The sequence below is a fragment of the Ruditapes philippinarum genome, unplaced genomic scaffold (assembly GCF_026571515.1).
Source record: "Ruditapes philippinarum isolate M1 unplaced genomic scaffold, ASM2657151v2 ctg8904_1_1_1_1, whole genome shotgun sequence".
In the NCBI taxonomy this organism is placed as follows: domain Eukaryota; kingdom Metazoa; phylum Mollusca; class Bivalvia; order Venerida; family Veneridae; genus Ruditapes; species Ruditapes philippinarum.
The window spans coordinates 1-108,746 of NW_026856436.1; the positions used below are offsets into that span (position 1 = coordinate 1).

Here is a 108,746-nt window from a genome sequence, read left to right on the forward strand (position 1 = left end):
AAAGAAATTTCCATTGGCTAACAAAAACTCTTTAATTAAAGGTGAATTTATTTCTGATAGATCACAGTGTTTTTTTTCTTTATATAACTACTACTTGAAAAAGGTACTGTTCCCAATGGTAAAAAGACATGAAAATTCCCAAATTCTAATGAGAAAATTCTCAAAATGACTGTTCAGGCCATGATATTTCTCTAAAATCATTATATTTATATTAATTACCACTCAATAGTTCTACCTGGACACTGGAAGATGTTAACTGTCTTTATACATTATGATTAATTTTATTTGTAGCTGAAAAGATGCTTAATAAAATTTGAGTCAAAATAACGCATTTTTTCCTAATCAGTCTGGTACCGGCACCAATAACCAAAGTAGAGAGAAAAAACCTGCTGGATCTATTCGATATCTTGTCATCATGATAATATAAATGGCCGAACATCATCGGTAATATTATTTTTTTAAATATGTATGTTCATTCTGTGTGAAAATGTAACAAGACCTGCAAATTACGAATGTAGGACAAAACCCCACCAGTTAAAACCCCACCACTCAAAATTTTATAGAGTGGACAAAACCCCACCACTACATTTCATAGAGTGGACAAAACCCCACCACTAAATTTTACAGAGTGGACAAAACCCCACCACTTCAGTTTTATAGAGTGGACAAAACTTTCTTGTAAACATGTTAAAAAACAAACAATTGTGCATCAGCAGAAACTCAAAATAATGTGTGAACAACTCATCAATAAGGAGTTACAGTTTGTAACACCTTTTTTTGCAATCAAAACATCAATAAATAATCTGTTTTGTTCTTCAGGGATTAGGATTAAGTTTTTTTGTGTACAGTTTGTAACACCTTTTTTTGCATATTGCACATGCAAGATGTACAAGCCTTGTTAATAAAATTGTTCATTCTTATATTACACAAATGTTATATTGAAATTAAAAAATAAAATGTGAAAAAATGTGTATATTATATATATTATAATTCATCAAATCTTGCCCAATAAGTGGTGGGGTTTTGTCCACTCTGCGAAATTTAGTGGTGGGGTTTTGTCCACTCTATAAAATTTAGTGGTGGGGTTTTGTCCACTCTATAAAATTTTGAGTGGTGGGGTTTTAACTGGTGGGGTTTTGTCCGTCTTCCGCAAATTACTGACTTCATCATTGCATTTATCTATTATTGAAAAACTACTGTACGGCTAGCCACAACAGTGTGTATAGGCTAGATATATGTGACTCACATACAGCTAGAACTTCAGGCACCCAGTACGGGCACATATGGTAACCCACTTGCTAAATACATAGAACATTTTATTTCACAAATAAACGGTTACCAAAAGAAACATTTCATCTTTTTATTTCTTTATTTTGATAACCTAAAGGACGTTTAAAAGGATTATTCTAAAGAAGGACGAATCGTCTCTAATCTGAAGTGAACCATCAATATAGTGGGGCGAAACGTTCTTGGGCGAATCATCAGTGGGGCAAATCATTATCAATTCAGCATGTGTCAGGTTTTCAATAAACACATCGGTAATACGGGACATTATCAATTTGCATATGTAAAATATTCAATTAAAATTTTCCGCTAAGCACAGTGTAAGAAATTCGGATTTGAATCCACTAGGCCGGTCGGACTACCAGATTGGAATATACACTAGTCAAAAAGACATTTCACTAGCACGATTCATTTGTTCAAAACAGTTGTTTATAGTGCCTCTGAAAATACAGTAGTCTGTTCGGGCTTGTTACTGTGAAAAGTTGGTAGCCCGAGGAGAAATTAAGTAGTCAGGGGCTATCGGTATATTGCTAATTTCGAACACGGTAAGCATTGCAAGTTGTAGCTTATCCGCAATTTTCAGTGATAGTCATAAGTGATTCTCGCGAAAACCAGTGACATTCCAAATAAACACTCGTAAGCGTTTAGCGGTTATGTTTTTCTCTAAGAACAACACACAAACCTACATTTTACATTTTTCTGTACACAAATATTTTCTTTACAAGTACTTACCAGCAAGAAACTGGCGATCATTCTCCGGTTTGTGAAATGAGCGTCTCCTTTGCGTCTTTCAATTTGCCGATTTAACTCCCTTGTTTTACTCACATTTATCGTGTGTATAAATTACTTCGAACGAAATCATTATTGCTGTAATTATTGGCGTTGATTACCTCAATGCTATATCTAATACTAGTAAAAAAACGCAAGTTTTCAATCGAATCGACGATTTACCGTCCGCCATTTTTAAGATGATTTACTGCCAAGTTAAGAAATTTCTTAACTTTAAGATAGGGTAGTAGCTGACTTATATTTAAGACAAAAATTGTCCATCTTAAAGACAAAACTTAAAGATAAAAAACAGTTGTGAATACCACTTAAGTAAATTGCGGATTTTTATCTTAAATCTAAGATAATTTCTCAAAATATAAGAAAAATCTTATATTTAAGTCAAAAAATTAACTTAAGATCAGTTGTGAATACGGCCCCTGAAGTATAATATCAATTTAGAAAGATTCATACAATTACGTTTCTTTGTAGAGCTAAATTACAAGAATATTTAATAGAATCTAACTTAAAGTTAAAAAAAAGATTTTATCATTAGTGGGTGGGGTAATGTTTTATACCAATCTGAATTATAATGTATAGATTATGCAGCGTTGCAACTATTTTGTTTAACTGTTTTAGCTTAAATAAAGCATGTTTGTGTATTAATGTGTTACTTTGTTCAGGACCATATGCGTAAAGTAACTGGGATTTTTAATTTCACAGATTTTTCCAATTGATTTCAATACATGACATTTTTAGCATTTTATACTTCGACTTTTTTTTGAGGACTTTTTTTCTGTAGCAACACATATATAGTAGATAACAATCTTTTCTGAAGGAATTTGTTTGAGATTGGGTCTTGTTTTTGGCTAAAATGCCTAGCCTAATACAATTTTGAAATGCTCATTGAAGTGTACTGAGTATAATGGGTAAGTAAGAACAAAGTAAAAGTTCCAAACCATGCGATAAGCAACTGTAATTGTACAGCGCGCAGTAATATAATTATTGTCTTGTTTAGCACGCGATATTTAGCGCTATATTGTGACGTCACGTAAACAACTCTTTAAACGTCTGTACAGCGTTAATGACTGAATTAAAGACATTGGTGTTCGGATTTATTTTCTTAAACCATTTTCTATCATTCTAGATAGTTTTCAATACAAATTCAACAAAAAGTTTTTTGTATTTATCAGATTTTTCAAACAAAATGGCGAAAGAAGTCCCTAGCTTAAAATAAATATGAGTTTTGACTCCGCCCACTTTCATATTTATATTTCATATTTATTTTTAAAAAATATGAAATATATTTGACTGATATAGCACCATATTTCATGGGTAAAATTAAATAAAGAAGAATATTCGACCGATGCGGTGGAGAGTACATATTTAATAGATGCTCGTTCATTGGTAACTTTTTTCTGGGGGTTCATATTGCGTCAACAGGGAACGTATTTTATTTTTGCCTATGATACAAAAGAGTTTCATATTGCGACAACAGGGAACGTGTTTTTATTTTTGCCTATGATACAAAAGAGCTTAGCCACAATGATATTGTTATAAACCGTGCGCATCATGTGTATTTGTAAAGATTTGATATATATATCTTACATTCTAACACTCCACGTGTTTTGTCACTATAGACAAAGAAGGAAAAAAACCGGTGTTAAACTGCCAAATAAACACTGGTTAGGGACTACTTGTATATGCGGCTGTTTTGTTTTCTCCCTCGATTATATAGTTTATAAGGCCTTTTAAAGCAACAATAAAAAACATTTTTATTTATATTTTCAGTTCTTATAATGTTTTCTTTTCATACAATACCGAAATAATATCTCACATACACTAACGCCACATATTTGATTCATATCAGTTACAAAACGGCGCCAATCCGTAAGCAGCGTAATGACGTCATCCTAAGTAAACAATTCATTCATTAACAAGCTGACGTTATTTCATGCATACAATAATGATTAAAGGGGGACTGATGTAAACACAATACGACGTAAGTTTTTATTGTTGAAAACTTGATAAAATAACGTTTTTTCTTATTATTTCTTTTGTTTTATAATTTCTATATCTTCGCAACAGTAGGGTGCGAAAATCGAACAGCGTAAATAGTGTTCAGTCAATTTTTTTATGTATTCAAAATTCTCTAAATGGATAATAATCAGAAAGAAGACATTTAAACTAACAATAAACTTTTTATTTGACAAAAATCAATGCATAGTTTTGATTTTAGGACATTTTGAAATCCGGTAACTAGGCTGATTCTAGAGAAGTAATTGTCATTGCATTGTTAATATATATATGGCACCGTTTTCAAAGAAAAATACCCCTTTTTACTTCAATCAAGGTATTTAGCAGTAAAATAAGTGATTTGAGGGCTATATAAGTAAACATTTTCTGAAAGGTTTTCAAATGACCAATCTTTTTACGCATAAATTAATCTGAAAAAAAAAACAAACAAAACAAGATGGCCGCCAAGATGGCCGCCTTTATCAGATTTTACAGCATATACAGGCTTATTTATGTAGAATATACTGGAAACAATTATGGAAAACTTGAATAAAAACAATCCAGAGCGTATGGTTATATAGTTCTTATTAAAATAATTGACCGCCGCCACGAGAAAAGGGCACTCGGGCATTTTTTTATCGATTTTTAGTTTTATAGCTAAAATTTTAGGACATGCATTATTTTACACGTTGCACTTTATTTAACATCGATATTGCAAATAGTTTTTGAGATATATAGGTTTAAAAAGAGGACATTAATGCAGCGTCAACGACAGATTTACGTAACGTCATAATAATTTTGACGACGTCAAATGTAGTTTAGCATATAACAAATGAATTCAAGTGTTTCCAAAGTTTTAATTTTGCACTAACTACAATAATATTAAGAGGATATTTTTTTTCGTTTGCGTGAAAAATGGAATATATTTTCACGAAACATGATAAAATGCCACATATTTTCACGAGCCGGTACGGCAAAAACTAATTTATATCACTGTTTTCAAGGTATTCTTGAACAATACATGTAGAACAATTACATTTTATCATTATAAAACTTTGACCTGCTGTCATAACCTACAAAACTTAATAGCAAAACATTAATTATAAAAAAATGGAAACAGTTGAACTTGAAAACATTAACAAAATTCATCACTCAGTCTTTACGCATGCAGCGTGAATCACTCTTCAGTGTATGGCGGGCACGTGGCATCTTGGTATGCAGGACGCACATATTTTCTAACGTTACGGTATAAGTATTCGCGACGTGTACGACTTAATCCTGCGGGCTGTATGACCTCGGGAAATGTTGTTGTTGGAACGTCAGTATTACGTCTTATCAGCGGAACCCGAACTTCCTCGCTATCTGATCTTTCCTTAACAAACACAGCCAACTTGTCTGCAGCAGAAAATCTGAAGCAGTGATATTTCTGTATGCCTTTCACTTGTAGGAAAAATCGGGTCAAATACGACTTCCAGTCATACCGGTGTTAAAATAATGTTATTTTATTAAAATGCAGTAAATACTGTATATAACGTATATTCTTTTTGGAAAATATACCATCTTTGTGAAAAAATAGTTTAGGCATTGCGTTTTTTTTTTCTTCAGAGATTATCATAAAATCAATAACTTTTTTATTTGTTTCTACTATGTACATGTATGTGTATTGCTAGTGATCGGCGTGACTCCGAGTATCATAATTATACATGATTCTTATAATGTTTAAGCCTACATTATATTATTTACTAGTTATCAAAAATAAGTATTAAAACTTTGTTGAAAATTAATTACCATTTCCATGTCTGATCACCGTTTTCATTTCGATATAAAACAGGGAAATTGTTCCTTGCCGATTTATCCACAATGTCTGCAAATTGACTCAGACTCTCACAATCAGACCTCTTGAATAGCTTTTTTATTCGCCCGAAGCCACCATCAACAAGACACCTTAGATAAACAATTAAAAAAAAAAGAATTAAAGAATGACAGTACAAACGAATTAGTTATCACATAAACATAAAAAACAACCTTAAGTAGTAAAATCCACTTAGCCATAAACTTTTTGAGTAGGCTGTTACTTAATTATGTGTTCATTTATATCTGAATAAAATATGAGGATTTTATTTAATTTTGTGACCAAACATAAGGATTTTTATTACTTTAGTAACATAACCAACGCTTAAGAATATGCAGTCACAACCCAAACGCAACGATGCTATGTATAAATATATCAACCTACTTACTTTGTATGCCCGGGAATAGCCATATTCAATTGCATGTGTTCATGTTACCCTCTGTTTACTCTCCAACAAAGATACGCCAGTGTGTATCGATTCTTATTTTGACCTGATAACAAGAAAAAGTAACGCTAATAACTTTATATTACTTGTTTTAGTATTATTAATCAATGAATATGCTGAATATTTTTATACATAAGTTAATGCAAAAACAAGATTTACCTCCGCAATTATCTGCATGTTGATTAAGTCCTTTCTCGCCAAATCCGTAATTCTGTAAACAATGATGGAGCATGCTTAATACTGAATTCGGTCCATGTGTCCCAGTTCCATCTAAACCTGTAAGGTGACACTAATTTATATGAAATACTGTTTTATGTCCATTAATAAAAACGGAAATAATATAGCGTAGTGTAAAACTCATTAATGCAATGAACTAATATTTCGGGAGGACGACAATATGCCTGTACGTGTATGAAATAATAATTACCTACATTCAATCACACATCCTATTCTGTCATGGTATAATGGTTAATTGATAAATATAAACATACCTATAGACTGATCTTCATCTATTTAAGTAGTTGAACTTCTCACTTGAAGAGTCAATGCGGACACCGAACATATTTATTTTTTCTGCCTGTCACAAAGTACATGGGTCCCATCTGTCGGCTGTGATGAGGGATTGTCACACTCTGACTGTAGTCAAAAGTGATATGGACCTAATAAATTGACCAAAATATTTATCAATAAAATTCTAACTTTTTAAAGCATTTTATATTATACATGTATGTTGACTATTTTAATGATGACTTTATTTACTAATATTCTGATTAATATAAATTACATTTACATGTAAACCTTAATCATCTGATTTTTTTTCCAAAATGAATCACATATACATTTGACAAAATTGCCTTAAGTTTGTAAATTGTTAATTTAAAAACCATGCAGTTTTGTTCGTTAAAACCATTTTTGGAATTATCAAATATATAGACAGGAGCCTTCAGACTATTGCACTCTCAATATGTTATTTGCACTGATAATTGTAATATTGCACGTTTATAACGTCATTTTTGTCACCGGATAATCGTGACGTTAATATTATCTGTATACTCTGCTGCAATCGATTTATAAATTTATTTCATATTACCTCTAACAAAGAAAGTTTGCATTATTATAAATTCGTAATAAATATTCTGGCTGAATGTAAACGGTAATTTGCAATTGCCTTACGGCTCGGGTTATATATACAACGGTCATATAACCTGTAAAAAGATCTTTATAGCTTATACCATAACTGTCATAGGCATACCTTACTGAACTCTTGGGAAAATGGTGCGACGGGTATTGTCGGTCGGGCATAACCTACCATCTCTTCTCTCGCCTGAATAACCGCTGTCATGTACGCCTGACGTTCTGTTTGAGCATCCTAAAACAGTATAGTAAAACATAAATTGTGGTTACACTAAATACGATTTATTCAATCCAAAGCACAACTATATAAATATACAGTGTAATGTACGGTAATTTTACCGTTTCATTGAAAAACAAAATAAATGTACATGTATATAAAATATTTATGATTGTAATTGTAATGTCTACGGTAATATTTAAAGGGAAAAATTAAAAGCTACTTTGAAAATTACAAGATAACAATTAGCAATATAAAATACCTGCACATGATCTCTAAGACAATTTGCTGCATCAAGTTTTGCTTGCTCCGTCACAGCATTTATAACATTATGTCGCAACTGCTCACACTTATGGCACACGTCATCTTTTGGTGACATTATCTTAATGTGTGGAATGCAATTTTTCCATACATTTTTAAATGATGACACTCCAAGCTTCCGTACATCTGTCTCCTCACATGCCTGACAATATTGACTGTGTAGAGAAACTTTTGTTAGGTTCGACGGGAGAAGAATAGAGGCTTCCCCGTCACGGCCCCTGGGTGCTGCTGAGGTAAGCCATTGATATCTGCATACCATACAATCCAGTCTACACAAAACCGTATCTCATTGTAACCGAGGGCATGCTGTGGTTTTCTTCCAGTGTTACCGTGGGTACGTGGTATTGCGCCATTGGTTGTAAAGTGATCAAAGAAGGTTTCGGAGAGCTTTTGATCCGATATCATTGACATACATGAATGCCTTCTTACAGATAGGTTTACCATGAAAAGTGTATCAGGTTTACCATGAAAAGTGTATCTAAATCGAGTCCGTTTCCGGCGTTTCCCTTTAAGAGTTTCGTCAGTAGCAATTTGATGTACACTCCCAGTAATGAACAACTCTGCATCATTTCTGTCAATCTCTCTCATAGAGAGTATATGACTGTCAACACTAGCTTTGTCAAACTTGAGAAGGCAATCAACTTTACACGAACAAATATTACTGGCTCTGTTACATGATGCGTCATCAGTGTCTCTGTCTGTGTCTGATTCCCTAGTATTTACAGTTTCATAATTTCTTACCACTTCTTCAATCCTTGCATTCACTACCTGTTCTGTGTCAGACTGTTCTTCGTCACTGTCACTGATTTCAAACTCCTGGCTCAGATCATCAAGAAAATCAACCTATGTGGATGTAGGACTCTGCTCGGCAGGTACTCCAAATGATTCAAACAATCCGTTTAATTCCTAAAATAATAGAAAAAGATATGTTCACTATGATACTGAAAGAAGATTAAATGTAAAAAAAAAGAAAAAAAAAAGGACAGAGAGAGGTTTCGAACCTCGATCGTCGCACACGCGAAGCAACCGCTGTATCCACTGAGCTACTGACCCATGTCAAATTTGCGGATCAATATTTATTATATAAAAATAATAATTGCTAAAAATAGCAAACAGGGGAGAGAATCTCGTCGCTTAGCATTTATGTAAACACTGCTTTCAAAAGAAAAAAAATCGGTTACAGCGATAATAAAATTCAATTTAAATAAACAAATATGAAATAAAGAAAATAGAAAATGCAAGTGTGATATCATTTAAAAATCATTAAACTGATAGTATTGCTGTGAATAATTCGTAGACCGGGATTTAAAGCTGCAAACATAGCGAACAGCAGACGTTTTTAAAAAGCTAATATTGTAACAGTAGCCTAAAACAAAGACTAGACATCAGAGATTTAAAAATAAATATAACATAATGTTTGTTTTTTACCTCGAATTCGTCCATTTCCTCAAAAATTTCATATACAGCCAATACTTTATTAATCTCGCGCACCGAAACAAGTATGGAGACGAAACAATCGCTGTCATTAGCCGCTCTCCTTTTCCCGAAGTTTTTGACGTTACGTCATATATGCCCGAGTGCCCTTTTCTCGTGGCGGCGGTCAATTACAAAATGGCTTCCAAGATGGCCGCCAAATTCAGCATTTGCTATGAAAAGGTTCATTTTCATTAAGTTATAAAGAACAATCATGGAAAAGTTTTTAACACAAACAGAATTAAACAACTCACAGCCTTGCCTTTTTGAAAAAAATCATAATCATAATGAAATTTACAGCAGAATAATAAGAAATGGCCGCCAAGATGGCCGACAAAGTACAAAGTCAGTATCTTAAATCATGACTTTTTCATGATTTTTTCATGATTTTTCAAGCTTTAAACAAAGTTTGATCTGCTTCTATAAACAATAAGTTTAATCTCACATGTGTATTGCATAGTGTGTTTGCTATTTGCTTTCAATTTCAGATGAGTTATAACTGTTATTTTAGTATATTATGTTCTCACAAGATCATTAAATCACCGTTTTTCAGGTCGAATAATAGTGGGAAGAACAATGTTTCTTCAGGTTCATCATCATATCTAATTATATATTCTGTTTTTAATGTATTTTCTGTGACCTTTTATATTCCAATCACATCTCCCAAGAACCACATTACATTTCCATTTTCTAAGCACTTGTGAGAGACGTTTTTTCCAACAAGATCTTCTGGTTTTTGAAGGTAATAAGGAAGTTTAATTTTTTGTTGATCAACTTTCCTTTTGTCTCTTGCTTTCAGCATTGTTTTTACCAGTTCAGATTTTTTTCATTAACCTTTTGCCTTTTGTATACTAATCCTTCTTGTTTATTTTCGTCATATTCCAAAGCTTCATTTAGGTCAAGAATTTTCCCTAGATTACCAGCGAGCTCGTCATTTGTATATTTTCTCTTATTAGCAGATTCCTGGAAAAGTTCTTTGTCACCTTTTGATTTTAAAACACTTTTGTGAAATTTTATTTGAGTTAAAAAGGCATTCCTTATTTGTTTGTTGTCCATTGATGCCATTTTCTCATGTACTTCTTTTTTCGTCCAGCGTCTACCATATTGGGCAATGCCTCTACTGAGATTTTGTTTGTGCTGTCCTTTATTTCTTTATCAGCTACCTTTCTTGCTTCAATTCTAACTTTTGTTTGAGTTCCCCTCTAAGCTGTATTTCTTTATTCAAAAGAAACTTTTATTTTTGATGCCATTTTTCTGGCACTGTCTAAAATATCTTGTCTTTCACTGTCTGGGAGTGTTGCCAACCACTGAAACGGCTTATTTTTAGAGCACATAACAAATGCTTCAAGGGAAAGACTAGATGATGCTGGCTTTATTCTTAACAGATTATCAAGAGTAGCCATACCCCTTTCAGACAGTGTGTTTGTTTTTGGAACATTGGCTGCCCTTAGATGGGTTCCAATATTTACCCTCTGGTAGTTGGGATGCAGCCTGCCTTTCAAGCAATATAAGCAGCTGTGAAGACAAGAGTTCAAGAGCCATAATTGTAAGAGCATCTAGATGAGGGTCATCTGTTGCTTGAAATAGGGACTGGTAAATATCATCTTTTTCAATATACTTAACATCAAAGATGCAGTCCTCTGCTAATGGTATCTTCCCATCCTGTGACCACTGGTTAAGGCTTATCTGCATTTGATGTAAGGAAGTATTCAAATCTAGTATGCAGCCATCTTTTTCAAGAATACGCTAGAATGGACCAGTACAAAGCTTATCAAAAATGCCCATAGCTCGACAGCCACTTAGGTACACCATTTCATTAATGTCAAAGGCAATGCACTTCGAAAGTCCATTTTTTCAGGCCAACATTCAAGGAACTCCTTAATTTCATTACGGTGATGATATACCGCTGCCCCGTCATGAAAAGCAATATTTATACGGTGCCCATGGAAAGTTACTATTCTGTTTTTATCCCTTTTCCAGCCAAATAAGTCTCAAAGTATGAGTTGACACCAGCCTTGTCTGACCCACGTTTTGTAAAGGCTTTTGCTGCTGTTCTAAGGAGGCGAAAAGATCCACTTTCAGCACCATATGCATGTGGGTTTTTTCATTCTTTTTTCAAAAATAACTAATGCTTTATCCGACTCTATACCGAAATTACCCATAAATGTAGCCTACAAGAAAACTGTCCCATTTAATTCATTTTTCTTTATCACTCATATTGTGATACTCTTTTACAATTGCTGGCAATAAAGTTTTTCTAATCTTTTCTACTCCATCATTGAATACACCATTGGTAGCACATTGGTCACTCATAAAGTTTTTTATTGAACATACCAGTTTAGCTTTGTTTTCATCAAAGTCCCCACCCAGACATTCTGAAAGATCATTTATCATTTCTTCAAAGGCATTAATGTATGTTTTCCCATCCCCACCTGCTGTTTGCCTTAATCATATAGTAAGTGATTTACCTGATTTCAATGTTACTTGTGCACCTTCATAGTGGGAATGAAACTTTGTTGTAGCATCTTGATGAAGTACATTGCCTTGACCAGATGTCATGTCCAGGTTGGTTACTATTTCTGTTCCCACATGCTTAGATGCAACAACTTTCGCTTCTGCCATCATGCAGCTTAGAAGTGATTTGGATGGAAGACGCTCTGGAATTTTTCCAGTGAAAGATTTCAGAACACTTCTAATTCATCTGGCAGTTTGTCCATGCTGACATTGTATTCTGTAATCAGTGACATACAACATTCCCTTACTTCATTTGTGTAAGTGCCGATATAAAATGTATCAATTTGCTCCGATTCCAGTTGATCCATTACATGTCTTAATTGATTAATTTCTTTTTCTTTGGCTGAGAGGTTTTGTTTTATTTCATGTGTAATATGTTCATGTTACTCTTGATGAATTTTATCTTTTTCCTTCAATTCTTTAACCTGTATTTTAAATTTTGAAATTTGTTTCTGAAATCTTAACTTATCCTTTTGGTTGTCACCGTTTTTGCTCTCAGAAATTTCTAATTTATCTTTTAAAATTTCATTTTCCTTTTCAGCACTTTTGACTTGATCTTTCAGGACAGCAATACTTTCATCTTTCCTTTTCAACCTTTTGTTAATATTTCTGGTGTTAAATTTACTAAGCTTTTATTTCTGGGCTTCTTGTAATTTCATTGATAACTCATTTACTTCCTTAGATTTCTTTTCATAATTTTCTTAACTCTTTTTTATTTCTAAACATAAATTTGCCTCTTTTTTTCCTTCTAACAAATTTGAATATTCAAAACTCGCTATCTTTAAAACAATGATAGCTTCATTCAATTTGCTCGCCATTCTGGCAACATCTTTCTCCAAAGCATTGTTCTCATTAACTACGTCTTCAATATTTCTCTTCAAGGATCTGTTTTCTAAAATTACAAATTTGGTCTGATCACTTAATTTTCTGGCAGCTATGTTTATTTCTGGATCTACTATTTTTGATAATTCATTTTTTGGCGGCTTAAATGCACTTGTCAAAAATGGTTCAATATCTTTACTCTTATTCTTTCGCATTTGCTTTACTTTCTTCAAGTTGAACCCTATTGTTCTTCTAAGACTTTTCAAAATTACAGTCTTTATAACCTAATTTATCAGCTAGATATTTGGTACATTCACTGTCACTTCCTAACTCATTTCTCTTTTTTATTAAATCTTGAACAGTTATTATGTCATCTGGAGGTGAAAGCACTTTCGTCATCATTTCGTTATCGACTGGTACAATTGTCACGTTATCGCTTGCTCCTTTCAACATATCTAAGGGATCGTTAGCCGATGAATAGGAACATGAAGGGACTGCCTCCATGTTGACACCTGCAAAATACCCAGAACATTTACAAATACTGTTGAACATTTCACATTTTACAAATGAAAAGGATTACAGCAATTTATAGATGGAAATACTGTATGTGTAGAAATATTCGCGGGCTTCAAATTTTCGCGATCTTCGCGGTGACAGTCGATCCGCGAATTCATGTTTAGCGCGAATATTTCTACAGCAATCATTTCTTAATAGACATATTTTCGCGCATTTATAGAACAATGTAATATCAGTGTGTTCACGGCTGCCATAAGTCTGGTATCCGTGGCGCTCTATAGAGTGATTTTACTGTTGTATAAACTGTACATGTAACATTCAGCTCTGTATATACATCAGTTTGCAAGTGTATTATTGTTTGACTGATATGATTATAGGATTCTTGTATAAGTATATACATGTTTGAACTATACCATTGAATCACGCTATTTATTTCATAGTCTGAGTCATAAACGTCTTGACATCTGATCAGATTATATTTTGTTTTTCTAAACAACACAAACATAAACGATTTTAACTGATGAAAACATGGAAAACAAAACACAATTACTCAGTCAACGTTTTAACAAAATCGGTGAAAATATTATGGTCTCATTCAGTGCTGTTTTAAACTGTGAAAAATCACGCACGTTAACGGACATTCTTTTGTTTGCAATAATCTGTCCGCTAGACAAATTGAATTGAATGTCTTTGTTCTGTACAATAGCGTATTGTTTGACACCAGGTGTTAAAAATAACTGTAAAGTCCCACAACGATTACAGTAAAAGGTAAAATGAAAGAAGGCTGCTTGCGAAAACCATTGCCTAATTGTGTAAGAGTAATTTTTCTTATTTTTTTTTAACCTGATGTGTGTACGCGAATTTATGATTTTCGGCAGTCACCTCCGCGAATTCTAAATAGCGCGAATATTTGTATATACCCCCAAAATAGACCTTTCCGCGAAAATTTGCTTCCGCGAATTTAAATACACATACAGTATATAGTGTGCATCTTGTTAAATGAGTAATATAGTATGCAAACAACCACAATGCAGTATGTTATGATTATCTGTAAATATTGAATCACCATCAAGTTTAAGACTATAAAATGACAGTTTTGATATTAGGAAACCGAAAATATATCTTTACTTTTTATGTTATTTATAAATATATGTATATTGATATAACTTGCTGGTGATTTTTTGCTGAACACTGAAACAGCTTGAGGTTTACAAAGTTACATTTGGCCGAGGCGATACTAGAGTGCAGAGACTCAGATACCAGATAAAAACCTGGTGGTCTTCTAGCGCAATGTGCATGCATACATTGCTTTACGCAGTCGGCTCAAAAGTTTATCATCAAGCTGCTTAAATGTCAACTATTTGTTTTTTTCATGTGTAAAAGGTTATGTGGTGTAGTGCACAAAATTTACTACAAATCTAATATAAATTCATATTCTTCAAAATTATTTCATTAATACTTTTGAATTTTAATATAAATAAATATTAACTTAAGCAGTATTTTTTATTGACAGTTAAAATTATTAATACTTCTGAAAGTCATCGGTGTCATTAAGAATTTTTTTATGTAGCAAACACTCGTAATTTCTAGGTCCGTCAAATCATCTTGGATGCAAATAAAGGATTGATTTAGTAAATTGCAATGATTACCATGATTGAAAGACATTTGATGAATTTTCAGCCATAACCTAAGCATTAAATAGAAACACACATAAAATTCACAGTGCTCCATGAAAAATGCCGCAGAACAAGCCTGAGCACAACTAATTACCTTTTATGGTAAAACAAACACATTATACTTGTTAACTTAAGTGTATAATAAAGTAATAAAACAATGATACATACCGCTGCATTACATTTCCTTCCGACATCTTGAGAAAAATGAACGAACAATTTCGATAACAAGAAAGAAACGCACGAAATGAAAACGAAACTAAAGTAACAGCACTGGTGCACGCATTATTTTGAGATGTATGGGGCATAGCATTAAGGAGTCAGATTGGAAGACCTGACACAATTCATACAGGGAAAGGGGGTATGGGGTGGGGTAGAAGATGCAAAAAAAGTGATATTTGAATACCAAGTGTGCTGTACTTTTTCATGCATGTCAATAAATAACATAAGAAATACATAATAATAAGCATATTGACAGAGATTAGACACCCTTTTCTTTGTTTGCTCTAAAAGTTTAAAAAAATATAACCAGGAGGATTTATTATATTAATATTATTAATATTATTATTATATATAGACAGTAATATAACAATTCAAAACAATTGTAATACCTTCGGTCATGCAAGTTTAAATGCATTATCGTTTATTGTCCGTTTCAAGTACATGTCCGAATACATGCAAGTTGCTATTTTACAAAAGTCACATTTTCACACTCGTATAAATTTTTGCGGTACATCTTGCAAGGAGAACATTTAACAATCAATATAATTTTAACGACTCTTATATTTCTTTCAATTTTTCAGACTAGTATTATGAAAATACCACAGAGTAAATTTTCTATAACGAAATTCGGATCAACTTCCGGTGCCATTTTTTTTCATGGGTGAATTTCTGGATAGGGGTCGTCTGATAATAAAGCTTGGGCGGAATTACATTGAACATAACATAAAAGACCAATGGTGCTGTTTAATTGTTAAAATATTCACCTTTGAAATAATGTTCCTCCACACATAAGTTTTCCGTTTATAAATTCACATTTTTTGTTATGATTTGCTGTAACGCAGCATCCGCTGAACCGATCTACCTCGGATAAAAACTACGTCATAGCATTTTTTATTACGAAGAATTTGATTGGTCAATGAACGACGTAATACGTCAGGGGGTTTCCTGCGGAATTCAATTTAACCGCGCATGGTATCCCAAAATATTACTAAAGATAGCGCGCCACGTCACAGCGCTATGTAAACGTTATCAATTTCTCTCGGGTTAAAACGCGTGACTGAACACCCGCCGTTATACGAAAATCGGCACCCGAAGTTATTTCCGCTTTAAAAAATAACATTATCGATCTTCCTTATTTTATCGTGTTAGAATCGAAATAACATCGGCCTCTGAGGTGTATATCGGTTATTTAACATTGATTTTGTCGTTTAGATGCGAAAAAATTAACCACTCAGGCCTTCGTGGTTAATTCCTACGCATCAAAACTCCTAACCGGAATTAAATAGCCGATATACATCTCTCAGGCCGATGTTTTTTTCTAAAATCTTACATTTGGTTAAAAAAACCCATAAAACATGTATAAGAAATAAGAAAACAACAGTCTTTAAGTTTCCAGGTCTAACTCAGACTGTGCAGTACAATGTCACTTAGGGTTCAGTACTGAATTATTATTGAACACGTTTTATAAAATATTACTACTTTATTTAACCAATAACTTAAATGAATTAAGTAATAGAAAATATATAGAGGATATTTGTTTAGTTCAGTGTAAGATCGGGTTATATTTCACCGAGTGAGCACCAAAAGGTATATTTCACGAGTGGCGCAACCACGAGTGAAATATGAACTTTTGGTGTTCACAAGGTGAAATATATTTCGATCTTACACTAAACTAAACAAATTTTCTTTTTATTATATGCAAAGAAACGTTTTAAAAAGACATTAAACCTAATACTGAATGAAAAGCGCGCCAAATAATAATACAACGTGACGCCATTTAAGACGTCACGTCATTAAGTTGGTACCCAGTTCTGTGCACGCTGGTATTTCACTGAAACAACGTAAGGGGCTTAAATTCAAAACAGTGAAAATATCAAAGTGGTAATTTCACTGTTTTAAACAGTGAAATTACCAGTTTTTATATCACTGATATATTTCTATAAACCACTGAATAGCATGTAATAAATGTTTATCACATTTCCAAAATAAGTAGAGTTTACAGTCAAAACTAAAACGAAATAACTGAAATATTTTGAATTAGAGGAAACCATTCACCGATCTCGTTTTTAAGTTTATCACATGAAAAGTAAATAAGATCCATTTTTATCCCTCGCCGAAAGGCGGCGGGGGATATAGAAATTGTCTCCGTCCGTCCGTCCTTCCGTCCGACATTTTTGTCCGGAGCTTATCTCAAAAAGTATTTGAGGTATCAACTTGAAACTTCATAGGTGGATAGATCATATTGAGGAGGAGTGCAGTGCACAATAATGATAAATCTACCATGCATAATTTTTCAGTTATTGCCCTTTGTTATTTTTTTAAACTGAATTTTTGTCCAGAGCATAACTCAAAAAGCTTATGAGAAATCAACATGAAACTTCATAGGTGAATAAATCTCACTCAGGAGGTGTGCAGTGCATAAGAATAATAACTCTACCCTTCATAATTTTTTAGTTATTGCCCTTTGTTATTTTTCATACTTAATTTGTCACCTGTGTGGAGCATAACTCAAGAGTCTTTGAGATGTCAACATGACACTTCATAGGTGGATAGATCTTATTGAGGAGAAATGCTATGCTCAAGAACGATAACCCATTATAATTTTTGAGTTATTGCCCTTTGTTATTTTTCATACTTTTTGTCCGGAGCTTATCTCAAAAAGTGTTTGAGGTATCAGCTTGAAACTTCATAGGTGGATAGATCTCATTGAGGAGGATTGTGGCACACAAGAATGATAACTCTACCCTGCATAATTTTTCAGTTATTGCCCTTAGTTATTTTTCATGCTTAATTTTTGTCCAGAGCATTACTAAAAAGCCTTTGAGATATCAACATGAAACTTCATATGTGGATAGGTCTCATTGAGGAGGAGTGCAGCACACAAGAATGATAAGTCTTCCTTGCATAATTTTTCAGGTATTGCCCTTTGTTATTGTTCATGCTTAATTTTTGTCCAGAGCATAACTATAAAAGCCTTTGAGATATCAACTTGAAACTTCATAGGTGGATAGATCTCATTAAGGAGGAGTGCAGCACACAAGAATGATAACTTACCCTGCATTATATTTCAGTTATTGCCCTTTGTTATTTTCAGCCATCAGTATATACATAGGTTTCAAATCTGTAATCACTTCAGCCATCAGTTTTCATTACCATAATACCTCTTAAAATTGAATTATTCTGCTCTACTACCAAATAAGTAAAAAAATGAAATTTATGAGCAGAAAATGAGATCGGTGATCGGTTTTTTGGCTTGAAATGTTTATCATATTCTAACATCATGACATAATATTAAATACTAAAGGAAAGCGTTTGTAAGAAAATGGTTGTTCTAAATTGAAAAATGCGTGATGTCAAGTTAAACCCTCACACTAGACATTAATGCTATCGGGACCAACTGCCGTCTGCGTTGTAATCATTTTTTTTGTCTACTATTTTATAAAAACCTAAAAAAGGCAAAAGTGGCGTCCCCACGTCAAACTGTACATAAGTGTTAGCAAAAATGGCAATGAATTGCACCGTGTGCGTGTAATAAGCTGGAAAAGTACATATGTGGGCTCCAGTCTCATTAGGTGTTTCCGGTAAAACATTAAAACATAAAGTAATTCAGTCATAAATTTACCGACAGCAGCAAACGGCTATATTTTATCCACCGCTTCTGTGACGAAATCTCCATAAACCAACTGCTTGCCAGTGTGATAAATAAATATTAATATTTATCAATCCTTAATCAGTCCCGTAACTACTGTCGAACATCGTTTATAATGTCCGCAGTCAATCGCCTGCCACTTTTCAACGTCTCTCGGCGATTGACGTCACCAACGTCCTTGAAAATTTCTTCTTTCTGCCTCTCCCTTATTTTTCTGTTGCTACCTTAACCTTTTCCCTTTTTCCATTATCCCTTTCTATATAATTTTGTTTTAGACAGTTTCTCGACTTACTATTGACACAATTTCTTATTGATCGAATTTCGTGACGTTCTGACGGCATAATTTTAACGCATTTTTATGCCCCCACAATGTGGGAGCATATAGCGTTGCACTTGTCCGTCCGTCCGTCAGTCCGTCCGTCCGTCCGTACGTCCCGAAATCTTGTGAACGCAACTCCTCTTAAACCGGATGGCAGATTTTGCCTAAACTTACAGGGATGAACAACCTTAATGTGTAGATGGTAGTAAAGGAAGGAATTTTTGCTGCGACCAAATTTAACAGAATTATGGCCCTTGTTGATTTTTTCACTAGATACTATGTAGAAATTTTGTGAACGCAACTCCTCTAAAACCGGATGGCAAATTTTGCTTAAACTTACAGGGATGAATAACCTTAATGTGCAGATGGTAGTAAAGGAAGGAATTTTTGCTGCCACCAAATTTTACAGAATTATGGCCCTTTGTTGATTTTTTCACTATATACTATGTAAAAATTTTGTGAACGCAACTCCTCTTAAACTGGATGGCAGATTTTGCTTAAACTTACAGGGATGAACAACCTTAAGGTGTAGATGGAAGTAAAGGAAGGAATTTTTGCTGCGACCAAATTTTACAGAATTATGGCCCTTTGTTGATTTTTTCACTATAAACTATGTAGAAATTTTGTGAATGCAACTCCTCTTAAACCGGATGGCAGATTTTGCTTAAACTTCCAGGGATGAACAAGCTTAATGTGTAGATGGCAGTAAAGGAAGGAATTTTTGCTGCAACCAAATTTAACAGAATTATGGCCCTTTGTTGATTTTTTCATTATATACTATGTAGAAATTTTGTGAACGCAACTCCTCTTAAACCGGATGGCAGGTTTTGCTTAAACTTCCAGGGATGAACAACCTTAATGTGTAGATGGTAGTAATTGCTGCGACCAAATTTAACAGAATTATGGCTTTTTGTTAATTTTTAGTTTTCAACTTGTGGCACATGTTGTCCAAAAAATATTTGACCTAGAGTCATAAGATTGACAGAACAGTGGCGTGTGGGGGCATCCGTGTCCTATGGACACATTTCTAGTTTTTACATGTGACATATGAATTGTGATTGCAGAGATAATTGTGGTTTAAACGAAGCAATTTTTCTGACAACGTCAAATGTTGCACATGACGTTTCGGCGTATTTTGAAATCTTATTGTGTCATATTGTAAAATATACGCTTCATAAAGCGCCTATTTACAGCGCAAATTTATGTACTGCGCAGGGTGTGCGTTGCCATGTTTTTTTATTCGCTGTAACGTACAAGCTAGTTGCGTTATCAAATTAGATATGGCATAGTTTTCCGATTAATTGTTATATAAGTTTGAATTGACAGTCCCAGTCCGGTTTATTTTTGATCATCCTTCGTATGTCCTGAAGACTTTAAAATCTTTTTCCATTATTAGACATACATATATATTTATAAGGAGGATTAAGCATATGCACTATTTACAAGTCACATTCACAGGGACAGTGATCATTTCCGCTACACTATAGTCTATCAGGATGATAACGCTTTATCAGAAATTCGTGCTTACTTTATAGGCGGGGCTTAATATGCTGTTTTATCAAATTTCGAAGCGTCAGATGAAAAAAAAAATGTTAAGATAAAGTTTAACATCTTAAAAAATAAAGATCACGATATTGCCAAAAAGGCGTGGAATGATCTAAGGAAGTGCTACTGATGTATATCCAACCGTTTTTATGTTTGTACTTTTCTTAGTTTTGTTTAGGCTGCTACTAAAGGCTAACAGGCTGTTAGGCTGCCGGGCTGCTAACTTCTCAAATTTCGAAGCGTCAGAATGAAAAAAAAAAAGTTTAATATTTTAAAAATTAAAGATCCCGATATTGAAGTAAGACGTGGAATGGTCTAAGTATATTCCGACGTTTTTTATGTTCGTACTATCCTTAGTTTTCTTTAGGCTGGGATGTTTGGCTGCTAACTTCACCACAAATTTTGAAGCGTCAGAATAAAAAAAAGATGTTAAGATAAAGTTCAACATCTTAAAAAATAAAGATCACGATATTGAAAAAAAGGCGTGGAATGATCTATTTCCGACCATTTTCATGTTTGTACTATTCTTAGTTATCTTAAGGCTGCTAGGCTGTCAGGCTGTTAGGCTGCCAACCACAGGCTGTTAGGCTGCCAGACTGTTAGGTTACCAACTTCAGGCTGCTAGACTGCCTAGCTGCTAGGCTGCAAACTTCACGAACATAGTTTGCTATTCATTGTTCGGGACATTTTCTTTTTGATAATCAAACACCCTAATACCAATCGGAATAATCGGCTATTATGACCGTCGAAAAGGCCCGAGAAGTTGCTGTCGCCCTTTCACAAAATCTGATTGGAGAGGTCATCAGACCTCTCCACAGTGTTCAGACTGATTGCTGGCGGCATCCATTTTTGCGTATCTGATTGTAGTAAATGAATCTCATTTAAAGCGTAAAGGCATTAGGATCAGTCTACAAAAAATGTTTTGCGCACGCTCCGTTTCAGAATACGACTTAACTTAAACGAAAAATCAACATCGAAGTGAACAAATCGGTACATAGAACAATCAGAAAATATCATAATATTATACGTTACTTAGCCCACGTGAATGTTTCATACCGTTTTAATATTTTAAACTGTATAAGTCGATTACCGTATTGTTTTCTGAATAGTTCTTAACTATTTCACGTTCTGATAAATAGTAACAGTGAACAATATATATAGCTACAGTATCACCATGCACTATTATAAAAATTATGACCGAGTGAACCGTGTGCCGAAATTTTGCTGCTCCTTAAACTTTTGAAAGATTTCGAGTCATTTCGGCCCCAAGACGTATCGGCCTCAAATTACCCAAGACGTTTCGGCCCCGGACGTTTCGGCCTTTTACCAAATCGGCCCAATATTTAGTTAAGAATAAGTTTTACCTTTACGTGTTTTATGCCAGAATTTTAATAGCATTTCAAAAAATGAATGAAATAAGGGAATGAGAGAATTAATTGAATTATTAAATTTATGATTTTGTAATTGAATGAGGCTTTTAAAATAGTAGTGATCAAAACAAATAGAACAGAACATAAACTTTATTAAACAAAACATAGTACACAAACACTGAAAAAGATTTTCACCTGCTTATTATCAACAAGCTTTTTTTTTAACTTGAACATTTAAAAAGCAAGACAAAGAACAATACATAAAACAAACATTTATTATCAACAACTATTAAATTAATAGTAAATGACGAGTTTCAGCAATACAAAACAGCACATAACAGTTAAAAATGATACTTGTACTTTCATGAAATAAAACAAACAATACATTGTAAACAGGCATTTTTTTTTAACAAATAACACTTTTTTACAATAAAAGTGACAGATTTACAATCAGAACGATATGATAATAATCTAAAATATTATCAAGAAATTATAACAAATCATAAGTTTAAAAACATTTGAAGTTTTCTTTGATATTACTAACCGCTAATTAGCAATAATTAAATAATTAATTTGTTACACATTTAAAAAAAACATACCTAAATATAAAATAAATATTGTTTGTGTGCCATCAATCAATCAATATACTACATTTTTCTAAAGTCTTTAAGTTTAAAAATTCCTTTTTAAATGTAATTAAAAAAGGGCCGAAAGGTCTCGCGGAAAAGGGCCGAAACGCCTAGGGGCTGATTTTTCATAGGGGCCGATTTGGTTTGGGAAAGAAACGTCCTGTTTGCTTTTGAAATGGTATGACTAAATAACGCAACGGAGATGTTTTGGCACAAATGGCACACATTTTACTCAAGTTTGATTTTCATCAAATATTGTGGTTGGAGGCATGCAGCTATATATACTGTTTATATACATTTTCTATGTAAATCCTGGACTTAAAATTATTTGATTAAAAAACTTTATGCCCGTTTTTGAAAATGTAGTAGAAATGTTTCCACATACTTACCGAAACACCGAAAATTTGCTTATTGAATTTTACAAAAAACTTTTGATTTTGAAACTACTTTTAACATATATATTAATATATAATTTATTTTAAATTTAGTAATTGAAAGAGCATCAAAACATGAGACTATCTGATTTGTATGAAGGGCGTAGCCCCCAAGTATTAATCAGATTGCCGAGCGTTTTGATGTTCTTTCTCTTTTGTATCATAGTCAAACATAAAACACGTTCCCTTTTGTCACAATATGAAACCCCGGAAAAAATGGAACCAATAAACGAGCATCTGAATATGATATTTTTGTCGCTTTCCCTTTCTCTGCCGTCACAATAAGTAAACCCTAGCAAAAATTAGCCGATCAATGGGCTTGCTCTGGAGTGCGGGTGCGCCAAGAAAAAAAGTCCATTTCTCCGGCATATAATCTTTCAAAATATTTTAAGAAATGAAGTGAAAAACAATCTTTCATTATGATACTATATAAATTCTATTTTGTTAAATAATTGTAATTTATAAAAAATATCCACAAATATTTTCGAACCACAGCAGCACATCTCGCATGCTTCATTTTAAAGAAGCAAACTTGTTTCATTCCAGAAGGGTCCTCGCTTCGGCGCGGACGCCAATAATGGCTACCACTGTTGGCAAGGGAGGTAAATATTGTAAAAACGGAAACTATCTGTACTGTAGGTATATATTTTTAAAAGCTGTATCATCCATTTCAGACCATGGCATATTATATAGATGTTGAGCATGGTGCCGCTTTTGAAGTTTCTTTGGCATCAGAGGGATCTGAAGATTTTGATATTGTGAGTATTGCTAAAAACAACAACAAGATCATACGACAAAATCAGTGACACAGTCACACATAAATAGATTAACCTTTTTTATGCTTTTCAGTGAATAACTGATTTATCTGTGAAAATTGTATAGAGGATATTTGGTAAGTTTAATGTAAGATTGTAATATATTTCACCGAGTGAGTACTAAAAGGTATATTTCACGAGTGGCGCAGCTAACGAAACTAAACTAAACAAATAATCTTTTTATTATATGCAAAGAAACGTTTAAAAAGACAGTTTAACCTTATACTTAAAATGACAAGTGCGCCAAATAATAATACAACGTGACGTCATTTACGACGTCACATCATTAAGTTGGTTTCCAGTACTGTGAACGCTCGTATTTTAATGAAACAATGTAACGGGCTCAAATATTCAAAACAGTGAAATTATCAAGTTGATAATTTCACTGTTTAAAACAGTAAAATTATCAGTTTTGTTTCACTGATATATTTCTATAAACCACCGAAAAGCATGTAATAAATTTGATAATTTCACAATCAGTGAAAAATATCAAAATATAATTTCGACGAGACTACTTTTTAATGTTTCCCCATGTGGTACCTCATTTATATTTTTGCTGACAATTCTGACATTGTCGGGGCTGTTTAGAGAAAAGCAAAGCTGAAATTGATAAATAACTTAAAACTTCAAAATTAATAAAAAGAAGAAAACTTACTTCAATTCTTTCAAATTACTAATCACCAAATAGCGCCTCAAAATATTTTGTTTCATTTTTACAGTCTGAAAATTACATAGAGGTATATTTGTTTGTTTTGCATGTAAGATTGAAATATAATTTCACTTAGTGAACACCAGATGCAATATTTTCACGAGTGGCGTAGCCACGAGTAAAAATATAATAGCTGGTGTTCACGAATGAAATATATTTCCATCTTATATGTAAAACAAATAAATTTTCTTTTTATTTTATGCTTTTTAAGTGATTTTAATTATTTTTTTACTGATTTTGCCGCGTAACGTCGCGCATTCTCCTTTGTGACGTCATTATATCATGACGTCACATCATAAGTTTTGAAATATAGTTCTGTTAAATTTCTCTAATTTTGTTAAATTTTTAACATGATGTATGATGACATTGACTTTCTTTTCCTAAATAAGCAAATTTACATATGACGGCATTTATTTCTGCCTGTTATTACATTTGGTTATGATTTTCTTTTCATCCGCATTCAGATAAAGTCCGGCTACAGTGAAAATTATATTTTATGAATTTCGCTAGTGGTTTATCAGAATATAATCATCTGATATATTGTAATAAAACACTGGAAAGCATGAAATAAAATTCCTTTCACATGCAACACTGCTCTTGGTGACATTTGGACATATTTCAGTATCCTACCAGCAATAACTGCCTAGTGCAATATGAAAACTTGAAAATCAATGACAGCCATCAGTCCGAAGAACAAGTAAACAGCCCAGTGTCCGTTATGCAGCTTTTCAACAATTCCATGTTTCCCAATTTCCTAGCCGCTTTTTGAATGTTTACACAACTGTCAACACTTATTTATTTTCTGTAACTTTCCTCAAATAAGTTTTCTTTCTTAAAAAAGGATGTATGACTAACATATGCAAATGATATCCTTTATTTCTTGTTTGCCAATCTTTAACTGTAATATATCAGATGATTATATAGAGGATATTTGTTTGTTTGTGTGAGTGGGCTTTAAAAGCAGTATTCTCACGAGTGGCGTAGCCACGAGTGAGAATACTGTTTTTAAAGCCCACTCGATGAAATAAAATTACATCTTACACAACAAACAAACAAATTTTCTTTTTATTTTGTGCTTAAAAACAAGTTAAAACGAAATTTCCTCAATATTTACGTTAATATTAAAATCTGTTTTCCCCATTGAGAGCCACAAAAAGTCGAATTTCTCATTAAATACAAGAAGTCATGGGCTGAAAAAAAAGTTCCACAATCAACGTTAAATGGTGGTGATAGACTATTAGTATTCATTTTATTAAAAGAATATGCCTGACCGCTTGTTTAAATAATAAAAACAAACAATTCTAGTAGAAGAAAAAGTCCAACCATCCATCCATATTTCTGTTACTGACTGCGAATTCATATTAGACCTGGCTTTGTTAAATGTAAGCGGCCGCCATTTTTAAAGTTGTGTATTTCACTGGAGGACAATAATTGTGTTTGATTCAGAGGGATATCATTTGGATTTCTTAGTCATACACCTTTTTAAAAGAAAGAAAACTTATTTGAGGATTGTAAAGGACAATAAATAAGTGTTGGCAGATGTGTAAACATTCAAAAAGTGGATAGGAAATTGGAAAACTTGGAAGCCTTACGAACGCTTGGTTGTTTACATATTCTTCGACTGAAAGCTGCCATTGCTTTTAAAGTTTTCATAAAGCATACGGCAGTTATTGCTCGTAGAATACTTAAATATTCCCAAATGTCACCAAAAGCAGTTTTGCATGTGGAAGGAATGTATTTTTCAGACTGTAAAAATGAAACAAAAAATTAAAGAGACGATATTTGGTGATTAGTAATTTGAATGAATAGAAGCAACTTACTGTAAGTTTTCTTCTTTTTATTACTTTTGACATTTAAGTTATTTATCAATTTCAGCTTTGCTTTTCTTTAAACAGCCTGACATTGTCAGAATAGTCAGCAAAAATAAAATTGAGGTACCACATGGGGAAAAATCTTAAAAAAGTAGTTTCGTCATTGATGAGTGTGAAATTATATTTTGATAACAGTAATCCACTGAAAATCATAAAATAAATTCTGATAAACCACCAGTGAAATTTATAAAATATAATTTTCACTGTAGCTGGACTATATCTGATGCGGATGAAAAGACTATCATTACTAAATGGAATAACAGGCAAAAATAAATGTCGTCATACGTTAATTTTGCTTCTTAAGGGAAAGCATACATCATGTTAAAATGTAACAAAATTAGAGAAAGTTTAACGAAACTATTATATTTCAATTATTTCATTATCATACATAAAAATTTATATACCGGAATACGGTATTTTGTGTGGTGCTCTAATCCTTTTTTATATGCGGGCATAATATGTTATACCCACTGGCGTCCGTCCGTCTGTCTGTCAAAATACCCAACAAGAATACAAATGTTAGAACGTCTGTCCGTCCGTCTGTCCGTCCGCCCGTTAGCAACTTAAGTTCCATTTGGTCCACAATATTCAAACTTCATAGGATGATTGTCCATATTTGGTAGAAAACCCCTATTGATTTTGAGGTCAAAGGTCAAGGTCACTATCACCTTAAAACTGAAAACAATTTCCGGAGCATAACTTAAGTTCTGTTTGGCCCAAAGTGTTCAAACTTCATAGAATGATTGTCCATATTGGGTAGAAGACCCCTATTGATATTGGGATCACAAGGTCAAGGTCATTATTACTTTAAAACTGAAAACAGTTTCTGGAGCATAACTTAAGTTCCATGTGGCCCACAATATTCAAACTTCATAGGATGATTGTTCATATTGGGTAGAAGACCCCTATTGATTTTAGGGTCACAAGGTCAAAGGTCAAGGTCACTATTACCTTAAAACTGAAAACAGTTTCTGGAACATAACTTAAGTTCAATTGGCCCACAGTGTTCAAATTTCATAGGATGAATGTCCATATTAGGTTGAAGACCCCTTTTAATTTTTGGGTCACAATGTCAAGGGTCAAGGTCACTATTACTTTAAAACTAAAAACTGTTTCCAGAGCATAACTTAAGGTATTAGCATCCTAATGCATTACCTCCGCTTTGAAGAGTATTCAAATAGGCTAGAACTACTGTTAACTACATTGAAAATGAAGGCCATGGGTTCAATCCCCAGAAGGGTCAACTTTTTTTTTCCTTTCTTTTTTTCTTTAAACATTATTTATGTAAAGAAAAAAGTGTTTAATTTTGATTTTTTAATTTATATAGGTATTTATTGGCTAAATTATGGTAAATCTAGAAATAAATATGGTACCTGATACCTGTGTAATATAATCAAAACTAGACGGTAAAAGTATTTCATATTTTACAAGATTAACCAATATACTTTTTTAAAAAAATTAGGGAAACTTTGAAAACAGGCACTAATTTGGGTAAATTTTAAGAATTTTGTGAATTAGGCTCCCTAAGAAGAAAAATGGTCAGACATGTGGTAAAAATGGGTGGGGTAGGGTAACATCTTTATACAGATTTCATAAATTTTAAGTAGAAACCATAATTTTGCTTATGTGGATTGTTAGCTGAATGGTACTTTTTGTTTCTTACCAAAAATTCATGGGAAAACATTTTTCATTAGAATGTTATTGCAGATTATTTAAAGGTTCCTGATTTCTAAAAAAGGGCCCTCATAACATCCTAGCTTGAGTTCAGAAAAGTGGCCATAACTTGATTTCCGTACGGTAAACTTTGTTTAAATTTTGCATACAGGTGTACTTTAAGGTATACATCTGACCTATGATGTCAATTTTTTAGTTCCTGATAGTGCCCATTAGGGTCCTAATACCTTAAGGTCTACTTGGCCCACAATATTCAAACTTCATGGGATGATTGTCCATATTAAGAAGAAGACCCCTATTGATTTTTGGGTCACAAGGTCAAAGGTCAAGGTCATTATTACTTTAAAACTGAAAGCAGTTTCCGGAGCATAATTTAAGTTCCATATGGCCCACAATATTGAAACTTCATAGGATGATTGTCCATATTGGGTGGAAGACCCCTATTGATTTTGGGGTCAAACGATAAAAGGTCAACGTCACTATTACCTTAAAACTGAAAACAGTTTCTGGAGCATAACTTAAGGTATATTTGGCCCACAATATTCAAACTTCATAGGATGCGTGTCCATATTGGGTAGAAGACCCCTATTGATTTTTTGGTCACAAGATCAAAGGTCAAGGTAGGTCACTATTACTTTAAAACTAAAAACAGTTTCCAGAACACAACTTAATTTCTATTTTCCTTAGGGTTCAAACTTCATGGGATGATTGTCCATATTTTGTGATGACCCCTATTGATTTTAGGGTCACAAGGTCAAAGTTCAAGGTCGCTATTACCTCAAAACTGAAAACAGTTTCCAGAGTATAACTTAAGATCCATTTGGCCCACAAAATTTAAACGTTATTGGCGGATTGCTATTAGAAGGAGGTAATACTTTATTTAATTTATGTAATGTCTTACAAATGCTTCATTTTTACTAAAAAAGCACTTTCGGGAATATAATGCTCCGCCTAGCGGTGCTCTTGTTTGTCTCACTCAATATTTAAAATCACTTTAAAAACATGAAATAAAAAGAAAATTTATTTGTTTTACGTATAAGATTGAAATATATTTTATCGTGAACACCAGCTATTATATTTTCACTCATGGCTACGCCACTCGTGAAAATATTGTATCTGGTGTTCACTCACTGAAATATATTTCAATCTTACATGCAAAGCAAAAAGTATCCTCTATGTGAATGTAACACAATTATTCTCCTCCAGTGAAATACACAACTTTTAAAAATGTCGGCCGCTTATATAAAACAAAGTCTGGTCTTATATAAATTCGCCGTAAGTACATTTTTTGTAACGGAACTTAGGTCGGAAGATGTGACTTATTCTTCAGCTAGAATTGTTTGCTTTCACTAATAAAACAAGCGATCATTTATATTTTTTTAATAAATACATGATCATGGTCATTTAACGTTGATTGTCGAACTTATTCTTCAGCTCATGACTTCTTGTACTTTATAAGAAATTCGATGCTACCAGTGGGGAACACAGATTTTAATATTTAAGTTAATATTTAGGAAATTTCATTTAAAGTTGTTTTTAAGCATAACTTAAAAGAAAATTTGTTAGTTTATGTGTAAGATTAAAAAGTATTTCATCGAATGAGCTTTAAATGCAATATTCTCACAAGTGGCACAGCAAATATCCTCTATTTCTTTGACTTCAGAACTAGCAAATGTTGTTTAATGCCACAAATTGAGAAATATGTAGTCATGTCAGATTGTGTGTACATTCAGGCAGCGTTTGTGATTGTAACTCTTCCATATTGGTCTTTTCCCTCATGTTTAATATTGGGTGAATTGTCTGTATCAGTGCTAGCATTGTATTTGAAGAGACCGCACTTTGGGAACAAACGCAGTTTGGGGTCTGAACCCATTGTGCGTGACGTATTTTGGGGTCCAACCCCAATGTACGTTACGCACATTGGCCCCAAAGAAATTTACATATGTATTTTTGACATCAGACAAACGACCGCACTTTGGTGTCATACAAATTAAAACAATAAGAACGAATTTTAGTGACATTTAAGAAATAATATATCTCAAACAGTGATTTTAATAATCAATAAAATCACTGCTTAGAGTTCGGATGCGAGGAATTATATCACGAGGGCGTAGCCCGATCTATATAATGATGCGCATCCGAACGACAAACAGTGTTGTTTTTTTTTCGAGTGATAAAATCACTGATTTTGATATGTTATTTCGATTCTAATACGACATCAACAAAATAAATGTTGCCATTTTTGATATCAAGCTAAATTGCGCCTGATTTGTTTTTGTAATTATTTTCAGCGCGTCACATTTTTAATAATTACGTCACATGTTTAATGCTAACGTCACATATCTTAATATAGAACGTGTGATTTTATTGCATAATAACACATACTTTAGGTTCTTCTTTATTCAATAGTGAAAAATACGGGTCGTGTTAGAATTAATTTAAAATAATAAGAGGGTATGTTTTCGTTTGAGTAAAACATGGAATATATTTTCACGAAACATGATACAATGCGACATATTTTCACGAGCCGGGACGACGAGTGAAAATATGTGGCATTTTTTAAGAGATTAATACACGGCAGAGTGGGGCCGGAATGTGATAATCGGCATGAATTTGTCGTATTATTTCTTTAAATTTCAATAGTAAAAAACTGTGTTTAAGTTCTCATAATAAAATCAAGCGATTCGTGCTTAAAACCTACTTTCACTTTTACAGTTAAATGTTTGGTGACGTAAAATATCACGTCATTGTTTCAGTTTGTGCTCGTGCACATGTTCAGCGGCATGATAACGAGTTCTCGGCCCCGGGCCGCCAACTCATAATAGGTCACGTGACACTCATAATTAGTTAAAATCATATGTGATTTTGTTACCATATATAGTAACAAGTGTATTAAATCATGTTTAAGACGTTTTCCGGAGTTTTCATACCTTCCAGATTTTTTTTCAGCCTTTTTGATTGGAAATTGACCACCCGAAAAAATTGATATTACCGAGCCAGACGGGTAATACACACACTTAATTTCCTCGTTAGGTACCACTTGTTCTAAACAACATGCCCCTGTGGCGATGTGCGTACGGTTTGATTTTACGCGATGTTAATTCCGATTTACAAGCACTTTTTAACTTTTAAATGATATTAAATATTTACCAAAATAGAGTAATCATACATATTCTCATCAGTATTGAAAACAAATATGACCTTGTGAAAGCTTGATAGTGCGTTCAACGGACTACTCATTTTCTCATGTTTACATTCGTTAGGTTCGAAAGAAAATACGTCATGTATTTAGTGACGTCATGAAGTGGTGAAGGGGTACCCTAAAGGGAATCTTATTTCGACGTGTCATTTCAAGTAGCAATGATTTATTTTAAAATTGTTTTAACTCGGCAGGGGAAGGGTAATAAAATTATTATTTAGGTTTTGCAGTGATATATGTGGATATATTACCTGCCAAGATAAAATATCACTCTCGCCTGACTGCGCGGGTGATATATAATCTTGACAGGTAAAATATAGAGGATATTTGATTAGTTCAGTGTAAGATCGGAATATATTTCACCGAGTGAGCACCAAAAGGTATATTTCACGAGTGGCGCAGTGTTCACAAGGTGAAATATATTTCAATCTTACACTAAACTAAACACATTTTCTTTTTAATACATGCAAAAAAACGTTTTAAAAAAACATTTAACCTAATACTGAATGAAAAGCGCGCGTCATTTACGACGTCACGTCATTAAGTTGGTAGCCAGTACTGTGCACACTGAAACAACGTAAGGGGCTTAAATTTAAAACAGTAAAATAACCAGTTTTATATCACTGATATATTTCTATAAACCACCGAAAAGCATGTAATAAATCCACACATATCACTCCAAAACCAAAATAACATATAATAGGTAAAATTTAAACTGTGCAATAGAATTTTCATTAAACTTGGCATGTTATTAGAATAAGATAACAGAATCAATTATAGGGAAAAAATATGGGGTCACCGTTCTCATTTTTGAGTTATCTGCCCTTGAATTGGACTTTTCCGTTAAATTCAAGGGCAGATAATTTAGAATGAAGCGAAACAATACTCTTTTTTTCTTCCTATTTTCATGAAGCTTACCTTCGTTTTATTCAATATGCAAAATTTCAAGAACAAATTAAGAGTGGATAGTGTTTTTTTCCTTCTTCCCTTATCCTGTGCATTTTTTCTTAAAAATTGGCCTTTTTATGAATTTAAAGTACCTTTATTTTCATTGAAATAAAATAACAGAAACGTTAAAATGAATTGCATATAATTATGTTTTGTATTCAACAATAAAAAGAAAAAAAAACATTATCTAGAAGAAAAAACAAGAATTTATTTAGTTATTTGCCCTTTAATCATCAAGTTATTTGCCCTTTAAATTACCTCAGATAAGTAGAAAATTCTGACTCAGGGGCAGATAACTCAAAAACGAGAACGGTGACCCCAATTTGTTTTCGCTTAAAATGTTTCTGTTATCATATTCTAACATCATGCCAAGTTTAAAGAAATTCTATAGAAAAGTTTTAATTTTGCCTATATGAAAACTTCAGAAAACGTCCTTAAGTGAAAATATATACCATATTTTACGATAAAACGAAAAAATAACCTTTTATTTAATTTGTTATTAAAGAAAAAAATGTGACGAATCCCCTTGCTTGCTACGCAACTGCAATTGTAAAGCACGCTGTAATATAGTGCTTTGACTGTTTTTGCACGCACTGTTTGGCGCTACAATGTGACGTCACGGAAACAACTTTTTAAACGTCTGTACAGCAGTAATGACTCAATAAAAGATATTGATGTTCGGATTTATTTTCTTAGTTAGACCATTTCCTATCATTCTAGACAGTTTTCAAAACATAATTCAACAAAAGTTGTTATTTATTTATCATTTTTTCAAACAAAAAAGGCGAAAGAAGTCACTTGAAATTAATATATGAGTTTTGACTCCGCCCATATTGATATTTATGTTTCATATTTGTTTTTAGCAAACATGTAATATATATGACTGCTATAGCACGATATTTCATGGGTAAAATTAAATATTTTATAAATTTATTCAGTTGGGTAACACTAGCAGACGATTGATTATTTTAATTTGTTATATCTAATGGTTTCAATTTATTACAGTTATTTTTTATATTCCATAATTTGTCTCATAAGATATTGGTCGTAAAATAATAAGATATATTGATATGTGTGATGTGTATTGTGTGTAATAATACTTTAGATAACATATCAACGTATCCATGAACTAGCGTTATGTGTCGATAATTGTAGAGATTACATGTCACACATATTTCCATCTAATTAAAATCAAGTTTCTTATACGATAAGATCTGTTTAGGACCCATTAAGAAATCTGGATTTACACTATTTCTAGTTAAATTAAACGGAGGCAACCTTTCTGAATTGATTAATTATAGTTTTTTACAATATTGAAAGGAATTCAGGCTGTGTCAATCTGCCAATACTGTAAAAAGGAGACATTGAATATTGCTTCCAAGATGGATGCCATATTATAAAAAAAATCACCATGCTTAACAAGATTATAAGCGTATCATTATTTAAATGAAATTCACGTCCAATTATGGCAGGAATTATTTTCAATCACGTATATTTTGTAATTCTCGGAAAAAGACATTTCGTCTCATTCCAAAATGACAGCTGTTTTGGTGGTACATCAAACAGATACGTTTTTTTCAAAACCTGAAGTTTTACCTAAGTTTATTTTGATTCACAGTATATAAATAACATATGGGTTTGTGGGTATCAGTCAAAATATCATCCCGAGGAAAATACTGTTACCCGAGGCGTAGCTGTATTTTTACTGTTACTCACAAACCCATGTGTTATTTATTTTATTACCCCGAACAAAATACTGTGATGATCTGATATTGTCAACTTAATCTAACTGTAACAAAAATAAACCAAGAGTAACAATTACTAAACTGTCATTACCTTTTACATTTTAAGTGTACTTTAGGTTCTCTTGAGAATTTTTCTTTTCTTTTATATTTAGAAAACAAAACACCATTTACACGTTTATGATCTGTGAAATCTGATCCTTCTGTTTCCAGAATATTCAAAGCATGGTTTTTGACAAAATAACGATGTTATCCTATGTCTGTCGACCATATCTGTAACGTTTCACTGATTAAAATTGTTAAATAATCCTTTGTTGCATGCTTAAATCGTCTACATGCTCCAGTTTGACACATAATTATTTACATTGCAATTACTTCCGTTGAAAACTACTGTTACCTATGTAGCAGTACAAATTCTTAGTCACGTGGTACATTTGCATTAACAGTAAAAATAACCCCCAGAGGCCTATGGGAAATTACATTACGAAAAAAATGAGGGCTAATAATATAAACTGTCCCGTGCTTTTAATTTACGTTTACATTTTTTACATAAAACATTAGTCCTTTCAAATTTATTTTCAGTCTAAGGACAGCGTCCAAAATGGCCACAAATTAAAAATAAGTCGTTGCAGAAGTATAAAAGTATATTTAAGAAAAGTTAAAATTTACTTATAGTAGTGGTTATTTTCATAAAATAACATTACAGGTCTGACAAACGTAAAAATCATGAAGATTTACGGGATGAAAACCAAAATTTACTCTATGGCATTAACAGATATGAAAAAAGCTTGGTGTAACCGTCACGTAATTTTATTCATTTTATGATATTAAATTCTATTTCTAACTTACTTGTTACAAGTCATTCAGAAATTAAAATGTTACTTGTTACAAGTCATTCAGAAATTAAAATGCACTGAGATGAAATTATAATACCCCCGCACAACGAAGTTGTAAGGGGGGTATACTGGAATCAGCTTGTCCGTCTGGACGTCCGGCCGTCTCCTCGCCTCCTCGTCGCCAGTTTTTCCTTGTCCGCCCAATAACTTAAGATTCCTTTGACCCACAGTCTGTATATTTAGCATGGAGGTTAGTCATGATGAGTAGATTACCCTTATTGATTTTGAGGTCACTGGGTCAAACAAAGGTCAAGGTCAAAGGGGCCTTGACTTCAAAAAGCTTGTCCATCAAATCACTTAAGATTCCTTTGACCCACAGTCTCCATGTTTGGCATAGAGGTTAATCATGATGAAAAGATGACCCCTATTGATTTTGAGGTCACTGGGTCAAAGGTCACAGGGGTCTTGACTTCAAAAACCTTGTCCGCCCAATAACTTAAGATTCCTTTGACCCACAGTCTGTATATTTGGCACGGAGGTTTGGCATGATGAATAGATGACCCCCTATTGATTTTGAGGTCACTTGGTCAAAGGTCAAGGTCACAGGGGCCTTGACTTCAAAAAGCTTTTCCGCCCAATAACAGAAGATTCCTTTGAACAACAGTCTTCAAATTTGCCATTGAGGTTAGTCATAATTGATTAGATGACCCCTATTGATGTTGAGGTATCTGGGTCGAAGGCAAGGTCAGGGGCCTGGATTGAAAAAATCTTGTCCACCCAATAACTTAAGATTCCTTTGAACCACAGTCTTCATGTTTGACATGAAGGTTAGTCATGATGAAAAGATGACCCCTATTGATTTTGAGGGCACCGGGTCAAAGGTCAAGGTCACAGGGGTCTTGACTTCAAAAAGCTTGTCTGCCTAATAACATAAGATTGCTTTGACCCACAGTCTTCATATTTGGCATGGAGGTAAGCCATGATTAATAGGTTACCCCTTTTGATTTTGAGGTCACTAGGTATAAAGGTAAAGATCACAGGGGCATTGACTAAAAAAAAACTTGTCGCCCAATAACTTAAAATTTCATTGACCAGAAGTCTTTATATTTGGCATAGAGGTTAGTCATGATTAGTAGGTGACCCCTATTGATTTTGAGGTCACCAGGTCAAAGGTCAAGGTCACAGGGTTTTTGACTTCAAAAAGTTTGTCTGCCCAATCATTTAAGAAACTTTTAATGAACAGTCTTCATATTTGGCATGGAGGTTGATCATGACCATATGGTGACCCCCATTGATTTTGAAGTCACTGGATCAAAAGTCACAGGGCCCTTTACTTAAAAAGCCTGTCCGCTCAATTGCTTTATAATTCTTCGGTCAACAGTGTTGAAGACATGTTTGGTATTTAGGTTGTTTATGACTAGTAGATGACCCCTTTTGAATTTAAACTGGCTGTGTTATAGGTCAAGGTCACAGGGATTTGACAATAATAAGCTTGTCTGCTCAAATGCTTAAGAATGCCTGTCCGCAGTGTATTGATTTTCACCTTTGAAGCATGTATTCTACATAACTGGCTTAGTAACCTCAAATTTGATAGGGAGTTTATTCTTGAGCTTTAAATGGCCGCTGTTATTTCTGTCAAAGTGGTATGAGAAGGTATTCACGCCATGACAGTGGCAGTTCTAGTTTGCATTTTATTACACCCACAAACGTGTATTAAATATTAGGTTCAATATGACAGTAAATTGCCGAAAAAAACATGATATCTTTTTCTAATTTGTAGAAATACATTTGCAATTTAAGTAATATAGTAGTTTGTTATAAAATTATAGTTGCAACTTTTAGATATTTCAAGTGGTAAAATAAATAATACACTTAAAACACTTACCAATTAAGCATCATACACATTTTTATATGCCCGAAAGAATTTCAGGTATATTATGTTATACCCCTGACGTCCTTCCGTCCGTCTGTATGTCTGTTCGGGCGAACAACCAATGGTCTATGAGCTTCATTCCGTCCATTATTTTAGTTAAAAAAAGAAGGAAATCCTGTAAACCGACTGGTTAATGTGATAATTTTACTGGTTTATGGGGGAAAATGCCACATAAAGATCCAAGAAAAGCACATAAACCCCAAATGTTGACACATCCGTCGGTCCGCCTGTTGGCAATTTGGTTTCCGGAGCATAACTTAAGTTCCATTCGGCTCACAATATCCAAACTTCATAGGATGATTGTCCATATTGGGTAGAAGATCTCTATTTTGGGGTCAAAAGATCAAATGTAAAGGTCACGTTTACCTTAAAACTAATAACAGTTTCCAGAGCATAACTTAAGTTCAATTTGGCCAACAATATTCAAACTTCTAAGGATGATTGTTCATATTGGGTAGAAGCCCCTATTGATGTTTTGGTCAACAGGTCAAAGGTCAAGGTTACTATTACCTTTAAACTGAAAACGGTTTTTGCTTAAAAACTTAAATATTAATCAACCTACAGCTGTAAAATACAGCTTTTATAGGATGAACAGCCATGTCCAATACATGACCCCTATTGATTTTAAGTTTATAAGATCAAAGGTCAGGGTCGCAATGACCTTAACACTGAAATTTGTGTTTTCCGAAGCCTAACACAGCTTCCATTTGGCTTACAGTGGATGATTGCCTGTATTGAATAAAAGATCCATATTTATATTAGGGTCACAAGGTCAATGTCAAATGACCTTAATATTGTTAAAAGTCTTAGAACTGTCAAACTTCATAGGATGATCACATATATATAAGAACATTAATTATATGCCCTTAACATTTTCTTATATTATGTTATATCCAAGGCTTCATTCTGTCCATCCGTCGTAATAAAATTGTTTAATTACCATGTCTTACAAATGCTTCATTTTTTTTTCTAAAAAAGTCACTTTCGGGCATATGATGCTCCGCCTAGCCGTGCTCTTGTTATTACTGTTACATCAGCATTTAATGAAATGACACTCACAAATATTGATGTATATATTAGTACCGACCGTCATCTCGAACTCCGCCTCAAGTATTTCAATGTCGCAGATCGAAAATAAGTCAGTACTCAGTATTTAAGCAGAACTCCGTTGACACCCTCAAAACTCTGAAACCCAAAGTACGTTTGAGCCCCAAAGTGCGCTGTGTAGTTTACCGCACTTTGGGGTCGGATCCCATAGTGCGTTTGACCCCAAAGTTCGGTGTTACAGACCATAAAGGAGTACATATGGTGTTTTCATTAATATTTTGGATTTAACTGCTTGCTTTGTTGGCTTTTCAGCGTTATTAAAATTAGATTGAGTCTTCCCACGAACATATACACGTTGAACACTTCAAACTGTTACGTTACTGTGTTTTTTGTATTTTTTTTTTCTTTAAGATATTTTCTTTACAGGTTACGGAATTTTCATAATGATTAATTTGTTTAATTGTGGCAAACAAAAGTCGTCCACAACAAACCACCACAGTCCTATTCAATATTATACAAATTTCATTTATATATTGATTTGTCAGTTTTAAAAACAAAGTCTTAGCATCATTCAAACTTTTAAAAGCAAAAATAACAAAAAAAAATGTTTTTGCTACGAAGACGATACAAGCTTTATTATTTATTATAAGAAGGTGACCATTGCTGGTTATTTTACCTTATACATATCTATTCCTTTCATTTTATAACAAGAGATGTACAATGTAAATTAATAGAAAAAAATATAAAAATATATTTTTGAAAGAAAAAGGTTGGGATCATAAATTCATATAACATTAGCAATTCGGTTCGTCCCTGAAACAATCAAGAAAACATTATACTATAGATTACATAGAAATTTTATTGAATAATCCCACAAAAATTTTGCAATTGCATTTGATTTTGAAGCGCAAAAATCAAAAGCATTGAACAAATTTCAACAAAAACGTTCCGTATGCTCAATGTAACTATGAACTTCTAAAAATATTAATGAATTGCCTTCTTCGGAATAAGCAACATTACCAAAAAGGAGAGTACCCGTATTAAGAGGATGAAAAGTGCAAGAAGCATTAAATGTTGTATTCGTTGTGTTTAGTTGTTATGATATATTCAAAATATCTGTTATATAATAGCGATTGGTGTTTTTCTAGTACGGAACGTTCGTATCCAAACAACATGAATATTTGGTACAACCACCGAGGGATAACCGAAGTACTTACACAGTATCGCTGATGGAAGAAAAGCTGACAAAATCGTTTGATTATATTAAATTGTCAGACACAGGTAAGGTTTTAGTTGTATAACTCAGTCTTTAGTGGATTTATTCACATGCAAATAAATGACTCGGATAAAGTTCCAATATTGATCAAGTTTTATTTTTTATTCAACGGTTGCTGTGTTAATATGCTTTTACTTATCTGGCATTTTTACGATTGTAAATTTAGGCGTAGCTCGTTTGCTGTGTCCCATCATTTAATATTTCTTTACCTTCAATGCAATTAACTTTTTTTCTGATTAAAGACTTAAAACAAGATATGAATTAACGGACACAGGTTTTTCAAGTGATAAAATTTTATGCTGTTAAACTAAATACATATGCTGATTCCCTTTGTCTTCTAAAATAAAATCGTTATCAATATTTTATTTCAATAGTGATGAAGATCTTCTTTGAATCCCAATTTTGACCTGATATTGCTATTCTGTAAATACGCAAATGTAATGATATATAGTTATATAATGGTATATGGTCACATAATAGTATATTTATGGTTATAACTTGTTTACGGATAGTGATCCTGTTCAGACACCTTATAATTTAATCAATCCATTTTGTTCAGACGCTAAAATAACTGAAGGAAAGATGCAGAATCGCTCAGAGCAGACAATAAATACCAGAGAAAAGCGACAGACGACCGACTACGAGATCGAAATTTTCTTCGTGATTGACTTTGCACTTTACAAATGGTAATTTTATTTATTTATTTTTATACGCCCGCATACGCGTGAAAAACGGATCGTATTATAGTCCCCCCCGGAGGGCGGCTGGGGGACATCCGATTTTTGTTCGGAGCATATCTCCTTCACCCATAAGGAAATCAAAATGAAACTTCATTACAAATGTTCACCACTATAAAAAGCCGTGTCTCGTGCATGAACTAGATCTCTAGGTCAATGTCACACTTAGAGGTCGTAGAAAAACGCTTGTCCGGAGCAAAACTTCTACATGCATAGAGGGATTTCAATATAACTTGGCACAAATATTCACTATTGTTAGACGGAGTGTCGCCTTGCAAATTTTGGTTCCTGCGGCCAAGGTCAAGGTCACACACAGGCGTCAAAACTATGAAAAAATATGAAAAAGTGTAATGGGACCATTTAGTCATTATTTATTGCGGGATTGAAACACAAATGGTCATTTTTATGACAACTGATGCAAAACATGTAATTTAGGTTAGTATTTGAAAGGCCAAGGTCACTTAAGATGATTGTCAATGTCACTAAAGATAATAAAATATAGAGATTATGTCCAGAGCATATCTTCTACACATACCGCGGGATTCTAATGAAACTTCATACAAATGTTAACTACTATAAGTACCGTGTCTCGTGCATAAGACAAATGTCTAGGTCAAAAATCAAGGACAAACTTAGAGGTAATTGAAAATCGCTTTTTTTAGAGCAAAACTTCTACGTGCATAAAGGGATTTCAATATTACTTTTCACAAATGTTCACTATTGCAAGTCGGAGTGTCGCATGCAAAATTTAGGTTCCTGTGGCCAAGGTCAATGTCACATATCGGGGTCAAATTTCAGATAAAATATGAAAATGTGTATTTGGACCATTTAGTCATCATTTTTAATGAGGGATTTGAAATGCAAATGGTCATTGTCATGACTGCTGGTGTGAAACATGGAATTTAGGTTAATATATGCAAGGTCAAGGTCACTAAAGATGATTGTCAAAGTCACTAAAGATGATAAAATAATTATAGAGATTTTGTTCAGAGCATATCTCCTACACGTACGGAGGGATTCTAATGAAACTTCCTACAAATGTCCACATCTATATGAAGCCGTGTCGTGTGTATAAACCAGGCCCGGCTTTCACTAACTTTCTCAAAGTCAAAATCTCAGCTGAAATCTGAGATTTTTCTCAACTCAGAAATTGAGATTTGTCTCATGTTGGCTTGAACTAAAAAATATTGAGAACAATCTAAACTATATGTCTGAGATTTTTCTCAGATATTTTGAGACCAAGCCACGGCTTTCACTAACGTTCTCAAAGTCAAAATCTCAGCTGAAATCTGAGATTTTTCTCAACTCAGAAATTGAGATTTTTCTCAGTTTGGCAATCACTAAAAAATATTAAGAAAAATCTCAACTGAAGATTTGAGATTTTTCTCAGATATATTGAGACAAGGTTTGGCTGTCTCAGATTATGTCTCAGTGAAGCTAAATTATTATTATCATGGGTATTTTTACTTTCTGCATGGTTATTTTTATAAATAAACATAATTTGACCTTTTTAGGCAAATAAAGTTCCTATTAATTTCATATATTAAGTAATGTATTGACTGATTATTGTGGGTGACGTCATGCGCTCTCATTAATGACGTCATGAAATTATGACGTCTCACTAAACATACTAAATATAATTTATTGAATTTTGTTTCGTTTTCATTTAAAATACTGTTTGCAAAAATTATGAAGATCTACATTCATTCTTGATAAATTATGTTCATTAGCATTCAAATATTCACACATTTGCTTCTTGGTTTTTTTTTGTTGTTGTTTTTTTAAAATAAAACAAGAAATATATATCTCTTATCATTTACGTGATAATAATACAAAAAAAATCCCTGTTGCGTCATTTTACATTAAATAGCAACTGTATACGTTGTAACAAAAAAAAACTCCATAGATAAGTCTTAGAAGCCCATCAACAATGCACACTAAGATAAGGATAGCCGCTTATGTCTTGAGAAAAAAGCAGTCTCAGTTGAGAAAATTCTCAGATGTTGAGAAAAAGTTTAGTGAAAGCCAACTTGAGATTTTTCTCAGGTGAGTAAGAGTCTCAGTCAGATTGGAGATAGTCTTAAGTTGAGATTTATCTCAGTTTGAGAACGTTCGTGAAAGCCGGGCCAGGTTTGACTGAAACTCCTCACAGCGGTTACGTCACGCTTTGCTACTTTAACCACCGCAACCACTGAAACCCAAGTGACGATAGTTGTACCATGTGACAAAAACATAGCCAGTTTCAGAACGCCAAGGATCCCATATCCAACTGGCAGATTTACAATTACATCCTTACCAGATAAAATATGTTCAAAACACTCAATTTGTCTACACTTTTAAACATATGCCGGATCAAAATCTTTGCGAAATCGTTAAATAACTGTCTAACACTATACATACGGTGTCACAGTGAAAATATTTTTACATAGGGTTGTAACTCATAATTTCACCGAAAATGGTTTTATGGTATTTTTCAATGTAGGAGCAATATACACACATGTTGTAAAAATATTGAACTGAAAGCTAAAATAAAACTACCAAAAAAGTATATATGTCCGAAAGTTGTAACTCAAACAGACATATTTTGTTGGTGCGAAACGATTGTAACTTAAGTTACAACCGTTTCGCACCAACATTTTGATAATATTTTGAATAAATCCTAGTGCAAAACAGTTGTATCTCAATATCTTATATCATATTCTGTGAAATATTTAGTGGATTATTTCTTTCAAACTAACTGACAAGTTTATAAAACAGTCTCAGCTTCTGATTCCTTGTTATTTACATTATAAATTGGTAAGCTTTCATACAAGAATTTGAATAACTTACACATATTTCAAACATAAATCAATTCCAATGCTTGTTAAAGAAACAATATCATAGTACATTGCTTTATTTGACTAACAGTACTGTTTTAGTGATTTTTTTCAACATAAAAATTGTCATTGGTATAATGTTGCATTTTTAGCAAAATAGCAAGTAAAAGTAATGGACTTATTTTGGTTTTACGAAAATGAAATTACCGGAATTCAAAATAAATTTATTATAAATAATTATTGTCATACAATATATTATAATTGTATCATAGTTTGGAGACTTTTGAAAACATGTCAGAGTTTAATTGCATACCAATACATGCACAGTGCTTTAACTCACTGGAGCTTGCTTCTAAACTGGTTCATTTTTTCTGGTTTTTACATATTGTGACGACCGGGAAGGAGATAACAGTAGAAAAATCATATTCAGATGCTTATACATTTGGTACTTTTTTCTTGGATGACTGGGAATGTGTTGTTGTTTTTTTTTTGCCTAAGATACAAAAGAGAAACAACATCAAAACAATCGGCAATCTGATTTATACTCTCATACAAATCCGACAGCCTCGTGTTTCGATGCTTTTTAAATTACTAAATATTAAAATAACTTAAAGAAATTATACAATTATTACTCAATTCTTAATTTGGTTTTAAACTTACATGAATTACTTTTATAACTTACATGACTGATTGTATTACTATTGGAATATTTTCATGTTTTGTCAAAGACAAATTGTATAAATTAATATTGTACTACAATTTATTTACGTTACAAGACAATGTCTGACTAGATATGTGAACAAATTTTTCTTTGACAACATATTGTAAACAGTAAGTTTAGATACATATACATATGTATAGACAAAAGTATTACATTATATTCTAACACGACCCACATTTTTCCCTATTGAACATAGAAAAACCGAAAGTGTGTGTTATTAGGCAATAAAATCCACGGTGCATATCCATATCGGTACCCTCTTGCGAAATCTGCTGAAACGGTACCCTCTTTGTACATGCACAGGTCATTCTCTGCTCAAAACAAACCAGCGATGGATAACAAGCCAGTAAAAATTCATTGTAATATGGAAAGGATGTATGACACGTGAAAAAGATGTATACCACGTAACACTTAATCGTTAATCGTTAAGTATGTAATATTTACATAAAAGTAAGAAATATTACATACCTTACGATTCACGCAAGTAAAAGCATATGTCGTGCCTTGAGGGTACCTATGAGTAAAAAAATGAGAGGGTGCCTGTGATATAAAAATTCAAATGAAGAGAGGTAGCCCGTGCTGCTGCAAAACCGAAAGTAGGGTGTTTTTATGAAGTTTACAATTATTTTTGACAATATACTGCCATTTGTCCGAAGATGATATGTAAATGAACATACTAAATATGTATGATGCATATATAATCAAGCCACAGGTTCATTTCAGCCCGAAAAGTATGTCGAGGTGATGGGCGAAGCAAGACATGTTGATTTTTTGTAGCTTATTGTGAAGTTGTGGTACATGAAAAACGGGCACATGACAAATCAGCACATATATAAAACATTCTAGTGTTCCGTGGTATACATCTTTTCTACGTGTCATACCTTCTTTCCTTATTATATTGAAATTTTACTGTATTGTTATCCATCGCTGGTTTGTTTTTAGCAGAGAGTGGCCTGTGCATGTGCAAAGAGGGTGCCGTTTCAGCAGATTTCGCAAAGAGGGTACCGATATGGATATACACCGTGAAATCACTGTTTGACGTTCTATATGTAGACATGTGACGTAATCATTATACACCTGACGTAACCACTAAAGATGTGACGCGCTGACAATAAGTACGGAAAAAAATCAGGCGCAATTTAGCTAATTACCATGTACGGCAGCATCTATTTGTTGATGTCGTGTTAGAATCGAAATAATATATCCAAATCGGTGATTTTATTGCTTGTAATTCGGATGCTGATCATTATATATAATTCCCCGCATCCGTACTCCATACAGTGATGTCATTGAGCAATAAAATCACAGTTTGGGATATATTATTTCTTAAATAAAAGGTGTTTATGTGTAGATAAATAAGATAATATATCCCAAACTGTCATTTTATCGCTCAATAAAATCACTGTTTGGAGGCTCGGATGTGTGGAATTACGAGGGAGTAGCCATAATGATGCACATTCAATCAACAAACAGTGATTTTATTAAGTGATAAAATCACCAAATTGGATATATTATTTTGATTCTAAGACGACATCAACAAATAAAATTTTAATGCTGTACCTTATATATAGCTAAATTGCGCCTGATTTGTTTCCGTACTCATTTGCAGCGTGTCACATTATTGGTGGTTACTTTGCGTGTATAATGATAACGTCATTTTTCTTAATATAAAATGTCAAACAGTGATTTCATTGCATAATAACTCACACTTTCGATCTTCTATGCTCAATAGGGAAAAATGTGGGTCGTGTTCGAATATTAAGTAAAATATGCTATTTGTTTTCTGTTAGATAAAAGTAAGTAATAGAAAGAGCACCGAAACACGAGGCTATCTGATTTGTACGAGGGGCGTAGCCCCCGAGTATAAATCAGATTGCCGAGTGTTTTGGTGTTCTTTCTCTTTTGTATCATAGTCAAACATAAAAACACGTTCCCTGTTGTCACAATTTTAAACCCCGGGAAAAAGTAACCAATGATCGAGCATCTGAATATGATATTTCTGCCGCTTTCCCTTTCTCTGCCGTCACAATATGTAAACCCCAGCAAAAATGAGCCAATCAACGGGCATGATCTGGAGAGCGGGTAACTGATACTTGCACTCCAGTTACAGCACTGTGCATGTATATGTATACGATTTAACTCTGACACCTTTTCAACTGAAAGGTCCCCAAACTATGATACAAATTATCAGATATATTATATCTGCTATTTAAAACCATTCTTAAAGATGTTAATCTCTTCCTCAGCTGTATGTGCGTTTGTGTGCACACCTGTGAATTTTATTGGGGTGGGGGATTGCATTTTGTAATTGTTATTATTTGCAGGCCTTATTTTTTTCTCATTTAATTACTGACTGATTTATATCATAATAAACAATGAAATTTGGGACTGTAAAGAGTTGTAAGAATAGCATGAGCTTAGAAGCTTAGAACATCTATTATCATCTTTCTCATACTTTTGGCTTAATAGTAATGAAGATTCTGGATAATGCTTAAATAATATAATTTGTACACAAAAGCACATCCTGGAAATTATCTAAGTTTTCAAATTAAGAAAAGCCTATGTATAAAATAGATGTAAAATAAAATGAGAGTGTTCTCATTTTCTAAAGGCTTTAAATATATTAACATCTTAGATGGTTTTGTCATTATGTAAGTTTACATTTTGAACTTTGATTCTTGCCAAAACAAACATATTTGGTACTTCTATGATGGGTTTGACAATCTGAACTGTGTGTCACATGGAAAAAAATATTATATATAAAGTGAATTTCTTTTAAAAAAATCATTTGACTGAAATTTTATTTTAAAAACATAAAATTTGAAGGTTTTTCACTGAAATATCCAGGCCATATGTTAAATAAGTTCATACTAAACACAACTAAGCTTGGATCTGTTCATTTGACCCATTACATTTATCAGAATTTAAAGCAAAAATTTAGTTACAACCCTTTCGCACCAAATCATTTTTTTATTTTTTTTTATTTTTTTGGTGCGAAAGGGTTGTAACTGAAACTTTGTCAATTATCTCTTTATGCTGACAAAATAAAATAACCTTTCCAATCAATTATATATCAGTAAATGAATGAAAGCCAAAAACCAAAATTAAAGAAGTATTTATTAGAACGTAAAAGAATAAATAAGTTTTTTGTCTCTCCTGAATAATTTCAAAATATTGAGTTACAACCCTTTCGCACCAAGGCATCGGTATGTAAAGTTGTTTTCATGTTCACTGAAAACATTTTATTAAAACAACCTTTTGCCTTTTTCCTCTATGTAGTTAAAGTTATTTTTTTTTCCCATTTCTATTAGAGAGTAAGATAATTAACCTGAAATGTTAACTTTCTGGTCGAGTTGACTAGTATACCAATGTTATCTTAAAGAAATATTGACCAAAACTTGGTTCCTATCATTTTTACTATAAAGAAAAAAACAATCAGTGTCGGAAAACCTTACAACTAGAGAGGCAAGTTGAAGTTGACCTGGACTTGTCTTTCTACAAGTTTATTTGAAAAAGATATTTCTATAATCACTGAAAAACAGTTGTTTCTGGTGAGCGATTCAGGGCCATCAGGGCCCTCTAGCTTTTAGTTTTGCATACATATTTTATTTTAGTTTTACATACATATTTTTCTTTAGCTTTGTATACATATTTTATTTTTGTTTTTCGTAAATATTTTATTTTTGTTTTTCGTACATATTTAAGCCAATCAAACTTATATAACCATTCACACATAGGGATTCAGATACAAAAAAATGCTAGAGATTATAATATATCCAGATAGTTTACGGATATTGCCCAGAGCATATCTCCAATATGCATACCTATAATGCTCACATCTCTGTCAAAACTCAAAAGCTTCTGTGACGGGCGTATATTGCGACAATGTTGCCCTTGTTCTTAAAAGTACATGCCTCCATGTATAGTATTTCAGTAAAGAGATCAAACGTGAGAAAAATGTCCTGATATACGGAATTTAGAGTCAAGAAATGATTTACATTTTATGTTAAATTTTTGACAGACTTTGCAATAATTTTACTTTATTTTTATACCTATAAACTCTCTCCCTAAAATACACGCAAATATTGAAGAGTAAATACGCTTCAACGGATAGATATTGCCGGTCTCGCGAGATATCAATTTTACACGCTGGTCGTAGCAAAATACAAAGCCTCCGAAAGCTTTTACAACATAATATTCCGTATATTTTTCTACTACGTGACTTTTTGGTCATTTACTTGGATTGTAAGTGCCGTTTGAAATTTGTGAATGTTATTCTTTGTTTACTTTACAATATTGTACTTTTATTAATAAATATCATTTTATTTAGCATGATGGATATATAGCACCAAAATAGTTGCGACCCTCATTTTCAAAATGTTCATGAAAATTATCGGGAATCTAGAGGCATGCTGCTTTGTATCACCGCACTTTGGGGTCAAACGCACTTTGGGATCTAACCCCAAAGTGCGGTAAACCTCACAGCTCACTTTGGGATCAAACGCACTTTGGGATCAAAATCTCAGAATTGACCGCCAAGTGCATTGATATGCTACATATCAACGCACTTTGGGTTCGAGAGTTTTTAAGGTGTCAACTGAGTTCTGCATAAATACTAAGTACTGACTTATTTCGATCTGCGACACTGAAAAATTGTAAATGGAGTCGATACTTAAATGCATCAATATTTCTAAGTGTCATTTAAATGCTGATGTAGCAGTAATAAAAATATGTGTTTGATGCTTAAGGGGTAAGTGTTTTTATTAATTTTACTACTTTAAATATCTAAAAATTGCTGCTCTATATAACAAACTACTATAGTACTTAAATTGCGAATGTATTTCTACAATAATACCCTGTTTTGTCAGCCATTTACTTGAATACCATATTAAATATGATGGGATGTAGTTCAGCGTAAGATCGGAATATATTTCACCAAGTGAGCATCAAAAGGTATATTTCAAGTGGCACAGCCACGAGTGAAATATGAACTTTTGGTATTTACAAGGTGCAATATATTTCGATCTTACACTAAACTTACCAAATGTTCTTTTTATTATAATGCAAAGAAACGTTTTAAAAAGACTTTAAACCTAATACTGAATGAAAAGCGCGCCAAATAATAATACAACGTGACGTCATTTACGACGTCATGCCATTTAGATGGTTCCCAGTACTGTGCACGCTAGTATTTCACTGAAACAACGTAAGGGGCTGAAATTCAAAACAGTGAAATTATAAAATTGATAACTTCGCTGTTTCAAACAGTGAAATTACCAGTTTTATATCACTGATATATAGAGGATATTTGTTTAGTTCAGTGTAAGATCGGAATATATTTCACCGAGTGAGCACCAAAAGGTATATTTCACGAGTGGCGCAGCCATGAGTGAAATATGAACTTTTGGTGTTCACAAGGTGAAATATATTTTGATCTTACACTAAACTAAACAAATTTTCTTTTTATTATATGCAAAGAAACGTTTTAAAAAGACATAAAACCTAATATTGAATTAAAAGCGCGCCAAGTAATAATACAACGTGACGTCATTTACGACGTCACGTCATTAAGTTGGTACCCAGTACTGTGCACGCTGGCATTTCACTGAAACAACGAAATGGGCTTAAACTCAAAACAGTGAAATTATCAAAGTGGTAATTTCACTGTTTCAAACAGTGAAATTACCAGTTTTAAATCACTGATATATTTCTATAAACCATCGAAAAACATGTAATAAATTTCTATAAACCACCAAAAAGCATGTAAAAAATGGCTTTAATTTCCATGAACATATATCATATTGAGGTAAACTATTTTAGATATGAAATAATATGGCAGAATATGCAAGAAAAAATATCTGACATATGTTTGCGTTTCGGATCTAAATATCCGTCCCGAGGGGACCCGCCCATTGGGCGGTAACGAGGCTTAAACGGTAGATTATATGAATCTTACACCGGCTGCCTGTACAGACCAGTATATCTAGCTCGAGGGTAACTGTTTACGGCGGTAACGAGGCTCTGTCGAGTTTCCCCTAAACAGTTACCCGAGAGCTAGATATTCCAGTCTGTACCGACAGTCAGTGTTTGATTCTTTTTCTTGCATATTACATATCAATTATTTTCAGAACAGAAAAATCGAAAACTGATAAACTTGCCTTACATGGGGGTGTAAGACAGGGTTTTCTCAATCTCCTACGCTGTTATCTCCCCTTACAGGATAAGATCTCTGCCATCACAACATTTTCGTCAACATTTTTGACGATATGATTTTTTTCAATTTTAATGTTTATTTTAAAAAGTAAACACGGTTTTGCAAATGTTTTAAGACCGTTAGGTGTTAGTTGTGAACTAAAATAAAAAATAATTTTGGAAACATAAATATTATGAAAACAATTTTTAAAAATTTCAATACCGCACCGTTTATTTCCAAAACAATGACCCATCTCGAAAGAGAAATCATTCAAGTTATTATTAATTTCACTCTACGCTTTACAAAAATCTTTTTTTCAATCACATCGACATATTTGAGACCAGAGTTCAAGTTTTAAGGTCGCTGTTTATTCGAGATAAACATTTTTTTTCAACGATTTCATTGGCGTATACGCCATTTTTACACAATCATGTGATAAGACAATCATCACGTGATTTGTGTGAAGGCACCGACGCGTAACCGGTGCGCGGAGTTTAGGGTTTTCTAGAACCTGTGTAAACGGTAGATAATCCTGTCTGACATGCAAGAAAAGTTTAAATTTACTTATAGTAGCAGTTACTTTCATAAAATTACATGACTGGTACCTGACAAACGTAAAAATCATAAGGATTTACAAAATTTACTGTAAGGCATTAACTGATGTGAAAAAGTCTTGATGTAACTTTATTCAATTTATGTTATTTATTTTTTTTTAACTAACTTGTTACAAGTCATTAAGATAGAAATTAAAATGCATTGAGATGACATTATTTGCATTTTCTTGCATGTCAAACAGGATTTTCTTGCATATCAGACAGGATTATCTACCGTTTACACCGGTGCTAGAAAACCCTGTCTTACACCCCCATGTAAGACAAGTCGCGTGCTTTAAATGACGTCATTGCTGCGCGCCTTTTATGAATAAATCGCGTTCTTAGGATGACGTCACTTAACCGTTATGAATGAAGTTGTACGTTCATACGCTACTATAAGATAAAAATGCGTAATGAGAATATCAGTTTTCGTAATTTCTGTTCTGAAAATAAAATAATTGATAAATTATGTAATCTGCAAGAAAAAAGAATCACACACCGGCTGTCGGTATAAACACGAATATCTATATCTCGGGTAACTGTTTAAATAGCGGCAACTCGGCAGAGCCTCGTTACCGCCGTAAACAGTTACCCTCGAGCTAGATCTTCCGGTCTGTACCGGCAGCCAGTGTAAGATTTTTTTCTTGCATCTCAGACAGGATTATCTCCCTTTTACACCGGTGCTAGAAAACTCTGTCTTATCCCCCCATGTAAGACAAGTCGCGTGCTTTAAATGACGTCATTGACGCGCGCCTTTTATGAATGAATCGCGTTCATAGGAATGACATCATTTTTCCGTTATGAATGAAGTTGTATGTTCATACGATACTATAAGAAAAAAGGGCGTAATGAGAATATCAGTTTTCATTATTTCTGTTCAAAAAATAATGACATGTAATATGCAAGAAAAAGAATCAAACACCGGCTTGTGGTACAGACGGGAATATCTAGCTCTCGGGTAACTGTTTAGCGGAAACTCGGCAGAGCCTCGTTACCGCTGTAAACAGTTACCCTCGAGCTAGATATTCCGGTCTGTTCCGGCAGCCGGTGTAAGATTCTTATAATATTAATACACTTGTTACTATATATAGTAACAAAATTGCCTATGATATCAACTGATTATGACTGTCACGTGACCGATTATGAGTTGGCGGCCCCGGGCTTAGAACTCATTATCAGTCCGCTGAACATGTGCACAAACAGAAACAATGACGTCATATCTTACGTCATCAAACAGTTACCTGTAAAAGTTAAAGTAGGTTTTCAGCACGAATCGTTTGATTTTATTATGAGAGCTTAAGTGTATTTTGTACAAACACATTTTTTTACTATTGGAATTTAAAGAAATGATACGACAAATTTGTTCCGAAAAAAATTAAAATAAAACTTGCTTCTAGATTTTAGTGAACTTTGTACACACAAAAAGTAAACAACTCTGTAAAAAGTTACAGTGCTGTGTACAATAGAAATACAGACAGGAATTTCAACAAAAGAAATATCAAAGTATTTTTTTAGAAGTGCTACTTATAGATCTACCAAGTGTATTAAAGACATCAATACACGTCATAGTTGTGGCAGAAGGTGATAATCTGCCCTGAAATGAATAATGCCCTCGAGCTGAAGCCTTCCGGCTCTACTCTGCCGTGTATTCATCTCTTAATACTTCGGGATTTGAAAAACGTATCTGTTTGATGTACCACCAAATCTCTGCCATTTTTGAAATGAGAAGAGGTGTCTTTTTCAAAAAAAATACAAAACATGCGTGATATAAAATAATTCCTGCCATAATTGGACGTGAAATTCATTTAAATAATTATACACTTATTGTCCCCCGCCCTTTGCGAAGAAAAAGGGGGATATAGAAATAGGCTCCGTCCGTGTGTCTGTCCGTCCGCACGTCTGTCAGAAAAGAGCAAAAGAAATAGCTCATAAACCTGAAAAATGTGTACGAGCGCACGTCTGTCCATCCGTCCGTCACACTTTCGTGTCCGGACCATAACTTTGTCATTTATCAAAGGAATCTGAAATAACTTGGCACAAATGTTTGTTATAATAAGACGATGTTTCGTGCGCAACAACCAGACCCCTACCTCCAGGGTCAAGGTCGCACTTGCTCTATCAAGGTCAACATTGTCTTTTTGAGGGTATATGTCGTGTCCGGTCCATAACTTTCTTATCTTTGAAGGGATTTTGTAAATACTCGCATAATTGTTCACAATAATAAGACGACGTGTCATGCGCAATAATCGGTCACCTAACTCTAAGGTCAAGGTCACACTTGGAGGTCAAAGATTAACATAGTCTGTTATAAGGTATATTTTGTGTCCTGTCCATAACTTTTTCATAGATCAAAGGATTTTGTAAATACTTGCCACAAATAGTCACTATAATAAGATGACGTTTCAGGCTTAACACCTGCATCCCTACCTCCAAGTTCAAGGTCACTTTTAGAGGTCAAAAATTAGCATAGTCTGTTTTAGGGTTTATTTTGTGTCCGATCTAGAACGTCTTCCGGATTTTGAAATAACTTGACACAAATTGTCATAATAATAAGAGGATATGTCAGGTACAACACCTGCACCCTTACCTCCAAGGTCAAGGTCACACTTAGAGGTCAAATGTTAACAGAGTCTGTTATATGGTATATTTTGTGTCCCATACATAACTTCTTCATAGATTAAGGGATTTTGAATATACTTGGCACAAATAGTCACAGTGATAAGATATGACGTCATGCGTAACACCTGTGTCCCTACCTCCAAGGTCAAGGTCACACTTAGAGGTCAAAGATTTACATAGTCTGTTATAGTGTATATTTTGTGTCCAGTCCAGACTTTTTTCATAGATCAAGGAATTTTAAAAATACGTTGCACAAATAATCACGATAATAAGACGATATGTCAGGTGCAAAACATGGGTCCCTACCTCCAAGGTCACACTTAGAGGTCAAAGATTAACATAGTCTGTAAAAGGGTATATTTTATGTCCGATCTATAACTTCTTCATAGCTCAAGGGATTTTGAAAATAATTGGCACAAATAGTTACAATAATAAGACGATATGTCATGCACAACACCTGCATCCCTACCTCCAAGGGCAAGGTCACACTCAGAGGTCAAAGCTTAACATGATATATGTCATATAATAATTCTTATCTCGTTACGAATGACAATGCCCCTTTCTGTGTAGGTTGTAATGAAAATTTTACTGTCAAGCATTTTCTTCTGAAATGTCATGATTTTTCACAGACCCGTAACAGATTTTATAATGTAAACTCACTCAAAGAACTCTTTAATACAATTCCATCAAAAAACATCATCGATTATTTGAAAGAGATAAACTTGTATTCAAGGATCTGATTGGCTCTTTTTATTATCATTTACAAAGTTTTACATAATATTTTAAGCCTATTATAGCATTCGGCACGATATGGCCTTTATGTGTTGACGTGCCGTAAAATCCAAACAAACAAACAAATTAACATGATAGATTTTTAAATTCCGTGTTTCATTTTTATTTCTTTAATAAATGTATTATTATTATTGTTGCATTTGCAGATCTAGCATTGATCATTATTTTGGACTCCATACCTCAATCGTTTGAAATAGCACAATTTTACGCTTCATATAAAACTTCCCCGAGGCGGGGGACGTTGGTAACTCTGTTACAAATTCTTGTTCTTATAATATGGCATCCATCTTTGAAGCCGTTTCATTTTTTCCAGTGGTGGCAGATTGACACAGCCTGAATTCCTTTCAATGCGAGTCTTTTCTGCAACATTCAACATAGAAAAAACTATAATTAATCAATTCAGAAAGGCTAACTCCGTTTAATAACACTAGAAATAGATTAAATCCAGATTTTAATGGGACCTGAACAGATCATATCATATGAGGATTTTGATTTAATTAGATGGGAATATGTGTGACATGTAATCTCTACAATTATCGACACATAACGCTAGTTCATGGATATGTTGATATGTTATCTAATGTATTATTACACACAATACACATCATACATATCAATATAATTTATTATTTTAAGAACAATATCCTATGAGACAAATAATTGAATATAAAAAATAATTATAATAAATTGAAACAATATTCTAACACTCCTCGTGATTTTTTCACTATAGACAAAGAAGGAAAAACCGGTGTTAAGCTGCCAATAAACACTGGTTAAGGGCCAGACGTAATCTCCGCTTAAAAAAATAACATAAGTGATCTTCTTTATATTATCTCGATAAAATCGAAATAATATCGGTCTGAGCGGTGTTTATCGGTTATTTTACACCGGTTTTCTTGTTTTGGTGCGAAAAAAGTAACCACTCAGGCCTACAGCCTTCGTGGTCAATTCCTATGCATCAACACTCCGAACCGGTGTTAAATATACAAGTAGTCCGTCACCAGTGTTTATTGGCAGATTAGCACCGGTTTTATTCTTCTTTGTCTATAGTGACAAAATCACAAAGAGTGTTAGAATATACTATAATGCACAAAGAATCAATATCTATTTCCATTCTAACACGTCAAGAAAAATATTATAATTATTATATAGTTGGACTTTAGGTTTGTTGGTTAAATTTGTTTTTGCCTCAGTTTCCAATAGAAACGTTCTTTAAAAGGCTTTTCCAGCGTGTGTAGAAACATTTTGAGAATAACAAATTTTGAAATCGTTGATAAAACTTTGTTTGTTTATTTTATTTCACTCTATAATTTCCAAGCGAACTCCAAAGTATTAATAGTGAAATAAATTTGAAATTAAACTCGTTAATTTGCGACATTGAAATAGCGTTCTTGATGTTAGTGCTGTTTGGCGCTACATTTTGACGTCATAAAAATAACGACTGAATTTAAGATATTCGTGTTTGGATTCTTTTTCTTAGTAAGACCATTTTCTTACATTCTAGATAGTTTTCACAACGAAAAAAATGTTTTTTTATTTATCAGATTTTTCAAACAAAATGGTGCCGTCAATGTGTCGGTTTGAAAATACAAAGGGAGGTAATAAGAACGGCGAGTCCATTGTTGTAGAATAATGCACGCTTCCTTCTTTGTTTATATAGAAAAAATGCGATAGTGTTAGAACATAAAATATCACTAAAATTCATTCTTATTGATTGTATTTTTATTATCGATCCCAAAGTGCGGTCGTTTCAAACTTGACACCAAAGTGCGTAACGCACGTTAGGGCTGGACCCCAAAGTACCTAACGCACTTTTGGGTCGGACCCCAAAGTGCATTTGACCCCAAAGTGCGTTGTTACACTGCTTTATTTGAACTTTGTGACTAGTCTTTGCTACATGCATTTTATCTTCCAAGCACAAATTGATAGTTCTATTTCATTTATATCTATCTAATATTTTCATTCAGTAAAGAATAACTTTGTTGTTTTGTTCTACTTCCTGTATAAGAATATTTTTTTAACCAATTATTCTTAATCATTTGCCATTTCTCGTCCGAATAAGATTAAAATTTCCTTTTAAATTGAAACCTTGGTTAACAAATAAAGAAACGCGCGGGATATAGAACTGTTTTCTCTCTGTTTTCAGGACATATGCTTTGACTGAAGGAGAAAACGACAGACACACTGCCACAGTTAATAAACTGTTACAATACACCTCTTTTTTGTTAAACGAGGTAATATCTGATTTCCATATGTCTTATTTATCTCTTGGAAAATTACTTTTATCCTTATTGCATCGTCTGTGGCAATTCTTTGACAATTATTTCTTAATTAGATGCGTTCAAGTTCATTGCTGAATTTATTGAACACGTTGAGCCAGAGGCTCGCATAATAATATAGTTTTATTCAACTCGTGCAATAAATTCAGTATTGAACTTATACACATTCAATATTCTCTATATATTTCACCGAGTAAGTACAAAAAGGAATATTTCACGAGTGGCACAGTGAACACTTTTTGTGCTCACGAAGTGAGATATATTTTGATCTTACACTAAAATAAACACATTTTCTTTATATTATATGCAAAGAAACGTTTAAAGAGACATTTTAACCTTATACTCAATGAAGTTGTGCCAAATAATAATACAACGAGACGTCATTAAGTTGATTTCCAGAACTATGCACACTGGTATTTCACTGAAACAACAGACATAAATCGAAAACAGAGAAAATATCAAATTGCCTATTTTACTGTTTCAAAAAGTGAAATATAATTTTTATATTTCACTGATACATTTGTATAAACCACCCCAAAACATGTAATAATTTGTTATCAAAATATTTTAATTAAGAAAAGGTAGTCCGAATAACTTAAATCTCTGTCAATGACTATTATTCATTTTAAGGCAACATCTTGGTGCTCCTGTCTATTTTATGTTCAGATCAACTCCCACACTTGATGTTTAAAGCTGCAGATGAGCCAAAAATGTCAAGAAAATTAAATATAATATGAAGAAAAATGTTCATAGATATTAAGAAAAGTAAAATAATCAATATTAAAGTAATATTTTAAAGTAAAGTGCGGTTAATAACTGATCAAAATTATTTTTTCTGCGTGACTTATTCATTAAGGACAAATTGTGCATATTTTGACTTATTTTTGGTCATTTACGTGTACTGTTAGTGCCGTTTGCAATGAGTAGATTTTCTTTGTTCACTTCATAATATTTCACTTTCAAAGATACTTTCAAAATAATCCTTATAATTAGCATGCAGCATAGCGGTTTAAAGCTTTAGCAAGCCATCTCTGTTTCATTAATAACAAACGACATACATTTATTCATACACTTCTTATTATAGCTACATTGAATGGTATATTTGGTGTCTCTATATTGTCATGTTTTATATTCGGAGACGGAACCACCTTAAATTTAGCAAATTTCACTCATTTAAATGGCACATTAATCAAGTACCTTAACAGGGAATTTTAACATGTGCTATATTAAAGAAATAATATATTCAAAACAGTGATCTAATCGTTGAATAAAATCACTGTTTGGAGTTTGGATTCGAGGAATTATACTACGAGGGCGAAGCCCGAGTGATATAATGATACGCATCCAAACGACAAACAATGATGTTATCAAACGATAAAGTCACCTATTTGAATATATTATTTCGATTCTAACACGACATCAACAAATAAATACTGCCGTACCTAATATTAAGCTAAATTGCGCTTGAATTGTTTCCGTACTTATTTTCAATGCGTCACATTTTTAGTGGTTAAGTCACATGCATAATGATAACGTCGCATGTCTAAATATAGAACGTCAACACTGATTTTATTGCATATTCTAACATTCCTGATGATTTTGTCAGACTCACTATAGACAAAGAAGAAAAAACCGGTGTACTGCGAATAAACACTAGTTATGGACTACTTGTATATGAGCCTCTTATGTTTTCTCCCTCGATTATATAGTTTACAAAGCCTTTAAAGCAACAATAAAAAAACATTGTAACTAATATTTTCAGTTCTTATAATGTTTTCTTTTTCATACAATACTAAAATAATATCTCACGTATAAAGCCACAGATTTGATCCATATCAGTTAATAAATATTTTGACACCCGTAAGCAGCGTAATGACTAAGTACACAACTCATTCATGAACGCAGAATGACATCATTTCAAACATACAAGAACGATTAATCAAACACTGATGCAAACACAATACAATCCAGTCTGAGACGTAAGTTTTTATTGTTGAAAACTTGATTAATTTTTTTAAAATTATTTTTTGTTTTATATTTTCTATATTTTAACAACAGAAGGATGCGAAATCGAACAGCGTTATAAGAAAATCAGCACCGGAAGTAATCTCCGCTTGAAAAAAATAACATTAGTGATCCTCCCTAATTTCTCTTGTTAGAATCGAAATAATATCTGTCTGAGCGTTGTTTATCGGCTATTTAACACCGGTTTTGTCGTTTTGGTGCGAAAAAATTAACCACTCAGGCCTACGTCTTTCATGGTCAATTCCTACGCATGATAAACACCGCTAAGACCGATATTAATTCTTAAATAACATACACTTTTGGTTCTTTTATATTCAATAGGGAACAATGCGGGTCGTGTTAGAATTAGCAATATATTACATTTTTCAGATTGATGTACGATATCAAAGTATGAAAGACTACTCGTATACAATATCCTGTCTTTTTGCTGGAATTTACATAGCTGATGTAAGTGTTCATAGGGAACGAACCGATTAACTCTTCTTGTTTTTTACAAGGTTTAATAAATGACGACAATCTACAAATTGAAGCAGCCCTTACAAAAAAGAAACTAGTAAGACTTGTACGATATGATATTAAATTGCCTAAGTGACCAATAATCTTTATTGTTCTCTACTTAGACGAAATTAACCATAAAATCCTAAGCCAACACAAATTTTCAAATTAATATATTTTCAGACGCATTTGCAATTCATCCCTTTTGTGTGGCAGCGTGGCCGAGTGGTTAACGCGCCGGACTAGTCTTAGAATTTGCTGACCGTTTTGGTTCTAACCCTGTCAGGGGCAAGCCGTTGTTTCCTTGAGCAAGAAACTTTATGTACATTCATTGCTTAGTAATGGTTGGTTTAAGGAACGGATTCGAGAGTGCTACTATTAGCTTATAGCTTCCAACACAATCGAACTAAAATAAATTTGTATAAACTTAATTATTCCTTTTGTGACATATTAAAAAAAGGATGTTTCAAATGTTATTACATATACACATGCATGTAAAATAGCCCTGCCCTTTCTGATATTTGTTGTGTAACGATAACCTGGATTAAATTCATGTATAAGTTACCGGTAGGAAGTTAGCAGTGGCAGTAGCAGTAGCAAATTTATAAAACGTGAAATTGGCAGTAGCAGAGCAGTAGCGCAGCAGTAGCAGTAGCACAACAGTTGCATTAGCAAAGTTATAAAACGTGAAGTTGGCAGTAGCAGTAGCACAGCAGTAGCAAAATTATAAAACGTGAAATAGACAGTAGCACAGCAGTAGCAGTAGTACAGCAGTAGGATTAGCACAATTATAAAGCGGGAAGTTGGCAGAAGCAGTAGCAAAATTATAAAACGTAAAGTGTGTCCGAGAATTGGTTGCAGACAAAAGAAATGCAACGTGTTCCTAGAAGTCATAAACGCCATTGGCTATACAACATTACTGAAAGTCTGCGAGTGTCACAGAATCTGACAGGTCCTTAGAAGGCTGAATAGACATTATCTGCATTGGTACCAAAATCTTTAAAGTCTGCGAGTATAAAACATTTAAGTCGCAGGTTAATGAAAAAGTCACTTTAATGTCCCTAGAAGTAAAAAAATCATTATTCTTATTGGCACCAAAATACCTGAACGTCTTCAAGTGCCTCAGACGTGCCTAGAAGTCGGACATGTCAATAAAACATTGGCAACAATAAACCCTGATTTATGCGAGTGTTCCAGAATCAGTCTGCTACTGCTGTGCTGCTACTACACATGCCAACTTTACGTTTTATAATTTTGTTACTGCTACTGCTGTGCCACTGCTACTGCCAACTTCACGTTTTATAATTTTGCTACTGCTGTGCTACTGCTACTGCCAACTTCACGTTTTATAATTTTGCTACTGCTGTGCTTCTGCTACTGCCAACTTCACGTTTTATAATTTTGCTACTACTACTGCTGTGCCACTGACACTGTCAACTTCACGTTTTATGATTTTGCTACTGCTGTGCTACCGCTACTGCCAGTTTCGCGTTTTATAATTTTGCTACTTCTGTGCTACTGCTACTGCTAACTTCACGTTTCCTACTGCTGCTACTTCTACTGCCTACTTCCTATTTGGAATTGTAATGGATATTCCCGCACAACCTGTGTATGAGATATAATATATCTGCAATTATCAAGCGATGCTCCTTCTGTAGAAAGTCATTTCTCATAATGTAATAGTATGCATATTCCTACGAATCATGTGTCATATGTATCATATATCCGCATGTATCAAGCGATGTGCCTTTCATAGCAAATTATTGGCGTCCGCGCCGAAGCGCGGCGCCCTTATGGAATGAAATCAGATTTTGTGAAAGGGCGACAGCAACTTCTCGAGCCTTATAGTCGGTCATGATAAAAGCCGATCATTCCGATCGGTATGAGGGTGCTTGATTAAAAAAAATGTCTCGATATGTACAATGAATAGCGAACTGGATAATTTCGCAATGCATGAAATAACCTTTTCCGTCTCTTCGGTTTTTTTTATTTATCATTTTGTAGGACACAGTGGGTTATTATGGTATGTTAAAATAGAATGATGAGTTGATGACCTAAACATTCCGAAAATCTATTTATAGAGGGATGTACTGCTATCGGTAATTCCCGGTCTCTCCCGGTCTATTTTGACCGGGATTTACTAGTGACTGGCGAATAGTATCACACGTTTATTGTCCGGTCTCTCCCGGTTTTGGAGTAGATGTTTGATATCGTTACAGAACAGAACAGATATTTTACAGATAAATAAGCTTTTTTCCCAAAATGAATGTTTGCCACTTAGTTTGGTTACAATAATTAATAAACATAGATCAACTCTTAAATTTATTGATTATTATTATACATAAACATACAATTCGAAAAAAAACCCACAACAACAACAATAGCATGTTTCATTTTATCTATATGAGATAAAAACAATAAATATGTACAATAATTGAGAAAAAAGGTACATTGTTATGGTATAAATATGACACTATCAACTTTGAAACATTTTACTTAATTTGTTATTCGTGTTTAGTAAAGATGCCCAGGAATTATTCAAAGTTGCAAATTAGATTTTATAAATTATTCAATTTATTGATAATTTAAAAAAAATGATAAAGAAAAATACAAATGTACATGTACATGGTTTAAGAATAAGCAATATTATATATTGAAAGATTAAGCATATTTTACTGACTTTTTCCAGTTAAGTTTTCACTTATAATCGTCTGTCAATATGACAATTGAATTCTTAAAATTTATTTTACAATTTTAATAAAAAAAGAGTAGTAAACGTTAAAACTCAGTATTAAAATAGCACATAAAACACGAAAAAAGAGAGGAAAACAATATTCATAAAATCTGTATTTTTTATATTAAAATAGATATTACAATTATTGTATTCTAAACATGCGCAACATGATCAACATGGTAATATAACCAGTGTCATATTTTTACTAAGTGTGAACAGATACCTTAAGAGGGGGTCTTCGCTAATAGCGATAACATAATAAGAGACAATTCCACAAGTGTGGTGTTGATCATGCGTTACACATATGGATTATAAATGATTGTATACATGTATATCCGTTGCTATTAATAATTACGATCATAAAGAAATAACAAGTAATATTCTAATCTCGAGCATGCCAATTAAAGTTCATAATGAACAATGTCTTTCGTCCGTTCATTCTGGTAAAAACCAAGTAACCATTGAAAAGTTTATAAGAATATCTTGTCATCATAATATGTCTACTTGCTTGGACGCCCTTTGATGCTTTGCATCAATGCTTTTCTTGTGTATTATATTGTAATACATATTCCCGGGAATCATGTGTCACATGCATCATTAGCCGCAGGTATCATGCGATGCACCATTTGTAGAAAATCTTGTCTTATATTGTTATGAATATTACAACACAGCATGTGTTATATGTATCATGCATCTGCGGTTATCAAGCGAAACCTTAAATATTTGTAGAAAATCATGTCTTTTATTGTAATGACTATTACCACACATCATTTGTCTAATGTATCTTGTATTTGCGTGTATCAAACGAAACACTATTTGTAAAAAACCATGTCTCATAATGTAATTGATATTCGCATCATGCGTTAAATGTATCATATATCCGCAGGATCCAAGCGATTCCAAGTTTGTAGAAGATCGTGTCGTCAACGATGCAGGAGAAGCAAATGGTAACTTAATACTAAGTGATTTCATTCAATGGGGAAAGGCTTCAATAAGTCATTTTAATTATGACCATGCTGCTTTGCTTACAGGGTATGGAAAGGTTTCTTCTTTTTCCTCTTATATTTAAGAAATAATATATCCCAAACAGTGAATTTATCGCTCAATAACATCACTGTTTGAAGTTCGGATGCAATGAATTATATCACGAGGGCGTAGCAAATAAAATGCTGCCGTACGTGATATTTAAAGCTAAATTGCACCTGAGTTGCGTTTCACTAACGCACTTTCGTTATCAGAAATCAAGTTTGAACGTAACTGTTTGCGTAAGCAGAACTTACGTTATATTTTCGCTTAACTAAACTTTCTTAGCTATATTTATATATGCTTTTGTGTAGGTTTAAACGTAAAGTAACGCTCACTTACTGTTGGCGTAAGTTGCACGTTCTGTTTAGTGAAACGCAACTAACGTAAATTTACGTTTTGCGTAAGTCCAAATTTACGATAAAAGATACGTTAAACTTACGTAATGTTAGAGAAACGCTCGTCTGCTTTGTTTCCGTACATATTATCAACAGTGATTTTATTGCATAATAACACACACTTTCGGTTCTTCTATGTTCAATAGGGAAAAATACGGGTCGTGTTAGAATTCTCAATATTTCATATATTTCTATAAGTATATAATAAAAAATACTATTTTCTAAATCGACCTTAATTTTCATTCAAAATTTTGATAAAATAATAAAAAAAAAATGACAAAAAAAAACGCAATTACTGATAGAAGGAGCCTTGTTGAAGAAGTGTGTTGGTAATGTAGAAGGGTTGCTTAGGAAATAGATATCAATTCTGAGTGCATTGTTGTAGAATAATGCACGGTTTGAGTTCAAATGCGTAGTAATATAATCACGAAGGCCGATAGGCCTGAGTGATTAATTACAAAGCATTTGAACGAAAAACGTGCATTATTATACAATAATGCACGAAGAATTAATATCTATTTCAATTCTAACACGTCAAGAAAAAGTATAATTATTATTATAAATTTGGACTTTATGTTTGGCGGTTAAATATGTTTTCGCCTCAGAGTTTCCAATAGCGTTCTTTAAAGGCCGTTCCAGTTGGTTGAAAAAAAAAACTGTCGTTAAATCTACCGTGTGTAGAAACATTTTGAGAATAACGAATTTTGAACGTTAATAAAACTTTGTTTGTTTATTTTATTTCAGTCTATAATTTTCCAAGCGAAATACAAATTATTAAAAGTGAAATAAATGTAAAACTTAACTCGTCTGCGACGTTAAAATAGCGTACTTGATTTTGATTGTTTTGCACGTGCTGTTTGGCGCTACATTGTGACGTCACGTAAACAACACTTTAAACGTCTGTACAGCGTTAACGACTGAATTAAAGATATTGATGTTGGGATTTATTTTCTTAGTTAGATCATTTTCTATCATTCCAAATAGTTTTCACAACAAAATTCGACAAAAAATTGTTTTTATTTATCAGATTTTTCAAACAAAATGGCGCCCTCAATTTGAAAATACACAGGGAGATAATAAGAACGGCGAGTGCATTGTTGCAGAATAATGCACGCTTCGGGCCTTCTTTGTCTATATAGAAAAATTTCCGATAATGTTAGAATTTGAATTCACGTATGACTTGTACATGCTCACTCAGTATCTTGTAGTATTTTTGAAAAAAAAATCAAACATTTTGAACAAATCTTTTCGAATTCAATGTTAAATGTCGAATTATACTTAATATTGGTGCAAGTAATGTACTCGGTAGCTTGCACTTTATAGTACCGCCCCATGAATAGGCTCAATAAAACCTCGCTTGCATGATTTTCAATTTTGCCGTTTAAGACGTTCTTTATAGATTCTGTTTCTATATACTTCATCAATAACGCAAAGATTAATCCTAAAATATGTCAATTAAGCGACATTATTTACAATAGTATTTGTTTATCAAATAATTCATTACTGTTAAATAAATATTATCAAATGCAAATGAAGGTCTATGTCTTATACTGTAAACCATTGAATGAAAAATTGGGTTTTCAGGAGAAAAATCATCATGTGGTCACAATTTTAGATCTAAATTAAATATGATAATATATATTTACTAGAAGCGGTTTTTGTTAGTAAGTACACCACCGAAAGTTAAACTTATGGACTTACAAAAAATTTAAATGCATCGTTTCCCTAAATTTTGATTATTTCAAGTAAAAAATCGCCATATAATTAGAATGTGTGTTGTCTGAAATGACAAATGCGGTTATGTTTGTGCTGGTTAACCCTAATTCGATAAGAAGTAAACAGATTCTAGTTCATAGTCTCTTAATTTTTATTGATATTTTGTTTTCTTTATATTTATTTTAAGGAAAGATATCGGATTTATACAAGATGGTAAATTTACTAATCGTCTATTAGGTAAGCACACTAATACATACTAAAATATTGATTTGTTTCAATTAAATCTTATCATTTTTGTGTTTCTCAACACAACTGTGAGACTGTTATATAACTATATTTCAAAATACTCAAGTCCTGTTTACATTAATATAAGCAAATTATGAATCAGATTGTTTCAGTTTTCAATGTTCGGAACTGGTAACACCGGTGCTTGGAGGAGTCGGGGGGGGGGGTAGCATGCATTTACTATTTCTGTTCGTGAACAGGCTTACCAATTGTGAATCCGAGCCTGCAACTTTTTTCAAATTGGGCATGTTGAGTGTTCTGTAAGGTTTTTAAGTTTTCTATTTCATAAATCAATACATCTGCTTATTCTTTTTTGAATGAATTTTCTTATAAAAAGTTATGATTCGTACTTTAAGGTGCGTTGCGTATTTCTTCCGGAGTTTGTGGACCATATGGATATTCTGTCAATGAAGTGACAGCATTCAAACCGACGATGGCAATAATTGTCGCACATGAGCTTGGACATAAGTAAGTCAATTACACTGTCACTTGTTGTTGTTTTTTCTGTTAGCATTTTGTAGAAAGTGATAAGTTAAAGGATTTCGTCGGAGTCAAGTGATACAGTGTCTTTAAGAACCGCACTAAATGTAACTCAGCTTTTTCTTGCATATCAGACTGGATTATCTACTGTTTAAACCGGTGCTAGAAAATCCTGTCTTTCACCCCATTTAAGATAAGTCACAAGCTTTAAATGACGGTATATTCGCGTGCCTTGTTGAATGATTTGCGAAGTTGTAAGTTCATACGCTACTATAAGAAAAAAGGGACGTAATGAGAAAATCAGTTTTCGTAATTTCTGTTCTGAAAGTATTTGATATGTAATATGCAAGAAAAAGAATCAAACACCGGCTGTCGGTACATACGGGAATATCTAGCTCTCGGGTAACTGTTTAACAGAAACTCGGCCGAGCCTCGTTACCGCCGTAAACAGTCACCCTAGAGCTAGATATTCCTGTCTGTACTTGTAGCCGGTGTAAGATTTATATTATCTGGTCGTTTTCCAATTGTTTATTACTCGAAAATTAAAAAAAAAATGTTAACTATGAAACTGGTTATAATAAATAGTAGAATCGTTTGAATCTTGTTATCATCCATGCAACATAACATTGTTGAACTTCATAGAGTGGTCAGCTACATACTTTATTTCATTGTTTAATATTTTTCTCATTAATCGTTTCGTTTCGGTTTAAGTCTCGGAATGGAACATGATGGTGATACAAATAGCTGTCCAAATGGAAATGTCATGGCACAATATTTTCAAATAACCAAGGATTCATCCACGAACAAGAAATACTGGCAGTTTTCGTCTTGTTCACAGACATATCTTGACTCTTTTATCACCAAATTAGATCAATAGTAAGTTTAAAGTTAAATTATTGGTGAATATGATTAATTATCTTTATTTCATGCTTTCAAGTGTTTTACTGTAATAAATCAGATGAATATATTCTGATAAAGCACTAGTGAAATAATAAGATATATTTTTCACTGTAGCCGGACTATATCTGAATGTGGATGAAAAGAATATTATAACTAATTGGTAAAAATAAATGCCGTCATACATAAATTTTGGAAAAGAAAGTGGATGTCATCATACATCATGTTAAATATGTAACAAAATAAGAGAAAGTTTAACAGAACTCTATTTCAAAATTGATGATGTGACGTCATGATGTGATGACGTCATTAAGCAAAATACACGCATTACGCGGCAAAATCAGTAAAACAATATCTTAAAGCACTTAAAAAGCATAAATAAAAAGAAAATTAATTTGTTTTACATATAATAAGAGGATATGTTTTCGTTTGAGTGAAATATGGAATATATTTTCACGAAACATGATAAAATGCCACATATTTTCACGAGCCGGGACGGCATTTTATCATGTTGAGTGAATATAATTATATAGATTACCATATTTCACGAAAAACTAAACAATAACCTTTTATTGCTTGCATCGCACCTGCAGTTGTACAGCGCGCAGAAAAATATTACTTATAGATGCCTCTTCATTTGCACGCGATATTTGGCGCTACATTGTGACGTCACATTAACAACTCTTTAAACGTCTGTACAGCGTTAAAGCAGCTGACCTCCAGAAGATTGCAGAAAAACTGCCGTCTTGCTAATATTTCAAAATTCTCCTTCAAAAACATTATATAGTTGAAAGAAATCGAAATGACACTTCAGAATGTTCATATTTTATCATTATTGCTCTGAAAACAAACAGTTTGCTTTTCCACCAACGGGAAATACCTTCTTTTATTATACCACGGAATTCTTTCATCCGGGTTTTTTCTAGTATCACGTGGTCGCACAGGACAATATCGCAACCTGTGTTCCGGAACGCAAGGAATCCGGGATTTTATCAAACATATAGGGATACGAATAACTGCTTTTGTTTTTATATTTGTAGTTATTCATGGCACTATAAATATAATTGATTAATTAGTTAATATATATATATAATGACCAATATCGATTTAACCTTTAGCTTGAAATGTGATTGGAGCCTACTTAATGACGAAAATTGATAAACGATCCCGGGCATTGCGGATACCGGGATTTTTCCGGACCACTGTTGTGACACCTGACTGCGTTAAATGAATTATCTTCTCCTATTAATATTGGCTACTGCGTTTTGTTTTTGAACAATTTCCCGAGGAAATTGCTGATCGACGTAGATCTCATCTTCCAAAATTAAATCAGGCGTTACGTGACGGCAAACGTTCTTGTCTTAGCTACGACACGTTATACATAAACGGCCACCGCGTGCGTGATGGAAACCAATAGTACTGCGCGGAGGCTGAAGTGAACTTAAAATTGCTTCATGGAACGTGCACGGTTTAAGTTAACCAAAAGTAAACTTGAAGATACCAATTTTATAAGCTGCTTGTGTGAACATGACATTTTTTCCTATATGAAACCTGGGCTGATAGCTCTTCCAAATTTGACATTGATGGCTATACTTCGTTAATATCAGAACAGGCGGGCCAGACGATGCAGCGGGGTATTGCACTCTATATTAGAAATACAATAGAAAATGGCGTGTCGATCGTGAGAAATCATTTTGACAGTATTATATGGCTCAAATTGGATTATTCGTTATTTCAGCTGGACAGTGACATTTTTGTTTCTGGTATATATATATGGCCAGAAAATTCGCCCATCAGATGACGACTTTTTCACATTATTGCAAACTGATATTAATGATTTTCACTCACAGGACAAAGTGTTTATGATTGGTGACTTAAACTCACGCACGGGCGCTCGTGCGAATTATATTGTATGTGATCGTAACATTGATTTCATTGACGATGACAACAATTTACCTGATGTTCCATTGTCACGTGACTCATTTGATAACGTTTGTAATATGTTTGGTTTAAAATTAATTGAGCTATGTAAATCTACGTACTTGCGGATTACTAACGGTGGATTATATAATAGTAATGAGTTTACATTTACTTGTCATACAGGTTCAAGTGTTATTGTATAATAGTGACATGTATTGTGTAAACGCTTTTAAAGGCCACCCTTTTTGTGAATGGTCAGATCATGCCAAGTTATCATTTAACATTTTATGTAAAAGAGCAATAGATTTAATTGACGATATGCATATTAAGAGAACCCATGTTAAGTTGAACCCTGATTTAACGGAAAGTTTCCGTAGAGGTATTATAGGAAAACTGCCGAACTTTAATCGGGTTGTCAATAATATTCAAGTCAAGTCAAATATTTTATTGGCGAAAACAAAAACATGTTCGTGGCGGTTATATCATATTTACATAACATAAGAAAAGTATTGTAAACAGTTAACATAACTACTATAAAATATGAAAATGGCAATATGAGTCACAGAAGAAAATAAAGAATATATTAATATAGAAACAAATACCTACATTCATAAAATCAACTGTTTGATGTTCTCTTATACATAGCACAATAGATAAACTAAATTAACAATTATTTTCTTTTTCGAAGATTGCATAATTGATATAAATTTATTAATGGTTGGCCAATGACAATAATACCGAGGAAAACATTGACCTGTCAATTCACTATAGAATGATATTCGTTTTCTATTTGATTCACATTGCATTTAGTGCATATACGTAAATTGCTATCAATATTTCTATATTTTCCTTATTCTATTTACAATTTATGGGATGAACAGCTAAGCCTTGATAATGCTTTACGAAGATTAATGTTATTTACAACACCTAAGTACTTTTCTTGAATAAAGTTAAATTTAAATAAATTGTAACTACATAATTTAGGAAAACTACTAAGCTCAGAACACCATTGTTGTAAATGCTGATCATAAATTCTTTGTATAATATTATTTAATTGGATGCTTGTAACATTAATATTGTTCCATAAATTTCCAAAACCTAAATCAGACAACATTTTCATAACGTTTTTTGTCCATGAAATAGTCACATTACCATTTGAATCTTTTATAAACATTATTTTAAAAAGTAGAGTGTCAGGGGCTTTCATAATTCTATACTGAAATTTAACTTTTCGAATTTTGCGATATACTGTCAAAGGAAATCTGCCACAAATTCACCAAGTACTGCCGAAGTTGATGTTTGCGGACGAACGCCTTAAACTTGTTTTAAGAATTTTAAGTGAACTTTAGCAATATCCGGTGAGTTATGAAAGCCCCACACATCTGATCCAAAATATGTCAAAATTGGTAAAATCATAGTATCGAAAAGTCTAACCTTTCAGATACATTCAAGGAAATAAAATCAAATAAAGAATTCAACGAAAACAATGCTTTTAATGCTTGGTTGGATAAAGATTTTTGAGCTTGATAACAATTCCCATTAGATGACAAGGTAACACCAAGATATGTAAATGATTTAACAACTTTAAGACGTTCATTATTATAATAGACCTCTAAATCATCATTTCGATTACCGGTGTTGAAGGTCATAGCAACAGTTTTATGTACATTAACAACAATTCCCCAATTTTTACAATAATTATACAATTTGTTTAGAAGATGTTGTAGTCCTTCTTTAGAATAAGAAAATAACACTGTGTCGTCAGCTAATAATAAAAGAAATATTTGTATGTCGTCTATCGTGAAAGAGCCAACAGTATCATTCAGCAAGTCGCTGTGCATATCATTGACGAAAAATATGAATAAGAGAGGTGAGAGTGGCTTTCCTTGTTTTAAACCCAAATAACTATCGAAATAATCAGACAATCTTCCATTTGCTCTTACACATGACTTTACACAGGCATACATACTACGTAACATTTTTACAATTTTCAATGATACTCCCATTTCAATCAATTTATACCAAATCCCATTTCTATACAAAAGGTCAAAACATTTTTTAAAATCTATAGATGCAGCATACATTTTTTTCTTTTCATATTTTGTTATCCTATCTATTATAGAACTCAATACAAATATACAGTCAGTAGTGCTCTTATTGTTTCTAAAACCAAATTGAAAATCGTTCAACACATGATTCCTTTCAGCCCATTTACGTAAACGAAAATCTAGCATAATTGAAAATAGTTTTGAAAATACACTGGTCAGAGTGATGCCTCTATAATTGTTCACATCATTATTATCCCCTTTTTTGGGCCTAGGAACTATGATTCCCTTGCATCAAGATTCCGGGTATTCACCTGTATCAAAAATGTGATTAAATAATTTACAAAGTACAGGAGCTAAAATGTTTTTACAATGTATAAAAATTTCGGGTATAAGTAAATCTACCCCCGCACTCTTACCGCTTTTTAAAGAAGAAATTGCCCTAACAACGTCCTAATTTGTAAATTTAACATCAAGCTCTTCAATATTGGTAGAATCCATATCAATATTATTTATTCTTTCCTCAACAAAGTCGTTCTTGAAAAGTTCTTCATTAGAATATAAATTTTTGAAGTGTTCATAAAATTCATCTGATGATATGTTCATGCTCAGCAGATAAGAGACCCATCAACAAGACAATAAGTGAACATTTAGATAAATGCTCTAAAAAAGACCCGAAATTTTGTATTTTCCCATTTTATAAATTTCACAGTAAAAACGTTTCAGCTAGGTTATGTAAAGAACGCTATTTTATTGATGTTTTTAATCCAAAACTTAATACTATATTATGACGTTACTATTTTTAGAATATGCGTACACATGTGTACATAAAAACGTCGTTACTATGCGACGACGTCACATTTGCCCTGATGATCATAAGAGAAACCGGTTGGCAAATAATTAAATAAGTTAACTCATGGACTGTGTTTTTTGTTTTATATATATTTCTGGGACTTAATGGGCCTTTTAAATAATACTTCAAAGTTATGTTTATAGTAACTTAGTATATATGTAAATTTATTATAATTAGTTTTTGTATATATGTAAATTTATTATAATTATTTCGTAACTTACCACATGCTGGCAAAGACCCATTCCAACTTCCATCAGTCTGGCACTGGATGACAGAGTTGCCTACAAGATGATAGCCACTGATGCATGAAAACTCTATGTATGAAAATAATCCATCTGTAAAATTGTTCCTGTATCCATTATCATATATATATACACTAAGAAAGATGAAAAAGTATTCGTTTATATGGAAGATAACGTCATGACGTTAATCAAACTCCTCACAGTGATTACCTCCCTTAGGAGAATTGTAATCACTGCCTTCAAAGGCGTAACATGATGATGAAAGTCACATGACGTAACGTCGAAATTCAAATGTAAATGTCGACCGTTACATACAAAAAATCTAACGTCATTTTTCTCTTTCTGTTTTATTTTTAACTTTTAGTGCCTACGTTCGATATAGTTTATCAAAAAATATCAAAAGTATACAAAATAACGAAAAATATATTCAAAAGCTAAAAATATAAAATATAGAGGAAATTGAATGAGTGTAAGTTCAATACTGAATTAATTGCACGAGTTGAATAAAATTATATTATGCGAGCCTCTGGCGAGCATTATATTATTTTATTGAACGAGTGCAATTAATTCTGTAATGAACTTACACTCATTTAATATTCTAATTTTATCACACACCCGTGCCGATTTTGCGACTCCGTAAATATGATATTGCACTGCCGTGCATATATTTTGACGTGACGTTATTAGCGTTATGCAAACATAGTGTAAAGACGCGCTAAATGTTAGCGTTAGAGGTATCAACATGAAACTTTGTAGGTAGATATATCTCATTGAGAAGGTGTGCAGTGCACAAGAACCGTAACTCTGCCTTGCCTAATTTTTGAATTATTCCCCTTCGTTTATTTTTACACTTTGAACTTCATCGAGTAGTATGACAAAAAATATATCATGAGTTGGGATAGCCACGAGTGAAAAATGATAATTTTCATAGCACAAAATGTAAATATATCCTGTATTTATAGAAAAAGACTTGGATTTTCTGTTTATTATGTAGAGGAAATTTGTTTAGTTTAGTGTAAGATCGGAATATATTTCACTGAGTGAGCACCAAAAGATATATTTCGCGAGTGGCGCATCCACAAAAGAAATATGAACTTTTGGTGTTCACGAGGTGACATATATTTTGATCTTAGACTAAATTAAACAAATTGTCTTTTTATTATATGCAAAATAACGATTAAAATGACGTTTTAACCTTTAATAATACAACGTGACGTCATTTACTACGTTACGTCAGTAAGCTGAAAGCTTGTTTCAAGTACTGTGCATGCTGGTATTTCACTGAAACAACGTCACGGGCTTAACTTAAAAATTTATAATTTCACTGTTTCAAACAGTGAAATAATAGTTTTTTTTATTTCATTTATATATTCTATAAACTACCGAAAAGCATGTTATAAATAGAGGATATTTGTTCGTTTTGCATGTAAGATTAAAATTTATTATATACTTATAAATGAAATATTGAGAAATATTGATGAAATAAAATGCATATTTTCATTTTCCGTATTTTCACTGTAAAAATTTATTTTTCACTGCAGTGAAACATATTTTCCGTATTTTCACTGGTGTCTTGCCGGACTACTTTCTTTTAAATTCTGCCAATACACAAAATTTAAGGGAAAGTCTTTCAAATTTTAATGTCAAAAAAGAGAAAAATGTATATAATAAACAGAAAATTCAAGTTTTTTCTATAAATACACGATTTATTTTCATCTTGTGGCATGAAAATTACCATATTTCACTCGTGGCTACCGCCACTCATGAAATATTTATTTTCATACCACTCGATGAAAATAAATCATGTATTTATAGAAAAAACTTGAATATCCTCTATATATTTCACTGAGTGAACACCAGATGCAATATTTTCACAAGTGGCGTAGCCACGAGTGAAAATATAATAGCTGGGGTGTTCAAGAATGAAATATTTTTCAATCTTATATGTAAAACAAAAAAATTTTCTTTTTATTTCATGTTTTTTTAGTGATTTTAAGCAATTTTTACAGATTTTGCCGCGTAACGTCGTGTATTCTCCTCTCTGACGTCATCACATCATAACGTCACATCTTCAAATTTGAAATATAGTTCCGATTTATTTCTCTAATTTTGTTACATTTTTAACATGATGTATGATGACATCGACTTTCCTTTCTTGAAATAAAAATATGTATGACGGCATTTATTTTTGCCTGTTATTCCATTTAGATATGATATTTCTTTCATCCGCATTCAGATATAGTTCGGCTACAGTGAAAATTATATTTTATAAATTTCACTAGTGGTTTATCAGAATATAATCATCAGATTTATTATAATATGTAATAAATGTTGTTGTTTTTTTTATCTTTTTTGTGCCCCCACCATAAAGGGCATTTAGATTTACCTTTGTCAGTCTGTCCCTTCAATCCGGACATTCTTTCTGAGTTGATATTTGGGTTTTTTATATGCCCGAAAGTGTTAAAACTTCATAGATTGATTGTTCATATTAGGCAGAAAACTTATATTTTTTGGGGGGTCATAAGGTCAAAGGTCAAGGTCACTATTACCTAAAAACTGAAAACAGTTTCCGGAACATATCTAAAGTTCCATTTGGCCCACAGTGCTCAAACTTCATAGGATGATTGTCCATATTGGGAAGAAAACCCCTATTGGTTTTTTGGTCACAAGGTCAAAGGTCAAGGTCACTTTTACTTTAAAACTGAAAATAACTGAAGTTCCATTTGGCCCACAATGTTCAAACTTCATATGACGATTGTCCATATTGGGTAGAAGACCCCTATTGATTTTTGGGTCACAAAGTCAAATGTCAAGGTCACTATTACCTTAAAACTGAAAAAAGTTTCTGGAGCATAACTTAAGTTCCATATGGCCCACAATATTCAAACTTTATTGGAGGATTGCTATTTGAAGGAGGTAATATTTTATTTAATTCCCGTGTCTTACAAATGCTTCATCCTTACTAAAAAAACATACTTTCGGGCATATAATGCTCCGCTGAGCGGTGCTCTTGTTATACCCCCAAAAACGAAGTTTGGGGGGGTATATAGGAGTCACCCGGTGGTCGGTCGGTCGGTCGGTCGGTTGGTCGGTCGGTCGGTCGGTCGGTCGGTCGGTCCAGACGTCCGTTGCATTTTCCTTGTCCGGAGCATAACTTTAAGACTAATGCTTGGAATTCAATATAACTACACACAATGGTCAAGCACATTGAGAGGAAGTGCAGTGCACAAGAACCATAACTCTATCTTGATTAATTACAGAGTTATTGCCCTTTGTTACTTTTCCTTGTCCGGGGCATAACTTGAAAACTACTGGTTGGAATTCAAAACAACTTCACACAATTGTCAAACACAATAAGGGGAAGTGCAGTGCACAAGAACCATAACTCTATCTAAAGTAATTACAGAGTTATTGCCCTTTGTTGCTTTTCCATTGCTTTTTTTTTTGTCCGTTGCATTTACCTTGTCCGGAGCATAACTTGAAGACTAATGGTTGGAAATCAATATAACTACATACAATGGTCAATCACATTGAGAGGAAGTGCAGTGCACAAGAACCATAACTCTATCTTGACTAATTACAGAGTTATTGCCCTTTGTTACTTTTCCTTGTCCGGGGCATAACTTGAAAACTACTGGTTGGAATTCAAAACAATTTCACACAATTGTCAAACACAATAAGGGGAAGTGCAGTGCACAAGAACCATAACTCTATTTAAAGTAATTACAGAGTTATTGCCCTTTGTTACTTTTCCATTGCTTTTTTTTGTCCGGACCATAACTTGAAGACTAATAGTTGGAATTCAATATAACTACATACAATGGTCAAGCACATTGAGAGGAAGTGCAGTGCACAAGAACCATAACTCCATCTTGATTAATTACAGAGTTATTGCCCTTTGTTACTTTTCCTTGTCCGGGGCATAACTTGAAAAGTACTGGTTGGAATTCAAAACAACTTCATTCAATTGTCAAACACAAAAAGGGGAAGTGCAGTGCACAAGAACCATAACTCCATCTTGACTAATTACAGAGTTATTGCCCTTTGTTACTTTTCCATTGCTTTTTTGTCCGGAGCATAACTTGAAGACTAATGGTTGGAATTCAATATAACTTCATACAATGGTCAAGCACATTGAGAGGAAGTGCAGTGCACAAGAACCATAACTCCATCTTGACTAATTACAGAGTTACTGCCCTTTGTTAATTTTCCTTGTCCAGAGCATGACTTGAAAACTACTGGTTGGAATTCAAAACAACTTCATACAATGGTCAAGCACAATAAGGGGAAGTGCAGTGCACAAGAACCATAACTCCATCTTGACTAATTACAGAGTTATTGCCCTTTGTTACTTTTCCATTGCTTTTTTGTCCAGAGCATAACTTGAAGACAAATGGTTGGAATTCAATATAACTTCATACAATGGTCAAGCACATTGAGAGGAAGTGCAGTGCACAAGAACCATAACTCCATCTTGACTAATTACAGAGTTATTGCCCTTTGTTACTTTTCATTGTCCAGAGCATAACTTGAAAACTACTGTTTGGAATTCAGTACAACTTCATACAGTCGTCAAGGACATTAAAAGGAAGTACAGTGCACAAGAGCCATAACTCCATTTTGACAAAATACAGAGTTACTGCCCTTCGATACTTTTCCTTGTCCTGAGCATAACTTAAAACGTACTGGTTGGAATTCAAAACAACTTCATACAATGTTCAAGCACAATAAGAGGAAGTGCAGTGCACAAGAACTATAACTCTATCTTCAGTTTTTATAGAGATTTTGCCCTTTGTTCCTTTTCTTTGTCTTTCTGGACTTATTACAGAGTAATTCAATTAAACTTCTTCAATGGCCAACCACATTGAAAGGAAATGCAACATACAAGAACCACAACTATCTTTAATTGCCAACAACCATAACTCTATATTTCTATTCTTTTACAAGGTATTCTGTTACTAGTAACATCCTCATTTCCGAAGCAGTCTTGTGGGGGTATTAATCACATTTAGTGATAGTTCTAGTTTTTATTGGATCTTGTTTGATCTATAAAACCTCACAAGCAACGTATTTGCATCCCATAGGCAACCCTTTTCCCCACAATAGCAAGTCTGTACGGAATTAACATGGATATCCATCCCATAATGTCACTTGAGTTCGTGCGGACGTACTTCCTTTCGTTATTATGTTGTTTCGCACGTAGCTCAAAAGGTATTTGACCTAGAGTCATGAAACTTTACAGAATATTATTAAGCATGTGTAGTTGTGTGCACCTGAGTGTTTGCGTATGGATTTATTAAGTATTTTTTTAGTTATAAAAATGCAATTTTCAAGTTGTGTCGCACGTAGCTCGGAAAATATTTGACCTAGGAACATGAAACTTTTACAGGAATGTTCCTCATTATGTAAAGTTGTGCATCTGGTGTTTCGCTTGTGGATTTATTCTGTTTTGTCAGAGTAAATGCTCTTGACTTAGTAAAAATTTTCAATTTGTGTCGTGCGCAGCTTAAAAGTGTTTGACATAGGGTCATGAAACTTGACAGGAATTTTAGTCAGCATGTGTAGATGTGCACTTAGGGGATTTGCCTGTAGAGTTATTTAGTATTTGTAGAGTTATTTCCCTTAACTTAGTCAAAAAAATTGCAATTTTCAATTTGTGTCACGCGTAGCTCAAATATTTGACCTAGAGTCATGAACCTGGTCAGCATTTGAAGTTATGCACCTCAGGTCGTATTCTTAAAGAATCTTTAGTGAAAAATTTCCCCGTTACTCAAAATTTTCCCTTAAAATCATATGATGTTGTCTGAAGTCTTTGGTTGTAGATTTATTCAGTATTTATAAAGTTATTACTCTTGAAATAGAAAAAAAAAATGAATTTTCAACTTGTTCATACATATCTCAAATGGTATTTGATCAGTAGTCTTGAAAGTTTTCAAAAAAAAAGTCGGTCACCATGCGTAGTTATGCACCTTGAGGTTTGCTTGTGAATTTATTCAGTGTTTGTAGAGTTTTTGCTTTTGACTTAGTAAAAGATTTTCAGTTTCTAACTTACGTCGCGTGTAGCCCAAACAATATTTGACCTATAGTCAGTAGATTGACAAAGCAGTAGAGTTTGGGGGCAATGTGTCCTATGGATACATTTCTAGTTTTGACCTTACAATTTGAAATACTTCCCCATAAATTTTGTGTATTGGCTGAATTAAAAAGAAAGTAGTCCGACAGGACACCAGTTAAATACGAACAACATGTTTTCTCGGCAGTGAGAAAGAAACGGAAAATGAAAATATGTCTGTTTTTTAATCAATATTTAAAATATTGCATTTACAAGTATATATGTATTCATTTGTTGTATACTTAAGCTCTAAAAACTGTTTGACTGCAAGAACAGCGACAGGCAATGATGACATTGACCCTTATGCAAATGACCTTGGAGGTCAAGTTTACAATCCTGACACCCAATGTGAGATGATGCAAGGAAAAGGATCGTTTTTGTACAGGGTAAGGATACTCTGATGTCATTTGATAATATGTCAACATTAACAAGATTTTATCATTCCCAGTTTGTGATATTTGGCATGAAACATCTTTTAGTAAGTGTCTACCAAGTTTGTTAAAATAAAAGCCCTGGGGTCAAAACTGGTTCAGTCATGGGCGTCATTAATTTTTCTTATATGTATATCTAGTCAAAACTAAAAAGTCTTCTTTTAAAAAACAAAAGAGCTAGAGCTTAGATGTTTGGCATGAAACATTTTCCAATTGGTGTTTACCAAAATTATTCTTGTTCATGGAGAGTTTTAATATGCATTTTGCCTGGTTTTGTTAGTATGTTCATGGTACATGATTTTCAATTTTGACAACAGTTTGGAGGTAATACTTTTATATTGTATACAAAATGGTCACTTTTTCTGTGGAAGTAGGAATTATATCAGCTTGGAACACCTGAAGTAGATTGCTCTACAAATCTCGAAATTTTGTATGCAACATAATGCGCCCCCATCAGTGCTTACAGCACTTTGATTTTACTTTGTTTGGCAGAACAACAGGACATGTTAAGAAGGGAATACTTGCAAAGTTTCGATAAGTTAATCACAGCGGGTAAAATGAAGTTTTGATTTTTCATTTGTTATTAATACACCATATGTTTCCAATGTGTATGGTATTAGGGGCACATAGACCGAGGGAGATGTCATAAATGGTCATAAATATGAAATTCTGTTACATTCGATATCTTTATATATATTTTATCCTCATTAATGAATGGATTTCTTTCATATTTGGACACAATAACCATTTTAACAAGACATTGAATTACGCATATTAAAGGTCAGGTTCTCAAATAAATTATACTGGTAATTTCTGTTAACTTGATGGATTTCTTTCAAACTTGTACACAATAATCTTTCGTTCAAGACGTTCAATTCTTCCGACCTATGTGTGAACTTGATCTCTGGCTGGCCTGGAATCTTGAAGATATGAAAACTTTAAAGTATGTCATATCATTATCCTCCGCCGGTTAAAATGGGAGGTGATATTGTCGGACCCTTTAACATAAGAGTTATGACCCCTGAATTATTTTGGTTCTGTATACTTTTGCGCTACTTCTCGGCAACTGCTGACTGGATTTTAAGGAAACGTTTTTGGAACTGTGGTTGTTGTTGTTAATTATAACTAGCATTCGTCGGTTGATAGAAATTTAACGTTTTCCCTTGTTTTATTATATCTGGACGCATTTCTTAAATATTTGTTCAGATTAACCCATTTATATCCTCAAAAGAAGGGCATATAAAACTGAATTCCCAAAATCACCCTCCATCCGTCCTTCCCTGGCTTTCAGTCTGCAAACTTTAATATTGGCTACAACTTCCGTATAAACGGATGGATATAGTTTAAGAAGACGCCGCGACATTTATCAATTGACCATGACCTTACAATGACCTGACATGGAAGGTCATTAATATGGACACATAATGGTAGTCGTAATGTCATCTTTCGGAGTAACATGTCGTCTTTTAGTGTTAGCTCTTGTTGACTTCTACCGGGTATGTTAGTAACTGAAACTTTAATCGAGCCCGATAGATGCCGTGGTTCTGTTAGTTTATATGTCGGCAATACGACATATATTTACGCGACATGTTACTTCCTGTTGTGGAATAAATTATGGCGTCTTGACTACTTTTTGCTAACATCTGTGCATGAGCATCACGATATAATTCTTGTCGACATAACATTACTTCTTCCTAATATCTTTTCATGTGTCTTTAAGGTGGATGGGGTGAGGTTGAGTAGGGGCGTGAGGTTGAATTCCTTCTACTTTATGGTCGTGGCCGTTCCGATGATATTTAGGATTTATAGCCCGGACAATTCAAATTTTAGCTAAAAACCCTCACTTGCATGTGTGAAAAATACCTACCGATTCGTCTCGTATTTTCTGTGAAAATTTCGTTTACACTTAGTTGTTTACAAAATAGGGCTTGGGAATTTCACAGCACCTTCAAATTCGTACGAACTTGTCATACACGTGTAAGGAATTCGAGCGAATTTTTCACACGTGTAACGAATTCGTTTTTGTGAATATTGAGGTTAAACAAAGCTGCTTTCAGGCCAAGGTCAAATGTCAGCCGTTTCCGTTCAGAAATAGAGAAACACAAAGCCAACATCTTTTGTGAATGAACTATCCCCTATACTTATTATAATACCTTTTTATCTCGGCTGTTCAATGGTCAGGGTTACATTAAACATTTAAAGTCAATATCTGCTGAAAATAACAACAACAAAAAACGAGACAACTTTTTTGCCCACAACTTTTAAACTGCATAGGATGATAAAGTATTTTCGTCCAATAACTAGATAGCCATTTCACAGCATTGAAATTTTATATAATGATTATTTTCACTGAGTATATGACATATGACAACAAACGTCAAAGTCAAATAATTATTTTACACTATACCAAGAACCGTTTTAAGTCAATTAAGTACATGACTATTTTACCAGACGCTTTTAAATGTTGATTGCAATCAATGAGTAAAACAAACCCATATATTTAACGGTCATGGTCCAGCACGGTTCAAGAAAAAGCTATTTCTTCTAAATTATAACAAGCAAATAATCGGCCATTGGCATATTAACTTCATATAATTGGCAACCACGTTAAATCAAGTAACAGACATATTCCGTTTATTGGCTTTGGTATTATTTTTAATGTCAGCGTCACAATGCCTTTGCAGAAAACTTGCGTTTTCGCTCAAAAGAAAACCACCTGAACTGCTTTTAAAACTTCTTAGGTGTATATATCTTTTTATGACAATTTGGTTATTAATGTACTGCCATAATTAGTGTAAATACGGAATTTATTTCTTTTTAAGCTTAATTGGTAATGATATGATGACAATAAAAAGGAATAAACTTTTTTTTTCACTACACATGACGTTATCTATGAACCATTAAAAGTGATTGAAACTCTGTCTTGTTTAAATTATAGACCAAATACATCAGTGATTTTTCAACAATATGTAGCACATTGTTTTGTGCTATACAAGGCAGAGACGGTTATGCCATGCCCAAAATTCCATGGCATGGTACCACATGTGGAAATGGCAAGGTACGATTTAACCTAATGATTAAAATAATATCATGCTAAACAAGCTTCTCTTTTCTTAAATTGCTTAATCTAAAATTGTAACTATGCCATAATAAGTAATCATCATTTATCAATTAAAATAATTGCATCACTCAGAAATATATTGACTCTGTGCATTTATCCTTAGATGTGTCAATTAGGGCATTGCGTCGAATCTCCCCTAGCACCTCCAGTCAACGATGGTAAGTGAAGCTTCAATTTAAAATATTTAAGATTTTCAAATACAATCATCGTCAGTATAAATTGTTAGGTAATATTGTATATTTGCACTAATTGAGTTCCCATAAGTAGTAAAATACCATAGAAAATTAACTATCATAATTATTTTAATATCCTTATAAATATCTACTGTGAAAACAAACATGTGCGTCACTGCGTTTCAAGCAGGACAAAAACCATAATCCATTTTGTAATCATCTACTTACTCTATAATTACCTGTAAGCAACTACACATTCCAGTTTTACAATACGTCATTTAAGGAATGATATATTCCCAATCAGTGATTTTATCGCTCAATAAAATCATTGTTTTGAGTTCGGATGCAAGGAATTATATCACGAGAGAATAGCTCGGGCAGTATAATGATGCGCTTCCGAACGACACCGATTTGTATATACTATTTCGATTCTAACTCGATATCATCACATAATTGCTGCCGTACCGGATATTTAGCCTAATTACGGCTTATTTGTTTCCTTTCTTTATTTTCAGCGCGTCACATTTTTAGTGCTTACGTCACGTGTATAATGCTTACGTCACATGTCTTAATATGGAAGGTGAAACAATGACTTTATTTAAGAAATAATAAATATCCCAAACAGTGATTTTATCGCTCAATAAAATCACTGTTTGGAGTTCGGATGCGAGGAATTATATAAAATGTTGCGCATCTTAACGACAAACAGTGATTTTATCAAACAATAAAATCACCGATTAGAATATTTTATTTCGGTTCTAACACGACATCAACAAGCCGTAACAGATATTACCTTACATTGCGCCTGATTTGTTTTCATACTTATCTTCGGGGCGTCATATTTTAGTGGTTATGACGTGTGTATAATGATTACGTCACATGTCTTAATATAGTATGCCAAACTGTGATTTTACTGCATAATAACACACCGTCGGTTCCTCTATGTTCAATTGGGGAAATGCGGGTCGTGTTAATATACATAAAAACACACACTTTTGATACTTCTTTGTGGGGAAAATACGGTCGTGTTAGAATTAATTATGTATATGTTAGTGTTCATTCGTGCTATTCTACACAAATTTGAAAGTTCGACGGGAGCGATAGCGAAAATCTCTGTAGAACAGCTACGGATGCATACTTACAAACTTAGTGCCAAGCTTTATTTTGCTTCATTAATTTTTGCTTTATTACGTCACCACTTTTGTACACACGCGGTTCTATGAAGTACTATGACAAAAAGAAGGCGGCTATGAACAGAATTTCTTAAATTATCGACTTTTGTTCTTCTATAAAAATTAACACAGAATTTTTTATTCTACAGAAATTAGAAATATTTTCCTGTCGCTATTGCGCCCGTCGAACTTTCTCATTTCTGTATAACAGCACGGATGAACACTTACATATACATAAATCCACTAAGACGTCTAGTTAGTACTATTCTAGTTTAAATCTTCAAAATTTCAATTATGGTTATAGTATAGCCTCGAGACTGTAATGTGGAAATATCATGGCTTTGGCGACATCGAGGGGTTTTCTCTACAGAAAATGATCGAGGCCGTATGGCCGAGAACATTTTCTGTAGGGTGAACGCGAGATGCCGCCCAAGGCCATGATATGTAATACTTATAGTTAATGAAACGAGTTAGTTACGAGGATATAACACTGGCTGGGGGGACATCAAGGGGTGTTTCTCATAAAAAAATTCGAGGCCGTCAGGCCGAGACAAATTTTTTGAAGAAACATCCCGAGTTGTCGCCCCAGCCAGTGTTATATATCCGTAACTAACGAGTTTTATATACTATAACTGTTTTATCACATTTTCATTTTTTAAATAGAAATCCGTATTAGAAATAAAAAAAAAGACTCCAAAAAATCTACATTAAACGTGAGTTTCTCTTGTGCCCTTTCTTTTTTTCACTTTCTCACTCCCCAATACCAGCTTTTAATATCGTAAGCTACCTAACACCTATATAATATTGAAAACATAAAAGAACATCCCATGTTATGCTAGTTTGTGGAGAAAGTTATTCGGGTTCAAGATTTAAAAGGACTCCCTTGAGGTTTAAAAACCTAAAAACATAACATTTGGATTTCTTACATGATAAATGAGCTCGGGCACTTTAAACAGAAATATTTGCAAAAAAAAGTTAAGAAATATACTTTGAAATAAATTGAAAGTCGTATTTTTTATGCTTTTCTTAGCCCGATTTGCGTGAAAGGCGTTTAAACGCTTTTCATTTTGAGTCATTTTTTAGCTCACCCGAGCTTGCTCAGGGTGAGCTTTTAGAATCGTTGAATGTCCGTCGTCCGTCAACACTTGTTCGTTAACACTCTAGCGGTCACATTTTTGCCTCGATCATCATCAAACTTTGTCAGGATGCTTGCCTAGTTGATAGCTCGGATGAGTTCGAACATAGGTCATTTCGGATGAAAAATTAGGTCACCGGAGCTAAAAATAGAAAAACCTTTGTAACACTCTAGCGGTCACATTTTGGCCTCAATCATCATCAAACTTGGTCAGAATGCTTATCTAGTTGATAGCTTAGATGATTTTGAACATGGGTCATCCCGGATGAAAAACAAGGTCACCGTAGCTAAAAATAGAAAAAACATTGTTAACACTCTAGCGGTCACATTTTTTACTCAATCATCATCAAACTCGGTCAGGATGCTTGTCTAGGTGATAACTCAAATGAGTTTGAACATGGGTCATCTCGGATGAAAAACTAGGTCACAGGAGCTAAAAATAGAAAAACCTTTTTAACACTCTAGCGGTCACATTTTTGCCTTAATCATCATCAAACTTGATCAAGATGCTTGTCTAGGTGATGGCTCAGAGGATTTCGAACATGGGTCATCCCGGGTGAAAAACTAGGTCACCGGAGCTAAAAATAGAAAAACCTTGTTAACACTCTAGCGGTCACATGTTTGATTCAATCATCATCAAACTCGGTCAGGATGCTTGTCTAGATGATAGCTCGAATGAAATTGAACATGGGTCATCTCGGATGCAAAACAAAGTCACATGAGCTAAAAATAGAAAAACCTTGTTATCACTCTACCGGTAACATTTTGGACTCAATCATCATCAAACTTAATCAAGATGCCTGTCTAGGTGATAACTCAAATGAGTTCGACGAGGGTCATCTTGGATGAAAAACTAGGTCACAGGAGTTAAATATAGAAAAATCTTGTTGACACTCTAGTGGCTACTGTTTTGATCCAAATATCCTTTAAATTGGTCTGAAAGTTTGTTTTGATGATTTCTAGGTCAAGTTCGAATATGGGTCACCTGGGGTCAAAATAAAGTCACACTGCCCAAATATGGAAAAACCTTGTTAACATCCTAGTGGTCACATTTTTTACAAACTTGGTAAGGATGCTTGTCTAGGTCATTTGTCGGATAATTTCGAACATAGGTCATCTCGGATGAAAAACTAGGTCACCTGAGCTAAAAAAAGAAAAATCTTAAAAACACTTTCGTGGCTTTTGTTTTGATTTAAATATCCTGTAAATTGGTCTGAAAATTTGTTTTGATGATTTCTAGATCAATTTTGAACATGGGTCATCTCAGATGAAAAACTAGCTCACACCGCCCAAATACGGAAAAACCTTGTTAACATTCTAGTGGTCACATTTGTGACTCAATTATCATCAAACTTGGTCAGGATGCTTGCCTAGGTCATTGCTCAAATGAGTTCGAACATGGGTCATATCGGATGAAAAACTAGGTCACCGGAGCTAAAGATAGAAAAATCTTGTTAACACTGTAGTGGCAACTGTTTTGATCCAAGTATCCTGCAAATTGGTCTGAAAGTTTGCTTTGATGATTTCTAGGTCAAGATCGAATATGGGTCACCTGGTAAAAAACCAGGTCACACAGCTCAAATATGGATACTCCTTGTAAACACTCTAGTGGTCACATTTTTGACTCACCTGTCATGAAACTTGGTCAAAATGCTTTTCTAGGTAATTCTTCGGATGAGTTGGATGGGTCAGGTGAGCGATCTAGGGCCATCATGGCCCTTTTGTTTACAATTTGAATAATAATTCTGGAAAAACAAAGTAGCAAATGATCTGAAATTTTGCACAAAAATTAGTGGTCTTAACCTACATCAAATGGTACATTTATCTGGAAAAAAATATTTTTTGTCCCATCATGTCAAAAAACCTAAGTGGAGTCCCTTTAAGGGCTTTTTTAGTTGAAATAATTTATTCAGCGGATGTACCGTTTGATTTCAGCAGTTGCATACTTATATGAGAATTAATTCATTTCATTAGTTTTCTTTCTTATTATTTTTATTTTAGTTTTTAAGTTTTCTTTTGCTGCTGGATATGTGCGTTACCGCTGCCCCATTGTAGCCTCAGTGAAAAAACTACACTAATATATACAAGGTGCGAAAAAAACGCTTTATAGCAGTTGAGTTATTTTCCTATATGAATCAATGACAAAACTGTACTGCTATATATCAATACAGTTTTGAAATGATCATTGAAGTGTACTGAGTATAATGAGTTAGTAAGAACAAAGTAAAAGTTCCAAACCATGCAATAATTCCACATTACAGTCGAGTTCGACATACTTAAACTGTTTTATCGCATGGTGCAGCGATTCGTCTTTGATGTTCCTCAGCTGTTATACACCAGTAACATGTTTTATTGGTAATAACGTACAGTGCGATATCTCAGATAAAATATACTTCTTTTGAAAAACGTGCGACTATTTTAAATAAAGCACGGTTATCTAAGTGCATTGGGTTTATGTATAAGCGTAACTGTAGACAAATACACTACAAGGGTCACTGGACGGTACTAAAATTTGTGCTAGAAAAATAACGAATAAATTCAGTTTAGGGAAAAATAAAGGGGTACTGGGGATAAGTTTATAAAAAAAAATTCTCTGTGGCTTGAACGTACTTGTTTATTAACCTTTTTTTTTATCCTTTTACGGTTTTACCTGAATTCATTTTATGCTTTAGAGTTGACTGTTTTATCCTTGAATTTTTTTTTTTATAATTTTATCAAAAAAATAATTTCACATTTTCAAAGACGAGATTACTTTTAGCTCGACTATACTTAGTATATGGAGAGCTGTCCTACTGGCCTCGGCGTCGGCGTCCGCTTCTAGATTTCAGTTTTAAGTTTTGATGCAGTAAAATATTTTTCACTATAACTTTTCATTTCTTAAGGTATCAACTTCAAACTTCAAATATATGTTCCTTATCATCAACTACATCTTATGTGACAAGGTTTCTAACTCTAGCACCAATATTTTGATATTCATTTCCCCTTGAACTTAGAATTTCCTTAAAACTACTATCTTTAAATGTTACCTCTTTATTTCTTAAGGGATCAACTTTATACTCCTTATCATTAACCATATGTTATGTGATAAACTTCATAACTCTAGCACTAATATTGCAAGAATAATCTCCCCATTAATTTAGATTTTTTTACTTGAAAAATGTTATTGTTTTAACTTTTTAAGTTTTAAAGGTATCTACCTCAAACTTAAAAACTTATTCCTTATCATCAATTACATCTTATGTGACAAGGTTCATAACTCTTCAAGCAATACTTTCAGATTTATCTCTTTAGAATTTTTTGAAGAAATATTATAACTTATTTTATGCATGCTTTTTTGTAGATAACTGATTTATCCGTGAAAATTATATTTGATAATTTCACAGAAAAAATTATCAAAATATAATTTCAGACTTTTTTAATGACGACACTACTTTTTTATGATTTTCCCCATGTGGTACCTCAATTTTATTGTTGCTGATAATTTTGACAATGTCAGGCTGTTTAGAGAAAAGTGAAGCTAAAATTGATAAATAACTTAAATGTCAAAAGTAATGAAAGGAGAAAACTTATTTGTATGCATCCAAATTACTAATCACCAAATATCGTCTCTTAATTTTTTTGTTTCAGTTTTACAATCTAAAAAATACATTTCTTCCACATGCAAAACTGCTCTTTATGACATTTGGGCATACTTCATAATCCTACGAGCAATAACTGCCGTATGCTTTATCAAAACTTAAAAAGCAATGACAGCCATCGGCCCGTAGAATAAAAAAACAATCCAGCGTTCGTGCTGCAGCCTTTGAACAATTCCAAGTTTCCAATTTCCTAGCCATTTTTTTTTTAATGTTTACACATCTGTCAACATTTATATATTGTATGATACAATTCTCAAATAAGTTTTCTTTCTTTTAAAAAGGTGTATGACTAACAAATCTAAATGATATTCCTCTGAATCAAACACAATTATTTTTCTCCCGTGAAATACACAACTTTTAAAAATGGCGGCCGCTTACATTTAACAGAGCCAGGTGTAATATAAATTCGCAGTTAAAACAGAAATATAATGGATGGGTGGACTTTTTCTCTTAACAGAATTGTTTGTTTTTATTATTAAAACAAGCGATCATTCACCTTTTTTTTTAAAAAAAAAATGAATAATATCAGAGACATTTAACGTTGATTATCGAACTTATTTTTGAACCCAAGGCTTCTTGTGTTTTATGAGAAATTCGACTAATACATGCACATAAAAGAGGCTACCAGTGGGGCAAACAAATTTTAATATTGAAGTTAATATCAAGGAAATTTCGTTTTAAGTTGTTTTTAAGCATAAAATAAAAAGAAAACTTGTTTGTTGTGTAAAATGAAATTTAATTTCATCGCGTGAACTTTAAATTTTTAAAGCTCACTCGATTAAATAAAATTTCATCTTACACCCAAACAAACAAATATCCTCTATTTCTTTACTTTTTAAGGTATCTACTTCAAATACATGTATATATTTCTTATCATTACACACATGTTGTGTGACAAGGTTCATAACTCTAGCGTGACTATTTGCAGAATTATTCCCCTTGAACTTGGAACTTATGCTTACAAATATTTTTTTTCGTTAGTTTAATACATAATTATACATACTTGATATTTCTTTCATAGTTTTTTCTTCCTTACTTCGTCCAGTATTTTATTAGTCGAGCTTCGTAGTCTCCTGTGACAGCTCTTGTTTAAGATGTTCCCCATGTGGTACCTCACTTTTATTTTTGCTTACAATTCTGAAATGTAAGGGTTGTTTAGAGAAAGCAAAGCTGTAAGGAATAAAAAGAAAAATCTTACTTCGCTTCATTCAAATTACCAATGACCAAATAGCGTGTCTACATTTTGGTTTCATTTTTACAGTCTGAAAAATACACTTCCGTTCATATGCAAAACTGCTCTTGATTACATTTGGGCATATTTAAGTAAATAACTAATGCAATATAAAAATTTTAAAAGCAATGACAATCATCAGCCCGAAGAAAAAGTAAACAACCCGGCGTTCGTAAGACAGCCTTTCAACAATTCCATGTTTTCCTAATGACTAGCCGCTTTTTAGCTCACCTGAGCATGCTCAGGGTGAGCTTTTAGGATCGATGATTGTCCGTCGTCCGTCCGTCGTCCGTTCACATTTAGATGTTAACACTCTAGCGGTCACATTTTTGCATCAATCATAATCAAACTTGGTCAAGATGCTTGTCTAGGTGATAGCTCGTATGAGTTCGAACATGGGTCATCTCGGATGAAAAAGTAGGTCACCGGAGCTAAAAATAGAAAAACCTTGTTAACACTCTAGCAGTCACATTTTTGCATCAATCATCATCAAACTTGGTCAGGATGTTTGCCTAGATGATAGCTCGGATGAGTTTGAACATGGGTCATCTGGAATGAAAAACTAGGTCACCGGAGCTAAAAATAGAAAAACCATGTTAACACTCTAGAAGTCACATTTTTGCATCAATCATCATCAATCTTGGTCAGGAAACTTGTCTAGGTCATTGCTGGGAATAAATCGAACATGGGTCATCTTAGATGAAAAACTAGGTCACAGGAGCTAAAAATAGAAAAATCTTGTTAACACTCTAGTGGCTACTGTTGTGATCCAAATATTCTGTTAATTGGTCTGAAAGTTTGTTTTGATGATTTCTAAGTCAAGATCGAACATGGGTCATCTTGGATGAAAAACTAGGTCACACCGCCAAATATGGAAAAACCTTGTTAACATTCATCAAACTTGGTCAGGATGTTTGTCTAGGGGATAGCTCGGGTGAGCTTGAACATGGGTCATCTATGATGAAAAAGTAGGTCACCGGAGCTTAAAATAGAAAAACCTTGTTAACACTCTAGCGGTCACATTTTTGCCTTAATCATCATCAAACTTGGTCAGGATGCTTGTCTAGGTAATTGCTTGGATGAGTTCGAAATCACATGTGAAACTAGGTCACCGGAGCTAAAAATAGAAAAATCTTGTGAACACTCTAGTTGCTACTGTTTTGATCCAAGTATCCTGGAAATTGGTCTGAAAGTTTGTTTTGATGATTTCTAGGTCAAGTTTGAATATGTGTCACCTGGGTAAAAAACTAGGTTGCACTGCTGAAATATGGATAATCCTTGTTAACACTGTAGTGGTCACATTTTTGACTCACCTGTCATGAGACTTGGTCAGAGTGCTTCAAATAAGTTTCCTTTCTTATAAATTGATGTATGATTAACAAATCCTAATATTCCTCTGAATCAAACACAATTATTTACCTCCCGTTAAATACACAATTTTTAAAAATGGCGGTCGCTAATATTACTCAAAACCTGGTCAAATATAAATTTGCCGTAAGTTACGGAAATAAGATCGGATGGTGTGACTTTTTCTTCTTCTATAATAGTTTTTATTTTTAACTCAGGGGATCACTTCTACTGCGCTTTTACGGCGCTTACACGGCGCTCACACTGAAATACAAAAAAGCTTCGTAAAGGCGCCGTGCACACACAGTATAAGCGCAGTAGAGACGCCGCACAATCTCCGTACAAGCGCCATGAATAACTTCTACGTTCATTCGGTGTGCCTATTACGCTTTCATGGCGCTCCTGTTGCGTTGCAAGAGATGCTTCTGAGATGCTACGGCGTCCTTACTGCGATCCAACTGCGCTCTTATTAGAAGGCAAAGTGACGCGTTTGTTTTAAGCATGTTCAAAATGTGCGCCGTCGGTTGGCGTTCTATGCGATGCCACTCAACTCGGCGTTCTTAATTTTTTTGGACGCCGTGAGAACGACTCCCTAGTCTGACAGGGGTTTTAAGACTGTAAACCCCTTAACGTAAGAGCCAATCTGAAGTAAATTTGGTGTTCCTGATCGATTGGATGACCACAGACACAAAAAAAACATTTCTGTAAATAATTGAGACTTGCCAGTATTACGCAAATCGCGGCTTGATCATCATTTTAATAGGCATAACTAAAGATGGGTTTAAAATCTATTTCGATGAAAACGATTATTGTTTTATTTTTTCAGGGACTTGACATTGAAAGTTTTTCCTGAAAATGTTTATACAGGCAGTGACTCCTTGCACCAAATTAAGTTCCTGAAAAAGGATTTAGAAACAAGTACGTTCAAGCCCAAGACAACTTTTTCAGACTGACAGCCATATCCACAGAACCCCATTATTTTTCCCCAATCTGAATATATCCGTTGTTTTTCCAGGCCAAATATTAGTACCGTCCAGTGACCCTTATTGCCTTCGGTCAGGCTTATACATGAACCAACTCCAGGTGTACTTAGATAACTGTGATTTTGAAATAACGCACACTTTCTTCTAAAGAAGTATGCTTTTATAGGGTTAATGCACGTTTTTCCGTGTTATAACATCTGCAGAGTTCCGAGGAACGTTTGGTGCCCGAGCCCGGTAGGGCGAGGGCTCAAACAGTTCCGAGGGACTCTGCAGACTTTATAACACGAAATAAACGTGCGTTGACGCTATTATAGCATACAATTTAAAAACATATTTAATACATAATTAAATCCTTGTGTTCGGACGGTATTAAACCAATTATAAATGTTTTATGTATGCGTTTATTTTTCCGTTACCAACAACTTGGGAAATACAAATGCTCAGAACCGAACGAAATTTCGAATTTTAATTGATTTAACAAAGCTTAACATTGGAGATTTATTTACTTTTTCAACTCAAGAAAAAAAGTAAATTACTCTACCCAAGAAAAAACATGACCCTCAGATAAGCCTAGAATGATTTCAGATTGAGGGTAAAAAAAGATTACTGACATCAGAATCGTTTGGGTTTTTTTTTCAAGCACACAAGTTTATAAAAAAATCAGGCACTAAACATTATTCTCTCAAATAAATATAAAGAGCATTTATCAACATAAACCTTAATAAAACAACATTTTCTCATATTCGTTTTTTGTTATCTTGTTTTGTTAATTAATCGGAGGGTTTTTTAGAATGGCAGATATTTGTTTACATTGACAACTGTCCGTTTCTTAGAAAGGGCGACAACCAAGATAAGCGGCGATGTCCATACGCCGTATTTCCGGCATAGTTACTTGTGTGCTGCTCGCCGTTTTGTGATTGAGACCCTCGAATCAATAACAGGCCAGATCGTCAAGTTTTTTGTTTGTTTACTGGGCCCTGTTAGTATTGCGCATACGTAAAACCGGGCTATAACAAGAGCGCGTGACTATGTTAACACGTCATGGTTTTGGTCTCGTTATAACATGGGCAAAAGAGGGAAAAATAGCCGATTTTATGCTATAAATCTGAGATATCGCAATAAGTCGCGAATACATTCTGTCATTACAAAAAGAAATTAGATAATTCAGTTGTTTTTTTGTATTATAGTGAAATGAAACCTACATCCCAAGATAATAATAGATAAATAAGAATCCTAAATTTCCGCCAAAAGCTTCCTGAAAATGAGATGGCAATAAGAGTTTTATAAGGGTACTTTTTTCGTCGCATTGTTTCGGTGCTCACTGTAACCAGCCGTAGTGGCTGTTTTGTGTCAACGCCTGCTTTTTGTTGATTTTTGTTCTAATATTTATACAATGTCCTTTAAAGTGAAGTAGGAACCATATTGTTGACAAACGTACATGTACATCTCAAACTATTAAGTTAAAACATTTGTTGAGCAGAAGCGTGCCCATTTGGAGATACCCCTTACATTGTTCCGCACCAAACATCTGGTTGTTCCGATCTTCTTGGATCTCCTGCAACAACTTACAATTGTTACCATGAAGCGATCAGGAAAGACTGCTGTGCTACTTGTGAAGCTATAAAGAAAACTAACAGGGCGTATGTAGGTATGTTTTTGCTATGATTTACTCAATATATAACGCGTTTTTAGCTTGACTATACGAAGAATATGGAGAGCTGTCCTAATCGCTGTCGCGTCCATATTTCAGATTAAAGTTTTGGTGCAGTTAAATATTTTTCACTATTTCTTTTTCATTTCTTAAGGTATCAACTTCAAACTTCAAATATATGTTTCTTATCACCAACCAAATCTAATGTGACAAAGTTCATAACTGTAGCTACAATATTTTCAGATTTATCTCCCCTTGAACTTGGAATTTTCCTTAAAAAATACTATGCTTTACTGTTACTTCTTTATTTCTTAAGGGATCAACTTCATACTTCAAATGTATGCACATTATTGTCAACCACAACTTATGTGACAAGGTTCATAACTCTACTTAACTTATGTGACAAGGTTCATAACTCTAGACTATTTTCAGATTTAACTCTCTTGAACTATGAATTTATGTTAACAAATGTTATTTTTTTAACTATAGATCTAATTAAATACTTAATCATACATAATTGAGTTTTTTATTCATAGTTTTGTCTTCCTTACTTGGTCCAGTATTTTGTTAGTGGAGCTTCGCTGTCTCCTGTGACAGCTCTTGTTGCTAAGGATATCATGTTTTGTGCTTTTTAGCTCGACTTTTTTTTTGGAAAAAAGTAGAGGTATTGCTTTAGTCGCAGCGGCGTTGCCGTTCACGTTCCCGTCCGCAGACAGACTTGTACCTGAATCATAACTTTTTTTCTTTCCTGGTGTATTGTGTTCATACTTGGCCACAACAACCCTTGGGACAAGACCTTTCAATAGACAACACTAACCTTGACCTTCATCCATAAATGACCTTGACCTTCAATGTTAAAAGTCCAAATTTTGATTGTTCATGCTGTTATTGGCTGTTACTTTGTTATTTTTGAATGGATTGTCTTCAAACTTGAACAATATAATCTTCAAGGATATCCCTTAAAATAACCAGACAGACCTTGATCTTCACTCATAAATGACCTTGACTCTGAAGGTCAAATTATTGAAATTTTCATTTTTTTTGGCTATTATTGGCTGTAACTTTGTTATTTTTGAATGGATTGTCTTCAAACTTGAACATCTCACTCTTCAAGGATAACCCTTAAAAATAACCAGACAGACCTTGACTTCACTCATTAATGACCTTGAATTTGAAGTTCAAATTAATGAAATTTTCATTGTTTTGGCTGCAACTTGCTGTAACTTTGTTATTATTGAAGGGATCAACTACATATTATAACAGAACATACTTAAGGACAAGACCTTGTTGTTAATCAAACACTTTGGCTCTTTAATGACCTTGACCCTGAAGGTTAAATTACTGAATTTTCTCAGATTTGTGCATTAAATATATATTTATTGTGTGTATATATATATATATATATATATATATATATATATATATATATATATATATATATATATATATATATATATATATATATATATATATATATATATATATATATATATATATAGGTTTGTGAAAATTATTTGCATCTACAAAATACCTTTCAAAAACACTGGATCCCAAGAAGGATACAAGAACGTGGAAAAAATAACAATAAATTTGGAGAAAATAAACGTGTGTTCTGTTTAGTATCAAAAATTGAACAGTTCAATTTTTGATACTATACAGAAAAAACGTATTGAGATTTTGTGCTCGATTGTGTGCACATTATACATGTAATACACCCCTGATGAAGGCATAATACGCCGAAAGTACTTGGGTATTTATACTTTAGCACTGTATGAACGTTTATTTTCTCCAAATTTAATATAAACACGCAATTCTATGAATAGAAAATTCTATACGTGGTGGTGGTGACACGTGGTGGTGGTGACACGTGGTGCTAACACGTGGTGGTTGTGACACGTGGTGGTGTTGACACGTGGCGGTGGTGACACGTGGTGGTGGTGACACGTGATGTTGGTGACACGTTATGGTGTCACGTGGTGGTGTGACATAAGTTTTGTCTATATATTTATATACAAGACGGCAAGATTAAATTTATAAAACGGAAACGTTAAGATTCTGTTCAAACATTTCTTTGTTTGCTTTTAGAGAAAGTAAAAGTAGAGCGTTGCCCCCGCCCGGCGGTGGCTCTTGTTTAATGCTCAAATGGTCTAGTCATTGTCAGAGGACGATTTTTATCTTTTCATTTTGAGCATAATCATTATGTTGACTTTTGCCAAATTTTGTATAGTTTTAAAAACTGGATGGCCTGAATTTATTGATTACGTTTGTGTTGTTTTTTTTTTGTTTTTTTTTTTATGCCCGGGGCATATAGTAATTGAACCGTCCGTCTGTCCGAACAAACATTTTGGGTTTAGGGGCTATATAACAGTAAAGAGAACAAAATAGAACAATAGGTTTATTCCGTGATCAAAGGGTTAATGGGCTAGTAGCCCTTAAGAAAACAAAGAAAATAACAAAGAAAATAGCCCCTAAACCCAAAATGTTGGAACGTCCGTCTGTCTGTCTGTTTGTCCGTACGAGGTTAACCTAGAACGGCAAGCTGGATTTTTCTTAAGTTCAACCTGTCAAGTTACATAACTATGGCTTCCATATTTACAAAGTTATTGCCCTTTTCAGCACTTAGAAAATGAATAATGGTTAACCTAAAACGGCAAGTTGGAAATATCTTAAGTTCTATCTATAGTAATGGCTTCATAATTTCCACACATACTTATCAATACAAAGTACATGATATTGCCTAGTAATATAGCTGTGTCATCCATATTTCCCAGTTATTTCCCTTTTTCCACTTTGAAAATAGGGCCTTGTCTGGTTAACCTATTCCGGCAAGTTGGATTTATCGTAAATTTCTCTTAATTGCTTAACTTATTTAATGATATCTTGCATATTTGGTAGGTGGATACCTTTAATGGTCCTTTAATTTTTTTGTGGAGTAAGTGGTCTTTAGGGCAAAGGTCAATGTCACTGGTGTAGAAAATAAATTTAAACATTTTTGCTCATACAGCCTTTATTTTTTGGTTGATGTCTTTCATGTTTAATACAAACATGCCAAGGGAGGTCCTCCTTCTTTGGGTATAGTAAGAGGTAATTTTGGTCAAGGTCAATGTCACCAATGTCAAGGTCACCGATGTTAAAAATAGATTTTTACAGGTGTATTAACCATATTCTATAGACAGATGTCATTTATAATTTCATTTATAATTGATAGGAACATAAAATTTGATGGATATAGTGGTCAGTTGGGTCAAGGTCACTAGTGCTTAAAATAGATTTTTACACTTTTGCTCATACAGCCTTTATTTATTGACAGATATATTACATATTTGGTAGAAAGATAACTTGCATGGTAATCTTCCTTTTAATTGGGGTAGGGATCAGTGGGTCAAGGTCACTTGGAAAACGGACAAAAGCCCTGCCGGACAAAAGCCCTCCCGTCAAAAAATGACATGGCGGACAAAAGCCCTCCGGTGAAAATGACAGAGTGGACAAAAGCCCTCCCGTGAAAATAACAGGGCGGACAAAAGCCCTCCCATGAAAATGACAGAGCGGACAAAAGCCCTTCCGTGAAATTTACAAGGCTAACAAAAGCCGTCCCGTAACAAAAATAAATATGTATGTTGAATACCTGTGTTTTTTTTCATTGCACTCAACATATTAAAATTGTTACATATATTTCTTGTTGTTTTCAATTGGCCTAAGTATGTGTATGAGCTAGAACCACCTTTTATTCTGAATATACTTTCCTGAAATGTTTAACAAGGTAACTTTTAACACGAATGTTGTTGAAAACAAAGTCACTTTTAAAAGTAATTGACTCATTACAAGGCACATTATAAATGTCTTTAACTTTTAAGTTAGATAATTTTAACTTCTTTCCATCATTTATTACTCTATTAATATTAACTTCATGTAGGAGTAATCCTTCATATCTACGTGAATAAATATACACTAACAGATTTTAGCACTAATTATTCAGATGCCTCTCAGGAATGTGCTCAAGCTCATGCAAACATGGTTGTGCCAATGGAAAATAATAATATTCATGATTACAAATTTAATATAATATGTTGAGTGCATTGAAAAGAAAATATGAACTATTCAACATACATATATGTATTTGCTGCGGGAGGGCTTTTGTCCGCCCCATTATTTTCATGGGAGGGCTTTTTTCCGCCAAGTCAATTTTTACGGGGTGGCTTTTGTCCGCCCTGTCATTTTTACGGGAGGGCTTTTGTCCACCTTGTCATTTTCACGGGAGGGCTTTTGTCCACCTTGTCACTTTTTGACGGGAGGGCTTTTCTCCGGGAGGGCTTTTGTCCTACACTCAGGTCACTTCTGCTAAAAGTAGATTTTTACACTTTTTCCCATACAGGCTTTATTTATTGACAGGTGTATTTCATATTTGATAGGAAGATAACTTGTATGGTATTCCTCCTTTTGATTGAGTTAGGGATCACTGTGTCAATGTCACTAGTGCTAAAAATATATGTTTACACTTTTGCCCATACAGCCTTTATTTATTGACAGATATATTTCATATTTGGTAGGAAGATAACTTGCATGTAATTCCTACTATGAATGGAGTTAGGGGTCAGTTGGGTCAAGGTTACAAGTGCTAAAAATAAATTTTTACACTTTGCCCTTACAACCTTTACTTATTGACAGATTTATTTTATATTTGGTTGGAAGATAACTTGCATGGTATTCTTCATTTGGATGGAGTTGGGGTCAGTTTGGTCAAGGTCATCAATGCTCAAAATAGATTTTAACATTTTTGCCAATACAGCCTTTATTTATTGACAGGTGTATTTCATATTTGGTAGAAATATATAACTTGCATGATATTCTATAGGTGTCAGTGGGTCAAGGTCAAGGGTGCCACATATAGATTGTTTACATTTATATATATTTGATAAAGTTAATACTTCACATGTCATAGCAATGACTTGTCAACTTATATATTTCACAATTACAAAATGCCATGACTCTGTCAAGCTATATAACTTGTGTTTACAATGTTTTGGCAATGTTTCTGTCCATAACTGAGTGAATGGGTAAACATTTTTTGTAATATTGCTACTGACAAGAATCGGAGCCGGGGGCATTTGAGCCGCGTCATGGCAAAACCAACATAGTGCGTTTGCGACCAGCATGGATCCAGGCCAGTCTGTACATCCGCGCAGTCTGATCAGGATCCATGCTGTTCGCTATCAGTTTCTCTACTTGTAATTGGGTTGGTAAGCGAACAGCATGGATCCTGATCAGACTGCGCGGATGCGCAGGATGGTCTGGATCCATGCTGGTCGCAAACCCATTATGTTGGTTTTGTCATGACACGGCTCATTTGTGTTTGACAAACACGTTCTTGTTTTTTGTTGTTTTTTTTTTTTTGTTTTTTTTTTTCATAATTCTTTTCATTGAAGGGCTAGGTACGTTTTATGTCGATTTTGGCCCATCGGCAAAAAATATTCAAAATTTGATATATCAAAATTAAACTATATTTCTAACAAACGAAGCAAGATTGAGTCATTTGCTAAGACAAAACGTTATAATAAATCTAAACAACCTTTCAAAAAAAAAAAAAATACTACAGTTTGACGTCATCAACGCATCGCTTCGAGTAATTAGAAATATAATGACGCATATGTATTTTCTAAATTGTTTATCGTGTAATGCAAAGGAGATGATGATACATTTGATGTACATTTCTACTGTTCAATAACGATTGCAGACATACATAATTAGTCACTGTGAGGTATATTTAAGCAGACAAAATCGTTAGGTATTTAATATTTCTTATTTTTATGTAAATATTACATATAGTTAACGATTAACGCAAATAAAAGCATATGTCGTGCCTTAAGGGTACCTATGTTAAAAAATGAGAGGGTACCTGTGATATAAAAATTCAAATGAAGCGAGGTAGCCCTTGCCGCTGTAATGCCGAAAGTAGGGTGTTTTTATGAATTTTACATTTATTTTTGACAATATACAGCCATGTGTTTGATGATGATTATATATGTAAATGGACATTAAATATGTATGATGCATATATAATCAAGCCACAGGTTCATATCAGTCCGAAAAAATATGTCGAGGTGATGGGCGAGGCAAGGCATGTCGATTTTTTGTAGCTTATTGTGAAGTTGCAGTAAATTAAAAACGGGCACATGACAAATCAGCACATAAATAAAAAATTCTACTGTTCCGTGGTATTATATGTTATTTTGTTTTGGAGTGATATATGTGGATATATTACCTGTTAAGATTTTATATCACCCGAGCCGTTAATAATTTTATTACAATTCCCCTGCCGAGTTAAGACGATTTTAATATAAATCATTGCTACTTCAAATGAAACGTCGAAATAAGATTCCCTTTAGGGTACCCCTTCACCACAACATGACGTCACATAAATACATGACGTATTTTCTTTCGAACCTGACGAATGTAAACAAGAGAAAAGGAGTAGTCTGTTGAACGCACTTTTTTGGAATTAATATCAAGCTTTCACAATGTCATATTTGTTTTCAATACTGATGAGAATATGTATCATAACTCTACTTTGGTAAATATTTATCATTTGACAGTTAAAAAGTGTTTTTAAATCGGAATTTACACCGCGTAAAATCGAACCGTACGCGCATCATCTCCGCGCATGTTGTTTACAACGTTGGGTACCAAACGGGGAAATTTAGTGTGTATATTACCCGTCTGGCTCGGTTATATCAATTTCTTTCGGGTGATCAATATCCAATCAAAAAGGCGGAAAAAATCTGGAAGGGTAATAAAGGGTAATAAACTACGTGTCATACCTCCATTTCTTTCAATTAAATTGAAATTTTACTGGATTGTTATCCATCGCTGGTTTGTTTTTAGCAGAGAATATGACCTGTGCATGTGCAAAGAGGGTACCGTTTGAGCAGATTTCGTCAGCGTTTATAAATGAGTTTTATACTTGGGATGACGTCATTACGCTGCTTAAGGATTGGCGCCGTTTTGTCAAAATTTTAATTGATATGGATCAAATCCTTGGTGTTAGTGTATGTGAGATATTATTTTGGTACTGTATGAAAAGAAAACATTATCAGAACTGAAAATATAAATTAAAAATGCTTTTTGTGCCCCCACTTTAGATTTATCATTGTCCGTCTTTACGTCCATCCGTCCGTTCTCTTTTGTGTTGCGCGTAGCTCAAAAAGTATTTGACCAAGAGTCATGCAACTTTAGAGAAATATTGATCAGCATGTGTAGTTGTGCACCTGTGTATTTTCGTGTGGATATATTTAGTATTTTTAAAGTTATTGCCCTTGATTTAGTAAAAATTTACAATTTTCAACTTGTGTCGCACGTTACTCAAAAAGTATTTGACCTAGTGTCATGAAACTTTATAGAAATGTTGATTAGCATGTGTAGTTGTGCACCTGGGTATTTTTGTGTGGATATATTTAGTATTTTTAGATTTATTGCTTTTGACTTAGTAAAAATTTGCAATTTTCAACTTGTGTCGCACATATCTCAAAGAGAATTAAGCACATGTAGCCTAAAAAATATTTGACCTAAAGTCGTAAGATTGGCAAAACAGTGGAGTGTGGAGCACCCGTGTCCTATGGACACATTTCTAGTTTATCATTGCTTTAAAATGTTTTGTTAAGTGTAAAATCGAGGTTGAACAAATAACAGCCGCCCCTAACGAGTGTTTATTGGCAGTTTAACACCGGTTTTTTTCTTCTTTGTCTAAAGTGACAAAATCACGTGGAGTGTTAGAATGTAAGTTTAATACTGACTTTATTGAGGAACTCGCATAATATAATTTTTTCAATAAATAAAGCAATAAACTTACACAGATATAATCATATTTTTGTCACATACCAAAAATAAAACCTGTTTAAAGTAAAAAGTAACATTTTTCATGGATGCGCCTAAAGTATAACGCCAACATTTAACGTGTCTTAACGCTACATGTTTGTACAACGCATATGACATCACGTCAAAATATATGCTCGTCCTTGCAATACCATTTTTACGGAGTCGCGAAATTTATTTTTATAAACCACCGAAAAGCATGTGATAAACTTCTTTATCACATAAACCGTGGCACAGGAGTGTAATTAAGCCATTTATCACATAAACCGCGGCGCAAAAAAAAGTGTAATAAAGCCATTTAATAAAAACGATATTAGATCTACACTTAAGAAATAATATACCCCAAACAGTGATTTTATCGCTCAATAACATCACTGTTTGGAGTTCGGATGCGAGGAAGTATATCACGAGGGCGTAGCCCGAGTGATATTATGATGCGCATCCAAACGACACCGATACAATCACCGATTTGGATATATTATTTCGATTCTAACACGACATTAACAATAAATCTTGTCGTACCTTATAATAAGCTAAATTGCACCAGATTTTTTTCCGTACTTATTGTCAGCGCGTCGCATTTTTAATAGTTACGTCACATGTATATAATGATTACGTCACAAGTCTAATATAGAACGTCAACAGTGATTTTGTTGCATAATAATACACATTTCGGTTCTTCTATGTTCAATAGGGAAAATTGCGGGTCGTGTTAGAATAGACGATATTACACTAGTGTAATAACACTTTGACGTCACGTCATTTGCACTATAAACATAGCGTTAAAGCGCGCTAATGTTAGCGTTACACTATAGGCGCGTCAAAGAAAAATGACTCTTGTTAACAGTTTACTGTTCTCATTTTATATATGTGATAAATAGAATATTATTTATCCTGTCACTTGTATCAATTTCGGCCCGATAACAAGGTGCCGTATATTTTTACTGTTCTACGGCACTTGATCACGTGGTATGCATGTTGGCCGGACTACTTTTCAATAAGAAAATATAAAATCTGTCGTTAAATCTTCTGTGTGTAGAATAACGAATTTTGGAAACGTTGATAAAACTTTGTTTGTTTATTTTATTTCACTCTATAATTTTTCAAGCGAAATAAAAATTATTAAAAGTGAAATAAATGTAAAACTTAACTCGTTTGCGACATTAAAATAGCGTACTTGATTTGATTGTTTTGCACGTGCTGTTTAGCGCTACATTGTGACGTCACGTAAACAATACTTTAAACGTCTATACAGCGTCAACGACTGAATAAAAGATATTTGTGTTCGAATTCATTTTCTTAGTTAGACCATTTTCTTTCATTCTAGATAGTTTTCACAACAAAATTCGACAAAAAATTGTTTTTATTTATCACATTTTTCAAACAAAATGGCGCGCGCCCTCAAGGGAGATAATAAGAAGGGCGAGTGCATTGTTGTAGAAAAAAGCACGCTTCGGGCCTTCTTTCTTTATATAGAAACATTTCCGATAGAGTGATTAAAGGTAGTTTGCCTAATAAAATTCTTTAAAAAAACGGTGACAGGATAAATAGAATAATAGATTGGTGCCGTGGATGGAGAAAGTTTATCTGGCTCTGCTCCGGAATTTATTGGGTTCGCCTTCGGCTCACCTAATAAATTCCTCCGCCTCGCCAGATAAACTTTCTCCATCCACGGCACCAACCTATTATTCTCTATATTCGTGTTGATTCAATACTAAATTTATTGAACTCGTTGAATAAAACAATATTAGGCTTGCATAATATGATTTTATTCAACTCTTTCAATAAATTTAGTATTAAACCTACAATCATTCAATATCCTCTATTTAATAAAAACGATATTACACTTAGTGTAATAACACTTTGACGTGACGTCATTTGTGTTATAAAGAAAAATAGCGTTATTAAAGCGCGCTAATGTTAGCGTTGCACTATAGGCGAGTCAATTAAAAAATTACTCATTTTAACAATTTACTGATCTTATTTTATATATGTGATAAATTTCTTTTTAGATTGTGACTATGGAGATAAAAAGTCATATTGTGTAGGAATGTCATTACAACTGTGTCGAAATAGCTTTAAAGTTTGCTGTAAAACATGCCAAGATATACGATTAGATATTCCAGGTAAAATAAATTTTACTTCATTCCTATTTTGCATTTACGTTTAACCTTTCTAAAACGTACTGTTTTAAGCTATGTTAAGATGTCTGTAATTAGTAGGATACTTGTCCTTTATAAAAGTTATTGCAAAGTTCCTCAATTAACAATAGTGTTTGAAACTTTCTAAAAATGAGGATTACACAATCTCTAAAAACAGTTTCAAACACTTGACACAACATTTCATCACATTAGTGCTGAAACTGATTAACTCCAATTGATGTTAAAAGAAAGTTAACCTCCTGCTTCACTTATGTGACGTGTTGTGACAGCATTCTTCGTATTGTAAACATCAAATTGAATAAGTGTAAGTTTAATACTGAATTTATTGAACGAGTTGTATAAAATTTTATTATATACTTGAGAATATTGAGAAATATTGATGAAATAAAATGTGTCTTTCATTTTCCATACTTTCACTGTGAAAAAAAAATGTTTCACTGTGAAGTAATGTTCCGTTTTTTTCATTGGTGTCTTGCTGAAACACGTTTTTTTTTCAAATTGTAATGTCACAAGAGCAAAATGTATATTATAAACAGATAATTCAAGTTTTTCCTATAAATAAAGGATTTATTTTCATCTTGTGGGAGGAAAACAAACTTACTGACGTGATGTCTTAAATGACGTCACGTTGTATTATTATTTGGCACACTTTCCATTTACCATTAGATTAAAATGTCTTTTTAAACGTTTCTTTGCATATAATAAAAAGAACCTTTGTTTACTTCAATGTCATCGTCGGATACCCACGGCCGAACCATTAACATTTGATTGCATGTTATGTAACATGTTTATCAATCGTGGGTATCCGACGATGGTTCAATGTTAGATCTGAATATATGTCACCGAATAAGAACCAAAATGTATATTTCACGGTTGGCGCAGCCTCGAGTGACATATGAAATTCTCGTGTTCACAAAAATAATTATCATATTTCACTCGTGGCTACCGCAACTGAGGAAATTTTTATTTTCATAACACTCCTGTTTCTACAGAAAAAAACTTGAATATCCTCTATATATTAAACTAGCCTCTGGCAAGCATTATATTATTTTATTCACATTATTTTATTCAACGAGTTCAATAGATTAAGTAATGAACTTACACGAATTTAATATTCTATTTATCTTATACCACAAATTAAGATCGTTCGGAGTGAAAAAGAATCAGTTTTTCATTGACAGGCCTATATTAGTAAAACGCTAACGTTTTAGTGCGCGTCATAACTCTATGATTATGTAATGAAAATGACGTCACGTCAAAATATTTGCACGTGTTTACCATTAGAAATAATTACATATATCCATATTTGTGTCCCTCTCATTTAAGGTAATGTAAATATTCTCGTATAATCATTCAATATAAATAAACGTTACAGAACAAAATGTTAATTTTATCTATATTTTTCGGACTTGAGCAAAGATCCTTGTTCACAAAAAAAGAAGAAAAAAAAGATTACAATACATAATCTAAACGCAAATACATGTAAGCAGATCTTACAATCGTCACACCAAAATATATGCTCGGATTCAACTCGTATTTATTCAACTCGTTCGATAAATTCAGTATTGAACTTACACTCAGCAAATATCCTCTATTTATCACATCCTAATGCCGCGATTGCGACAAGTTGTAAAGAAACTTTACAATTGAAATGTAAACTAGTGTTATTGAAAATTGCTATAGAGTTTAAAAAGATATTATAGGTAAATCAAGGTATTATGTTTCGTTGACTATTGTTTATTTCAGGCTGTCCTTGGGGTGATGAATATACTGACTGTACTCAGAGTCATTGCACCAATGATTTTTCGAAATGTTGCCAAACCTGTGCCGCAACTAATACAGCTTTAACGACAGCCGCTACTTCTACGAAAACGACAGTAAATCGAGCCGCAGTACGACAACAGTAAACTTTACCGACAGCCGCTACTTCTACGAAAACGACCAGTAAACCTTTATCGACAGCCGCTACTTCTACGAACAACGACCAGTAAACCTTTATCGACAGCCGCTACTTTACGACCGACCAGTAAACTTTATCGACAGCCGCTACTTCTACCAAAGCGACAGACTCTCCTTCAGCAACGGGAACTATTAAAACTACAGCAAAAACTGCTGATACTACTACCACGACCAGTGAGCCTGTCGCAAGAATTTCTACAACAAATACACTCATTATATTGAATTTCATCATTCATCATGTAATTATAGGCTTATTCATTGGTATCTGAACATTATCTATAATGAAAAAGAGTTTTGTTTATATACACATAACATATCATAAACATAATACAACAACTTATTAATAGAATAACAACTAAAATAGTTAAAGATTGATATGAAAATGATAAAAACTTTATAAAATAGAAAGCACATACGATGATAGGACTTTTAAAAGTTAAACCTTTAAAAATATAATCTTTCTCATAGAATTTTAGCAAATGTTGGCAGTTTTTAGTTAATTCCCAAAGAAAAAGTTTTTAAAAGAGCACTTTAATCAAAAGGTTAAAAAGGTAGGATAGCGAACCTCGTTGTTTTTATCATTTTTTTCTTCAGTAAAATCCATTTTACCATGCAGAGCTTAAGAAAATTATCTGCTCTACTTTAAATATTCATTCTTTGCCGCTGTAAAATAGGGGGTCTTGTAGTTAAGAGTAATGCAAAAAAAAGCAACATTCAAAACAATTGGATGAAAATGCACACGAGTGAAAACATAATAGCTGGTGTTTACGAATGAAATATATTTAAATCTTATATGTAAAACAAAAAAAAAATCTTTTTATTTCATGCTCTTTCAGTGAGTTTAAGTATTTTTTACTGATTTCGCCGCGTAACGTCATGCATTCTCCTTTGTGACGTCATCACATCATGACGTCACATCATCAATTTTGAAATATAGTTCTGTTAAATTTCTCTAAATTTGTTATATTTTTAACATGATGTATGGTGACATCGACTTTCTTTTCCTAAAGAAGCAAAAATTTACGCATGATAGCATTTATTTCTGCCTGTTATTCCATTTAGTAATGATTTTTTTTCATCCACATTCAGATATAGTCCGGCTACAGTGAAAATTATATTTTTATAAATTTCACTAGTGGTTTATCAGAATATAATCATCTGATATATTACAATAAAACATTGGAAAGCATGAAAAAACCACTTCGTCAGTTTTCAATCTTAATGATATCAAATCGAGCCTTTAGATAAAAAGTCGTTTGCACTGTTGTCATTGATCTGTAGGTGTCCATGTGAAAGGCGATGCTAGATTATATATATTATTACATAGCACATTCAGTAATAACTTTAGCAAATCTGTAAGTCATTTGCTAAAAAAAGGAAATGTAGGTCGTCAACAAGATAGCTTTATTTTGAAAAGCATGTCATTTCATAATCTCTGGATTATTGTCATTGGTTTTATACAAAAAAGCCCATGGTTGAAATGAACTTTCATACATTAAATCTTTACAAAATAAATACAAACATACTTTGAGTTTTCACTTATTTAAAAAGTTATTAGTTATTATTCAAACCATATTTTCACCATTTTCAGTTTACCCCTTAAAGGGTATAAAGCTATATTTCATGAAATATATTTATAACACAATCTTATGGTCGATGCTTGAAAGAGATTTTAACATAGAATGTCCCTGTAATTGGATACTCCTGAATACTACACGTAAACAGAATAAAATATTGCAGAACAAACTATGTAAGGATAAATCAATTTAGCAGTGATTTTATAATACGTCATTTGCTTTTAAAGATATTTACTAACATATCTATTTCATATAAGCATTTCATACAAGCATTTTGGAAGTTTTTCTTTTTCATTTAAACAACAACTTTTGCAGCAGATCTAAACATAGCTTTATACACTTTAATTATCATTGTGATTTGTGAAACTCTATTTGTTTTAAGTCATAAATGAAAAAAAACAGGGTTTAAATTGTCAAACGTACTGACAGTAACGCTGTGCTAATAAAATAAAAATAGAAATAGTAGTTGTAAAGAGACTATTGAAAACATATTATTTCTGTTGTAAATTTGCAATAAAAGGTGAAAATAAAAGAGCTTCTGAATGAAAATACAATGTGACGCCTTTGCTTTTTAAACTTCATTCAAAGAGAAAGGGAATTCGGTCGATGTACATTTAAAGAAGAATATACATTCCTAATTTGATTATACTAACTCTGAATTGTGCTTCACGAGAACATCAACATCAAGAAAAGCTAAATACTATTTTGATTAAAGGGTGGGGATGGGGCTTAGATGACGTAGATGGTACTAGCCTAAAAGGATTTCAAAATGGCAGCGCCCTATTAACTGAGGATTTTTCCCAGACTCGTTAGATATATAATTTTGAATGTGACTTTAATTTATCCACATCATACATTTATCTAAGAGCTCTACAGCCCTCGCGGGGCCTATGACCCCGCTCGGACTTTATTCGTGCCGATTCAACACTTAATTTATTTAATTTGTTGAATAACTAGAGGATATTGAATGAGCGTATGTTCAAGGGGGTGAATCACGCTATTCGTTACTCAAACAAACAAGATGGCGGATGCAGCCGAAAAGTAAGTTTTTCCCTTTCTTCTGAAATTCGTGATGTTCTTGTATAAAGGTACATAAAATAACCTTCTACACAATTTTCCTGGCACACAGGATTTTATTTCATGATGTTTCGTCCCGCACTTCATCTGAAATACGCGTCACCAGATTCGAAGCGAGAGAATTTTCCACCGGTTTGATTCGTTTGAGTGAAATATGGAATATAATTTCACGAAACATTGAATATAATTTCACGAAACATGATAAAATGCAACATATTTTTTACGAGCCGGAACAGTCATGTTGAGTGAAATTCAAATTCAAAACACTCCACTGATTTTGTCACTATAGACAAAGAAGAAAAAAAACGGTGTTAAACTGCCAATAATCGCTGGTTAGGGACTACTTGTAAATGCGGCTGTTATGATTTCACCCTCGGTTATATAGTTTACAAAGCCTTTTCAAACAACAATAACAGGCACTTTTATTCATATTTTCAGTTCTTATAATGTTTTCTTTACAAACAATACCGAAATATTATTTTATTTTACACATGAAATATGGTGCTATATTAGTCAAATTTGTAAAAAATAAGTATGAAATATAAATATGATAGTGGCCGGAGCCAAAACTCATGTTTTCTAAAGGGACTTCTTTCGACATTTTGGTTTAAAAAATCTGATAAATAAAAAATTGTTTGTTCTACCAAAATATCTAGAATGATAGAAAATGTATCACTAAGAAAATGAAATCGAACACCAATATCTTTAATTCTTCAGTCATTAACGTTGTGCAGACGTTTAAATAGTTGTTTACGTGACGTCACAATGTAGCAACCAAACATCGCGCGTAATTAAGATTTAATATATTACTGCGCGCTGTACAATTGCAGGTGTGCGTAGCAAGCAAGGGGATTTTTTAACCATTTTTCTTTGATAATGAAATTAAATAAAAAGGTTATTTTTTTTGTTTTTCGTTAAATATTGGTATTATGTATATTTTCACTCAACATGATAAAGTGTCACACATTTTTTACTCGCTGTCCCGGCCTCGTAAAATATGTGGTATTTTTTCATGTTTCGTGAAAATATATTCCATATTTCATCAAATAAAAAAATATCCTCTTATTATTTAATTTACCCATGAAATATGGTGCCTATATCAGTCAAATATATTCATATTTTAAAAAAATAAATATGAAATATAAATATGAAGGCGGAAGAAGTACCTTAAAATAAATATATATTGCATATAAGATTGAAATTTATCACACACCCGTGCCGATTTTTGCGACTGTTTTAAGTTATACTATTGGCGCGTCAATGAAAAATGACTCTTATTTCACTTTAAACCAGACAGTCTTTTTATTTTTGGGTATGTGTAAATAGAATATTAAATTCGTGTAAGTTCATTACTAAATTTATTGCACTCGTTTGAATAAAAATATATAATTTTATTCAACTCGTGCAATAAATTCAGTATTGAACTTACACTCATTCAATATCCTCTATTATTATATATACTTATAAATGAAATATTGAGCAATATTGTTTTAAAATAAAATGAGTATTTTCATTTTCCGTATTTTCTTCTGTAAAATTTTTAAATTTTTCACTGCAGTGAAATATATTTTCCGTATTTTCACTGGTTTCTTGCCGAACTTCTTTCTTCTAAATTCAGCCAAAAAAAATTCAAGGGAAAAATCTATCAATTGTAATGTTAAGAAAAGAAAACTGTATATATTCAACAGAAAAATTCAAGTTTTTTTCTATAAAAAAAAGGATTTATTTTTCATCTTGTGGTATGAAAATTATTATATTTCACTCGTAGGTATCGCCAATCATTGAAATATTTATTTTCATACAAACACATACAAAACAAACAATACATACAAAAAATAAAGACCGTTTAAGGTGAAATAAGAGTCATATTTCAATTGATGCGTTATAAGTATAAAGTAAAATTTAGGGTTTTAAAATATTTGTATAAGCAATGAGTAGTCAAAAAAATATGCAGGCGTGAATACCATATTTAGGGGTGTAAAACCGGGACCTTGGGGA

General features: G+C 33.3%; 2 protein-coding genes across 2 annotated transcripts; one reads left to right on the forward strand and one right to left on the reverse strand.

Moving 5' to 3' along the window:
• Positions 1 to 4,668: 4,668 nt before the first annotated feature.
• LOC132746532 (uncharacterized) lies at positions 4,669 to 6,634 on the reverse strand. The gene is made up of 4 exons (XM_060735716.1): positions 6,522 to 6,634; positions 6,306 to 6,408; positions 5,851 to 6,009; positions 4,669 to 5,543 (listed from the first exon to the last, which is right to left on the reverse strand). Exons 2-4 carry the CDS (start codon positions 6,338 to 6,340, stop codon positions 5,243 to 5,245), a joined length of 495 nt encoding a protein of 164 aa, XP_060591699.1. The 5' UTR covers positions 6,341 to 6,408; positions 6,522 to 6,634; the 3' UTR covers positions 4,669 to 5,242.
• A 17,211-nt stretch (positions 6,635 to 23,845) lies between these two features.
• Positions 23,846 to 104,042, forward strand: LOC132746533 (A disintegrin and metalloproteinase with thrombospondin motifs adt-2-like). Its single transcript, XM_060735718.1, has 15 exons — positions 23,846 to 23,958; positions 39,123 to 39,255; positions 39,810 to 39,936; positions 55,868 to 55,955; positions 58,395 to 58,472; positions 62,141 to 62,286; positions 64,579 to 64,628; positions 65,033 to 65,144; positions 65,868 to 66,032; positions 77,473 to 77,611; positions 80,595 to 80,714; positions 80,881 to 80,935; positions 91,937 to 92,104; positions 101,986 to 102,099; positions 103,882 to 104,042. The coding sequence occupies exons 1-15, from the start codon at positions 23,878 to 23,880 to the stop codon at positions 104,040 to 104,042; spliced, it is 1,737 nt and encodes a 578-aa protein (XP_060591701.1). The 5' UTR covers positions 23,846 to 23,877.
• The last annotated feature ends 4,704 nt before the right edge of the window (positions 104,043 to 108,746 follow it).

Bases quoted from the DNA above. Each gene is read 5' to 3' on its own strand.
- LOC132746532 (XM_060735716.1), bottom strand. From the start codon at position 6,340: ATGCAATTGAATATGGCTATTCCCGGGCATACAAA. The intron at 6,010-6,305 runs GTAAGTAGGTTG...TGTTTATCTAAG, and splicing joins GCTATTCCCGGGCATACAAA to GTGTCTTGTTGATGGTGGCT. The intron at 5,544-5,850 runs ATTAATTTTCAA...TTAACACCGGTA, and splicing joins GATCAGACATGGAAATGGTA to TGACTGGAAGTCGTATTTGA.
- LOC132746533 (XM_060735718.1), top strand. From the start codon at position 23,878: ATGGCATATTATATAGATGTTGAGCATGGTGCCGCTTTTGAAGTTTCT. The intron at 58,473-62,140 runs GTAAGTGTTCAT...ATATATCCGCAG, and splicing joins CTGGAATTTACATAGCTGAT to GATCCAAGCGATTCCAAGTT. The intron at 80,715-80,880 runs GTACGATTTAAC...ATTTATCCTTAG, and splicing joins CCACATGTGGAAATGGCAAG to ATGTGTCAATTAGGGCATTG.